This window comes from Pseudoliparis swirei, chromosome 7 (assembly GCF_029220125.1).
Source record: "Pseudoliparis swirei isolate HS2019 ecotype Mariana Trench chromosome 7, NWPU_hadal_v1, whole genome shotgun sequence".
In the NCBI taxonomy this organism is placed as follows: domain Eukaryota; kingdom Metazoa; phylum Chordata; class Actinopteri; order Perciformes; family Liparidae; genus Pseudoliparis; species Pseudoliparis swirei.
In genome coordinates, this window is record NC_079394.1 from 23,478,120 (window position 1) to 23,620,694 (window position 142,575).

Genomic DNA, 142,575 nt, shown 5'->3' on the forward strand with positions numbered 1-142,575 from the left:
TGCCGCCTTCAGTGCTTCACATGATTTGTGTTTTCAGGCCATATAAAACATGACAATTTTTTTTAAAGAGAATAATAAAAAACAAACATCTTGCAGCCTGTGTGCTTACTCAGACCAGACCACAAGAGAAACACTATCCCAGTGTCTCTTAACACCCCCCCCCCCACCCCCACCCCCATATACTTGTCACAGAAGCACATCTACCGCCCTCAGGACCTGGCACCCACCATGCTGGCATGCTACGTCACTAGGTGGAGCTCTCAGTCCTTTACAGAGAGGAGGATTCACTCAGCTGGCGTTATATCACTTTACAGAACTAACAACGAGTCCTGTTAATAAGAGATAGATAAATAGAAATACTCTATTCCCCCCCTAGTATTGTATTTAGATCCCCATTAACTACTGTGAAGGGAACAAATACCGTCTGTTTCTTTGGGTTCACAGTGACAACGGAGGGCTGACAGAGGGAAGTATTTCTGGAGGCCAAACCGGAATTCATCCTCGCACTTCTTGTTGTCCGGATTTTCTCCCATTTGATTTAGGATTTTTGCAGAAAATAATAAGTTCATGATAATATACTTACATTTTGTTCAGCAGAATAATCTTCACAAATGAATACCACTTTGAAGCGTCAATGTAATCATCAGAATTAATAAAAGAAAAGGCTATAGGAACTACCATTGATGCAAGCGTGAGTATACATATACTGTATACTGTATATATATATATATATATATATATACTGTATATAAAAGACAGACTAGTCGGCTTAAAGATGCTCTGTTGTCTCAATTAGCCACTTCAGTATATTCAGTGAACAAAACTATTTCCATATCTTAAGCTTGTGTAAACAAGAACTGGAAGTGCAAAGAATGCTGACTCATTTCTGGGTTTTAGGATTCACTCCTGTACTCTATAGCTCAGTGGAAATGGTGTAGCATTGAGCATCTAACTGACACTAAGACAACTGAGACCAACAATAATGTAGTGACATATATAATATCATACAGCATATCTAGTATGTAGACCGCTCTCCATCAGTGGTTCCAACCGTTTGGCTGTGAATATTTCAGAGGTTACATATTTTGACCAGATCAACCAAAGAGAGACTCTCCCAAACTAATAAAACACTGATGCTATATAATACTGAAGTATGACCATGATTGTAAAGAAGTTATCAGGAAAGCAACTTACATCCCATAATCACAAATAAAAGCCACACAGCAGCTCTTTCCATCAACAACGCAACGTTTAAGATAAAAAGCGATACTTTTTTAACTCTATTCATTGTAAAATAAAACTAGAGAATGTAATTATTATCTGACTTAATAGTCTACAGTCTTGCTCAGTCAGGCTGTACTTGTGCACATTGGTGTTTTAAAACACATTCAATTGTATTATTTTAGCACGCTAACATGTGCTAATTAGCACTACGCACAAACTATAGCTGAGAAGGATGGAAATTAGTTTGACCGATATTTGGTTTTAAACCAACTACATTTTTGGACAAACTTCACAGCAATCGATCAAATAGTTGTCAAGTTATTTCACTCAAAAGCACAAATGTTAATCTCATGAGGGGAAAGTCAATAAATCACAAACATCAGTAGAATTCATCCTCTGCTGAGCATGAATGTAGAACAATCCCCTGCAATCCATCAACTAGTAATTATGGTGTTTCACTCTTGGTGGTGCGGGAGGAAAAGTCAGGGGATCATTAAAGTCGGTGGCGTTCATCCTCTGGGGAGTGAAAGATTAATTCAAAACTCGGGTCCTGTGGCCGCAGGAAAATTTAGGATCCAATGATTTAAAGTTTAACAATATTTAATGTCAAAGATGATAGACAATTATTATTCACGATCGTGGAGTTGGACTGATTCAAAGTCCACAGGCTCTCTCAGCTGGGGTGGCGGGTCAAACGTCACACCAAGTAACGTCTCAGGTTTCAACCGGCATCCATTTGAACTTTCATCTCTAAACAATAAAATATCATTCATTCTCTTGCATCATACAAATCATTAAATGTGTCATCATATACAGTGACAACAATAAAACAGTGTCTTCCTCTTATCCGTTCCAATAAATTCACAATATATTCATCTTAATATCTTCATAATATTCTCTATTTATCATATCTTTCTGTATGTATTAATTTAAAAGACTTTCTTATTTACCTGCGCAAGTATACATAAAACCCACTTCAAATCTACAGGCCCAGGAATATCTTCCGAAAACATGTTGGGACGACTTAATTTGCCATCTATGGGCCCATGCTGCGAATATTCGCAACCTTTACTCACGCGAGTTCACTCGCTTGACCATTTGTAGCTTTTCTCTTCACTTGCGTCGGTGAGGGGGGCGGGGCTTATCTCCGTGGCTTAACTAAGTGGAAACAGTTATATTTCCCGCCATCCACCACGGAAGAAATAACCACTATTTCTGCTTTACACTTGTTGTGGACATCCCACAAACGCCGGAACATCTAATGCCCTGGTGTTTGGGTTCATAACATCACCCCTAAGCGCACACAGCTCGGTGACTTTAACCGACTACGTCTGAATGACTTCCGCTTCCAGCGCCACGAGAGCAGCAGCAGCCAGTTAGATTCAACAATGGTGGAGTATCTCAACACTGATTGGCTTTTGCAAATTGGCGAAAATTCGCGTCTATCGCAACCACTCGCGTCCGTACGTTGACTTTGCATGGGATCTACTCACGCGAACAATTCGTAATGCTTTTGGTGTGAACGCACCTTTAGCATGACTAAAATAGGCTTGACAAACTGTTTCATTTTGCTGAAGTAGAAGTGTGCGTAGGCACTCTAAAATAAAAAAATAAAATAAAATACTTACCATGGCACTCTTTTGTCGAGGTGAAAGGGGAAGAACATGTTACCACACCCAGGAAATTCCAGCATGTCCTTTATTTGAGCTCCAGGTGATTTATCACTGACCAACCATCTTTTGTTTACTCTGTTTCCATGGCTACGTACAAAAGCTCACGGGCCCACCTCAGTGCCAGTGAAACTGTCAGAGCTCACCACACCCTTATCAACTTATTTTGTCACATGGATGAATGCACAATTGTTTATGAATGTTTTTTGATGTGTTTAAATATTTGATGTGGTTAAATATATTCTGCCATGGAGATGTCCGCAACACGCAGAGACAAAGAGTCACGCATGATAACACAGGATGGTTAAAGCGCGCGCACACACACCCACACAAGAGTAAATGTTTACCTGGATGAGCTGCCCACCTTGCCTCGCCTTCTCCTTCGCTCATTGGTGACGCAACGCATCACACACAAGCACAGAGGGAAACTGTATTTTATAGAGGGGACTGAAACTGTATCCTGGAAGGGAAGTCATAGTCATCTTTATATGATATTGTGGGGATGTCTGGAATGGAGATAAAAACAATATGCAACCAATCAGACGTTAGCGCCTGTCTACCGAGGGTGAAGATGAGACTTGCAACCATAATACTGGGTATATAGCTTTATGATTTATCCACGTTCCCCTATAACAGTTTAGCTCAATTTACAGAAATATAGTCCGCCTTATACTTCACATTTGGATAAAAAAGCTGCTGCAGATGTCGACATACTAACTTTCCGAATCCCCAAGCTGATGCCTAAAGGCTCTATGTTTTGGTTCGGCACCTTATGAAAACTTAGTTCTAGGTTCTTTGAGCGGTTCGATCCCCGGCTCCGCTAGTCCATGTTGATGTGCCCTTGGGCAAGACACTTAACCCCGAAGTGCTCCCCTAGCTGTGCCCAAGGCGTGTGAATGCAGGGCTCTCAAGTTTTGAAGACAGGCAAGCGTGACATTTCCATCAGCACGTCCCCCCCCACCCCTCCCCGAGACGGAATTTTTTTTCATTGGTTGCTGGATTAAATCTCATCCAGATACAACAGATACGGGTTGTTTTCTGATTGGCTATTGTGTAGCCCATTTCTTTTTTTTGATTGGCTGATAAGTGGCTCCTCACATCAGAACTCCAGGGGAGCGCTTGATTCCTCCACGGTGAGGGCAGCGCGGCCAGCTCATGTTGGCGCGCTGCGCCACATTAAAACATTAAATAGCCGAGAGTTTTTTTCAGCGTGAGAAATACGATGTGTGGCGGGAGTGAGTGATTTAAGACCGAAATGCGTGAGTCTCACGCTCAATGCGTGACACTTGAGAGCCCTGTGAATGTTAGTTACTGCTGATGGTCATATGGAACCTTTGCCCCTCCATCAGGAAAGGGTGTGAATGGATGAATGATGTCATGTAGTGTTAAAGCGCTTTGAGTGGTCTGAAGACTACTCACAGTACCTGTCAATCCTATGGTGTGGTGGCTAACTAGTGGTAGCTAATGTTAGCTAACTAGTGCGGCAATTATTTATATATCAACAAAACTCACGACTGTCAACACTTCCTCAGCTCAATAACGCGATCTGTCTAGAACACTAATTGTCTCATTTGATTTACGATAGCTAGCGAACGTTAGCCTAACATGATACACCTTGTTTAGCTAAATTAGAATATCAGACACCTGTCTTCCCCTCTACCCCGCCAGAGATATACTCCAATCCTGTGGGAAACACTGCTAGATATCTTAACAGGTTTATGCTAATTATCTTAACTAAACATTAATGTTGCGGCTCATGGGACTCATCTTAATTTACCATAATTTGTTTTCTTGAGGTTGAATAGGGAGTTTTTGAATGCCAATAGTTCAGTAGCTTTGGATAAGCATGAGAGGCACTTTATCCGTTAAAGATAATCTTTCATTTCTCGCAAATATGGCCACGGATGTTGGTCTCATCACCACCAGCGTTTGTTGCGGGAGCAGCAGGTGTTTCCATTTCTGCTTCCGTCATGAAATCAGTCATTTAACGTTACTCATGCAGTCGCTCGCTAGTTAAGTTAGCATCACTGGGAATCAAAAGAACGCGGCTTTGAGAGCATTTTTGCACCTTTTTGCAATAATGTGATTAAACTTGCAAGCTAGGACCACTGATTCAACCTGCTTGCTTTGAGACTGTGTTCCACCACAGTCCCCGAGTTAGTCACATGATTCATTTGTTTCCTAAAGATAGATTTGATTTTGGAGCGAGTAACAAAGGTTTTAGGGGAAATGTATGAGAGTAGTATATCAGTTTTTTAAACAAATAGAAATAGTAAAGTAAAGTAAAAAATATCCCAAAAAACTACTTAAGTACAGTAACAAAGTATTTCTACTTTGTTACGACACCACTGCCTCGGTCACCGCTCTTCTGCTCGCAAAACGTTCCCTAGCTCGCAAGTAGTTTTTATTTTTGACCGTAAGTGGGTGGACCCAGTGTCCCCATTGTATCGTTACATTTAATTGTTTCAATCCTTGTTTATTTCGAATTGACCGGATGTCACTCCCAACATGGACGCTAGGTGGCGGGATAACGGTGGTTTTAAGATTGGAATACGTCTCAGATGTAAATATTATACTTTTGTCTGACAGCCTTTCTTAACTTTTTCAGACTGTAGAGGCTGAGGAACTAGATGTTGTTAATAGCGTTTTTGAAATACAATTATTCAATTAGTCAAAGGAATTTGAACGAGGTTAAGGATCTGGAGCCAAGGTTAGGAACCATTGTTTGTGAATCAACTGTTTGCCAAGTGAGTTCCCAAACTTAAACTGACTGAATAAGTGGATTAATTCAGATCCGTCACTGCAGTAAAGATTATTAATATGACTACCCGGTTCTGATTGGATGGGGCTTCAGCCATGGTTAAAGCCACCAGAGGTGACACCCATGGTGCCAGGAACTCAAGGCTGAGAGGATTGCAGATGTGCACACGACCTTTAGTCACAATGTAAAGGTGCGTTCACACCAAAAGCGAAACTATTTTTCGCGTCGCCCAAAACGCGTGAGTTTACTCGCTCGACCATTCACCGTGTTCAAGCCATGAGCGTCGAGACGCTCCGGGAGGGTCGGGGCTTATCTCTGTGTCTCGTCGGAACACAAGAGCCGATTGGCCCGAGTTGCGAGATGACTGCCTCAAAGTTGAAATATTTCAACTAGGGGCGAAAATTGCGCCACTGGAAACGCGCCGCTGTCAACGCGTCGGCCACATCGCGTCGCTCCAAACGCCCCAGACGCCCCAAACGCGCCGCCCTGGAAAATATCGCGTCTATCGCAGCCACAAGCGTCTGTACGTTGACTTTTCATGGGATTTGGTCGCGCGAAAAAATAGTTTCGCTTTTGGTGTGAACGCACCTTAACACTACAACGGTAACATTTCGATGAAGATTATGATACGAGAACAACCAGCAAAGTGAAAGTTTGGCAGATGTCGTCACTGGGATTTGTGGGGATCTGTTTGGGATTTTCTCCGGCAAATATTGTAAATAAATGTGTGTATATCACAAGTTCGGACGGATGTGAGTTGGTTGAAGATTCAAAGTTCAAAAGTGAGGTTTGGAGGTTCAGGTAAAAGGTTGTTGCTCTCTCTCTGGGTTTCTGAAGGGTCTGATCACAACATTGGGTCCCTCCGTCTTGGGCGTTCTACATTCCGTTCTATGGTTCCATTCCAGAGCTCCACATTCTAAACTCACCTTTGATCATAATTAAAATATTATAGATGTATTACCAGGCCCTCGACCACAAGTCGAGGGCCATCTGTTTGCATTATATTGGAGAGAACACAGAAACCTCTATGGATGATATCTACGCCACACAACTCACACCAAAACAATCTAGATTGCTAAATAATGCCCACAGGTAAAATATTATTTTTTTATTTTGCGCTCCTGAAATCCGTGATTTCAAAGCCTTGGCTAGCTATTTACTGATGTCATGTTTAATGAAGAGAGAGAGGGAGCGATATACAGGCATCTTCTCTGTGTTGTATAAATGCTGTTTAGACAATTTCAAAAGTATGTTGAAAGTACGTTTATAAATGTCACGAGAATTCACAGCTAGAAAATAGCAGCTAAACTATGCTAACAATGCTATCTCTCAGTGTCATGCTATCCTTGTGCCTCATTGTTTTATGTGTTATCTCTTTGTTTGGTCTGTTCCAGTCTTACAACGATCAATCTTGTAGAAAACGAACAACACGGCTCAGCTAAAATGGTTTTAATTTACAGTAAAGTAACATCACAAGTGATTCAAACTATAGTTTCTAGTCTTCATCACTTTCAAAAACACATTTTCGCTGCTTCTGAATTTCCTCATAGTTGTTGATGTCTATCAATATCGCTCACTTTGAAAATGACGTCAGAGGGCAATACGGATCCGTATCAGACCGGCGAGGAGGGCAATACGTGGCTGGCATGACGACCCATTAGCAAATCAGAACACTTGTACTGTTGTTGCCATATAATAATTCATCTTTATTCATAAAGAAAATGTAAGCTAGCTGTCTTATCCTGCCCAGAGGAGACGCAGGTCGAGGACAGCTTCACTAGTGTAATGCTGCTTATGCTTCAACTCTGTCACCAAACATTTTTGTAACTATTTAAATGTTGTGATACCGTGGCGACTGTGTCCGCCACTTACTGTCAAAAAGAAAAACTAGTCGCGCACACTAGAGGTCAAGCGCTACAGTTCACACACTAGAGGTCAAGCGCTAGAGGTCGCCCCTCACGCTCAAAGCAGGTTTTTCTGAAATTGTTCTCACACGGCAAAGATATTGTGTAAAATGTGAGTGTTGAAAAAGCGCTTGCAAAAGTAAGCTGCTGTTTGATTTACACAGATCTCATTCATGCTCGCTGATTTTGACATTGATGTGCCTTCATCATCTTTTTGTTGTGTGCAAGCAGACTAAAGGGACTAGGAGGCACCGTTAGCTGCTAATCACAAAGTAAAGCAATGAATCGTTTTTCCAATCCAGGTGCAGACAAGACTTTAATTGTTCCACGCTGCAGTGTTGTTGTCTGTTTCATCGGCAGTTTTTGAAACTCGACTATTTGTCCACGACTTTAACCTAAAACATATTGTTTTACCTCCAAGAGTAATACAATGGTGACCTGTTGAATTCAGCCTAGATATAACAATGCTTCCTCCATCTCTGTTAAACTAGATTGGAGGCTAGTTATCTTTTTTTTCTTCTTGTTCCTAAACTCCAGGGTAACATAGTTTCACACAGTCTATTCCGGGCGCCTTTTGTCCTGAACTTGGACCGTCTCATTATCATGTTCAAGCCGTTTATTTGTCGTGACCTAGAAATTCCAAAAATAGATTGGACCAGACACGCCCAGTACACCTGTGCAGCAACCTGGCGACAACCCATTTCGAAAGTGCGGCAGACAGTCGAGGGTGACTCTTTGTGTTTGTCTTTGGGAGTAAGAACATTAATCAGAGTCAAACGCAGTGGCAATATATATACTTCTTGTCACACAAACACACACTTAAAGACTTTCCAGCCTCCCATGCTTTTGTATTGCTCTCATGAGTCTCTAAATTCCTCGCTGATGTCAGAGAGAGAGCGAGAGAGAGAGAGCTTCTCCCTCAAAGTTATTCTCGTCCACCGAATATCTGTGTTTGGCTAAAGGGGAGGAGCGTGTGCGTGAGGTATGGGACGCGTCAAACGGATGGGAATGTAAACACAAAAGAGAATGCATGAATAAATAACTCTTCCACGTAACACTGAGACACTTTATTGGTGATCAAATTCCATCCCTTTTCCAAAGCGAGATGAGGAGTGTTTCTCTGACCTATAACAACAGCAGTGCAATAAATTAAAAGAAACGACAACGACGTCGTAGCAATAGTCCAACATACAAACACACACACAGTGTCGTTAGCAATAAATAACACACTAAATAAATTACATTCTAACAAGTTCTGTTTTGTTGTTGTTGTTGTTGTTGTTGTTTACACAGCATCTAATGAAGCAGTCTATTCACTCTACTGCTTTCTCAGGTCCTCAGACTCTTCTGGTCCGCGTCGTCCTTCGAGTCGTGCAGCTGCGGGACAGATGGAGAGAAATATCAAAAGTCATTAAACGTGTCAGTGTAATGACAACGAGCATAATATGAAACGGCAAAACTATTTAGTAAGATATCAAAATAAAGATAATGTTGTGTCCTTTTGTGCTCTTGTTCGTCAGTACAGTTTTTAAAGCCACACTCATAAATGATTCTAATAGAATAAGTTTCCATTTGCAGTAAAGAAAACTAAAAAGAAACCAACTGACATTTTTTTCCGTCTACCTCCCTGGTTCCACTTTGACCTAATTTCCTCGCTGTGATTTGATTATTAACATTCTGGGTGTGTGCAGTTTTGGTTTTACCTCCCAATGAGATTAAACAATCTGTGAACGTTTTTACCACCTGTCCTATTGTCTGACCACTCCTTCCTTGTCAGACTTTGTTGTAGCAATGTTGTCGTTGCTAACGTTACTTAACAATTTTTTCCACATTAAAAAAATAAAGAAGAAATTCCCGGTCATGAAGTTGGTGAGTATTTACATAAGAATGTAACCAACGGGCACAAGTTATATTTTTGAGCCAACATGTTACAAGAGCAATGATTACAGCTATGAAGTTAAAATGCAGTTTCAGCTACCGCTTCGATCTTTAATGTTATGTGTGAGGCAGACCTGCTTTTCTCAGGGTGCACGCTGACTGACGGGCCTGTGAGGAGAATGCTGCACGGCCACATTGTTCGACTAAAGGTCACATTTCTGTGTGTACGTGTGGCGTCTTCACGTGAGCATGAGGTAGGGCCAGTTCCTATGACGTTGTTTCATGTTCCCCTGTCGTCTTCTTTGGCCCGCGTTAAAATATGTCTGTAACGTATTGAGATATCACAATAAAAATATCCAGTATTGATCTGGCAGGCACTAAGTGCCTTCGTCGGGCTGGGATGCATAGGTTTCGGCATGAGACGGGAAATTGGTTGGGTTAGGGTAAGAATATCAGGGCAAGCCAATCAGAGGCAGAGGAGGGCGGGTCATGCCTTTGCCATAGTAGGAGAAAAAGATCCTGACTGTGAGGCTCTGATGACATCATTCTGCATAATAATTAGCCATGTGCTGTGCATGTGAGCTTGTTGTCGGCTATCTTTTGAGCAATGGGCCTTTGCAACAAGGGACGTTTTCTTTCAGGGTTGTTGGAAACAAAAAAGGAGATTGGTCTAATTGGACATTTTTCAGACTATTCGGGGATCCAGAATAATTGGCTGTTGGAACAACGGCATTGCAGCGGAGGAGGTACTGTTCTCAGGCAACATTGGGCCGAGGGAACATGAGGCGAGGGAATATTGGGCCGAGGGAACATGGGGCCGAGGGAACATGAGGCGAGGGAACATGGGGCCGAGGGAACATGGGGCGAGGGAACATGGGGCCGAGGGAACATGAGGCGAGGGAATATTGGGCCAAGGGAACATGAGGCGAGGGAACATTGGGCCGAGGGAACATGGGGACGAGGGAACATGGGGCCGAGGGAACATAGACGCACCGTGAGATCTGACCACAAATACGTGAAGCCATTAAGCCGTTACATCAGGGTCATCGCGTGTCGAGTCGGTGTTTCATTACTGTTATTGTTTTGACGCACAGGTATGTGTGATTCGAGTGTGTGGGTTTTCTTTTCACGCTGGTATGGCGGGACGCACCGTGACATTCCCTCGGGTTAATCCCGGCTCCAGTGGGGATTCCTCTCTGCGATGATGCAACCCGCGGTTTTCAATAACAACAATAGGCTGTCACATTCTGAGCCCACTCTTTCCTGTTTGGCTTAAGGTTCACGTGAGCGGAGAGGCCCGACGCCGCCCTCTGAAGACTCACGCAAGACTTTTGGAGGAAGTAAGTCACCAAGCTCCTACACCACGAGTGTCTGATTGCATGACCTTCTTACAGCATCACAATGTGTGTGAGGAAATGCCATTTAACACAGCATCCGCTCAGGGAATTGGTTTGGGTTTTCATTTGGAGCCTCAGCAATTGATTAAACTCCATTCAGCCTACTGTTGCTTTTGATTATGACAGTTTAACTATAGTAATTGATTCATTAGTATATTGTTATCAATTAATTACATGGAGTCATTTTCCAAACAATAGCTCCTCAATTATGGTTGATAACTTGATGGATCTCCTGAAATGTTGTGCTAGCTAACGTTACCTGGTGGAATCTTACTGAAATCAAAGCTTTAATGTTTTAAGCTGACTAATTACAACAACAAAAAATACAAAAAAAACTCTGGATGTGCACTTTATATCCATATCGTATTAAAAGAGAGGCTAACGCTGCATGTCCCAGGGCTAACAGCTAACGTTCTCTTGATGGCTGTGTAGATAACATGGAGAAATAGCATTGTGCGCCATAGAGCTGTACATAACGGTAACTCTTTAAAAAAATATCTAATTAGCTTCTATACTTGGACAAGCAAGATTGAGGTTGGATTTAACCTTTATTCGAGTCGGTGTTAACTCCGTTAACATAAAATCTCTGACTGAATGTGTTAGTGTATGTGACCAGAATCCTGAGAATACAAATTGTTAGCATATAGAATTTTTCCTTCTTCAATGACGCAGTTTAGTTATCTGTGTGACACGGGCCATATCAGGACTACACCGGCAGCACCCAACGAGTCCAGTCGGGAGAACTCGGGAGTACCGTAAGTTTAAGTTAAGGAGGACAAAAACAGGGCTACGGAGAAAGAAACCAGGTGATTTCTTTTACCTGACGAGAATGACTGAAATGTTCAATATATGTATATGTTAGGCCAGGGGTCATTAGCTGAAATTATACTAATTGTAATGGTTTTCTTTGCTTAGGATACAACTAAAATGCCAAGACTTTTAGAAAAACAGGATGAGGTTGGCTAAATATGCTAAAAAATAACCAGGACATTTGACATGCGCTGGCTTAGGACAGGGAAGCTTCGAAACCACACTGGAAAATCACTATTTAGTGAGCTGTTAATTAAAGTTTTTAAGTTTAGGGGTATTGAGATATTTATGAGCAGCATTGTGTCATAATTTAATTGCTGCACTATTAATTGCTGAGCTGTAAAGAGGTACATTAAAGGACCCATCGTATGCCCATTTTTCCACAAGTTGAGATGGTTCCTTGGGGTCTTAATGAAATGTTTGTAACATATTTTGGTCAAAATACCACAAGAATCATTTCAAACAGCACCCTTTTTACCCTGTCAAAAACACCTCCGCACAGATTTACCTGTTTTGAGTGCCTGTTCCTTTAAATGCTAATGAGCCAGCTCCCCCCTCTCCCCTCCTCCACGAGATGCGCTCGCCTAGCTGCTGCCTGCCCCGCTAGCCATTACCTTTGTAGAAATATGGCTTCTGCAGATGAAGATAGCGTCGTGCAACCATATCGTTTTGAACCAGAGTCAGACCCTGAACAATAAGAGGCTCCCGAACAAGTTCGAGAAGTTAGGGCTCAACAGGACGTTTCTGAATGGTAAGTTAACTTTGTCACTTCTACATTTTTTTTGTTTGTACATTGGCTAAGGTCACCGAACCGTCTTTAAACTGGGTGGGTCGAGGCGGTGGTGGGGGGCAGTCCAAGGCCATGTAGCCAGACTCCCTACATGGGCGTGCTTCAAAATCTACGTAGACGTTGGTGGTGATCCCATTTGACGCACTCAAGCATATCGTTTCTGACAAAGAGGAACCACAACAAGTCGCGTGAGTTGTTTTTTTCCAGCGTTTTTGTGTTGGGAGACATGCCAGATACCCAAATGAACGTATAGAAGCACTAAAAAAGTGGAATTTTCATAATATGTCCCCTTTAAGAGCGAGAAGTCCAACCCTCTGCGAAACCTACCTCGTAACTTGACGCCTTCACACCACAATGTCCCCGATGGGTTTCTGTAGCTTCTCCTGCTCTGCCCCAGTTCCCAGGTAGGATGCGAGAAAGTTTTTATGTGACCTGTAACTACAAAAGACATTCAACGTGAGCATAAAAGCCAATTGTTGTTTGTGTGATTATCAGACGATCGCTTTGAAGTTATTTGGAAGTTAGGAGTCGGTTACATGGCTGTGAACCTGGCTGAACAAATGATATTCAAAATGGTTTTTTTGGCAGGATTTCTGTGGTTTACCGTTAAATTGTTACACGATTATCGATACTCTGGCTGTTTTTAGTGAGCAGTTAAATTGGAGGTAGTTGCGAGAACTAAGTTGTACTTTCTCTCGGCCTCCCTAACTAAACAGTGGACTCTTGTCCCACATTCTGACGATAGACATAATTTGCTTACATATTGATAAGGGACTGTGGTTACAGTACGCAATAAATGGTTGTTGAATGAGTAACACAATCCATCCACCTGATGTAGGGGTGGGAATGAAAAGTCTACAATAAAAAGTAAGAATGAGACATGAAGGCTGTGAGTCCTTCTCGAGAAGGCGGTGAGCAATGCCTGCATAGTGGGCGTGTTTGGGCGTGTTAATGTGTTTTTTGATGTTCGAGTGCCAATAAGTGTTTCTGGGCAGGAAGTGTGGTTTGTGTCATGTGGATGCGGGTTGTGGATGGTTGCACCCCGAGCATTCTTCGCTTTAAGCTTCCATAATCAGAAAAAAGATTTGTACAAATCCGAAAAGAATAAAAGGGCGTTTGTACCGAGCAACAGTGTTATTCAAGTTACACCTATTGTGAATCACTTTTTTTCAATGCAGGAGAGAATTGCAGGCAACACTGATGGCAAGTATTTTAAATGTTATACGTGGAGATCTTGTACAAGCTGGATGGTGCTTTACACAAAGACAAAGGAGGTATAACAATGCAGGTTAGGACAGTTTGCACATTTATTTACATTTAAGGACATTTGGGATGTAATTTGGGGAAACTGTCTCAATCTAAAATGTCTTATCTGTGGCCACCATTATTTAAATTATTTTAAAAATCGTATCATTTTGTTGTCCTTTGATCAAGATGTGTACAAAAAAAGGAGAAATTATCTGAGGAAAAATGAGAATTGTTTGGAAGCTGAAAAGTGGCTAAAACAATGAAATGTCTGCAGCAAAAAAGGGAAAATAAAATGATCAAGTAAAAGATAAACAGAAGAGTGAAATGTGTGAAAAAGTTTAAAAACAAAAACGTGTGCCTGCCCGTGGTGTGTGAACATGGCTGTGTGGCCACCTGTATACTCACTGAGCGCAAGTCATGAGCAGGATGGCGGTGCAGCTGATGACCGACAGGACCACGGCGATGATCACTAACACCGTCTGCACCAACTCAGAGTTGTTGATCTGGTCCGGCTGGGTCCGAATGGTCCCCAGAGACTGGATCCCACAGCGCCCCCCGTCGTAACCCTTCATACATCTGCAGAGGGGAGAGTGAACAGAACCGACCAATCAGACACAGCAACAAGTACAATTCTGATCATTCTGTTTTGGGGAAATAAACACACACACACACACAGGGAACTGGGTGTACTCACATGCACACTGGCTCCTGGAGGCCCTCTATGTACTTGCAGTAGCCGTGGATGCAGTAGCCCAGGTGGGTGGAGGTGCAGGGATCCTCTGTGGTGCTGAGAGTCGACGTGTAGCCGTCGGTGTAGAACACGTGCTCGGGGTTGAGGGGAGTCGTGCTCTTGCCCCTGTGCCTGTTCTTCTTCTTGCCTTTGCCCTTCCTCTTCTTCTTCTCATCTTTGCTGGGATGCAACTCTGTGGCAGGAGAAGCTGAGGGTGAAACTGTAGCTGAGTTTTAGTTTAAACTTAAGAGGACTTTCTAGACTCACAGTCCTGTTAAAAAGAGAACTTTCTTTGAACCCCAAAACCTAGGACGTTGTCATTAGGAGACAACATTTAAAATAATGTAAACCCAAAATTAGTCAAGAGAAAGAAGTCAAGTAAATGGTGATATGATCAACAAAGCCATTCGGAAAACTAGATGTCATTAATAGAACACCTGCTGCATACATCATTGATTTAAGTACTGTATATAACATATACAGAGGGGGGAAATAATCTTTTATATCTTTTTGTACTTTTCAAAATGAATGTCTTGACTTTACTGGCCACCGCATAGAGAGGCAAAGTGCCTCCCCTTCCGGTTGACCACCATGAGAACTTAGTTTGAAAAAGAAATACTTTTTTTTTTCATTCTGTTTAAATTGTGCCATAAATTACACATATGTTTGTAAATTTAAGTAGTTTTAGATTTTTTGAGAGAATGGCAGAGCTTGCCATTCTCCACATGGACAGAGATTTCCCCTCTTTCATTACTTTTACCTTGTTCTGGAAGAACAAAGCAAAATGGTAGTTAACTATGGCAAACTGGGATTTTCTCAAGCAAAATTATCTTTTGTATTGAAAAACATTACAACGTGTAAATTCATGGAACAATTCCCATATAAAAAATGTGCGCAATAGACTATGGTGTGTATCCGATGTGAGGTCCTGGGACAGGGATGTCATATGTGTATAGATTGTGAAGCCTCCTGAGGCAAATTTGAAATGTGTGACATTGGGCTATATAAAATAAACTGAATTGAAAATTTTATTTAATTGGTGCATATTTCTGTCCGAAATAAGTTCCCGTGGGGGGTAACTGGAAGCAGAGAGACGCTGCTTCCATAAACAAAATATCATCGTTCAATTTTGTTTCTTTTTTTCTACATTTTGTTCAGGAAATATCGATTTTCCAGTCACAGCTTTAGTTATTCTATTAACAGTGAAATATGAGCTTCAACTCATATTAACTAGCATTTGAAGTGGAATATAAAAACAGAAGGAAAAAAAAGAAACCACGTAAAGATGAAAAGCTTTGATGGTCGTACCGAGAAGGCTGAAATGGTCGTTGTCTCCTCCCGAAACCTCCTCGTCTACTTCCAGCTCGTCATCGTCGGCCAGCGAAGTCTGGAGGACCTCCCCAGAGGCCGGACCCCCGGTCACTCGGGCTAGTTCACCGGAGAACGTGGCCTCGGATCCCTGAGCGCCTCCAGCACCAGAGACGACTGCAACGCCAACGGGACACGAGAGATGAAGAGAGAGAGCAACGAGTGAGATATGAAAGTGATAAAGCAGCGAGTGAGCAATTGGGGTCAGTTTCCATCACATGAGGCAGTTTTATTTCATTTGGGTTCCTAACATCCACGCTCAGTTTTTGGGAGCACGGAGAAATGAATGCTAAATATCCAGGAGGACGTAAATAAAGACATTTACTGTGAGCGGGACGCTCTCATCTGACTCATCCATTCATCTCATAATATCGAGAGCTTGCAAATTAGACGCTGTACTCCCACTAGAACCAGTACAACCGGTCCAAATCCAGAATTGCGCTGTACCTGAACGCATCGATCACACCAGCCAAGAACAGCGATGAACAAGACTCAAAGGGCCTGTGAAGTATTTGAAATATGTCGACCTTTCTGACAGATGCGCTTCTGACACTCATTTAAAAAAACTCTCCTGTCCTCACATGCAGAGACATTTCTTCCTTCCTTCACCCTGTCTTCCTCCTCCTCCTCCTCCTCCTGTCCTCCACACACCGATTCACATTCAGCATCTTTCCATCTCATTGATTCACGCTCTCTGCACACAGAATACAAGTCCAGACTTACCGAAGCAGCACAAGAGACAGGTGATGGCGAGAGGGTTCATATCCCAGGACGAGTGTTGTGTGTACGGCGGTCCTGCGCTAATCTGTGCGTGCAAAAGTGTGTGTTGGAGAGAGTGTGTGTGTGTGTTTCTACCCTGCTCTTAGAGATTGTACTTTGCTCTCTTTACCTCCTGGGTGCAGCTTTTATAGACCAACGCCTGCCTCTCTCTCAACTCCAAGGGGAAAGAAGGGTGTGTGTGTGTGTGTGTGTGTGTGTGTGTGTATGTGTGTGAGAGAGAGAGAGAGAGCAGTAGAGAGTTTGTGTTTGTTTGTGTGTGTGCCTAATTTATTAATCTGCCCCAGGCAACACATTTTGCACCTCATTTCCTCACATATGACGAGGCTTCTGTCGGGGGAAAGTCCATTCTGATGTTTTCTGTCATTGACATTAAACACACACACACACACACACACACAAAGAAACATTAGTTCCTGCTTCTTTAAAACTATTGCTTCCGTTCTTCTCCCTTTATGGTCACGAATTAAGCCATTGCTATTATCACTCCATTAGTGGCACACTCACACACACACACACTAACACTCTCATTCCCCGTTAAACACTTTTTACATGCCAAAAAAATCATGGCTGTATTTAGTTTTATTTTGGGGAATTTTCATGTGTTATGAAATGTTCAAATGAGCTTCAAAACAAAAAAAAGTACTAGGATACACACAGAAACCAGGATTCCCGGCTGCACTGTACGATGGTCAGTAGAAATAAATTGGCGTGACGATGAAAGATTATAAAAGGGTTTGGGAGTTGAGTAATAGGTCTAGACATGGTTATCATGAACATAGCAAACTCACCTTTATTGCTTTTTCACTTGCAGATAAGTCATGCGTTTTTCAACACTTATTGTACTATTTCTACTATTATGTCAGAGATCCATGTCTGCTCTGCTTTCAGTGTCTGATGACTGCTGCGTGGCGATGATCACGGGGCTATTTCAGTGCACCGTAACCGTGAGGAGACCCAGAGTCTTGGATGGGGATGCTGCACCGATGGGTGGGTTGGGCTATGTTGTTATGTCTGCACACGGCGGCTGCCCATCCTTCGTGCTCGGCTGGAATTCCAACAGAAACCTGCGAGGAATGCCGTCAACCTCTGTGTCTCATTCCTCAGGGGCCTCGACGACGACCAGAAGCTCCCGGACATGTTTTTTTGTTTATAGCGGCTGTGGAATTGGATTGTTTGGATTATGTGTAATGGCATTGGGGATGCCTGATATGAACGTGTGGAAAGTCTGACACGAGCCTGAAGAGAAGCGCCTCATGACAGCCGCTTAGTATAAACACACTGCTCCACAGCTAATGGCCGTGAGGGGGGAAAAGCTTTCTGGCACACAAGTAGAGTCTCTTATTTTTCTGCATATCCACGAAACTTCTACAAGCTCAGTATCTGTCAGCATGAGACCACCGTGTTGCCCCTTAAGTTTGATCTCAGGCCTTTCTTGGATTGGCCTTTCAAGGTTGTTTGCCTTTGTACCACCTGATAGTATAAATGTCTTTCAGGTGACAGCTGTATTCTATTCTGTAGAAGCTTCTGTTGTGTTCCCACTTTTCTTTTGTGTTAATTGCTGATCTAATGTTTGGTTTTGCCTATTGTTGGCTGTTGTAGAAACACGGCGGCCAGCTGCGCAGAGAGGACCCCGCTTCGTCTTAAGTTAACAAAAACAATGATTTTTATTTTCAGGAGATTATACACTAAAGAAAAAATACTGATACGTATTTAATCCATTTCTGTCAGTAGATCCCCATAAATGCTCCACATGGTCCCTTTCAGTACAGTTTGGGCAGACAGGACTCATTAGGATTAATCCTCATTAATTTAGCTAAACATGTGTTTTTTTATGTCATAGATGCTGAGATATTTCCCCAGATGAGTGGAAACTTTGACCTTCTAGTAGCTATAATCGATCAATAAAATCCTTAGAATTCATCCTCTGGGGATCACGACTGTCTAATTCATGGCATTAGCTGTTGAGATATTTCAGTCGTCCGAAGTAGTGGACCAACAGACCGACGATTTAAAAAATTAAATTTGAACAAGATGGTGTTGGTTTAAAAGTCCGGGCATCATTTCGGATCCTTCCTCTGGGGATCACGAATGTCTGTAATTTGACCCACAGACCCGCATTACAGTACTACCCCTAGAAGCGTGTAGCTAACGTGGCTTACAAAATAATAGTGAAAATATAACATGAACCAGCCTCGATCTACGAGAACAAATGGTGCACGTGGAACTTTTTGTTTTCCTAAATGACGCAAAAGGATGCGCGGCTTAACGGGGCTTCCATTAACCGCGTTACTCACTGCATGAGTAACCTACTATTACTTATGCAATAATTAGGTAAGAACAGTTACACAGAACGAGCACGGTGCGGAGATTAGCGCATTTCCTGAATTTCGGATATGTTCATCCGCAGATGCTATACATAGAATCGAAGGTAAGCCGCTGAGTGGGTGTGTCCGTGGGTCTTTGTGTGTGTCAGTGCATGCTTATGTGTTTTTGAATAAGTCTTAAGATTAAGTGAGTTAATGTTTATGTGACCGATGCTGTTCGTTAGCATACAGAACATATAAAGAGTTAAAAATGGCTCATTGGCTCCGGTCGAAGCACTAATGAGGGTGCAGAGAGTGAAACGCCGTTACAGATTAACTCGACACCGGACATTCAGGAGGTCTGACCATGACGGCCTCTACAGAATTACTGCTTTGCGCTATTTAAGTGTAGTGTGACTCGCCCTCAAATTACTTATCATTTTTTAAATGTAGTAAAATAATTTCAAATTAATTGGATTTCACAAATTAGATTATTATTTTTTTAACTACATCTTTTTTGTTTGAAGAATTATAATTATTATTTTATAAATCTTGAGCACTAATTAACAAGTTAAGAATTTGTTAATGCGGTTCTCGATTAAGTTTTTTAAAATTGAAATGACCTGCCACGGTTTGGTTTGGCACCTCTCTCAAGTGAAAGTAGAAGAATGAAAATACATCTTTAAATACTGATACTTGCAATGTAATTGGATCCACCATAGCGTCATCATTTCCCCCTCCATCTTGACATCTTATCACAAGTTTGGGCATTATTAGGATTCCTCTACTGGGAACCATGAATGTCTGGACACCTTTTTTTTCGATGTTGAGATATTTTACTGGATTATTGGAAACTTTGACCATGTGGTAGCTACAAAGGATCACCAAAGTCATGAGACACAGAAAAGTAGTTTGGGAGCTAGAGCCTTCAGTTTTCAAGCTCCTCTTTTTGGCAGACACAGTCACCTCATTTAAGAGTAGACTGAAGACTTTCCTCTTTGACAGAGCTTATAGTTAGGGCTGAATCAGGTTCACCTGGTCCAGCCCCTTGATATGCTGCTATAGGCTGATAGGCTGCTGGGGGACGTTTTAGGATACACTGAGCACCTCTCTCCACTTATGGATGAATTTTCATCTCTCCATTGCACATTAATAACTGCTTCCCCCCCGAAGTCCTTGTGACTTCACGTCTCATAGGGTCCTATGCTTCTATCCATCCTGGAGAGGGATCCTCCTCCGTTTCTCTCCTAAAGATTTCTTCCCTTTTCTCTCTGTGAAAGTTTTTTTTCTATTTTTTGGGAGTTTTTCCTGATCCGATGTGAGGTCCTGGGACAGGGGTGTTGTGTGTGTACAGATTATAAAGCCCTCTGAGGATAATTTGTAATTTGTTTTAATGGGCTATACAAAATAAACTGAATTGAATTGAATGAGAATTCGTCTTCTGGGGATCACGAATGTCTACAAATTCGATCTACAGCCCCACATTACAGTAACATCCCTAGAAGCGTGTAGCGAACGTGGCTCATGAACCAGCCTCGAGCTACAAAAACAAACGTGGAACTTTTTGTTTTTCTAAATGACCAACGAGGATGCTGCTAACGTGGGTTACAAAATAAACGGGCAATTGACGCTCCGCTGGCATGATTTTTAACGCTGCCGAAATGTTCTTTTAACACACGTCATGCCTACCAAACATAGCTTGTTACAATATCATACATTTCTGTGAGACCGGGCTGGATTGGAAGTTCTTAGAGATCTTTTTTTACCATTGTCGGCGACTGTAGAAACACGGTGGTCGGGTCTTGGAAGAAGACGTAGATATATAACGTCTTTGGAAGGTTTTTAGAGCTCCTTCTTTCCACCGCACACATTATAGAAGGAAAAGCACAGGTGGAACTGCTAACATAGACGATGGCTCACACATTCATTCAGTACCAGGTGCCTGGAACTGTAAATCAACCGCAGATATTACTCATTTAATTTATTCCTGTCATGCTGTCTCTTGTGGTCTTTTTGGTTTTCAGGATACATGAAGCTCCACATTGAGTTTTTAGTAGTAGACATTGTAATAGAGGAGCAACACAATACACTCTGTCTCACAGTAACCTACATCTGGAAAGTTCTCTTACGTGATCGATGATTCACTTTTACTGACCTACATGTTGAAGGTGCCAAAACACCTGTGTACATGGTACAATGTAAGAAGACTTTTCTCATTTGTGTCTTAAATCTAAAGCCCAGAGAAGTTCTACAGAGTTGAAAGTCATCATTTAAATGAAGGAGAGTACGAGCTGTGAAAAGTAACGTATTAACTTTAATTTACATTTCATTGTACAGCTAATAGTGCCATTGCAAAAATAGAATTTGGTGTAAAAAAACAAAAAGAGGAGACATATTTTCTTTCAGGAAAACTGTTAATCACAGAGAAGAAAAATGTGAACACTGTAAGAAGAATGTGAAGACTCTCAGATGTGCCCTTCAGACTACAATGAAGTCAATGAAACTCAAAAATACTAGCTGCAGTTAGAGAGCTTCCAAAACAAAGACAAGATTCCAGTGTATACTTGTAATACTTTACGATAAATTATCAAAACAAATAGAGACTTAACTGAGTTTAAAATAATAAAAAAACATAATTGTTACACTCAGCAGCCAGTTTAATGACAACAATGGCTACTTTATTGTCACTATAGCTACAAAAGGAAAATAATAAATCTAAAACCTAAAACAGAGGAGGACTATTTATGATGGTTTAGAAATTACTTTCATGAATTAAGAGGTAAATTGCATGAATGATAAATATAATGTCCGTTAGCTAAGCTATGGCTTATTTCCTTTGCAGGTTAAAGAGTACATGAGCAGGTTGTTTACAGACCTACATTTCTAAAAGCATGCTTCACTGCGACAGCCGCTTATGTTTCTCGAAGACTTTCACATTCTCCTATGAATTGTCCATGACTCGTCGTCATCGTCACCCACAGAAACTCCTGGGCCTTTGTGCGTTTCCCCGTTCATCTTTTCAAACCCGAGGGCAGCAAGGTTGCTGAAACACGAACCAGTGCGGCCGGTGACAACAATTGCACACAGTGTTTCTTTTTTTAGCTTTTAAATAAAATAAATTGTATCCCTTGCCCAGCTTTATGAAGCGATTCAAAGCCGTGTGACATCCACTAGACCGGCCACTGAGTGTAAGTTCATCTGGTAACGTCATGGGAGCGCATGTTACGAAAAAAACATCCTGGTTTGTTTCCCAGCAGCGCAGTGACTGTGTGGCACTCTATGCTGTCTGGACTCCTTTGTAACCTTGCCTCGTCTGCTGGTGTGGGAATTTGTTTTTCTTGTACCTGTCAAAAAGAAGGAGAAAAGAAAGAATTTTTTTTTTTTTGCGTACCAAGTCTATATCTTTGTATTCTTGGGATGAGAAAATGCAGAGATGACCAGGTTCAAATGAATTGCCGTCTGTGGTTGGACTCGTCGGCAGACTTTACGTCACAAGGAGGCTCGATTTGAGTGTGGAGTCACCTTCAAAAGTCTAATGATCGCACTTTGTTTGCATGCCACTGGTAACAAAATGCAATTAGCAAAAAAATAAGTTATCAGCCTTAAAAATCTATTTTTCCCCAGTCCAGTTTGATTCATATAAACAAATGCATTGGATGACAATTAATTATATTACCTTTATAACACCTTGTGACTTCTATTACAACAGGTTAAACCTTTAGGACTCAATCGTAGAAGTACATTAGCCTACTTGGAAATATATTTTGTTTGTAAAATGTTAAATTCCAGTAAACTCCAACTATTTGTTTGAATGTCGTGCAATAAAAAGTAATATATATAAATACTATTATTATGTGGGCGACTGTGGCATAGTGGTGAGCATGGTCGTTCTTCAATCAGAGGATCGGCGGTTCGTCCATGTCGATGTGTCCTTGAGCAAGACACTTAACCCCATAGTGCCCCCCTAGCAAGAAAAGCGCTGTGCCCATTAATCATTATTATTATTAATCTATTTTCTCTTCTTGGCTACTTGCATTAATTAGCAAGGAACGCAACTTGTAGGCTACATACACTTACCCATGTTATCAAAAAGTTACATATTTACCGATCCAACACAATGCTAATCATTAATTTGGTTGTGTTACTCTCCAACTGTCCAATCTAAGATCAATATTAACTTCCTTTTTGCTCTGTTTTTGGTCTCCACCAACCAACTCCTGAGTGAAATATATCTTTAGTTGCTGCACCGTGTTCGTTAGCTTGTTGCTAACTACGTCTGTCCGTACAGTGGGCTTTAAAGAGCTTTTTCACTTCAAAAAATGTCTGCCAATTGAGAGCAAAATGACAGCAGAGAGCCGTGAGAATGAACCAAAACAGATGTGAGCTGAAAGAAGCTCCAGCGATCACTCTGTAAAGCTGAGGAACGCTGCCGATTCAAGCGATAACTCTTTGAGTTCGTCCCATTATGGAGAGTACTTGAGTAAATGGACTTCATTAATTTCCACCGCTGGTAACAAATGAGTTTTGGTGAATAGAAAATGGAATACTGCACAATTTAAATGCTTTATGCAGGTTTCTGATCACTACTGATGTCCAAGGACTTTTTGTAGCAACAGCGGAAGGAAGGAAACTGTGGCAACAAAGCTACAGGAATTACCAATGTTGACAATTAACTGGTAACCCTTCATATAGCTCTCGGGAATAAAAAATCAATCCTGCTGCAAAAACGCATTCCTTCACAAACTTCAGCCGTACCATTTGCAGCAGAAGTACAGCGTTCCGGCCAGACCTATAATCAGCAGAGCCACACAGAAAATGGTGACTATTAGCTGCTCTTCTCCCATTGGCTGAACGACGAGCTCCGGGTTGCTGCACCTGGGGCCGAAGAAGCCCCTCTCACACCTGCAACACGCAGAGACAAAGAGTCACGCATGATAACACGGGATGGTTAAAGCGCGCGCACACACACACACCAACACACACACGATCGTACTTGCAGTGGTGTTCATTGATGTCCACCAGCAGCAGGCACTGGCCGTGGTTCAAGCAGTAGGTGTCAAACGTGCTGTCGCAGTTCTGTGCGGAGTGCTTCACCACACGAGGGCGCTCTCCTCCCTGCCCTGAAAACCGCAGCAGGCCAGCTTTTTTTTAATCACAACTCTGCATGCGAGGCTTGCAGAATCACAAGCATCTTTCGTTATTCATTATTTGTTCATGAAAGCAATTTTTATTTCAGTCGAACTTGATTGCTGCAGAATTTGTCTTATAATACCTTATAGTTAAGTCAATGTGTTGGGAGTTTTGAACTGTTGCTAGGCGGATATCGTTTTACAGATCAAAATCTTCTAAGAAAATAAGTAATGAGTTAAATTAAAATTACATATATCAGAGAAAAGCGGCAAATCCTCACATTGGAGGATATTATGCCTGCAGATCTTCGTTACATTACCTTGTTAAATGTCTCAAAATAGTTACCTAACTTTTCAGTGAATCGTTCAGCTCTACTTTCATAACTCCTCACAAGTTTCAGGTTTTTTTCGATTTACAAGTTTATGATTTTTCAAATCCAAAGTGCAGATTGCAAGTGTTGTATCTATCGTTGTCGAGAGAATAACATCCCATACAGTGTGAGATCACCTCCAGTTGTCCAAATGCAATACAATACTATAGGAAGTACGTGTTTGCACTTATATTTCAAAGTACGATACATTATTATACTTCAGATAAAGTGATGTGCGGTTGAATACCTGCCGATAGAGAGGCGCTGTCCACAGTCTGCAGGCTGGAGGAGGAGACGCTCCTGGTGAGAACGTTCGGCCAGAGCAGCATGACACCTGTTGAACACAACACACTGCTTCATGGTGGTTCTAGTTTAACTAGCACTGTGATGACCCTTGAACTCTCTTTGGGGAGACGGACCGATCACTTAAACACTTTTTCGACATTTTGATAAACACACCTTGTTTTGTTTTTTTTACTTCTGAATTTTGACATCACAAGCGATGTGTTGTTACCACAGGCTGTGAATACGAAGTGAACAAAAACCCTGTGACGTCACATATTGGTTTGTGGGTGTATCGAAGCCTTGAGTTTGGCCTTTTCGCCATCTTGGTCTTTAGGGCCATTGTGGGATTGTTTCTTTGCAGCCAGAAGTGACACGAGAGGGCGGAGCTAAGTACAGCAGAACGCTGAATAAAACAACTCCCAGATCGGACAACGTCGTCGTAGAAGACCTGTCAATCACAAGGTAGCCCCGCCCTTAAGCATACCATGCGTTTTGATCTGTTTGACTCTAAATGGACCGTAATGTACTAAATCAACATCATGCTGTATTGAAGAAGACTTGAAACAAGAGATTTACACGATCAAATCATGATTACAATGTTTACTGAGGGAATAAATCAAGAGAGAAGTAGAGTTGTTTTCTCATAGACTTCTATACAATCTCACTTCTTTTTGAAACCAGAGGAATCGCTCCCCCTGCTGGTCAGCAGAGATAATGCAAGTTTAAAGACTCATCTGCATTGGCTTCAGTTTGTAAACCAGGAAGCTGCCGCCCGCTATTTATTCAAGTTGAGGATAACCTTAAAATTCATAACTTAAATTTTTTTCCCCATGTGACCTAATTCCACTTGTCATTAAGGTGCAACTGTCATTTTGACATGACAATATTATTTAATTAAAGATATTTACTACAACGGACAATTTTAATTGCTGAATGCTGATAGTGTTTTGCTGAGACATCAGCACACTGGCACTACGAGTTATTTGGTGGGAAACGTCAGATTCTCTGCCAAAAACCATGTCAACTACAGGACGTCAAGCAGTGTGGCTCGTGGGGCTTGTATCAGCCTGCACAACTTTATATTCATTTGCAGACGCCCACATTCCTGCAGACTGGAGAGTCAGCCTGCACAACTTTATATTCATTTGCAGACGCCCACATTCCTGCAGACTGGAGAGAGAGAGAGAGAGAGAGAAACCAGGACACATGAACCTGAAGCCAAGATGTGTCTTAAGCTGGTTATACTCGCTAAGCGCGTCAAAATGACGGTTTCAGTCGGTTGTTCTGGCTGCAGATATATTTCCCTCTGTGTCTCTAGCGAGAGGACTCATTCCGGTCGTTGGGTGTCTTTGACGTGGCTGCATTGATTAAAGTACATAGTGCACGTGATCCGGAAGTATTGACAAAGCAACTTCTTTTATGTTAATTATATCGCCGTCTAATCAGTCCAATTATATCATTAGTCACTGACTCACTGTGATCTGCCAACGGGATCCCGATACTCATCCAACCTCCTCTAATAACTGTCATTTGGATTGGAATGACAACTGGCAGGTTCACACAAAGACGAAGAAATGCTGGTTCATAAAATCAAAGTAAAGTAGAGCAGGGCCACAACAGGCTGGCTCTATATGACCCCCCACACACACATATATATATCGATATATATATCGATATATATATACATTTATTTTCTTCTTTTTTATCTTAATTCTGATGTCAAATTATAAAAAATGTCACATACACACAACAACAAAAAAGATTAGAGAAAAGTCCAAAACATAAATACAAATGTACGCAGCAAGAGATTTGTTTATCTTTTTTCCTATCCTATTATCCATCTTGTGACCCCTAAGATGTCATCTTGTGAACCTTTGGAGGGGCCCGACCTTTAGGTTGGGAACCACCAGAGTAAACCACCAAACTGTGAAGGATCTTAAACTAGCTCAACCTCCACCAGCTACGACTGCGTTGGTGCATCATCGTTAAGAATCGAATAATGTCATAATATCAGAAGGAGTACTTTTACCTCTGTACTTAGTGGGATTTAAAAAGCAGACCTTTCACTGGTAATGGTGTCTACTGGTGTGCTCATCAGTTTACACAAGCTAGAGTGTTATATGACTCTTTACAGATAAGTTAATTACAGATTTAATCAGATTGCATGCACGTGCTTCTAAACAATAAATCCTCCTGGTCTAATTGCCAGCATCTCTCCCCGTCCCTCGGGCTCCGAGCATCATCGCAGGTACGTCCTTCGTCAAGTCATTTCTGTTGTTACTCATGTGAAGTGATGAAACCGGCCTTGTATGATAGAAGAGAAAATGTGATCCTTTACTGAGGAAAAACCTCATATAATATACTCATAAAGCAAAATGCACCATAGGTTCAACCGTAAAACAATGTAAATGTTAATTAAATTGATGGGATTTAATTTGCATTTCAATTCAAACCAATGGCGTCATATTGTTACGTTATTTTAATGCTTTACGTCCCTATATAGGATTTGATGGAAGGGATATGAAAGTATTCCTTATTATACACTTTGGAGAAGTGTCACGCACAGCAAGATGGACCCTGATGAACATTAGCAGGTTATTTATCAGCGTAATTATTTATTACCATTTAATATACCTGCTTGATGTCGCTTTAAAACACCTTTTATCAGCTCATGTGTTGTGTGTCTTGTAACTGCTTTCTACAACATTTTGTGTAAAAAGAAAAGTATTTCAAGAGTAGAAGAGAATAGAATAGTGTGATGGAATAGTTTGTTTGTTTTAAACCGCGGTTTTGCAACTTATACTTGAGCAAAGGATCCGAGTACTTCTTCCAGTCACCGTAATACACAGTTGCGTAAAAGTACTCAAGTACTCAGCTCCGTTACTCGAGTAACGCCTCAAACGCAACACCATTGGATCAAGTGGTGCATTCACTGTAGCTCGTTAAGCTGGAGGTCATCGGAGGCGCTGGGTCCAGCGGTGTGACTACGAAGTCGCGTTAAACACGCAGCTGACTGCGGCGCGAAGCAGGACGTTTCCTTTCGCTTAGCTTTCCATCAGTGGCCCTGAAAAGACTTTTGCTTTCACGCGACCTTTCGTTGTTGTAGCGAACCTGAACTAACGAAGAACCGACACAACTCACCGATGAGCGCGAGCAGCGCCGGCGGTTTGTTGTTCCCCATTTCACAGACAACAGGCTCGCGGGGCGCGCGCGGGTCAGCAGAAGTCCTCTGGTTCACCGGCGCTTCCGATTTGTCCAAAAATAACAAATGAATGCTTAGGTGAAAGGAGATCAGGTGACTCCTCTCCTGGCACGCAGTCAAACTGGAGCCAATAGGACTGCCGGCGGGGTGTGGTGCCGCTGCACTTCAAAACACTTCAGACGCCAAAGTAAAAAAGACCCTGAAGGCACCGTATTCACCAAAACAATAAACCCGAAGAGGAGATATTTCATGCAATCCTCCAGTCTCTGACTGTCCTCTTTAACTCAATGGTTACTAAATTGTGATTTTTATGATCACGACTTTATGAGTAGGGAGATGCCACTGTTTTACCAGGTTCACCAGTGCAATGATGACCAGTACGACCAGTCTGATCTGCTGGCCACTGGAGATGAAGTGCCTTGCTCAAGGTTTGTAGGCTACTGCTCTTTCAATTCTATTGCCTCATTTTAAAATGATCTAATCTCCTGAGAAATACGTTGTATATATGCAATGTATACATGTTGTGATTTATTGCTTTTAGAAGGTTACAGTCTATGGATACACCACATTAGCAGTTGTCTTCATAATGTATTTGACCCCTATTGGGTCACAAGGGTATCACTGTTAATCGTATTGTTCATTTATTCATACATTTTATTTTACACAATGGTGCCACAACAAAGAAAATGCTTGAGCCTCCCAATTAGATAAAAACCTTCAGTATAACAAGTTAATAATTATGTGTGTGTGTGTGTTTGCTCAATGCTAACCCACAAAAAAGTCAACGACACATATACATTTTTAGAGATTTATTACAAGATTTTAAAAAACATGTTTAATAAGTTAATTGCTATATTACAATAAATATTAATATTTGTTCTCCCTCATACTTTACAGGAAAATGAAGTCATATCTGTTGAACATAAATAGAAGTTTAGTCTTTCAATCAAATGACATTAAATTATGAATGGTTGTCATTTTTACACACATTAAAAAGTCCCAAAAAGAAAGTCCAGTCTCTGTACAGTGTGATAATTTATGTTTTCCAATGATGATGATGACCAGATGGTGGGGCGGTCACACCGACAACTCGGACAGTGTTAACTTTTTAAACGTCGCTGAATTCATACACCTGCAGGAAGGAAAGAAATCACACCAATTAGAAAGTGAAGTTGTTGATACTATCCTTTTCCTACTCTATTTTTATGCAGGTCTGTACGGAGAAGACCCCCAGGTACTCGCCTCCGGTGGACGAGGCAGTAAACGATGAAGGCCAGGACGATGACGAGCAGGGCCACCCCGAAGGTGATGCCGATGAGTTGCTCTAACTCGGGCAGAGTGTATGAGCGGGCGTTCCAGAACAGGCACCGATGCCCGTTGTAGGAGGGCGTGCAGCTGCGAAGTTACACCGAAAAATATGTGAGCACATTCCAAAGCCGAACGCGAACCAACAAGCGCATGTGGATGTGTCATGTGTGTGTGTGTGGGGGGGGGGGGGGGGGGGGCTTACATGCACGCGGGTTGGTCGCTGTCTTGGGGGTACATGCACTCGCCCCCGTTTTCACAGAAATGTTTGTGTTCACTCCGGCACGATCTGTGTGAGGGCAAAACCGGAGGTACCTCCATACTGCCTGCAGAGAGAGAGAGCAAGAGAGAGACAGAGAGAGAGAAAGAAAGAAAGAGAGAGAGAGACAGAGTTCATAATCAGGTATCAACTTTTGAACACAAACCTATGGGGGCCCATTTGTGGCACTAAGCGACTAACGAACTGAAAATTAATCAATTAAGAAACATGATGGAACAATATTTTTTTATTTAAACTTAATGAATAGGAAAAACAAAACTTTATTGATTTGTTTCATGAAAATTAGAGTATATTTTAAATAAGTGAGTGATATTTAAATAATTTTCTCTGGTCACATATTGCTGTAAAGTGATCTATCATTTGATGGATTAATGAATGGATCCATCTATTAATTGTAACCACTTATACATATAATATATACATATAAATAGTATACATATATTTTATATACAGAGGGAGGTGGGGTATAGTGCGCAATTTACATTTTAAAAATAAATTTCAAGATGAAAATACGTCACTATTTTGAATTGTGGAGCTCTGTAATCGTCGGTGATAAAATATAACTGCCACTTACCGTTGACGAGCCGTGTGGTCGCCGACAGAGCAGGAGTCTCTGCGGTCGGGAGGCTGTTGGTCGGCATAGCAGACTGTCCTGTTGTGGTCAGGAGCAGCAGCGCTGCCATCGCTGAGAGGAGAGCTGCAACACATGGAGGGAAATAAGATTTATTTTTTATAAAAGCTGCGATTCTTTCGAACCCTCACTCCCAAAACCGAAAAAAAACAAAAAGATTGCCTGTGATTTGGGATAACACTTTTCCCTTTTCTAGCTTTATAGAAGGGGCTGGATCACCAAAACACCACATTGTATTGTTTTTTTTCTATAAGCAAGGCCATTTCAGCTCATTTAAACAAATAAATAAATCATTTCAAATGTGACACCGGAGAATAAATTAGAAACGCACCTTTCTCTGCGTGCGCCAGTCTTTGAGTAAACATGCTGTCGTCTGCCGGTGTGAAGTGTCACGTTCTCCAACTCCTTCTGTGATCGCCAACAAGCGTCTGCTGATTTTATACCCGACCACTAAAAGTGTCAGGCAATGAAGCAAAGATTTGTTTCCTTCTTTTTTTCCCTGCATGCAGAGGCAAAGCCTAAACCGGTTTGATGATGATGGTGGTCGAGGTATGTGCCATTGCCCGGAAGCTCTTTTCTTGTGGATTTGTCTTTGGACGTGTTTTTGAACCCACGCAATCTCTTGGCAGACAATAGTTTGACTAAAATGCCTCAGAGGTTGTCACATTGATGATTACAGGTGTTGTGAAAGCCTTAAATTCTTCACGCAGGGGTGATGAAGAAAAAATATTTCATTTGGCAGCCTCTAATAATCTTTTTTATGAAGAGAGGCTGATTAGACGATCCGGCTGTAAAGAAGCATTCTTAACCGTTTGGTTTGTAACTTTCTAGCTACATTTATTGGTCCGTTCTCACCTTCACAGATCAACAGCTGGCCAAACGCCAGAGTCAAACAATGAACTCCTCACAGAAACAGAGTTCGAGTAGAACTCTCCACACTCAAACCAAAGAAGCGGGATTGTCCGGGCGGCTGCCTTTTTTTGTGTGCGCCGTTGCAATTGTAGCGTAGTAGGCAAGTCGCTGGCTCGCCAAGCTCTGAGGTTTCTGCAGTGGCGGCTCAAACCGTACACCAACTAGCGGGCATCTGGCTAGTTACACCATGCTTTAATGCTACACAAACAGCTGGCTAGTTACACCATGCTTTCATGCTACACAAACAGCTGGCTAGTTACACCATGCTTTCATGCTACACAAACAGCTGGCTAGTTACACCATGCTTTCATGCTACACAAACAGCTGGCTAGTTACGCCATGCTTTAATGCTACACAAACAGCTGGCTAGTTACACCATGCTTTAATGCTACACAAACAGCTGGCTAGTTACGCCATGCTTTAATGCTACACAAACAGCTGGCTAGTTACACCATGCTTTAATGCTACACAAACAGCTGGCTAGTTACGCCATGCTTTAATGCTACACAAACAGCTGGCTAGTTACGCCATGCTTTAATGCTACACAAACAGCTGGCTAGTTACACCATGCTTTAATGCTACACAAACAGCTGGCTAGTTACGCCATGCTTTAATGCTACACAAACAGCTGGCTAGCTAGCTATTTACGCCATGCTCTAATGCTACACAAACAGCTGGCTAGCTAGCTATTTTCATCATGCTTTAATGCTACACAAACAGCTGGCTAGCTAGCTATTTACGCCATGCTCTAATGCTACACAAACAGCTGGCTAGTTACGCCATGCTCTAATGCTACACAAACAGCTAGCTATTTTCATCATGCTCTGATGCTACACAAACAGCTAGCTAGCTAGCTATTTACGCCATGCTCTAATGCTACACAAACAGCTGGCTAGTTACGCCATGCTTTAATGCTACACAAACAGCTGGCTAGCTATTTACACCATGCTCTAATGCTACACAAACAGCTGGCTAGCTAGCTATTTACGCCATGCTCTAATGCTACACAATCAGCTAGCTAGCTATTTACGCCATGCTCTAATGCTGCACAAACAGCTAGCTAGCTAGCTATTTACGCCATGCTCTAATGCTACGCTGATTACCTTGTTGTCCCCGGAGCAGCTACCAAGCTGGGTAGTACAGCTAACAAATATCTTGTTTTGTACCAGCAAAGTTCAATAGCCATGCTACTCCTGTTGATATTTTAAGTAAATATTTTTCACTTTTCAAGCGATACATGTGATGAATTACAGCAGGTCGGTTCAATATTCTTGATTTTCATATCTAGTGTTGGTAAGGATTTTTTCAATGAATAACTGTGATGCATAACATTATCCTGGCAGAGAAATCACTTAATATGGAGGACGAGTAAATAGGCAGTTCTCAAACACCTTCCTCTCTCCACCGACAGTGTCGACTGTCACATGAAGGCACAATACTCCCAAAAATAAAAGCATCTGTAAATCAGGGTTAAAAAAAAAAAGATAGCGTGTGGTACTGCCACAGCATTATTTCTCATTTATTATTCTTTTTCCAGGGAATCTGGAATGTTCAACAATGAACCAAAACAACTTTAGTAGAAAAAATATTGATCTAAATTCATAAAAAGTGAACTCCAAAAATAATAACATAAATAAATAATAGCATTCAAAGTATAAACAAAGTACATATCAAGTAAGTTTCCCAGCAGGTATGACGTTTTGAGCTTGTTTTGTTCAAATAAAAATGTGTTTTATAAAATGTGTGCAAAACTAAATTAATTGGTGGGAGTGTGTGTGTGTGTGTGTGTGTGTTTGTATGCCTACACTGTTTGTTTGACAGTGTATCTGTGTGTTTAATGCATCAGCGCGTTTCTGGCCGCGGTCACAGTGTTCTTCATCAGCATGGCGACGGTCATCGGACCCACACCTCCGGGAACAGGTGTGATGAAACCGGCCTTCTGCTTCACACCTGCAACAAGTCAGACAAATGGACATAAGTGGCGTCCTGACGAAAATATCTATTCCAAGAACCAGAGCTTAGATTGACTGGAACAACAATGCATGAAGTAATCATTGAGGTATTTTTTACTGACAACAAAAATGTAAACAAATGATCGGTGAAAAGTGTGTCCGTACTGTTTTCGTGAAGCATTATATCTCAGGAAGACCGTAAGGGAATTTCTTCCACTCAAGGTTGAAATTCTGAAAAATGTAGTGGTCAAAGGTCACTGTGACCTTCACAAAACACGGTTTTGACTAGAGGATAAAATGATAAAGTGGTGACATCTTGGACAGACGTGGACGTAAACTGGATCTTGCCTGATTGACGGAGGCGTACAACCGCGAGATTCTGATGACCGTTTTGGATTACTTACCCTCAAAGTCCACGTCGCCGACGAGCCGCACTTTCCCCGTGTTCGGGACCTGGATGCGGTTTATGCCCACGTCGATGACCGCCGCGCCCTCTTTCACCATGTCTGCTGTGATCAGCCCGGGAACCCCTAGTCATAGGAACACAAGCTAATCATTTGTTCCAGGGAAAATATGATAAAAAGATAGATAAAAAGGAAGAACCCTTAGGGAGAGCATCAGAGGAGGGATAGCAGCCTCGTGGTTGGGTTTATGTGCCTGGAGACCCCAACTAACCCCTCATTGCTCCCTCTCTCTGAGCAACTACCCCAAAATACACATTAATTTCATATGCACCTAGTCAGCTAAAAATAATTTGAAATAATGAAGATATTAAAAACAGATTTTGAGGTCGTGCCCCCCTCTGTTGGAGTTACGCTTCAGTCCATGTTCCGAAAGCTACAATTAATTAGTTTATCAAACAGCGACTACGACTCTCCGGCTTCTTGTCACAGGTTCCCTCCTCCCAGACTTAAAAGCCAGCAGAGCAAAAATGAAGGAGAGAATAATTAAACCGTTGTGTTTATATATATATTTTTAAACCCTTTGAAGCTGGCTGCCAGAGAGCTGTCAATGTGAAGAGCCCAGAATGCAATTACAGCTCCTCAACTGAGACATTAAATCAGAGTCAAATAACAATTAAGCCCCAGAATTACGAAGGACAACAAAAAAAAACAAAGAATTGGTTTTCAACATTAAACCCCTCTCTCCTCCCCTCCCCCTTCCCCCTGACGCATTGCTGATCCCCACATGACGGGGATCCGTTTGACAGTTGGCGTTCACGTAATCACACGCCGTGCGGTCACTTCCTTATTTCAAGACAGTTGGAGCCCTTCCCAAAGACCTGCTGTTAGTCATCAGGAAACGTCCTATTCCCACACAAAGGAAGGAGGACGCGTCACGCCCGGAAGGCTTTCACGGTGACGTAGAGGCTTTCGACAGATACTCCTGCCTTGTAATCCAGTTTGGGAGGAGCAAACATAGGGAAGCTTTTCAGGGTGGATTATTGCCATTTTTGCCAATATTTAACTTCATATTTAACTTGTCCTTGTGGTTGCGTTACCAGGCTGCTGGATTTTCTCCTTGGCACTTCCAATGCAACACTGGTTTAAGGAGTGTGCGCCTGAGGCTAGTAATACCTTAAAAAAGAAGAGGAAGCCAAATAAATAAAACAAAATCACATTTCTGGAAGGAACATTTTAAATTGAATTTGTGATGCAAAATGTGAACGAGGAGGGCGTGGCTAAATTCAGCAAACATGCTCGCACACGATTAGCTAATCCACTTATTTGAAAGTGAAAACAAAGAGGAAGGGTACAATTATGGCTCAGACAAATGTCACCTTTGACCTCATGTCTTTATTGTTGTTCTTACATCGACCCCATGGCTTCAAACTGCCACATTGAAAAACACAGATAGCTTATAACGCACATTTTGATGCAAAGGGAATTGAGTCATTGAGACGTGTACGGCAGATCGACTGACTATGAAATAGAAACGTTAGCTGCAGCGCAACTTCAGAACCGCGTCACTTGTCACTTTTGGTAATCAGTCTGTAAACTGGGAATCATCAGGCTGGCACGTGTCTGAATGGTGCAACTACCTGCAGCTGCAATGATGATATCAGCCAGGCTGGTCAGCTCCTTCAGCTGCTCCTTCGGCGTGCATCTGTGGGCGATGGTCACCGTGGCGTCGCCTGAAAGACACATTTACATGACACATCTGGTGCTTGAAAAAAAAAATGTAGCTTTAGTTCATCCATATTTTCTAAACCTCATCAGCGGCCACGCACTCGCACACATAATAACAATAATAAAGCATTAAATTTATATTGCACTTTTCAAGGTTACTCAAAGACACTTTACATCACATAATTAAGACATCCTAGAAGCTATACAATAAGAATGTAGAGCACACAATTACACAATGAAAGCAGATCTGAACAGGTGGGTTTTGATTTGTGATTTGAACATGGATAGGTCGGTGCGGTCTCGGGTGAGTTTGGGGAGAGAGTTCCAGAGGGAGGGGGCAGAAGTAGAGAAGGTGCTGTCACCCCATGTCCGCTGCTCCGTCCCATGTGTGATGGACAGGAGGTTGGCATCAGAGGAGCGGAGCCGACGGGATGGAGGGTGGTGGTGGAGCAGGTCGGTGAGGTAGGAGGGGGCTGATTATGAAGGGCTTTGTGAGTAACACCAATTGTTATTTGTTATACTCCGCTTAGTAGGAAACAATAACTGATCAAAGCGTGCCACAGTATAATCAAAAGAAAAAGGGGACTTCACAAAAGCTTAGAGAAATAGAAGCCAACTGCTTCTTTTCAGGGTGTGTAATGTCGGTACATCATTCACCTCCATTGTATTGAGTTTCAGTAAGGAGGGCAAAAGCCTCAGACAAGAGAACGAGTGTGTACAGATGCATCCATCACACCTGTAGAAGCCATCCGGTGCGGTCAGTGATTACGCAATGAGGCAACGTGATGACAGTGATCTCGATCTCTATCTAAAAATGTGTGCGGCCGACCAGCATAACTGTGACCTGAAATGTGGGGCGGGGATGAGAGGCTCACGCATAGGGGGCTTGGGGGGTGGGGGTGCTAGGGGCTTTGAGGAAGATTAGAGACGCAAGGAAAGGCAAGTTGCAGCATATCGAACCTCCGGGGAAACGGGGGACGCATTCTTTACGAGACACAGGTGTGTGTGCGTGTGTGCGTGGGAGATTAGGAAGAGCACTGACCCCGAACTGAAAGTGAAGTCATAAAATAAAAAAACAAGGCGTCCCATGTCAGGCCCCATCATGCATGACATCCAGTATGACCATAACAGAGCCCAGGCTAAATCCCAGTCAGGGACTCGTACTGCGTCCATGTTGGTGCTCCATCCTGTTCTCTGTGCCCCTCTGCTGTTGAGAACGCAACGCAGGGGCAGTGCCCCGCCCCGAGGAGGGAAATACATACAGAACAGTAAGATAGTAGATTATTAGAGCAACGTTTATACACAGACTCTAAATGGACCATAACTTACGAAATGAACATCATGCAGTATTGAAGAAGACTTAAAACTACATATTGAGACGATTTAACTTTAATAGTTTATTTGAGGAGTTTCAGTCAGGATTTAGAAAACACCACAGCACCGAGACAGCACTGGTGACGATTACAAATGACCTCTTAATGGCAGCAGATAAAGGACTCCTCTCTGTCCTGGTCTTGTTAGACCTTAGTGCTGCATTCGATACCATTGACCATGACATCCTATTACAGGGACTGGAGCAGTCGATTGGCATTTCAGGCACGGCACTAATTTGGTTTAAATCCTATTTATCAGATCGATCTCAGTTTGTATTTGTAAACGATGACGCCTCGATAACCACCAACGTTAGTCACGGAGTTCCACAAGGTTCTGTGCTTGGACCAATTTTATTTACCTTATACATGCTTCCTTTGGGCAATATTATCAGGAAACACTCCATAAACGTTCATTGTTATGCAGATGATACTCAACTATATCTATCGATAAAACCAGAGGAGAGCAACCAACTCAGTAAAATTCAAGCATGTCTTAAAGCAGGGCTCCAGACTAACTTTTTTTACTAGGAGCACAGTGGCCCCTAACTTAAAATTTTAAGGGCGCAAGCAGAAAATTTAGGGGCGCACACTATAAATCGACTTGCAAAGTTTTCCCATCATTTTTACTGTATTACTGATAAATAATTTGACAATATACAATCTTATGCCTGTTTGCCTTCATGAACTGCAAAACATTCACAACAGAGAACTCTTCAGAAGTTACTGTATTGAGTTTAAACATATTTTAAGAGAAAACATACCTTGAGCATGTGCATTTTGCACTTCGATGTGGCCAATCAAAACATGTATTGGTTTCTAGAGATGCACCGATCAGGTTTTTGGTGCCGATCACCGATCACTGAAATCAGTATCTGCTGATCACCGATAATACCGATCACCGAAATCAGTATCTTCCGATCCGATAATACCGATCACGGTGTTGATTGAAGCATTCTATTTATTGTGTAGCATTATTGCCTAGGACTATGAGGAAATACATATATGAAGCAACTCAAACATTAAATAAATTACCGATTTCTTAAAACATTTAGGACTTTTACTTTGAAAAATATCCTAATTGATACATTAAAATTGTTTGATTGCTATTGTAGGGGATTTCAGATATGTATGGAACACATCAGCATTATTCATTTCCTGGAACTCTTAGGGAAATCTATATACAGGACTTTTCTTAACATACAATAGACTGACTAATTTTTATAAACTCTTCCTTGGTCCAGTAAAAATGTTTTAATGTTAGCATAATTTAAGCTAAATCTCAGAAACGATCTATAAAGATACAAAATCAGTTCATTGTTTACTTTTATATGTAATAGTGTATGATTTGTCGACATCTTATTTTGAAAAACGGATTTTGTTTCACGTGGTTCTTTCCACTAACTTTGCAAAACCGGATGTTGTCACTTAAATCCTTCCGCTAACTTTATCAAAACCCTCGCGCGCTCCCGATGGAATGTGTTTAGCGTGAGCATCTCTAGGGGCAGACATGTGAGAGTCGGCTGAGTCGACCCAGAGATTCAACTCGGGGGTCGGGGACGCCGCTCGGTGGTGAGGATCCCCTCTGACCTCTGACCTCTCACTCTGCGGCCCTCGCCGGGCGCATCGTCTCCGCTGCGGTGCGCCTCTTTTCACACATTAGCCCCCCCCCCGCGCTCACACACAGGCCAGCCTTCTTCTTCGGTTTTCGTCTCCTTTCTTCTTCTTCTGGAGTTAATGTCGGTTAGCAAACCAGTCATTCAGGCATTACCGCTAACTATAGTGGGCTGAAGTGTAGAACAAGTTTGTCAGCAACAAAAATATTTAATAACAAAACAAAAAAAATCTGCTAATTTACTGGTCGCGCATGCGCGAGTTGATGAAAAATGTACTCGCACTGTGTCTAATTTTAGGCGCAAAATGCGACCATTTGGTCGCAGTCTGGAGCCCTGTCTTAAAGACATAAAAACATGGATGACCTGCAACTTCTTGATGTGAAACTGACAAAACTGAAGTAATTTTACTCGGCCCTGAGCACCTCAGAGATCAATTATCTGGTGATGTGGTTTCTGTAGATGGCATTGCCCTGGCATCCAACACCACTGAAAAGAATCTCTGTTATCTTTGATCGGGACTTGTCCTTTAACTCCCACGTAAAGCAAATCTCAAGGACTGCATTCTTTCATCTACGTAATATTTCAATCAGGGTCACCTTTATTCAAAAAGATGCAGAAAAACTGGTTCACGCATTCTAGACTGGATTACTGCAACTCCTTATTATCAGGCTGCTCTAATAAATCTCTTAGGTCCCTCCAGTTGATCCAGAATGCTGCAGCTCGTATTCTCACTAAAACTAAGAAAAGAGATCACATCACTCCTGCATTAGCTGCTCTGCACTGGCTCCCTGTAACATCAAGAATCCCTTTTATAATTCTTCTTCTCACCTACACAGCCTTGATTGGTGATGCACCATCATATCTTAAAGGGGACATATTATGAAAATTCCACTTTTTTAGTGCTTCTATACGTTAATTTGGGTATCTGGCATGTCTCCCAACACAAAAACGCTGGAAAAATAACTCACGCGGCTTGTTGTGGTTCCTCTATGTCAGAAACGATATGATTGAGTGCGTCAAATGGGATCACCACCAACGTCTACGTAGATTTTGAAGCACGCCCATGTAGGGAGTCTGGCTACATGGCCTGGGACCGCCCCCCGCCACAACTTTGCAGGTGAAGTTTATTTGAAAGTTGTGTTCATATTACAGACATGAGTCATAAGTCATCAAATACAACAATTTAATAAGTAAACAAGGTTTAAACGCTAATTAATGGAGGTAAAAACATTACCCCCGCCCCTGCTTGGTCACTTACTGTTGTCAGATAACACTTTAGTTTACAGATGGAACTTTACTCATGTAGCATTTATATCTTTATGGCGTTCCCGTTACTTGCATTTACACAAACAGTAACTTACATAAACACACTGTATTTGCTACATACTCATACATGCACAAACTATTTACGTACTCGAATCTCTAGCACCACTATGCTCTCAAAACCGCTAACAAGACTGTGAGACCTTAGCCAATGTACAAACAAACAAAAATGTAGAAGTGACATTCAGAAACGTCCTGAACCCTAACTTCTCGAACTTGTTCGGGAGCCTCTTCTTGTTCAGGGTCTGACTCTGGTTCAAAACGATATGGTTGCACGACGCTATCTTCATCTGCAGAAGCCATATTTCTACAAAGGTAATGGCTAGCTGGGCAGGCAGCAGCTAGGCGAGCGCATCTCGTGGAGGAGGGGAGAGGGGAGAGGGGGAGGGGGGAGCTGGCTCATTAGCATTTAAAGGAACAGGCACTCAAAACAGGTAAATCTGTGGGGAGGTGTTTTTGACAGGGTAAAAAGGGTGCTGTTTGAAATGATTCTTGTGGTATTTTGACCAAAATATGTTACAAATATTTCATTAAGACCCCAAGGAACCATATCAACTTGTGGAAAAATGGGCATAATGTGGGTCCTTTAAGGAGCTTGTATTGCCCCATTAGAGAGCTGCGCTCACTAAATGCGGGTCTACTTGTGGTTCATAGAGTCCTAAAAAGTAGGATGGGAGCCAGAGCCTTCAGTTATCAAGCTCCTCTTTGATGGAACCAGCTTCCACCTTCAGTCCAGGAGCCCTGAGGCCAATTTGTAATTTGTGATATCTGAAGGTACCGCCTGGTTTGAGATGATGTCTAGATCCAACACCTTCACTCGCAAGGCGGCCCAAAACTATGAGGCAAAGTAATTCAGCGCATTAAAAGAGTTAGTTCTTTTTTATTACAACGTCTTTATTTAATGACTAGAACGTGTCAGCTTTGTCAACATGAACAAAGGAATGGCGTCTTGACAGATTTGGCTTTGCGAGTTGGAAACAATCCTACGCAGCCACCGCCTCGAATCTAAAATACACATAATACTGATCACTACAAATGCCAGGTTTGAACCGAATGTAGACTACAATTTAGACTGAAGATGAATACAATTAGATCTTTCTAAATGGTTTTACATGTAGACTTTTGTATACATTATCCAGAAAGAGCATTATTATGATTGGAGATCATAGGGCACACCACATGAATCCCGTGTTGGGAGCTCGAAGTGATGGATGGCGTGGACTGCAGCTGTAGGTTGTACTGACTATAATGTCTAATGAAGGTCACCTCAAGGTGGCCCACTCTTCATGTATTCTCCAGGTTTGTGCGTATTGGTTGGATTCTTACAAAATGTAAGTTAGGCTAAGACTGAGGGCCGAAACTTTACTCAGCATTTTTCAATTACGACAACTACCCGACAATCGTCTCCGACAGCTGAAAACGACACCTATAACACCCAATATTGCATATTTTGGACTTATTGTGTTGATCTGACCCGTTGCACTGCGCCACGTTGACGAGTCAAACATCTCGTTGCTGCATCCAAACAGCACGCCGCTCCAAATCCTCTCCCCTTCCTACGCCCTTATAAGGACAATTGATCTCGCCCTGTTCACACTCTTCCTTCCTGGTCCGTTTAGTTTTTTTCCCCCCTCTTGGAACTCGTCCGACAGGAAGTGCATCAGCGTTTATGGGTTCATTAAAGAAAGGCGAGGAGTTATTAAAGCCTTCGGTCACGTACAAAGTCTTTTAGGGAATGCCGAGCTGGTGCAATAACCATTTACATACAAAGAGCAGTACTCAAATTATAATTACATTCTGACTCAGCTGCACATCAACATTCGGACACACGCACGCAGACACACACACACACACACACACACACACACACTTACCTCCGGGGCGTTCGTGCTTGCGATCGGAGTGCAGCAGCATTGCGATGGGCATTCCGACATTTTTGGAGCGACCTGCGACCAGCACATTCTTCCCCACCGTTTCAATGCCTGTACAGACAGATTTTTCGGGGGAAAGGGGGGGGGGGGGGAATTCATAATAAATCATGCACTTATGACATAAAAAGGAGATCTATCAAAAAAATGTATTTGCCAAACCCAAAAGGCTGAGCTTTAACAACATACGGGCGAGAGAGATCAAACAGGCATGTGCTGCAGCCTGGCACCGTCATGTTTCACCGGTTACAATTAATACATCTATACGACAGTGATGGGTGGACCGGTATATGCACATATTAGACACATATTTCAGTTTGTATTCGATATTCCGACAAACACGCAGTCGACAAAAGCTGGAATGATGGAACCTCAGTGTGGATTTGCAGTTCAGTTCCGTATGTTCGGCCAACTTTATTCGCCCACTCTGATAATAAAAAAAAAAAGTCCTTCTTCAAGAGCTTTCCCATCTTCATGAGCACCTTAAGGTGACTCGGATATCTGAATTTTAAACTGATGGTCTTCTATGCTCGGACGATATTCTGCCAGTGGACGGGTACTTCATGACAAACATAAAGAACTGCAGTGTAATAAATGGATGAAAGACTAATTTTATCCATCAGCACCTATCTCAACTTGACAGTCAACACCTATTCCCTTTATTCGCCGCCCCCCCCCCCCCACCAAAAAGTAGTGTGTTCATGTTGAGAGAGAGAGAGAGGGAGACAGACAGGCAGAGAGAGACAGACAGAGAGCTCCCCCTCTCATCCTCAACACATACTTATAAACGGGAAAGCAGAGAGCATCCCAACATTTTCAACACTGGTGTGGGAAGTGCAAAAGAAAAGTGCTCAGGGCTATCAGGGCCTCTCGCTCTTTCGTAAAGTAGAGAGTATTTATATTTCAAGCACTTTGCTTTCCACCTTTACTTTGGAACAAATTATTGTTAGGCGCCATCTAGTGGGCCGGACACAAAAAGGCAGGAGCCTTTGCCTCCAGAGTAGACTAAAGGTGCGTTCACACCAAAAGCAAAACTATTTTTCGCGTCGCCCAAAACGCGTGAGTTTACTCGCTCGACCATTCACCGTGTTCAAGCCATGAGCGTCGAGACGCTCCGCGAGGGGCGGGGCTTGTCTCCGTGTCTCGTCGGAACACAAGAGCCGATTGGCCCGAGTTGCGAGATTACCGCCTCAAAGTTGAAATATTTCAACTAGGGGAGAAAATTGCGTCGCCCCAAACGCGCCGCCCGGGAAAATATCGCGTCTATCGCAGCCACAAGCGTCTGTACGTTGACTTTTCATGGGATTTGGTCGCGCGAAAAAATAGTTTTGCTTTTGGTGTGAACGCACCTTTACAAATGTTATTCAATTCAATTCAGTTTATTTGTATAGCCCAATTTCACAAATTACAAATTTGTCTCGGAGTGCTTTACAATCTGTACACATAGACATCCCTGCCCCAAAACCTCACATCGGACCAGGAAAAACTCCCAAATAACCCTTCAGGGGAAAAAGGAAGAAACCTGGAGGAGAGCAACAGAGGAGGATCCCTCTCCTAGGATGGACAGATGCAATAGATGTAATGTGTACAGAAGGACAGATTTAGAGTTAAAATACATTCAATGAATATGACAGAGTGTATGAATAGTTCATAGTAGGCATATTCCACGATGGAGACCTCCACGATCCATCAGGCAGATGGCGGTGGGGAGGAGGAGTGGGCGGAGTCTCAACAGGACAGTGGCGTAGTCATGAGCAGGAATTCCACGACCCAGACGATCCATCAGGCAGATAGGATCTATGCCGTCTCATAGGGTCCGATGACCCCATGAGACGTAAAGTCAAAAGGACTTCCGGGGAGAAAGCAGAGTTATGAAGGTCTAAATCAATTTATCTTTGAGTGCACTAACGTTTGATAAATACATTATGATAAATAGCCTCAACAGGCTGACGACACAACTAGCGCTTGAGTAATTCACTGTTAAGATGTCAAAATTAATTTAAAAAAGTCATTAAATGAATGAATAATAGCATGAAGTAATGATGTCGACAGAAGTACCCAGTTGCACTAAATTCATCATTAATATTGAACTTCATTCAACTGAATAGATCTGAAAATCCCCCCACAGTACCATTTGTTTGCAGCAACGTTTTAATTATATAAAAAGAAGTGCAGAGCAAAATCTGTGTGATGGAGCCGAGGAGGTTCCCGTGGCGGTCTACCTGCTCTCTTGATGATCTCCCAGACGGCCGCGGGTGTGGCGGGCACCATGGATCTCTGGTCCAGACACAGCTTACCGATGTTCACAATGTGGAACCCGTCCACGTCCTTCTCCGGAGCGATGGCGTTGCACACCGCTCGCTCGTTGATGTGCTCTGAAGAGGAGATATTGGGGTTACAACGACATCACATGTGACACAACGGTAACATTAATGGTCAACCGGTAGATCCAATACATGCGACTTAAGTAAATGTGTGTTCTGCCACTGTCAGCTGAGATGACCAACATAAATATTCTGTTTGACTTTTTGAATCCAAGTTTGATGTATTCAGGCTCACATAGCTAGCCAACTGGCTAAAAACCCAATGATTGGTGCGTTGATATTAAAACGGGTAATGTACACGATGCTTTGTTTGAAATACTATGTTTGTTTGTTTTAATTTATGTGGATCCTTGAGCATATTTTGGGTTTAAAAAAAATAGCTTGGTAGATTACCAACAAATATTTATAGATTTCTAAAATGTAATATAACGGCAGCCCAATAGATGGCGCTCTGATGCCAACCAATGGCCTTGTGGTTGAAAACACCCACAGTCAGTATGTCAGAAAAAGATTTAGTACATCCCGATGCATAGCATGTCAAAAGCACCACAATGTTCCACTACCGAGTCAAATAATGCAGCTTGCAAGCTAGCTTTTCTGACCCACAATCCTTTGCGCACCAAATATGAGCAAGAGGGTCAAAGTTCAAGGTATGTCCCAATTGAATGCATAACGCATGCGACAGTCCTTACTTAGGAAGGGCATCTCGCAGAGTGGGTCAGTGGTTAGCAGTTCCGTCTTTCAATCAGGGGGTTGGCGGTTCAATCCCACCCTAGTCGTTGTGTCGTTGAGCAAAACACTTGACCCTGAATTGCTCCCTGTAGCTGTGTCTACGGTGTATGAATGTCACATGTTTGTAAGTTGCTTTGGATAAGTGTGAGATTTGGAATGAAGCTAGTCCTTTTTTTCCCCTCCGAAGAGTCAAGACATTGTGACTCACAGGAGGAAACGCACAGGTGTGATTATGGAACTAATGATGGCTGAATTCCATTTCGCGGATTCAACTTCAGGCACACATGCCCCTCTCACTGGAGCCCTCATTAATGGTATGAGTAACACCATTTATTTTCCTGCCAGCAACCATTCAAAGGCAATAATGAGACTGTATTTTCCATTCAGAAAGAGCACTGCAGAGTTCATTGCAAAGCGCACAGACCGGCTTGTTTGGTCAACATCGAGGGAAACCCCGGTGTTTACCGGGAAGTGGCAGCTGCACCAACAGGCCGCTGACCCTCCAGTCGCGGTTCATCTTGTCAATCAGCTCCAGTAACTCCTCCTGGGACACCGATCTCGGTCGCACCACCGTGTCACTGGAAATACCTGGAGAGCATGCGCACGTATCACAAACACTCCATGTTAAAAAAATATAGTCGTTTGCATGTTGGTTTGGTTTGTGAAAAATGCGTTTATCCATGTGTGCCCAAATGTTCACGCATGCACTGATATGCGAGCTGCAAGGCTACGTTTGTTGGTGTACATGAGGCTCATTATGGCATACGGGTGTTCAGGGATGCACGCGGCACTTGTGTCTGACCCAGGATGCTGGCGGCCCGGGTCTTGTTCTTGACGTAGGTGCGACTGGCCGGGTCGTCCCCCACCAGGACCACTCCCAGGTGGGGTCTCATGTTGCCCTGAGCTACCAGCTCTTCCACGTCACGCTGGATTTCTCGGTGGAGCTGCCGAGCCAACTCCGTCCCCGAAATCACCACGGCGGCGTGCCTGGAGGGGTCCATTGCAGAGACATGAAGGAGGTCACAGGTTGCAGACAGAAAATGAACAGAGCACTAACTATATGAATCAGTCAAGTGACAGAAATTAAATCTGCAACATTTAAAACATGTATTAACTAGAATGGGCGCTCGGTAGAGCGCATACCTTTGCATATCACAAGATTGGGCATTGAATTATGAACATGTTGGCATTAGTTGCATGCCAATTGGATAAATATTGACCGTGCTATGGTAAAAAGAAGATTTTTACCTTTTCATGACCTTGACCTTGACCTTTGACCCAATTGATCCCAAAATCTAATCAAATGGTCCCCGGATAATAACCAATCATCCCACCAAATGTCATGCGATTCAAGAAGATGTTGACCTTTTCATGACCTTGACCTTTGACCCGATCGATCCCAAAATCTAATCAAATGGTCCCCGGATAATAACCAATCATCCCACCAAATTGCATGGGATTCGGTTTAATACTTTTTGTATTATGCGAGTAACACGTATACAAATAAATAAATAAATAAATAAATACATGGCGATCAAAACATAACCTTCCGCATTTTCAATGCGAAGGTAATAATTAAGTATTACGGGTATTTTATTATTGGTATTAAGTAAATGGCAGCAATGCTATTTGATACATTTTTAAGGAAAAGTAGAGGGAAAGAGAATAAGTATGGAGGAAAGGAAGGAGCAGATGAAGGAGAAGGAAGAAAAGGAGAAATAGAGGGAAAGAGGAGAAGAAGATGGAGATGGAAGGAGATGCAAAAGGAAGAAGGAAAGAAGGAGAAGAAGAAAGAGAAAGGAGGGAGAAGTAATAGCAGCAGCAGTTACTGAGACCATTAACAAGTGTTGGGCCTTGGAGCTGTAACGTAAAACGACTCAGTAACGTAAAGTTAGTGATGAGTTCACGTCACTGTTGTTGTCTTCCGCATGGAATAAACGGTCATCATTCACATTAAGGGCTTAACGTAAGCTAACCGTCCTCCAGCAGCAGCCAACATGGTACGAAGGAGTCTCCTCAAACGGTAAGCGAACTACAACCGGAGAAACTGCGGCGAATTATGCAACACCGACACGTGTGTTGACCGCAGCACCGATGGTTTAATGAGACAAGTAACTTCACCCCTGCTTCACCTGAAGGTAACGCTACTCCCGTTAAACCTGCCCTCTTCCCCGTGAACGGCGAAGTACGCTGTCAATCACCATCCCGGAGCTCACGTGACGGTACACACGCCTTCGCCGGTGCTGAAGCGTAGCTCATCCCTCCGCAAATTAACCGGGGAAAGGGGGGTGGGGGGGGGGGCTTCCGTTTACCTCGTCGCCGACTGGTGAAGATGTCTCCTTTGACACTCGCATTTCCTGCGCGTCCTCAGCTCGGCCCGGCAGCAGTGATGGGGGAACGTTAACGGGCTACAGATCCTGAAGGAGGAGCGTAGCGGTGAAACAGAGGCCGCCATGTTTGCGTGCGCGCGTGTGCAGCTCGTGCGTTCGCGCGCGCTATAAAGAGAGCGCGAGAGAGAGAGCGGTAGAGAGAAAGAAAGAGAGAGAGAGAGATAGAGAAGGAAGGAGGGAGGAAGGAAGGGTGCAGGGGAGTGTGTACACTGCACAACTGATGAACGATAAGCCGTACTCGACATACTGAACATCCTGTCGCTCACGTGGGAGAGGAACGGTGCTCCGAGCTGATTATTATGCAAATCACTTACACGAGAATAGATTCATGTCAGGGGAGCAGAGTACACTGCTGCAAACAAATAGTACATTTAACAAGTGTTGGAGGGGGGGAGACTGAGGCCTCAACGTTTTAAGTGAGAAGCAATAATAATATAATGCAGTGAGGTTGACGCTGTGTCCATCTCTACAGGTGATAAATGTACCATTGTGTGGAGGAAATGCAAGGAAGAAGCCACCTTGGACAAGGAGCATCCAAACACAAAGTTACACAAGTTAGAGTTTTGCCATGTCAGCACACAAAAAGAAGGTTAAATGAGTAGTTTGACATTAATTTATTCGTCCAACTTAAACATACAGTTTGCTATGCTAGAACCAATTGGCTTGCATTGGAGATGTTGGTTTCCATTCTTTTATGGTGATAATTACAATATGTTTAGGTGACACTTTGACTGAATTCTTTCTCACTTTTAGTTTCTATTTTCGCAGCCGTAGATTTAATAGCAAACACAAGCTTGGCCATATTAAATATTACAGTAAATGAAGCTCTAACCAAACAGGAAAAGCAGTCAGTGTCACGGCTACATCCTGTTGTGCCACAAGATGGCGGCACATTTATTCTCTGGATTGTGTAAGGTTCCTTTGAAATAACATTTTCATCAGGGGGAAAGGTGCATCGTGTGAATATAATGCACAAATCACATGCAAGTGAAATATCAACTGTGGGAATAGAGGGGTTAAGAAAAGTGGCCACTATTATGGCCCAAATCTTGCTGATCTATCGGACAGATGAAGAACATAGGGGCAGGGTAAACAACATGGGAAGACATGTCACCGTCACAAGCATGTCTCCTGTCGAGTACATCACATGCAGCTAAGAGAGGGGTGGTCGTTGGGTGCACAAACACATGACTTTGACTGGAATGCATATCCATAAATTGCTGTTTACTTTTTCTGATATCTATTTTTTTAAACCTATCTTTTCCCTATCCTGAAAGTAAACACTAAAAACCATGAAGTTTATGTTGTTGGCATATTCAATCTCTTCAACTTTGTGTCATTGGTTAATGCTACCCGGGTGTAAAGAATGTGGGCCGAAGACGGGAGGTTTTGCAGCTTAGGTGCAAAAGAAAAATCCACCTTTTGAGTAAGGACCCTTCAGCTTACAGCGCTGCGGGTTATGTAATTAGATTCCAGCATAGCCAGGAACATTTCTGAAAAAATAAAATAATTAAAAGAAGCAGTAAAGTGAACATAAATGCATCACACACACACAACTGCTACAATCTAAAGTACAGATTCCTGTATGAATCTTGGAACAAAAAAACAAAAAAACCACCTGTAAAAACGTGTCACCATCGCTCTCAATGATGACGTGAAAGCAAGTTGTTGATTGGATCAACATGAAAAGTTCAGAGTAAAGCTTTTGTTTGAGTGGTGGGAGTGCACTCGGAACATGTGGAAAACACCGCGCCCAACCAGGCTTGCTCGAACAGGAGACCAATAATGAATGTACTCATTATCCCGGTGGGACAAAAGCTAAGCTACAGTTTACCTAATTAATGGCTTTTACATATTGTTTGCCAATACATAGGCTCATTGCGTAACAAAAAAATAAAGTACATTAGACTATTTTCAATTTGTCTCATTTAATTGTTTATTACAATAGCACAGAGTGCATATTAAATAGGCCACTGGCCAACCGACTCAAGAAAGACTCAAGAAACAAAAAGGGCCAATTTCCTGTAAACTGGACGGAACTGTGATATTTGTTGTGTGACTGTGACCTTCAGGGTTCGGTTGACGAGTGCTGCTGATGGGAGGAGAAAAAAAGTGACATCTACAAGCGTTTGAGCGAGAAGCAAATGAATTGCATTAAAAAATAGTAATCGTTGAATCTTAAAGAATTGCGAAGGTGACTTTGGTGAGAAGTTTACAGATGAGGAACCTGAGAATCATCCGCTAAACCAATTAAAATATTGTATATATATATATATAGGAGTATATTATTAGTATTATATATATATATATATATATATATATAATAATATATATCATATGACAAATCCTTTCGAGAAGTAGTCCCACCATCTTGTATAATAATTTGATCCAAGCCCCAGCAATCTTTATTTTTCGGTTTTGGCTTTGTTCAAGTTACTAACTGCGCTTTTGAAACCATGTTTTCTGTCTATAGATCATAGACCCAGAAAGAAGCTGGAGAGCCTTTGGTGAGGCGCTTCAGCAAGATGTGTCATTCTGGACTGATGTCTTGTCCTCCTCCTTTACACAGCTGCTGGGTGGAATGTGACTACATGTACACAAGTACACTGAAGGACAATGTTGAGCTACTTGTACAATGCTTTACCTGATTATCTCTGTGTTATGCAACAGCTATAGATACTTTGACATTTAGATTTTTAATACAAATTATAAATAAACTCAGAAATTGAGATATATGATTAGGTTAAACCACACAGCGTGATCTAAAGTCATTTAAATTAGTGTCACGTAGCACCCACTCTCCAGTTCAACACTTCCTCATCAGATGATTTCTTACAAAATTCCCCTCGTCCAACAAATCCTGTTAATTTTCGCTTCTCTGTAAGGTTTAGGAAAAGATCTTGAAGTACTTAGAAAGGTTTAGAAAACAAAACTACTGAGTTAGGTTTACACAACAAAACTACTGAGTTAGGTTTAGAAAACAAAACTACTGAGTTAGGTTTAGAAAACAAAACTACTAAGTTAGGTTTAGACAACAAAACTACTGAGTTAGGTTTACACAACACAACCACTTAGTTAGGTTTAGACAACCAAACTACTTAGTTAGGTTTAGAAAACAAAACTACTGAGTTAGGTTTAGACAACAAAACTACTTAGTTAGGCTTTTTGAAAAGATAACGCAGCACTTGGTTAAGTTCAGACAATAAAACTACTGAGTTAGGTTTAGACAACGTAATTGCTCTATGTTTTAGGAAGAGATTGTAAAGGTTTAGAGGGGAAAACTACTTAGTTAGGTTCCGGAAAAGATTGTGAAGTACTAAGTTAGACAACCAAACTCCCAGTTAGGTTGAGGAAATGATTGTGAGGTTTAGACAACAAGTTAGGTTGAGACAACAAACAGGGCTTGATGAATAGAAAACTATATCTTAACGTCTGAAACTGATAACTACAATACTGTACAATCATTGTAGAGTCCCTTTCTTTTGTCAATGTCAAGATTATCATGCCTCTCAGACATTTTTCCGAGTTAGTTTGGTTCCCTCTTGTGAGTGCTGGCTGGTCCATCAGGGAGATTGGAGTGGGTGAGATGTAGGACCTTAATAATGGTCAAAAACCCAACAGTAACATTTGAATATATAAACTACTGCATGATCAGTGGCTGACAGGTTAAATGCCTCTTGGTGTTGTCTTACGGTTGGGGCCATGTTGAGGTTGAGAAAGTTACATGGCTGTGACGTCCGACGTGGAATAATAATGAGGCAGACCCAGCTAGGCGTGGGTGGAAGTCTGGATAGAGAGTGAGAGTCAGTTGTTCCACCCAAACGCCGGCTGAAGACGGCAGAGCTCTGTCTCAACACGCATTTTATACAAGTCAAAATGGAAATTGTTTCTCATATCCCACCAGTAATCATGACATGAGGGATTTATCCTTTTAAACTTGAAGCTGTTTCCTTCAAGGTGAAAGTTAGAGACTTTCAAGGTCACCCGTGTGTTGGTTAATTATTCTATATACTTTATACTTCCAGACACTAAAGGTGATTAGGGTAAGTTTATATCTTGTTTTTTGGAGTATTTTGGTTGACGCCAGTTTCAAAATGCTTGTATTATTCTGTTCCATATTAGAGTCCAAAGTTTTTTTACTGAGGGAATGTTGGATATCCATCCATAAATCAGAAAATATTGTCAACGGCCATAAAAAAAGGAACAGAATGTTGTATAAAACCATCTATGAATGATATATCAACAACCCCCTCGGTGAAAATCTTCAGAATACAGAGAGGAATGAAAACTGGAACTTTATTATAGGTGCTGCCGAAGTGGAGATTTCTGGCACAGTTTTTAAAGATATATATTGTAAATTGAAATACAAATAAATAGGGTAAAAAAACATCCACAGTTGATCACTCAAATTAAAAAATATTTATTGTATTACAATTTGTTTCTGAAACATTCTATTTCAATAGTCAAATGAGGCTTTAGCTAATGGAAAATTGGGGAATTTAAGATAAATCTACAGACACAAATAGACAAATCAATAAAATAAACAACTAAATGTGTATTTTAGATTTCCTACTTTAAAATACACTGCAGTCTGGTTTAATTAACCTCCAAACGACGACCCTCTCCATTCCATCTTTCCCTCTCCCCCCCTCTCTCTCCGTCTCTCTCTTCCTCTCTCTCTCTCTCTCTCTCTCTGTCTCTCTCTTCCTCTCCCCCCCTTTCCTCCCACTGTTGTTGACTGGTTGGGCAGGTTATATAACACATGTATGCCTTACACACGTGGCCACAGCAGTAATAGCTGGCCATATTCTTGACGGATTAAAAACATTATCATCGACCCAGTGATCATAATGTTCACATGCAAACAGAGTTTTAGCACCGAGGCGTTAAGAATAATGTTGAAGTCAAGAGAGATGGGTTTTTGACAAACCAAAAATGGATACATTTATTTAAAAAATACTAATAATAAATGAAAGCAGACTTCAGAGAGGGAACAGACATCCTGTGTATAATCTTAACTGAAAGATATATCCGAAGGCATATAGTTACTGTAATGCTGTGTATTATTATTTTTATGGATGGGGGCAAAACAATACATTTAGTGGCCTTTCTACTTTAAGGCTTTTTAAAGGATCTTTATTTAAACAATTAAAAATAAATAAATAAGTTATGCGAGAGCAGGCCTATGTCCTTATAATTATTCCTGCTGTATAAGAAAACGATTGTAAAATATTGTGAACAATTTCAGATATTTTTAATAATAAAGTCTGATTTTTAGCTAAATGCTTATGTAATTGTTCATTGAGGGACATCCCTGAACACGTTAATGGTATTAACCTCCCCTTGTGTCACCATGTCCTCAACAGATTGACCACTACCCCTCCCCTCTCCCCCCCCCCCTTCCCTGTCTCACTCAACCCCCCCCCCCCCCCCCTTCATCCCTTTAGCTGTCATCCCGAGCAGCGCTGAGACGGCGGCTCAATCCCTAAACGCCCGGATGAGAGCAGAAGGCGACGTTCAGGGCAACATGGTCGCGTGAGTCGTGGTCAACCGGTCCATTCCATCCGGGTGGTTGTGGGCAAACGACGACGACAGCCACTGCTGGAATCTGTGACATTTTCGACGCGACCCACGGAGAGCGTTTCTGGGAAAATACACAGGCAGCGATAGAGACGTGGAGGCGGAGAGGAACGGCACATTTCCCCCCTCTTTCTGCGGTGTCCTATTTCGTTGGTAAGTACAATTTGTCTGGCAAAAAAACCACAAAAAACGCTGCCCCTGTGTCTCCCCCCACCCCCTCCCCTCGACGGGGTTTCTACCTTGTTTCGCCACTTTGCTCGCGCATTTCTTTGTGGTGAGCGTGTTTGCGTGCTGCGTTTTGGGGAGGAGGACCGGGGCCTGGTGAGTGTGAACTACCGCGTTAAAAGAGAAAATGCCCAGTGTGTGTGTGTGTGTTTGTTAAAAGCGGCTGCTGCGGCTCGTGGCCACGCAGTTTTTCAACGTGTACCTATATATACATATACGGCCGTGTACATGTATATATATATATTGGCGTGAGGCTTTTCGAGTCACTGCTATCAAATGTCGTACACCGCCTTAAGTGGCTCGCATTGTGGTCTTTGAGTGCTCGAGACATTGTTGCCACTGGTCAAGCCCCGACCGACTGAATGGAGCTGCTACACGTGTGCGTCTGTGTGTGTGACTCCACATCCGATTTAGTATCGCGGCAGCACCAGCGTCGACACACTGGTCTGTCGACTTGTCTGAACCAGAATGGGGACATTTAAAAGGGAAGGGGGAGAGAGAGCGCGCGCATGGCCCAGAGCACGACCATCAAAATCACTTCACTTGTTAATCACGAGAGTTCATTACACTCTTCGGCTCCCTCCGTGCGCTGAGCAGATCTGACAAGGCGGGCCGAACGCATCGGAGCATGCGCAGTACGCGCCGCCCTCTACCGCCCCCGTTGCCCAACACGAATTAGAAGTTTTGGGACCAGCCTATCTCCCGCAGCGCTCCGTGGCTTTTCTTTTTTAAATGTTTCTTTTGTCACGTTGTACTCTCGCGCTATTAAACCGCGGATGGTCTCATTGTTTTCACGGGGGGAGGGGGCGAACCAGATGTGTTCACCTGCAGATTTCGTGCCTGCGATATAGGTCGCCAGACAATCGTTATAACGTGTTCTATTGCTTCTCCCCTCCCCTCCGGGCAAGCCTCTTCCATTGTCAACCATGATAGATAAATATTGTCCAACAACAGAAGTCGCCATCACTGGAAAAGGTCAACATAGAGGGGTGGAAAGAACAGCAGGAACACCCTACAAAATAAGTATTAGGAGTACATGTACCACACTAAACAAAATAGTTTTGTGTTGAAAGTGTGGTGTGCATGTGTTGTCAGCTAATTTAATGCAGTCTAAATGCTACGCGTTTTTTTAATAACATATGTTATTATTAGATTCTTCTTATGCATTAACTAATGTGTCATTATTATGCATTATGTGTCAGCAGCAGCTAATTTACTGCTATGCACTACTTTACTGTCAGGTAATTCCATCTATAATGAAATATTAAATATATATAAAAAAGAATAAAATAAATACTATTTTAATTTGTAAAGTAACTAGCCATGCTGTCCAATACATGGAGTGCAGTGAAAAGTACAAATGCAACCTCTAAAATGCAGTGGAGTAACGGTATGAAGTAGCATGACACGGAAATACATGTAAAGTACAAGTACCGTACATCAAGTTTGTACTTGGTGCAATACTGAAGTAAGTGTCCCTCCTGTAGCGTAGGTGCTGCAGTATTTTTTGCGACAGAGAGCATTTATTGTGTGCCCGTTGGTATGGGTTGCATTAGATTGTCACGTCTCCTGTTATTCTGTCCTTTCACTCTTATTCCAAGTAGAACATGTCACATAAAAAAAAAATCTTTTATATTTCACCCCCCTTCCCCAACTCTAAACATGTCTTATCCTATGGCCTACATAGGCAGTGGAAGCACATAGCGCTCGAGTTAATGATTAATCTGCTTATAGCGATAAGAAAGAGTGAGAAGAATGCCAGATTAATTTTTCTCCCTAGTTGCTTTCTCAGGAAAGCTTTGCTTTGAACATTTTTAATTCCTGTATAAACAGCAAGCACTCATAAAGTTGCGAAATCCCACATACACTGATTGTTGTATCTCCTTCAGCCATAAAGTTTACAAGACAGATATGAAATTGTATTGGGATAAGATAGGCCGATTTATGACTTCCCCTCCTTTTTTATGTCTTTTTTTTGTATATAAGCAAACAGTCCGGGGGCTTTCTTTTGTTGACCGCCTCATGAGAAAAGGACCACAACGCCAGCCTCTCCCTCTCCTTTGTTCAGAAGCATTCCCAGCTATCTGTGAAATAAGCCATTATGAAAACGGCATTGGAATGTTTTTGCGGCGCCTCGCGCCTGTGTTTACGCCTCAGATGCAGCGTTCCTAGAAACTACCTGAAAAGGTAATTTATTGCACCCACACAGTCTTAATCTGCTGTTTTGTATGTTCGCTCTCCAAGAACAACATTTGGTTAAACTTTTGGGAAAGAGGCAGGGGGGGGGGGGAGGAAGACACTTTCAAATACGCAATAATTTGATTTTTCTATCACTACCTCATGAAATTCAGTTCACAGAAAGAGACGGAATAAATTTTAATTTTGACTGTACTTTGACCCGTCCTTTTTGCGCGTGTAATCCTTCCGGAAGGAAAAAAAAGAAGAAAAACAAACACTGGAGCCCGAGTGATTCACACTAAACTGTCAGTCCGCGTCGACAGGGTGCAGCCGCAGCTCAGACCGCACCCTCAACAGACTGTCTTTTTTTTTTGTGGTGCTAACCCACGAATCCCAAGTGCTTCGCAACAGACGCACCAAGCCGCCGCACATTTCAAACAGCAGTCAGGTCGACAGCTACCGCTCGTGACTGGAAGTCACGGGAGGTCTGTGTGTGTGTGTGTGTGTGTGTGTGTGCACATTATGTAATGTTGTCATGTTCAACAACGATGCCAAGAGAGCAAGTGAGTCGGACCAGTTTTTCGGCACGGAATGTGTGCTTTCTCGGTACATACCGGGGGGTTCACTTTCTGTGAACTTCTTGCCGTGCATGTTAAAAAATCACCTCTGGCCACTCGCTAAGAGGCAGTGGACGCCACATTTCTGCAAGGTGCTCCTTTTTTCTTTTATCTTTCCCGAAAATACTTTATATGCTTTGGTATCATTTGTGAACGTTGTTTCGAAGCCCAATGTAAATTTGTTGTTATGATGAAACTACCGGCAACAATACACACTTTTGATTAAATGCCGTGATGTAATACTTGTCGTTTCTGGAATTTCAAGTCTGGGGATCCGCTGCCGCTCTTTGTTTCATGTCCGCCACTTAGCCCAAGTCTGAAATGTCTCAAAGGTATGAGATGGCTTAGGAGGACGTTTTGTACGGACTGGCGTGTTCCCCAGACGATGAATCTTGACGACTTTGGTGATCCCCTTTTCCCTGCAGCATACTTGTGCTTGCTCTCGGGTTGACCTCTGACGTCGGTTGCCGTGATTTGCATCACCTGTCCCAGTTGGTTTAAAGGCCAGTCCGGGTGGTGTGGGGGGGCTGTTGTTGCTGTATCGTATCCTGAAGATAACCGGAACATTGATCTTTAATTAGTTTCCCTATTCTTTCTTTAGCCCTCTTGCGACACCGTGAGGTTTGAGTGAGAGCATTTTCATAACTGTTGGACGAGTGGCCTTGAAACTTGATAGGCATCCACATTTTTAAAATTCATTCGAAATCTACGTTCATGAATGTCATCGGCAAAACCGGTGACATTCCCCATCATCCTCGATTGTAGGATTGAGGTTATTATTAAACAGAAAATGTTGGCAAGCTCAAATGCTACAGCAGGATGCGTTAGCATTTAGCTCAAAGTACCAGTACAGTTTTTACAAAGTCTGTAAAACAATTGTTAACAATTATTAATCAATATAGAATTGTCACATTACATATATATATATATATATATATATATACACACATACATACAGGGTTCATCTGTTCATGGAAAACCTGGGAAAGTCATGGAATTTAAAAATAGTTTTTTCCAGGCCTGGAAAAAGAAATTTGGTTTAAAGTCATGGAAAGGTCATCGAAATCCATCGGTCAACATGTGTATGAACCCTGTATATATATATTTGTTCTTCATAAATATATACATTTTGATCTTTCCATGTCTCATGTCGAGCCGTGGGAAAAGAGACAACGTACGGTAAATGCACCAAAGTCACTTCTGGTTTCCATGACGGTAGGGGCCCGGCGTGCGGGTCGGCCCCTTCTGCCAGTCGGCGCGTCCGCGTCTCTGCGGGTGACAGAGGCAGTTGGCAGCGGCGCTGGTCGTGTCCACCGACGAAGAACAGTCCGTCTCTCTGATCGCGGCCCACCTCGTTGCCCTCAGCGGTACAATCGCACTGTTATGTCTGAGCCCTCTTATGCCATGACAACATCACATGATAGCGCAGGGAGAGTGGGAAGCTTCATCCTGTGTGTGTGTGTGTGTGTGTGCGTTTGTCTCTGCTTGTAAACAGCATTGCTCAATCCATGTTATTTCTCAAAAAGAAAAGTAGTTAAGCATGTTGCCGTTCAAGGTGAGCTGATAACGCATCCTTTTTTATTATCAAGAAAGGTCAAACCGAGAACGCTGAAGGAAGCGGGAAGGGTTGTTGTTGTTGTTGTTGTTGTATGAGGAGGAAGAGCGCACATTAAGCAAGTTGCTGAAAACAAAGTTCAGAAAACAGCAGTTCTTCTCTTGATGATTTAATTCCAGCATTGCTTCAGGGTCAGGGCACCATTAAAATCCAAACCATCTCCGCTCTTAATTGGACTACTTTTACAACCACTGCTCCAGTTTTAAGCCCCAGCTTTTAACCAGATCTAAGTTGCCTCGACGCAAAAACAACCCTCTGCATTTAAATGCTTAGATATTTGTGGTCTGCACACATGTATATGCACGCCGCCGGCTTCAGGGAAGTCCTGTCTAGTGGGCGAGAGCACGAGATGCGATTTTAAAATTGCCGAACCTGCATTCTACGCCGTCCCCAAAGTGAGCCTTTTTTACACGCCTCGTAACAATGCTACCGATTCTTCCGCCGGCGTTCGGTCCTCTCGGAACAACTCGTCTCCTTTGTCTTCTTGACAGACATCAGCGTTTATGGTTAGAGTTGACTCAGCTTGTTGAATCATGCCGGTGGCCAGAGGCTTCCCGGAAGTTCTGAGATTCTCCCCATAAAATGAGAACTTGCATGTCAACAATTAGCCGTTTACTGTACCACCCCCAGGTAGCGTGTGACCGCTTATCGTCTCCTGCATGCTTTTCTTCTTCTTTTTCTCCCTTCTGACCCGTTGGGTGGTTTTGGCTGCGTTTGTCCTCTCCACTCGGTGCCATGAGAGACGTTTTTTCCCCTCCTTTTTTCTGTAGCGTTTCTGGTGGCCTTCTGTGCGCGGCAGGGTCCGTATCAAAGCGCCGTCGCACAGAGCGTCTCTTGTTTTGGGTGCTGGCCCGGTGTTAACTATGCTAATGACAGGCTTTGCTGGCTGAACTGTGAGGCATTGTGCTTTTTATTTATGGGCGGTAGAATGGACATTGCTTCCCCGTTCTTCTCGCTCAAGTACATTTGCTCAGGAGCTTGACTTTAATTACTCACGATAACACAACATTTGACTTTTGGAAGTCTTTTTGAGGACAAAGCACCGTGAGAGAAGCATGGGGTAACACGTTATTTATGGAGTTCGGAAAGGTCCGTCTCATCGGCAACACATTTAGTTGTTTTTGTGTCTTGCGGATACAACATCTATGCTACTGTTGCCTCTGATTATCCAAAAGAGCTAGTTTTAAAATTGAGATATGATTGGCAAAACTGTGTGGGTGAGCTGCACAATATTTAGTAATTTAACACATTTCAGTGTGGATTACTTCTCTCCTCGTTTGTCACTCAATTCTGAGTTGGAAGTCTGGTGAAAGTAAGGCAAGTTTTTACCGCTGTTCCCGTCCACAGAAATCCACAAGGTGTTGTCAACTGATTGGCGAGCTGATATCATTGACTTTAATTCTTGCGATCAGACCGGTTCGTACATTTCTCCCGAAAGTCATGAAACATTAAAAAAAATTATTGATGTAATAAATCGTCCGAAACCACTAATGATTCTCGTCTCCTAAATGTTCTCAGACTCATTATTCTGCTGCGCAAGAAGCTGATTTATTTGTTTGGAGGGGCAGCGGTTACACTCTCATGGAGTCTGGTGGAGACAATTCAGTGGTAAACGACACAGTTTCTCAATTAATCCTTCAGACATAACCTCGTGATCAAGCCACATGTTTCTCATGATTTCCAGCTTGTGTAAATGGTGCTGTTTGAACAGGTGTGAGCTCACGTGTCTGAACCCTTGACCTTCCCAGACCGGACCCTGTCCATCGCACTGTGCTGTGTTGACGCCGTTGCCGACATTTTTTTGGGCCGTTTTAAATGTGCGGATGGGCCAGGGCTCCAAGTAAGGATGAGCAGCCGGCTGACTGGTTACTGCACACACACGCATACACACATACACACAAACACACATACACACACTCATGTGACGCTGCTATTTCTGGCCAAAATCCCCCCTCCTCCCCCACAGGCCTTTAGCAACAAGAGCGAGCAGTGGATACGTGACACCTCAAAAAGCTGCAAGGTTAGGGTGGTGGTGGGGGAGTGGAGGTGGTGGGGGTGGGGGGGGGGTTCCCAAGCTAGGCGGAGCGGCGGCACGTACGAATGCAAATTCTTCTGTCGGAGATCAAATGGAAAGGAAGGCTCGGCGCACTGCTGTCCCGCACGATGTCACGATGTCAAGAGACCGAGTTTTTCTGAGAGCTGGTGTAGGTGCTTACTTAACAGGTTATTTAGAAATCCAATTTTCTAAATAGTTCAGTGTCAACGCAACACTAAAATGGGTTACGATGGTTACTGTGATTTGGGGTGCACCGTGTGCCTCGCCGCGTGTAAGGGACTGGTAGACGTGCAAGACGACGCTTCACCTCCAAGATTGCTTTGTAGAACAACAATGAATACATAGAAATCAATTCACTGATTTAAAAATGATAAATCATAACATTGTCCCAGACACCATATCCAGCTTTTTGAGTCGGCAACGGCTTGATACGGTGATGCGCCATTTGACCGTCTAGCTTGGTTTCGTAATCCCGGCTGCAGCAGTGAGCCGATCACACGCCACAGTGAAGCAAATCGTCTTTTTCTTTCTTTTCTCCGTCGAGAACACTGAAAGGATCGATTGCTGATATGATTGACCGGAGAAGTTACTATACGTGTTGGTTCTTAGTAGGGATGCACCGATCTGATCGGCGCCGATCCATATCGGCCGATATTCGCATTATCGGTTTTGATCGGCGTTCTCAAAACGGCCGATCAAAACGGCCGATCAGATGACGTAACATCTGCGAGAACTATCAGAGACGTTTCAATCGCCGCGCATCGCAATGGAGACGATGCGCCCGGCGAGGGCCGCAGAGTGAGAGGTCCACGAGGGGATCCTCACCACCGAGCGGCGTCCCCGTCCCCCGAGTTGAATCTCTGGGTCGACTCAGCCGACTCTCACATGTCTGAGCCCCTACAGACTGATGTTCACGGTAAACACATTCGATCTGAAGCGCGCGAGGGTTTTGATAAAGTTAGCGGAAGGATTTAAGTGACAACATCCGGTTTTGTAAAGTTAGCGGAAGGAACCACGTGAAACAACATCCGTTTATCAAAATAAGATGTCGACAAATCATACACGAACATATAAAAGTAAACAATGAACTGATTTTGTATCTTTATAGATCGTTTCTGAGATTTAGCTTAAATTATGCTCAAATTTAAATATTTTTACTGTACCAAGGAAGAGTTTATAAAAATAAGTCAGACTTTTGTATGTTAAAAAAAGTCCTGTAAATAGATTTCCCCAAGAGTTCCAGGAAATGAATGATGCAGATGTGTTCCATACATATCTGAAATCCCGTACAATAGCAATCAAACAATTTTAATGTATCAATTAGGACATTTTTCAAAGTAAAAGTCCTAAATGTTTAAAGAAATCTGTAATTTCTTTAATGTTTGAGGTGCTTTATATATGTATTTCCTCATAGTCCTAGGCAATAATGCTACACAATAAATAGAATGCTTCAATCAACACTGTGATCGGTGATCGGTATTATCGGATCGGCAGATACTGATTTCAGTGATCGGTGATCGGCACCAAAAACCTGATCGGTGCATCTCTAGTTCTTAGTTATTTACCTTTTTTAAAAGGTGATCGAGTCCCGATACCCAGCCCTGATCTAGACGTACATGTAAAAGCTAAATGAACCGCAGGATATTACAGCAAAGTATGTCTTTGATGTCCCCCGAGACATTTAATTATACAGAGAAAATACTGTTGTGATCACATGCGATGACTGCGCTGAATCATGTCATTACGCTTAACGAGCTGAGGCTGCCTCACAGTATTAAGGGGCCGTTTTCTTTTTTTCTCTCTTTTTAAAGGGGGTTTAATCAGGGCATTCAAAACTGAGGGGATGAGATGATTAGTGGTCTAATAAAGGTGTCGTTGCCCTCTTTGTTTTTAATAATGGTAAATTGCATAATTGGTCCTCACTAGATGTATGACAAAACAGAGAAATGAGCAATGTCGAGTGTTTTATAGGCCAGTAGACTCTGGGAGATGTAGATTGAGTATCCCCCCTCCCAGCGAACAAGTTCCCAGCGCTGCACAGGTGACGACATCTTCATAATGTTTCACACATTCCAGCCCTGCCAAGGCTTCAGAGTGAGCTGTGAAGTGAAAGTTTAACAAGGCTATAACACAGCGGGGGCATCAACCAATCACGTTGTTTGGAAAGGACAACAAAATGGAGGAGGCAATGGAGTCGGGACCAGGACGGCCAGCTTTATTATAACAACCGTAACAAACAGAGCGCAGACCTGATCCTCACTGTTTTTTACTTTTCACAATAAAAGCGCAACAAAGCAGCGTACAGTGTCTTAGGCCATGCACAGTTCAGCTCAGACGGACTGCCAGACTCTGGGTCAGTAGGATTCTGGTAGTTGGTCCTTTGCCCGCGGCAATCCATACCAACCTTTGTTTTCTTGAATACAGTTCTGATGCAAAATATTTTTAGGGGTGTATCTTTCAGGTTGGTTTATTTTTGTCCATAAAAGTAGCAGGTAGCTAGGCTGTTGTTGAAGCCTCAGAACTGAGACCTAATTACTTTTGTGGATTCTTGGGAGCTGCATATGGGAAGCTAACAATGCGGTCCTCAGTTATAGACACAGTCAAATTTAAATGGTTTGTCACGAAGTGAACGACTATGCAATTTATCAACCAATGTAGAGCCACTTTTGAATGTCAGGATTAGATGTCAATAGTATTGAGTAATGTCAAGTATGCTACTAATGTACTATTTTCGTATACAGGACTGTCTCAGAAAATTAGAATATTGTGATAAAGTTCTTTATTTTCTGTAATGCAATTAAAAAAACAAAAATGTCATGCATTCTGGATTCATTACAAATCAACTGAAATATTGCAAGCCTTTTATTCTTTTAATATTGCTGATTATGGCTTACAGCTTAAGAAAACTCAAATATCCTATTTCTAAATATTAGAATATCATGAAAAAGTATACTAGTAGGGTATTAAACAAATCACTTGAATCGTCTAATTAACTCGAAACACATTTTCAAATGTTTGATTTTGTTTTGCTGTTATAAATCTTTTTTTTTACTTGGTCTGAGGAAATATTCAAATTTTATGAGATAGGATTTTAGAGTTTTCTTAAGCTGTAAGCCATAATCAGCAATATTAAAAGAATAAAAGGCTTGCAATATTTCAGTTGATTTGTAATGAATCCAGAATGCATGACATTTTTGTTTTTTTAATTGCATTACAGAAAATAAAGAACTTTATCACAATATTCTAATTTTCTGAGACAGTCCTGTATATGCAAAAAAAAATCAAATCTTCGATGGATTTGATGTGTATCCAGGTCTATTCATGTAGAAACAAAGGAAGTTTGCTGCACTCATACATCTCGTTCATGGAGAACACAAACACAGGCCTGTAGTTTGTTTAATACATGGGAACCAATGGCAATTTTAAATGATATGCATACATATATTTTTATATTGCACTTTGATAATTCCATAAAATCATCATTGATGTCTGCGAAAGAGGCCAAACCCTCCCGATTAGTTGTGCCGCAGTTGTGCTGCAGCTTCATCGCGCTCCTCGTCCTCATCAGCAAAGTGAGAGTGGAGGCGATGCATCTAGCCAGAGACGTTATTTGATTTCTTCAATTCCATAAAGGAGCAATGGACAAACCGGATTATTCTAAAGTAATTTCGTGGGTGCTGTGCATTGTTCTTTCGTGGAGGCAGCTGTTTATCTCAGTTTTTCACCCACGATAAACTACAGCTTGCACAGCAGTTACTACAGCACTGAGAACTTTTAAATGGCATTTACAGCAAAGTCCATGTGTTGTGAAAGTCCAGTGGCACACAAGGGAAAATAACTAGAAAACACGGAAACAATTTTGATCCCGACGGGATTAGAGGTGAGCCTCCGTCACCGGAACACCAGCAGACCGCTTGTCACAACGAGTCGTGTCAGCGCGCTGCGACGGCGCCCGCACACAAAGAAAAGTAGCCCGTGTCACGCAGCCTCCGACAGTCGCCATGCTCAAATCTCGAGACGCCGCAGCCGTGCTAAATCGTTTAGATTAATTGATTGTGTTCGTTGGGTTTGAGGTATTGGTGGACCAAAACCTGCAGTGTTGCCATCTGGTTGGAGCTCGCTTCACAAATGCAGAACCAAAACCGGACCTTAGTGTGACATTGGTCACACTGTGTGTGTGTTTTTGAGATGAACTCATCCATGCGTCCGAATAGTTGCGGCCGCAGCCGTGCATATCCTGGTGGTATTTTCCCTCTGGATGACAAGTCCCGATCGTTTTTTTGTTGTTGTGCGGACGTCACTCGGGTCTCCATCGATCCTTTACGAAGAGAAACTTGAATTCTTGGATCGACTGGATCCGGCTGTTCTCCACGATGGAGAATGCATAATACATTGCCGCGTTTGTGTTGGTGTGGCTGACCTTCATTGCCTCTGCTTTAGGATCCATGATTTCACAAATGTTGTGAGGACATTTCTTTCATTTCCAGCTCATGCACGTAGTAACACAGGAACCACAACAACACGTGTCACTCGTTACCCGAGCCGTTCATCCGACCCGATCGGTACTGCAACTCAAAGATGAGAAGGAAGAGATGAGAGTACTGTACACAAGAAGTGGACGTAGCCAATGTGACGTCCCCGATTGGTTTCCTAGACTGCCGTTCCGAAGCCTTGAGTTTGCAGATTTCGCCGTCGCCATCTTGGATTACGGCCGTCGTTTTCCACAACAGATGAACAGAAGTGACAGAATGCGGACGAGTGATGCAGAGACGCCGTATCCGTCTCTGGTAGTGGCAGCAACCTGTCAATCACAGTCAGCCCGCCCTAAAGCGTACCCTGCTTTATGGTCTGTACAGACTCAACGCCCGCTCTAGTTTACTCGACGTATTGTTTCCATATGACCAGCTTTCATCAGCTCCCTCCCTACTGCATGATAGTATGTAAAGATATCATTCAAAAAAAAATTATACAGAGCTTCAGCACAGTTATTAAAACTGCCTTTTACTTTCGTGAAAATTCCCCCCCAAAGATAAGATAAAAAAGTAGGAAATCTGACCACGACATCGGATGCCAACTCTTTCTGACAGCTGACACCTTGTGGTGCGAATCACGACACCAACTGCTCTACCAAATGCCAGTCACTTAAAAATAAGCGTTTCCCTTGAGAGACCCCTTGATGCGATTACGGGTGCCACGTGAACCGCCGGTCCGGGTGGGCGCTGTCGGCCCGCGGCTAATGCTAGCGGCACATTTTTCAGCATTACTCTTAGCTTTCTTAGAATAACAACGGCGAGGTAATCCGCTGACTCGCCTAATCCGACCGGCCTCGTGTCTCCTCCGCGGCGTGTCGGCTGATGTTTAACGTATAGCTAATGCACTGTGTGTACACGTGTGCGCAGATGAGTGTCAGAGGCCTGGCATTCCTGTAAAGTGGCGGCAGAGCAAAGGACCCCGTGTCCGCCCGCCGCCCCGCCCGCACGACGTGCGCACAGCAGCAGGTCTAATCAAAGCACTCCATAATGCTATTAGCTGGGTCATGTGCTGGAAGCCTGTATTAGGAGCAGGAGGGCATAGGTCACTAGATCCAGTTTAGGAGGGGGGGGGTCTCTCTCTTTCTCTCTCTCTTTTTGCTTCTGTTCTCATCTTTTACCTCACATGTGGGCACAACGACATTCAAGGTCGCAGACTTCCTATCACGACTTGACGGGGCGCCACGGAACGTAGGACTCAATTGCGGAAATGAGGAAGTCAGAATTCAGGAAAAAGTAACATCTTTTACTGGGCAACATTTAGAGACGAACCGACACAGACAAGAGGTCGACACAGACTAAATACAAAGGGGAATGAGGCACAGGTGGAAACAATGAGGGCGGGGTCTGCAATCACAGGAGGGCGGCACACAAGGAGGGAGGAGTCTGAAACGAGAGACTGGGTGAGTGACAGACAACACAACAGAAACAGAACAGTGAACACAGAACTACCCAGAGGGTCTGGGTGTAACACTTCCGTCCTGCTGGAGTTACTCAGAGTTAATAGAAACAGGCGCATCATAATACTCTATCTAGGAAAAATAGCAGTTGGTTCATCAGTTCTTTTTCTTTCTTTCTGTCCTTACATAATGAAGGTAATTATTTCCTCTCTCCCTGAAATATGTCCACACATCGTCGGCATTCAGGTGCTTTTAAAACTCTAATCGTGCGTCCCGTTCCGTAACCTTTGTTCTCGCCCTGTGTAGAGCTTTCCTCTAATGCTCTCACAGGGCTAAACACAACCCGCAATTGGTCAATCTCGTGAAACTTCCTACAACTGCAATATGAGCATGTGACGTATGTATCGATTGATTAGACCAGGCACGCGGAGGCAACTTTTAAATGACAGGAGGCCAAACATCAAACCTTCGGGTGGTGCAGGGGATGAAGGTTTGACATTTGGCCTGGCCCTGGCTCTTTATTACTATAATTATTATTCAAAGTCTAATTTGATGATTTAGATGCACCCTGGCTGACTTGCATTACATTGTAAAGCCATTTATTTTAAACGCGAGTGAGAAAATGGACGACAAGCCAAAAGAAACGCTCCTGAATTCCCAAACGGATCACGCGACTCGAAGGCAAGCGGCCAAGTGGAGAACACTTTCATGAAGAGATCGCTGGTCGGTCGCCAGAACAGAGAGAACCAGGAGCATTCGTCCCCATTCGACGGAGGCCTAAAACATCATGACTCATGTTCATGCTTTCTAACAGTCCTTTTTTTCGTCTATTCATGCACGTCGGGCCGTTGAGTGAGTGATCAGCAGCTGGCCGCTCGGTCCATTCGCGCACCTCACAGTTGCGTATTGATCAGACAAGAAGACACGCTTATCAACTCCAGTGTTGCCCCTACCATTATAACAGGGTGAAATATCTCTGCACTCTCACTAGCACCCCCCCCCCCCCCCCCCCCCCGTTAACAACTCTTCTCGGCTCGCGCGCGCCAGAGCTCCGATGCCGGCGCGCGCCTCGCTCAGCCGTGATGGGCGCACACAGGTGAGCACACCTCAGTGTTAAATTAAGCTTAGGGCACCAACATGGCTAGCAGCACTAGTCCCGCCCCCCTGAAGCTGTAAACTTAGGGAAAACACTGAACTCGATTACTATTGATCCAAACAGAACGAGGGTTCGGCTGTAGCCGACTTGAAACATACTATTGAGAACATATTCGCTGACGTGCACGTGATGAACACAGGTTTTTGTTTTTTTCCATCGCAGACTTTTTTTTGCCTTAGGCGCTCGGGATTTGTCATAGGCGTTCGGGAAAACGGCATAGGCGCGCGCCCAAATTTTCTCTATGCAGGAAAAACCCTGCACACACACACACACTCTCTCTCGCAAATACCGGCAGCCACTTTACCCCAGTAGCACATTTTAATTCCACGCAGCCTGCCAAACGGCAGATTACCAGTCTCTGTTGAGAAAGAGGGAGGTTAGGTGGAGGTTAGGTGGAGCTCCGAGCCTGATCAACAATTCTCCGCTTCCGCATCAAGGGATGAGGAGAGATCGGGAGAGGGGGCGGGGGGGGGGGGGGGGGGGACAGAGAGAGAGGGTCAGGGGTAAGATGACTCCTACACTCGGGAACATGGAGGCAGAAGGCAGGACGAGAAGAAAAGCCGGACTGCAGCCTTTTGTCGGTGTGTCCCAAGTCCGATCACTTCTGGAAAGCAGAGCGGGGGCCCCCCACCGTTGGTAATAAAGCAGTCGGCTCTTTGCCCACCATTCTTGAGGCGCATTGGGACCGGTCAATTAGGGGAACCCCCGCCGACGGCACGATGTATTTTCAGAGGTGACTAACAGTTTCTGCCGATCGAAACGCTTTATTTTGGGCACTGTATCCTTTGTCTTGCTGCTATTTCAAGCCAGAGGTTTTTTGTTATGCACTCTGGTCATGCGCGTGTCCTTAGCTGGACCCTTTCCAGAGAATTATGTCAAATTTCCCACCTATTTAATTAACTTGACTGGAATCCTTGTAGAAATAATATGAATGTCAGGCAGTCATGTTTTTTTCTACTTTTTATGACATTCTTTGCCAAACTAACGGTGTAAGGACGACATCACAGCGCGTCCGTTTCACTTACTCGAGAGTGAAGACCTTTGCAAGTCACTTTGACATTTTGGGGGTGAGGGGCGAGGGAGAGAGATAAACCTGTGCACAGTCTTGGGCTGAAACCAGAGAGAGCTGACCTTAAAGGAGTGTTCAAACATACGGCTTACTCAATACTGGAAGCCAGGGGGGGCTCTGATTGTTTGCTGTTGTGATACGGATCACTCTAGTGTTGCTAAAGGCTCAGATGTACATTTCTCTGACTTCTGTCATACCCTGAAGTTGGACTCAGAGGTGACCCCCCGCAGGCTGTTCCCCAGGCTAATCCAAACATCCAAACCAGGGAAGGGCTGTTTGATTTTGTGGATGGAAATCAAATATGACATTATTTTTTTAATTTTTCCGAAATGCCTATCACCAAATATTTACACAAATATTTACACAACTGAGATTTGTGGTAATCATCAGTAATGTGGATATAATGACTGAGTGGGTAAAGGTAAAACAGTTTGGTAAGTTCAGAAAATGACATTGTAACGCCGCCTGTAACACCAGTGATCTAAGGCCATCTTGACTAAATTTAATATCGAGCTCTACACGCATCGATCTGACTTTTTTTCAGTCCCGATGGTGATACCGACAGTCGATATCAACAAATGTGATACTTTAATTAGTAGTTGTATTGTTTTAATTAGTAAGCCTTACGTCTTATTGTGTGAAAGAGACTGGCATCATTCTGTTTTGTGAAAGGCAAAATGAGACTTTTTTTCAATTCGAACAAAATGTACCCAAAAAAATTAATATAAATTTGATTCATAAAAGTCTTCAAAATTTAAAGAAATTACAAATTTCTGTCTAAACCTTTTAAATAAAGATATATGTATGTATGTTAATCCCGCCCTAGTCGATGTGTCCTTAAGCAAGACACTTGGCCCTCAATAGCTCCCTGTAGCTGCGTCTAAGGTGTATGAATGTAACATGATTGTAAGTCGCTTTGGATAAAAGCGTCAGCTAAATGACATGTATATGTGCAGTATGTGTATGTATGTATATATATATATACATACATACATACATACACATATATTTATGACAAACATTTAATTGAATGCATCTCCATACTCCATGAATACATAAAGCACGATGTTTATAGGCGGTTCAATTTTGAAGACCGTAGGACGGCAATCGCGACTATAAAAAAGTGTCGTGGGAACTAAAGATCTATCCGTGGCGTCACATTAGAGCTCGACCGATCGCCCGTGTGCTCATATGGCCGTCAGAAGCAATCTGAAGGATTACCACGGTTACTTGCTTCGTGACAACCTGACTGACTGCTGCAATGCAGACCTTCAACAGCGGCGGGGAGAAAGCTGTGTGCGTGTGTGTGTGTGTGTGTGTTCTTTTGAAGACTGGTGTGGAGAGCGACGTGTTCTTCACATGGTTGTTGTCATTCTTCGGTGACCGCCCCCTCGACTCATCGCAAATACCGTGCAGAGCGTGTGTGTGTGTGTGTTTTGGTTCCGAGGAGACAGTGCCTCCCCGCTGTGAGGCGGAGAGTCTGAGGCAGCAGGTGCAGCTGACGCAGATACGCTTTCTAGCAGGCAGGGGCCAACTGGGGGCCGGGCAGAGAGGGGAGAAGAGTGAGAGGAGGAATGCCAGATCAGACCTCTCAGATGCCACTGGACAAATGAAGTATTTCTAAGACCTTTCACGGTATGTGAGATCGAAGGGGGAACCGGACCTGAGGTGCCAGAGTGTCAAGGTACGTTAGTGTTTTTTTGTTTGTGCTTGTATAGACGACAAACGAACGAGTCAACTTTCCTCATTTGTGTGGTACATTTTTCTCAAAGTTGAAAAACTATAAATCTAAATCCGAGTTAAGTAGCTGCCAGAAAAGTTTGACCTTGTGTGTGTGTGTGCGTGTGTGTGTGTGTGTGTGTGTGTGTGTGTGTGTGTCAGAATCTCTCGCCATGCCTCCCGAAGCGCATGTCGACGATCCGTTGAAGAGTTGCTCGCTCTGCTTCTCCGAGCCCACGGCGGATCCGTTTCCGCTCTCTTCATCGTGTCTCCATGGACGAAACCGAGTGGCAGGAAGACGCGATCGCTCGGCACGTCTTTCTAAAGCGGGAGAGGCATCTGTTGCGGAGGGAAAGAGGCAGAGAAACGTGACGAACTAATCGCAGCCAAGTGAAAGTGTGTGTGTGTGTGTGTGTGTGTGTGTGTGTGACAGGGGCCTCTGTGTCACCAAGAAAGGAAGAAGCATTGGCTGGGCTCATCTCATCACGTGTAGCAGCATCATTTTCGATTGTGTAACTGGGGCTCCCCTTCTGGTTATTATGAATTATATTATACGGCGCCCAGAGGGACCAATGGGGGAACGTCTCCGGCGCTCTGACTGCCCTTCATCCAGCGGCCTTCCTTGATTTTTTTAACTTCTTTTTTCTTGCTTTTTCTTTTACCTCCAGGCCGCTCAACACATCTGCACGTAGCTTGGCTGGCATGCTGCGCGATTCAGGATACTTTCCTTTTAAGAGACAGTCTAGACTCAGCTGGCTGTGCTGTTTTCCTCCCTCTCTCTCTCTCTCTCTCTCTCTCTCTCGCTCTCTCTCTCTCTCGCGTTCTCTTTTGCAACAGTGCCACAACCTGCTGATTTTCTCACTAAGCCTCTCTTCCTTTCTCTCCTCCCGTCATCAGCTGTTCTCTTCTACTCAGAATTCCATTCCCCCCACCGCCGTTGCATGCTTCCCGCCTGTTTTTTTTTCTCCCCCGGTCCATTTCATATCTCTCTCTCTCTCTCTTTCTCAGCCCCATCAATTCTCTGTGATTTCTCGTCTCTGACATTCACTCGTCTCCCTCCACATTGTCTGTCACCCTATTTACTGACGTGAGGATACATGAAGGTGAGTGGAGTTTATTTCAGGCTCTTTTCTTTCTCGTTGTTTTTCCTGGGACATAATCATATCTCTCTGTTGTTGTTGTTGTTTTAACTTTCTGGTAGATGCGAGCGCCCTGTGTCCTTGGGAGGAACGCACTGCAGTTGCGTACGCTGCCGGTGTAACAATTAGCCCACACCAGTGTATCGATGTCGCCGTGAGTCATCTTCTGACAAGGCATTCATGTTCTAGCTCTGAGTCCAGCTGATGAGAGCAGGAGGAGGATGGGGGAGAGAGAGAGGAGAGAGTGTGCGTGCAGGTTGTGTAGCTGCGTGTCAATGCAGACTTGCAGCTCGTGACAGTGTTTTTGCGCCGGCTGTGGTGCAGCAGTATCTCCAGGACAGATTCATGAGAAGAGAAGCGCTCGCAGCGAGCGGTTCCCCCTCCCGGCAGTCGTGGTGCTGCGACGTGTCGGCCGTTGTTTTTCAGAGGTCGATGTTGTGACCCCGGTGACGATGCTCTGCTCGGGTAGCGATGCAGCTGCTTGGTTAAAATTCTCTTCAGATAATTGGCCCCAAAAAAGAATTGTTGATCTCGGATGTGTCCTCTAGACATCGAGGGCTCTGTCTGGTTTTTACACATAATGGAGCTTTTCCACCTTAGCAGGAATCACCAACAAATGGATTTTCAGTTTGCCTCGTGCGCACGCGCACACACACACACACACACACACGTGTGGACAGCAAGAGCTGGGGACAATGAACCGGCTTCTGTGCTGCAGCCGATCCCCCAGACTGTAAAGTTTGTATTCCACAAAAGGTGACAAAAATTGGCAAAATCTGACAAGTGGTGAAGAATATTGTGAGATTCATAACAACATCATTATCGTTTATCACTTAGAACCCTCTCACACATGTCACTCACTCGGCCGAGTCAATCCCGCACAACTTTGCCGCACAAATGTATTGCTCAATTTGTCAAGTAAAATATGGTGTTGTAAAATTGGACGTAGTTAAGTGTGAACAACAGCCGTCGGCCTCGGACAGCTCCCACGTCCCGCGGTGGTCTTGCGTTCAGCACCTTGGACAGCGGCAGTGGCTCATTGTGCAGAACCTTCTGAAAAGTGAAGATAAAGATAAAGTCTACGTGCCAGGCTCTCTGACTCAGTATCCGTGTTTATTTTAATTTTATTTGCAACATGTGCATGTCGAAACGATAACTCCACTTCTACTTCTACTCTTTGTCCCCCCCACGCCTTCGAGTCGCTCGCCCCCACCCATCATCTCCAACATCTCTCGTGAATTAGTTTACTGAGTGCATTCTCACCCCGTTGAAAAGAGAACCTTCACGGACACACACACACACACGCACATGCGTGTCACCAAAACAGAATACATTGTTCTCTGAATGAAAAGATAAAAATCGATTGTAGGCTATTGATTTTCGACTCGAGGACAAACATGTGTGCTCCGCACATCAGCAGCAACGGAGACGCTGTCGACGCGTGTCACGTCCGACGAGAGCGTTCCGCTGGTGCTCTTCTTCATTCGGAGTCGGTTCGGTAACATGAGCGTTACGTTTACTTCATTCCCTGCGGTTGCTTTGGTGTCCTGCCATCCCATAAAGTTAAAGGAATAGTTTGACATGTTGGGCAATCCTTCCCTTTGTTTCCCAATGTTAGACGAGAAGATGGATGCCACTCATCATGCCTATATTACGGGCGCCGCTTCGCTTATCTTAGCTTTGGACGAAGCTAAGATAAGCGACCGATGGCTGTAGTTTCACATTTCAGACACACATGAGTGTGGTATCAATCTGCTCGTTCAGCTCTTGGCAAGGAAGCAAATTAGTGTGATTACCTCAACTTTGAACATATTGCTTTTTTAAATAGCAGGAGTACTCCTGCCATTGTTCTTGAGCAAGGCACTGTGGACGCCCACTGCGTCTACAGCAGTCAGAATGCGGTAAACACTGAGGAAATGTACCGACAGGCATCGAGTTAAAGCTACTGCCAGGAACTTTTGTTTTGTGTTTTGTTCTGTGTGTCTCCGCCCACTCCTCCTCTCTACCTCCATCTGCCTGATGGATCGTGGCGGTCTCCATCGTGGAATATGCCTCCTATGAACTATTCATACACTCTGTCATATTCATTGAATGTATTTTAACTCTAAATCTGTCCTTCTGTACACATTACATCTATTGCACCTGTCCATCCTGGAGAGGGATCCTCCTCTGTTGCTCTCCTGAAGGTTTCTTCCCTTTTTTCCCCCTGAAGGGTTATTTGGGAGTTTTTCCTGATCCGATGTGAGGTTTTGGGGCAGGGATGTCTGTGTACAGATTATAAAGCACTCCGAGACAAATTTGTAATTTGTGAAATTGGGCTATCCAAATAAAACTGAATTGAATTGAAATTGATTCTGGCGGTCCATGTGGACAAAATTGGGAGTGTTTTTTAACGCCATCATCCCTTTAGAGATCCTCTCATGGCGCTGACAGCCCACAGCTGCTCTGGTTCTCGTTCTCCGGTGCCTCCTTATCTCCACAGGGTACTGGTAATGTCCTCTACAAAGTGAGAACTATCCATCTAATAATGTTAAAGGTTATTGGGGTGAAGGTTGACATGTATGGTGTTATAAATATTCAGGGTATGTCTCAAACCTTTCTATTCTAGTTTCTATTAAACACTGGCGTTGGTATTAATTATCATGCACTTGATAGTTTTACTCTTGTTGTAATTTACTTATATTTTAGTTGATTTATTTTACGACATTTATCTTACTGTTAGTGCCATTCTATGTTTGCTCTGGTGTCAGTATTACTCTGTATACACTTTATATATCTATCACTCTATTGTTTGTATAGGTTTGGATTTTTAATTTATTGTTTTTTCTTATTCTTCTGGTGTCATATTTACTCAATCTCTGGCAAAAGAATGTCCTTCTATCGTATGATATTTTATGGAATGGTATATTATGGTATCTTAGCATCAGTGGCGGCTGGTGATTTTTTTTGCGGGGGGGCGCAGTTGGGCGACGCGGTTTAAATAGCACTCAACAATGAGAAGAAAAGAGGTTTTGAGTAGAATATTGTAAATAAACAAAGCTTTATTTAAAGAACACAGCGTGCTCAACACTGTCCAATAACAACTATCAACACACTGTAACTTTGGGCATGAGAGGTTCAGAGCAGCTTTAAGGAACATTGTTTTTTTCAGAGTTTGCAAATAAAATAAAGAGTTTCACCCTCACATGAAAGAGGTTCAGAGCAGAATAGAGTCAGAAAGAGATCACATGTTACATGGGGGACAGAGGAGACCCACTACTGTAAAGACAAGTAGCCTCCTCTCTTTAAAGTTGGCAAACGTCTCCATAACTCTCTGGTTAAAGTCAATCATATCTGTAACCAGCCTGTTTCATTATTCTTGAGGGAATGTGTCTGTTTTTCAGAACTCCTTCGTTGTGTTTTCGATGCCAGTTCGGTCTCCTTCTGCTGCTCTGCTCTGCAAACAGGGTTAGCTTCATGCTGTTAGCGAGTTAGCTTCATGCTGTTAGCTAGATAACTGCGGCAAGATTCGTGCTTTACACTTGTCTGCAGCTCTTTAGATCCCTCACCCCGTTGTAGTCCAGAGAGTTTCAGTCCCAGGACTTTGGAACAACAGACAGGGGAAACTAAACAGCGCATTACTCACTGAGCCTCCAGCTGACCAGCTCCGGTTAGCAACCTGCTCACATAGCTCCGTGGAGCTCTCTGGCTGAGGGAACGATACGTCTCTGATCTGCCGAATAGTCCAGTCACGTGAAATAATAAAACGATGTCATTGGCCAATGAGCGCACATTTTTGTGGCCCAAGATTCACGTTTCATCCGCCAATGAGAAGCCGTCCTTGCCGAAACGACAGTGAAATGTTTGCTCGCTGCCGCACACACACGTTTGGCCGGTGCCCCGAAAATGGGGCGGGGCTTCTCTCCGTGATAATGAGTGGCGATATATTATATTTTTTCACATTAACTTAAGTGGTTGTTGACAGGCTGACGGTCTCCCACACACATTTAGCGCGTCAACACGGTATATTTACTATTTAAATGATTACTGCCCTGGGAACTGTTGAGTTAATGTGAGGGAAATGATTTCAGATTTTAAACCAATCATTTTCACTGTCTCTTTAGTGACACGTTATTATCATATTTGTGTGTGTGTGTGTTGTGGTTCAACACAGGGTAAAGTATAGCGGTGCGTGACCTCAACCGTTCCAGATGGAGCGCTCGGTTGGGAGGAGGGGGCCGCGACTCGCTGAGGGCTGTTTAGAAAGGAGCTGCCTGTCCCCACGCGATGGGGAGCACACAGTCGGTTCATGCCCAGAGAATGTGCTGCAAGCTGTTTACATTTAATGCTCCCCCATTCACAATTGGCTTCACCAAAAATGGAAATGGGATGCCATTAACCCGTGAGAACGACTTTGATGATGCGGCCGAGACAAAAGTGGAGAGAGAGAGCGAGACAGAGGAACCCAGAGCGAGTCATTTGTGGTGTTGTGGAGGTTTCTCAGGGTCCACCAGAGGCTTCAGTGTTGGTGGGCTCATCATCTCTTCAAGCCCATTGTCATCATTTGCATGTAACTACGCCTCGTGGAACTTTACTGCGACGTGGGAAGCCGTTGCTCGATCCGCCTTTCCATCAGATCAACCGGTGAATCGAATCCGCGAGAGTTGCTGCCCCCCTAAAACGATTGTCCATCGCAAGCTCCTACAGGCAAAGACAACATATGCCGATGGCGGGATGTTGTTGGACTAAAAGATGTTTGGCTTACAGAGATATAGAACCCAAAAAAACCAGCAAATTGTTGCATTGTAGAAGAGATTTTGGGAGGTTTTCGTTAAAAAGAGAGTTTCCACAAGCAACGCTCTATATTGACGTATTCTCAGATCGTCATCCACTGATCCTTTTCACAGCAGAATCATGCTTATTGTCGGACTATAGATAGTTAATAGCTGTTATTTAGGGCATTTTACATCTAAAATAATGAGGTTCTTGTTTAGGTGACAATTGAAATATGTCACATTAGTTAAAGCAATATTTCCATACAAATGTCTTCATGGAGGGGATTTAAGACTCAGTCTACAGTCGACCACACAGCTCCCACCTCTGATGCTCTCACTGCATTGCAGTCTCAAATTAAATCCATGCACTTTATATTTATGTATTATGCTTTATATTGTCCTGGAGCAAAGCTTTCGCTTTTTGTTTTGATTTGCATTCCCGAAGCTTGTTCCACAACGCTTCTAGCCGAGGCTCGAAGAGGCAGTCTGCGATGTCCTCGGCCCCTCCTGCCCCCTCTGCTCCTCCTGCCCCCCCCCCCCCCCCCCACACACACACACACACACTCCATCCACTGCCAGTTCTGCGTTATCATCTTTCATCCTGAATCCCTTTTCATTTTCTCTCCTCCTCCTCCTCCTCTCTCACTTCGGCTCCTCCCCTCCTTCTGTTTTTGTTTTTCTGAAAGGAGGTGTGGTCAGATGTGGATAAAAAGCCACCACGGCTCATCACACTGATCTGTCTCTCAACCCCTTGTGTCTCCGCAGGTGAAGGGTCGCGCGGACAGGCCGTCTCACACTTCGCTATGGAATGCTCCCCGCACCCACCATCACTAGTCTCCACTCTCTGGACTGAGCTCCAAACGCTGAGTTAGCGGCTGGGCTTCTCCCCTCGAACTCTTTACAAACAGGGGACGAAGAGTGGACTTGGCTTAAGTCCTCCGCTAAAAGCGGACAAAGCTCTTTTTTAAATTTATTTGAGCTATTTTAGTTCTCTCCGCTTGGATAAAAAAAGAAAATCTATAAATATATCAAGATGGATATGGAAGGGTATCTGTGGCTGGTCATCCTTGGCTTCATCATCGCCTTCGTGCTGGCCTTCTCGGTGGGCGCCAACGACGTGGCCAACTCCTTCGGCACGGCGGTGGGCTCCGGCGTGGTCACGCTGAAGCAGGCGTGCATCCTGGCGTCCATCTTCGAGACGCTGGGCTCCATTCTGCTGGGGGCCAAGGTCGGGGAGACCATCCGGAAGGGCATCATCGACGTCAGCCTGTACAACGAGACGGTGCCCGTGCTCATGGCGGGGGAGGTCAGCGCCATGTTCGGTAAGTCGGACAGAATTTCCGTTCCATGGTGATCTCTTCTAACCGCTCGTTATGTCCCATCAACCATTTTTGCTTGACTATTGCAAATAATCGGTTATACAACGATTTTCTATAAATACATATGTATAATATGCACCACAATATGCACACAGGGTGTTTCCCCTCGTCTCGCTGAAATTTTCCGGTGCGGCGTGCCGACCAGCCGCCGCCGGTGAACACTGGTGGGAAAGTTGTTTTTTATCACAAACAGTGCACCGGCGTATTAATCACACATAATTAAGAAGTTTTAACTTCTGCATTTGATTAGATAAACGCACAAGGAAATGCTTCCAGCGCACCCAGCAGCTTCTCGGAAAACGACACAATACGATTTATGTCCGCGTCCTATTTTAAGGCGTTGAAAGAAAAATCCATCCCAGCCTGACGATGAGACTCTGAATTCCTGTGGAGACATTTTTGTCATTGTTTCGTCAGAATAACCAACGGGATAAAATGGTGTAAAGAGGCATACTCGTAGTCTGGATGATCGTTCCATTATTCCTCACGTGGTTCTCGTCACTATGAGATTCATTTCTGCTGCAGGCTTTCACTGTGCCTGCTAATATTCCTCCATCATGTATGATCCCAGCCATGAGGAGAGCACTGCAATTAGTGCGCCTCCTTGAGCCCTCTCCGAGTTAAGGGCTTTTTACGATAGTGTTTACAGTAAACGTGGGCGGAGCCAGACCCAAAGCAACCATTAAGCATTTCAAATAGCATAGATGTCACATGCAGTCATAATCCATTTGTTTCTTCTTCTTCCTTTTAAGTCTTCAATCCAGTGACGCAAATGGCGAACAGGAGAAATCTCACCACTTTTCACCTTTGAAAATGTTTCCAGAACGTCATCAATGATGATTTAGATGTAAAAGTGTGTTTTTTATGAGATGCCTCTGCTTGGATCACAGGGTCGGCCGTCTGGCAGCTGATCGCCTCCTTCCTCAAGCTGCCCATCTCCGGGACTCACTGCATCGTCGGCGCCACCATCGGCTTCTCCATGGTGGCCATTGGCACCAGGGGCGTGCAGTGGATGCAGCTCGTCAAGATCGGTAATGAGACCAGTGCATCTGTGTCCCCATCCGACTACGTCTATGGTGCACGCATACAGCCAACAACTTCTATTTAGTTTTTTACCTGACAGAAGAAAAGAATCGACAAAATGTCGCCACGTTGGATTTCTCCAGTGCTTTTTTTCTTTTTGTTAAGCTCAGCAAACGCTAACGGTAATCGGCAGTTTGATTTCAGTGATGACTCCCTCGAGCCCTTTTACACAAGGAGCGATCCATATTAGAAGAGGCAGAGACCTCTTCTAATAGACCAGCATGCAATGCAGTTGCTGGACGTACTTTTTTGGTAAAATAAACCTGGCCAGGGGGAGAAAACCAGGTAGAAACCACAGCTTAATAAAAAAACAGTTGTTCCACAACAGTTTTGGGAAATTACTTTGGTTAAAAAAATAAATATGGAAACTAATATTGATCAATACTGTATCGATGTGGTCCGCTGTTCTCTTCTCTCCAGTGTCCTCGTGGTTCATCTCCCCTTTGCTCTCTGGACTCATGTCTGGACTCCTCTTCCTGCTCATCAGACACTTCATCCTCAACAAGGTGCGTATGTTATGCTCCAATGACACGTCGAGCCTTCTGAAGGCTCCTAGGGCGTAAGTAAGAACACCGCGTGGGATACATGGAGCCCAAAGATTACGTGGAGGGTTAGAGTGAGTAAATACAATTCAGATGTGTCCACACAAACCTGTCCTGAGAACTTTAGCACAGATACAAACAAATGTAAAAGTCCATTTGATTGGGCAGCAGTTTCAGATCTGTTGTGACGTAACAGTCTGTTGCAGACCAGAAAGAGAAAAGTGTTGAGTGATCACGACCGCAGGATCCCCTGTGAATGAGTCATGTTTAGGACAGAGTCATGGTGTACTACTGTTGACATTTATTACTTTTCAAGATTTTCTTGACTGACCGGTGGGTTGGTCATATCGTTTATGCGACTCCTCATATTGCTAAACCGCGCCTTATGCAAGAGGGATCCATTTGACCTGCTTTGACCTTTTCCACAGCTGAACTTGTGACCTCAATAGGAAGTTGAGCTTTTATCAGATACGTACTATAAGTTTGTCATCACAACAAAAACACACAAAGATAAAACTGAAAAAAGGAGATAAAGCGCAACACTGAAGGTCAATTAGATCAGGGCAGGCTGGTCATCACATGGGAAATGACATAGACAGATAAGTAGTACAGCAGAGGTAGGACTGTATATACGTATGTATGTATATATACAGGACTGTCTCAGAAAATTAGAATATTGTGATGAAGTTCTTTATTTTCTGTAATGCAATTAAAAAAACAAAAATGTCATGCATTCTGGATTCATTACAAATCAACTGAAATATTGCAAGCCTTTTATTCTTTTAATATTGCTGATTATGGCTTACAGCTTAAGAAAACTCAAATATCCTATCTCTAAATATTAGAATATCATGAAAAAGTATACTAGTAGGGTATTAAACAAATAACTTGAATTGTCTAATTAACTCGAAACACCTGCAAGGGTTTCCTGAGCCTTGACAAACACTCAGCTGTTATAAATCTTTTTTTTTACTTGGTCTGAGGAAATATTAAAATTTTATGAGATAGGATTTTAGAGTTTTCTTAAGCTGTAAGCCATAATCAGCAATATTAAAAGAATAAAAGGCTTGCAATATTTCAGTTGATTTGTAATGAATCCAGAATGCATGACATTTTTGTTTTTTTAATTGCATTACAGAAAATAAAGAACTTTATCACAATATTCTAATTTTCTGAGACAGTCCTGTATATTAGGGCTGTGAAACGATTAAAATTTGTAATCAGGTTAATCACAGGTTTCTGTGGATTAATCATGATTAATCCCATATATACATTCAGGGTTTTTCCTGGGTCAAAATGGGTCTTCGGTGCTCCCAAAAAATTTCAACTCCAGTGTTTCCCCTCCTATTATAACGGGGAAATCTCCACCCGTCACCCTGTAATTTTCATCTACCCCCCCCCCCCCCCCCCGTCAACAATTCTCGGCTCGCGCGACAGAGCGATGCGCGCGCCGGCATCGAAGCTCTGCGGCGACCGCGATCAACATATGGAACACCCCTGCATTAAAAAATTAAAGAGCCGAGAGTTTTTTTCAGCGTGAGAAATACGATGTGTGGCGGGAGTGCGGGAGTTAAGACCGAAATGCGTGAGTCTCACGCTCAATGCGTGACACTTGAGAGCCCTGCATTGCTCACCAGTGCGCGCGCCGGCATCAGAGCTCGGAGATCGGAGTCGTGTTAACGCAACACGTAGAGACAGAATGACATGCTGCTGGTTCGAGACGACCAACAACAGACGGATTGGAAGCTCATTCTGCGCATGCGTTAAATGCGTAAAAAAACAAAAACTAGTTAAACCTGTAATTTAATTAACTGAGTTAACGCGTTATTTTTCACAGCACTAATATATATATATATATATGTTTTTATCTGACCATCAGTCTAAAACCCCAAAAGATTCACTTTAATATGTATTTTTATATTTTTTATATTCTTATATATATATATATATATATTTATATAAACTAAAATATTTAGAGAATATTGAACATTTTTATTTAAAAAAATGTATACAATAAAATATTAACAATTATCAAAACATTAAGCTGATGAATGTAACCTAATAATCATATCCGCTCTTTTAATGTACTGTTGTATGTGCCAATACGCCGTGTGCATTAAATAAATAAAAACATGAGTTTGTTTTTTTAAATACAAATTTGCTCGATTGTTATCTAGAAAAACAATGGTGACCGCCTCACATCGCCAATAAGTTCAAATTGAAAGTTCATCAGCTGACTGTGTGTGTGTTTGTGTGTGTTCGCCCTCGCAGGAAGATTCCGTCCCCAACGGCCTGCGAGCGCTGCCCGTCTTCTACGCCACCACCATCGGCATCAACACGTTCTCCATCATGTACACCGGAGCGCCGCGTAAGTGTTCTGCCGTCTCCGCTCAGTCTGACGCCGAAGCACCATCGAAATATCACCTCCGTCTTAACGGGGCGTCGCGCATTCGCTCAAGATTCCTTCTGAAGGGGGGACGAAAGTGGATTATAAATTGTGTGTGTGTGTGTGTGCGTGCGTGCTCATTCATTGCAGTGCTCGGGTTGCAGATGCTCCCGGTGTGGGCCATCTTCCTCATCACTTTAGCTGGGTCGCTGATCTGTGCAGCTCTGGTCTGGTTCTTGGTCTGTCCCTGGATGAGGAGGAAAATAGCAAGTAGGTATCTGTGTGTGTGTGTGTGTGTTTGTGTCCAGTCTTTCTCACGCCATCTGAAAGCCCAGCACCCTGACAAACGGCCCCATCCTCCCTCCGACACCAAACAAGGGGTGCCAGCGGATGTGTTTGCTCACCGGCCTCTGCCAGAGCCACTAAAGGCCCCAAAAGAAACCCCCTGAACTCTGTGTGGTGCTCTTCTTCTTTTTCCCCTTTTCAGACACTTGGATGTTTTCTCAGCGCCCATCTACTCACTCGGCCAGATGCTCAGAGGCTAAGATCGCGGATCGCTGCAGAGAGAGCGGGGGTTAGGAATCGTTTCTTTTTAACGGAGAGCATTGTCCCGCAGCGACACTTTAAAACCCGTGGCACGTTAAATAAATGAGTGGAGTGGTGGACGACATGCAAGTCCGGAAAAATAAGAACGTTTTGTTTATCGCAACCAATCCAAACACAAAGCTACAAACTCTTAAACTGCAATCCTGAAATGCCTGCAATATAATATCAGTGATGAGGATAACATGAAGCTAATTTCTACTAGTTTTAGAGAGCTAAAACCACCACCTCCACCTCCGAATGCCTTTCGGGCTTGAAGCTGATGTTACGGGTCCTGATCTGGATATTGCTGCACACGTAGAAGCAAAACAGGTGGTGGCCAAGTTTGTGTGTTTGTACTGAGCGTTTTGAGAGAGAGAAGGGGGGGGGTTGTGTAATGTTACGGTAAGTTTTTTCTAAATGGTTAATATTGACGCATGGGAAAAAATTTGTTTACCCCAATTGAAAATAATCCAGATAAATGTTTCTTTTTCCACCAGCATTGACTTTTTTCTCCCTCCCATATTTCACTGTCACACTCTAAATGTCTCTCATAAATATTAGCATAGACACGCCCGCTGAGTGAAGAGTTGTGTTCTGACCCGAGCTCTCCGCCACTCTGCGTCCTCCAGGTCGCCTAAAGAAGGAGCAGGCCCTCTCCAGGATCTCCGACGAGAGCCTGGACAAGATCCCCGAAGAGGAAGAGGAGAGCCCCGTCTTCAAGGAGCTGCCGGGGGCCAAGGGCACGGACGAGGCCGTGCTGTCGCTCACGGGCGGCGCCGAACGGAGCGCACGCGAGTTCAGCAGAGAACTCGCCAACATGTCCAATGGAGGCAACATCCTGCCCAATGGCAGGGCGTACGGTAAGACAGTCACATTATTATCACTATTATATAAGTATTATTATAAACGCCTTTGATTCCAGATGTGGAAGGAAATAACTGTCTCTGTTCTTTAAGCGGGGACAACTCTGTTGCTCCATTAATGTGGCATTTAGGAGAGCAGGAAGAAACCCAAACCTACATCTTGTGACGCGATTTAAAACATTTGTATTTATTTTTTTACAAAATCTTAATGGCCATATGGCCCTCCTCAAGACAGTGTGTTTTTAGTTTCTTTTTAAATTTTTTTTTTTACAATAAATCTATGTGTGTTGTGACTTTAGAGACATATAAACTGCAAAAGTCGAGATTCCAGTCGAGATATGCATTAACCCTTGTGTTGCCTTCGGGTCATTTTGACCCGATTCAATATTTAACCCTCCTGTCGCCTTCGGGTCAATTTGACCCGATTCAATGTTTAATGTCGGGAGTCAACAAACAAACATAAAGTACCTCACACTTAAACTTGGAAAACAATATTAATTCTAATAATTTTCTGGAGATTTTAATAGCTGGGGTCATATTGACCTCAAGGGTAAAATATGTTAGTAAATATAAAGGTAACAGGAGGGTTAAACATTGAATCGGGTCATATTGACCCGAAGGCGACAGGAGGGTGAAACATTGAATCGGGTCAAATTGACCCGAAGGCAACACAAGGGTTAAAAAAGATGGACGGTAACGGGAAATAAATAACTTGCCCGATTGCCAAACTACGCTGTAGGAGTCTCCAAGGTTTCCAAAGTTCACATAAAATTCCCTTTGACATTTGAAATGAAAACTCCGTAATCAATATAAAACATACTACATTATAACATAAGTATAATTGTACACACAGTGCATTAATCCCCAATTACATTCAAATTTTTTCAGGACAAAATAGTATACTCCACTAATTTAATAAGCCTTTACAGAAACGGCTTCTTGTTTGCTTCCTCTGCCTCGGACACCTTTTCAGTTTCTGTATTTTGAAGCGAGTAAACCGTAAAGTGTTATTCTGTTCACCAACGCCTCCTCTCCCCCAGGCCGGACCAACTCGATGACCAACGGCTGCCTCAAGTCGCCCATCTCCAACGGCAGCTTCAGCTTCGACAGCGGCCACGTGCGCAGCGACGGCCAGGTGTACCACACCGTGCACAAGGACTCGGGCCTGTACAAGGACCTGCTGCACAAGATCCACCTGGGCCGCATGGACGACGGCGACCGCTCGGGCTCCAACTCGGGCCAGCCGGACAACAACTACCGCCTGCTGCGGCGCAACAACAGCTACACCTGCTACACGGCGGCCATCTGCGGCATGCCCGTGCAGCCGCTCGTCCGCTCGGAGTCCCGCGACGACAGCGAGAAGCTGGTGGGGGAGGGGGGCGGCCGGAGCAACAGCGTGTCCTACACCAAGAAGCGGGTGCGCTACGACAGCTACTCGTCGTACTGCAACGCCGTGGCGGAGGCTGAGATCGAGGCCGACGAGGGCGGGATGGAGATGAAGCTGGCCACGGAGCTGGAGGGGCTGGACGAGGACGGAGCGCCGGCTCCCGTGCCCCTGGACGACTTGGCCGAGGAGGATAACGAGGAGAAGGACAAGCCCGAGGTCTTCCTGCTGTTTCACTTCCTGCAGATCCTCACCGCCTGCTTCGGCTCCTTCGCCCACGGAGGCAACGATGTCAGGTGCTGCCTCCTGCTGCCACCTGATCGTATACATATACATCTATATATATTTATAGATGTGTATATATACACCATGAGCTTTTCAAACTATAAGAACACATCCAAGTAAAGATGTTGTGCCCACAAATACAGGAAAACCGGCTTTTTTCAGTCTCGCATGAATATTAGAGGAGCTGCCTGAAGTCACGCTCGATTTCCTCACCTCCGCAGTAACGCCATCGGGCCCCTGGTGGCGCTGTGGATGATCTACGACCAGGGCGGCGTGATGCAGGACGGCGACACCCCGCTCTGGCTGCTGCTTTACGGCGGCGTCGGCATCTGCGCCGGCCTGTGGGTGTGGGGCCGCCGCGTCATCCAGACCATGGGCAAGGACCTGACTCCTATCACGCCCTCAAGGTGAGAACGGCTCTGCGTGGGAGGGGGGTTGGGTGTGCGGGGTTGGAGCGTCTGTGTGTGATGGAGGACTGTGAGAGGGAGAAAGAAGGAACTGGATAAGAGCGAGAGAATAACTTCCAAAAAGGCTCGACATCCGGTGGAACGACGTCCTTGGTAAGTATTTCACACACACACACACACACACACAAAATGTATTTTTAATAAGGCTGTTAAATGTTATTGAAGAACTGACTTCCATAAATCCACACTACGCTGAGGCAGCCTCGTGACATTAAGAGCACCTTTACGGCTTGAGTAAACTTGTCGACTAATCGATGGCGTCTGTCTGGAGCACTTCCCAAACAGCTGCCGCTGGAGGCCACACGGCCCTTCTGCTGCACAAGGAACCTGCAAGTACACGGTTCTACTATGTATATATATACATATTTGTATATATAGTCTATATACTAGTTTTCTATGCCTGCTGCATCTGAAAAGGCCTGTTTGTGAAGATGGAAGAACCTTTTTTGTGTATCTGTTTCTGTGATTACAGGCAGTAAATGCATAGTCTCTGTTTTTAAAAGAGACAAATGCAATCTGTGATGATGATGATGAATATATTATGAGTACTAAACAACACAACTATAATGTTCTACACTTTCTCCCACCAACACAATTGATCGAACTAATTCTCTATCGTTTTGTGTAGAAATCCAGAGAGAACGAAGTCGTGACGATACTCGCTCTGTTTGCCTTTCGCCCTTCTCCCTCGTTGCGTAACCATCCTGAATACATAAGAGCACAACACGTATATATCCAGAGGGCACAACCTCAGCAACGGACATCAACCCGATCGATTTCCCTCCATCTCTCTCTTTCTACCTCGAGGTTGTTTGTGTGTTGGGAGTCGGCCGAAGACGGCGAGGCTCGACGCCTGCAGGGCGCCGTGCGCTGAATGTGCTGTACGTGTGTGTCGAGCTCTGAATTGTTCCAAGTTTTGCGGGTGCTTGCGGGAACATCACACAGGGTAACAGGAAGTGGTTTGGCAGTCTGGGTGAGAAGTAGAGTAGGGAGGGGGAGGCAGGGGTGACGCCACAGTGGGAACACTGGCCTCTCTTCTCCCGCCGCGGGGGAGGGACGCCAGTCTGACTCCGCCTCTTGCTCTTTCCTTTCTCTGTCCTCCTCTCTTTTCTTTCTTTTCTTCCTACCCTCTCCCCTAACCTTGCGGTTAACCCCCTTCTTCTTTTCTTCTTCCACTTCTTCTTGAGCTACTCCTCTTCCTCCTCCTCCTCTTCCCCCTCGCTTCCTTCTTTTCTTCCTTCCCTCCTTTTATCGTTTTCTTGCTGCATCTTTATGTCTTGGGTTTTTTTTTATCGTCGTGCCACCTCTAAATCCTCCCTAAAGTCTGGCGGTTGTTCCCACTCTCATTACTTCTCCCTCTGTCTCCATGTTCTCCTTTCACCTTGGCCCCTCTCTCGCTCTGCGCCTCTTTTTCTTTTTCTCCTAACCGCTTCTTTCCATCACCGGCTCGGTGGTTTGCCAGGACTCGAAGACCATTTCGCTCTGGTTCTGCATTTCCAAAGGCCCCTCTTGTCCACCACAGTGTCCGTTTCCATGCATCAGTCTGACAATGAGGCTCGTTTCGGGGGCGAGGACAGGAACGTGTGTGTGTGTGTCTGTAGTCGGTGGCCGGAGCAGCGGCGGTGTATCTCTTTTTTGTATTTAGTTTGTGACTTGAAATGTGGATTTTCATCGCTCTGCTCGCCACAGGGTCGGACTGCTGCAGATCTAAGTGGCCTCGCAAAATCTCTTTGTGATGCGCTCAGAGCGTGTGGCACACTTATATAATTGACCCGCTTATACAAGTGTGTGTAGGTGAGTGGCCATGGCGTAGTTGGTAGTAGGCATATTCCACGATCCAGACCTCGATGGTAGACATCATAATGAAGGATGTCTCTTTGTCCCCCCCTCCCATCTCTACCCCTCCCCTCCCTTTCACAGTGGATTCACGATTGAACTGGCCTCTGCACTCACAGTGGTGTTTGCTTCCAATATCGGAATCCCTGTCAGTACCACGCACTGCAAGGTATGAGCGAGCGGCCCCCTCCAGATGGCCTCTCACCACTTTAACCCTTTCAACAGGCACGTTTCCAGGGGGCGGGGGGGGCTTCCACTGCCTCCCGGGGCACCGGGTCTCCTTAAGCTGGATCCCCAAAATAAAAATCAGCAGAGAGAGAAAAAGTTCTGATTCATTTAATAAGACAAACAATTGGAGCTGTTCCCCAGCCCGCCGCGGCAGTGTGCAGCCCCCCCCCCCTCTCCTGTTTCTTTCCAGGAAACCTCGGATCTAAACTCGGAAGATGTGGCGGACAACCACCATCAACATGGTGTCTCATCCTTGGTGTCTCATGCTTCATTTCCACCAACTCTCTTCCATGTTTTTATTGCCCTCTCAGCGTGGTTTGGCGTGTCGGTCCTCACCTCCTGTGCTTGGCTACAGGACCCCCCCTCAACCCCTCCACCCCCACAACCCCAAACCCCACCTGCCGCACTTGTTTTTTACTCTTTTATTTACCCCTCTCCTCTGCACCTCTCTCTGTGTCTCTCCACTCACAGCGGATTTTGCATTGAAGTAATGAGCGCGTTAACAGTGCTCGTTGCGTCAAATGCGGGCGTCCCAATAAGCTCCACCCACTGCAAGGTATTGGTGTCATTGGTGGTGAAGCCCCTTCACCGCTTCACCCGTAGCTTACAATCGCCACCGACAATCACTCAACTCCTGAAGTTGCTGTTTTGACTTCTCCTGCAGTTTCCCCCCCAGCAGCAAAAAGTGATTGATCAAATTCGAGTTTATCAAATAATCGCGCAGTAAGTCGAGTATAGCAGAGCTGATGAACTTTAATGTATCGTCCTCTACTTCACATTCTCTTTTTTTAGGTAGATTAGAAGGATCCCGTTTCTCTGCCGTTTAATGCTCGTTTTTGTTTTTTTTAACGTATTTTCCAGCCTCTTTATTGGCTGTGATCAGTTGCCAGGTAAGCAGTGGAGACTCGAGGGAGCATCCAGCCGAGATATCATGCAGCGCGTAAAATAAAATGCTGGTCAGATCCGGTTGGATGAGCCAGTACCTCTTGTTTCCAGTCTTTATGGCCAAGCTCAGATAGCTCTCTTTATATTCAACAGACAGACATAAGATAAGGACAGGGAGTGTTGGGGGTGGTTTCGCTCTTTCAAAAGGCCTGCTAAGGGGAAACTGCACAAGACTCAAAACTGGTATTAAATTACTGATGATCAATTTGTCTAAACGTCAACATCAACATCCATTTCTTATCTCCACCCCTCACCCTCCTCATCCCTTCCCTAAACCCCTGGATAATCACCTGCCATGCCAAGCATCCAACCTACTGACGGACAAAAGTCAAAGTTCTTGTGATGGGGATTTGATCGTGTGCTTGAGTCGGCGGAGATGCAGATGAAACTGAACGGATGCCCCTCCGCCGGTGGGAGCACGTGCAGTGACGCGTCGTCTCGTACGCTTGACAGGTGCCTGAAATGCACAGAGAGTTTAGGTCTATGTGCATTTAGGCTTTTCAGAATAAAGCTAAGTTTAGGTTGTTGTACATTTGGGCTTTTCAGAATAAAGCTAAGTTTAGGTTGCTGTACATTTGGGCTTTTCAGAATAAAGCTAAGTTTAGGTTGCTGTACATTTGGGCTTTTCAGAATAAAGCTAAGTTTAGGTTGCTGTACATTTGGGCTTTTCAGAATAAAGCTAAGTTTAGGTTTCTGTACATTTGGGCTTTTCAGAATAAAGCTAAGTTTAGGTTTCTGTACATTTGGGCTTCTCAGAATAAATCTAAATAACCCACACAAAAGGGTAAAAGTTGAGTAACTTTCTGAGAAGTAGACGGTCGGCCTGCAACCTTTCCTTCCCTGAAGATATTTCGGCGCGGTCTAGTCGAGACGACCCCTGGACCACAAACGCCACTGGACTTTGTTGACCTTCCAAATGTAGTCTCCGGCGGGACAGAAGGCGTCTCGTGTTCCTCCGGCCGTATAAGAGCAGGCGCTCGGTTCAACTCCAGCGCCGCAGTCACTGCACGTGCCCCCCCGACGCACTGAAGCGTGTCCATAAACATGAAATCACACTGTTCTGATTCGATGTGTGGAATAAAGGTGAGAGAAGAGTTCACGTGTGGACGTCTGACATGAGCAGAGATGATATAAATTTGCGGAATAAAATAAAAAAATTTAAAAAACATGTAAACACCAGATCTGCAGATTTCAGACGTCACCGCGTGACAAACTCGGGTCGCGGTAACTTTTATGATCGGCTTGCTCTGACTAACAGACATTTTGGACCCGAGCTGGTTGCGAAGAGCTGAAGGCCGAACTCAGGCCTTTTCTGTTCGGAGGCTAATGTTGTGAATGTTGTGCGCTGCCGCCATTTTTTTTCTAGATGTCACCATTTGTTGATCCACTTCAGCACTTGAAATATTCAGCTAAAGTTAAACTACCTCAAAATGGTACTCTCCCTCTGAGCTGTGGTGCATTTGATCAGTCCAGATTGTTTTGGTGTGAGTTGGGGTTTTTTTGGCACTCGAGTGGCTCCAAAACTAGGCGACTCCCACCAAAACTATCTGGACTGATAAAAAGCATGACAGGTAAGAGGAAACATATGTAGTTTAGATGTTGGGGCGGAACTGTCCCCTTTTCTATCTTAAATACCCTCAATGGCAAAGCCAGAGGCCACAAACACAACGGAGAGCTAGATGGACGAACAGCAGCTCAACATCCTGGATGCAGACGCCTGCAAACACAACACGAGCCTGAGCGGCCTGCAGCTCTTCACAAGTGTCTTTGACGCTGTCTCCTCTGTTCCGTGCTGCTGCTGATTGTTCTCTCTCCTCCCCCCCCCCCCGGGGCACCTCTAGGTGGGCTCGGTCGTGGCCGTGGGTTGGATCCGCTCCAAGAAGGCGGTGGACTGGCACCTCTTCAGGAACATCTTCCTGGCGTGGTTCGTCACGGTGCCCTTGGCCGGCCTATTCAGCGCCGCCGTCATGGCCGTGTTCGTCTACGGCATCCTGCCCTTCGTCTGAGGGACGCACGTCTGGGAGGGAGGATGGAGGAGGAGGGTGGAGATGGAGGAGATGGAGGAGAGAGAGAGAGACACTCGGGTAAAAAAAAATTATCCAAGCTTGGGTGTCGGAGGTACAGAAAATGGAGGGGGGAGACGAAGTGAGGGAATGGGTGAGGGAGGAGAGAGAGAGAGAGCGAGAGATCTATTTGCCTCACTTGGGTTAGCTGATCGGTTCCTATTTATTCTCTTCATAAGAAAGTGAGCCGCCAACATGTTTCACCCACCATTCAATCGGCTGCGACAACAATGTGGGAGGTTTCCAGTCACTCTTTTCTGTCTCGTCATAAACAAAAAAAACAACAACAAAAACCTAAAACAAGATCCCGTGTTAAAAAAACAGACTGCGCGCGGACACTGCCGTAAAAATCGTTCTACCAGCAACCGTATCGTAGCCGGTCAAGTGCTCATTATTACTGTTCCAAAATGCCAGGAAAAAAACCCCTGTACATATTGTATCGGATTGAGTGTGATTTGTTGTATTGCGGCTTGCTTTAAAGTATAAAAAAAAGAAGAAGAGGAAGAAAAGATGTGCGTGTGGTAAACCAAACCATCCATCGTCTCACTAGCCAGGGCCAAACGGAGAGGACGCCTCAGAGAGAGCGGCGGTGAGACTGTCACTCTGCCATTTCTTTGTTTGTTTTGTTCACACAATACCACAGAAACCTGATTTGCTAAAGAAGTTGATTTTTCTTTGTTTGTTTTTTTCTTTGTCAAGAGCTCCTGTATGTTTTTAGAAATGGATCTCATATTTTTTAATGATGTAATATACTGTAATTTGTACTGTAAATACTGTCCGTATAGAGTTTTGGGAGAGGTTTCACGGTTTGTTTTTAAGGAGGGAGGGGCGGGCTCGTCATCATGTCACATTATACAGTGTCTTTCATCCCAGAGTACACACACACACACAGGCTGTCGTTTTTGCAGAAACGATTTGAAGAAGAAGCATTTAAAAAAAAATACATTAAAAAAAAAAGGGATTTAACTGTAAATCAATGAATCCACATTCACAGAGAAACATGGGGACGTTTCATTCCTTCTGATTCTTGTCGCATCAGTAAATTCAACAGGATTAGCAGCTCCCTCTTGGAATAATGTTGAGCCACGTTAAAGATATTCAAAAGATATGCCGAATGAGTTTTAAGCGCCGCAGAAACTAAGAAACACCCAACCAGGTGGTGCAAAAGGTTCACATATCTTCATCCATGTGCCTTTTAGTTTGAAACGAGCCTCTGCGCCACGTCAGACGTCATTACCAAACGTGGTATCAAGTGTGTGTGTGTGTGTGTAGGTATATACAAATCAGCCAGTTAATGCAGAGGTGGACAGAAAGGGGATTCGAACCCCCGGCCCACACGTGTAGCTCCTCAGAATGGGCCGGTTGTTGTTTTTGGAATTGTAGAAGCGTTTTAGTCTGATCTCCTGCATTTAAATACAAGTACTGAAGGTAGGGGGGGGGGGGAGGATATGACAGAAATATCACAAGACTTTTTGTCTTCGGATCATTATTTTTGAATGAAGCGGGTATCAGGAGCGTTGGTACCGATCATCACCAGCTTTTTAACAAGGTCACCTCACCTGTAGAAGAACAAAGTCTAAAGCGTTTTTTAATTTTATTTTTATTTGAACAAACCATACCAGGTGTTGCAAGGTCTCTTTTTTTCTTTTTCTTGTGGTGTTTTTTCCTAATTTCATGTTGAACAAATCTATGCTTAAGTAGCCACTTGCCTTGTAACATTGTTTTACTTTGTGCAGATACGGTCAAATAATGAAGTACTGTGGTGTTTACATGGTAACCATATTGTAGAGTATCTGGAATGAATAAAAAACGTTGCCTAATGATGCCAATGAAAGACGGAACTATTAACCATGAAATATTTTTTTTGCAAGTAAAAAAGAAACCTGAAGTGTCTAGAGAGAGAGAGAGCGAGTGAGTGAGAGGACTCGGTTGTTGTTGTTGTTGAGTAGAAGTAGTTCTAATCATGACCCCTGTCACTGTACACTGCTACTACATGTTCAGTAATGAAGAGAATGACTGGAGAAATCTCATCAAGACGATATATTTTTCTACCATATCTGAGTTTTAACCGAGCGAGCACACGCCGTGGGGGGCGGGGGGGGGGGCTTCCTCCGGTGCCCGCTAGTTTGACGTGCCAGATGCCAATTGATCCGATTTTTGAAAATTACCAATTCAATATTTTCGTTTCTTCATTATTAGATGGAAAAACACTTTGTAATTTTGTTTCCCTGTACCACTTATTGATCATGAGCTGCGAAGGCAAAGTCTCGCGAGACTCTTAAATATTCAACGTGATAACCGGACTATGAGGACCATTTGTTTCCATGTAAAGGTATGCAGTGAAGTGTTGAATGCTGACAAAACAATATTTATTCACGTCTAAAAATGAAAAGCTGCACGGCTTCGTCACAACATCGCAGCTTTAACTTTGACCCTCTTGCTCGTGGATCCGCTGCGCAAAGGATTGTGGGTCAGAGTCCATGCAGAGTAGTATGTAGTAGTTTGGTTGCGTAAACGATGAGATAAGACCAGTCACGTTTCTCACGGCGGGTTTGACTGGACAGAGGCCCTTCTTTTAACTCTTTGTGCGCGTGCGTCCATGCATTCTCAGTCCTGATAGGCCAAACCGGATGCGGGGGGGGGGGGCGGTGAAAATGAAAATGGTCGACGTTAAACACGTCTTAATTGTAACAGCTCAAACTATCACATGTCAAATGTCAATGGAAGCAACCAATGCGTGTCTTTTGTAGCCTTAAATACTGATAATAGAATTAAAAGTGACCGTAGGTGTTATTTCTTAAAAGTTAAAACACTGAAAAGTCAGCTAATAAGCTTTGACTAACAACCCCACGACTTGATTCAAATGCCTCTGATTGGTGCACACAAAAACACGTGACATCACGTTTTCCCCAACAAAGCCACGCCCATTTCAAACCCGTCTGGAGGCCCATCTGATGAGGAATAATCCAAAACTTATTTCTGAAAAAGATGCATTTTGATGGTGAACACAATCGTTCAACGTAAGAAGCTGATTAAAAGAAAACTTTCTTTTGGGCCTTTAAATGACCTCGTAGCAGGGAAACGGAAGTTGACATTTCTTTCTCCCTGAATTGTGCAAATCCCCCGGTGGCGTAACAGCGCCCCCTGCTGCCCGGGTGGGAACCAGCAGCCTGGAAGTCTCTTGTGTCCTGGTCCGTTTGCCATGTGCTCCTTGGCGGCCTGCAGACTTTACAAGCTCCGTGTTGTCCTTTTACTGTTTACTACTATCTTAACTGTCCAGTCCTTCAAAAAGTTTGAAAAAATTAAGAAATAAACAAAAGAATGAATAAATAAAAATCTAAATAAACTGTAGCCTGCTTCTACAAGATCTTAAAGCTCTTCTGATTTGCATATATCGTACTGTAATGTTTTATTTAAGATTTTAGTGAGTAAAAAAGAAAAGATGTCTGCATTTTAAACTAAATTATGGGAATTAAAATTACAAAGAATACTTGAATTCCATTGTGTTGTGTCTTATTTTAAACAGACGATGCTTACTGCACGCATGGGAAGTTATTCTTACTATTCTTTTCATTGCTTTATTATATCTTATGCAGCAAGATGATATAACCTAGCTTTCTATAAACATATATATTTGATGTCTTATCAAATAAGGGCTTTTTAAAATTTCTATTTTAAAGGCGATACTCCAGATGTATTAAAGGTTTTCCAGGCACATCCAACTGGGAGGAGACCCCGGGGAAGATTGGAGGGATTATATCTCTCAGCTGGCCTGGGAACGCTTCGGGAACCCCCAGAATGAGCTGGAAAATTTTGCGGGTGATAATTTTATATCACTTAAATATGTTAGCGAGTCCAACAACGAGAACATTGGCTATTGTTTTGGTATTTTTAATGCTTCATTTAATCATCACAAATGAAATGTCATGCGGGACAAGAGTTATTTTCAGCCTCTGAGAGAAACCCTATATCAATGCAATTCACGTGTTTACCTCGGGGAGGAAAAACTATTTCTCAAATGGATCGATATTTTTCTCTCATGAAACACAGTGGAATGTCACAGATTTAATGGTGTTAAATTAAACTTTCGAGCTAGATATTATTTTAATTAAATTAAGTGGTGACCTCCGTCAGCCAGTCAATAGGAGAGTCCACACCTCCTGAACCCAGCCACCACCACTCAGATCCTTCACCCTCTAGTAGGGGAGGGGTCTCTTAGGACCCTTGAAAACTCCATCCCAGAAACCAGGAAGAAGAGGCTCACTGCCCACAGATCTCCTGTAACACGTGCGATACATCAGGCCTGTACGACCCCTCCCTCCCTCTGTCTGGCAGCAGCAGAGGGAAATATTAAAATCAGTCAATGTGGGTGCCTATAACCCACACATTAACATATATATACATATACATATGGCCCTTCTCCCCCGATGGCTCAGTCTGGCTGGGCGACCAACTCTAGGAAGAGTCCTGGTGGTTCCAAACTTCTTCCATTTCCGGATGATGGAGGCCACTGAGCTCATTGGGACTTTCAATGCTGCAGAAATCTTTCTGTACCCTTCGCCACACTCAAAAAAATAATTATCCAAAAAACCTTGACTAAGTATTTCAATTACATGTAAATTTTCCATGTAATTTCATTACATAAGTTCAATGTAAAGCATCTAATTAAACATTATGCTTTTCTATCCCATTGAGTCAGTCTGAATAAATTGAATAATCCTTATGAGATTTGATTAAATTAAATTGATGCAAATTCATACATAAACCTTATGTATTATTACATATAAAGTTAAGGGGACATTTTACATACCCCTAATTTGTTTAATCAAGTATTATATATTTGAAACAAATCACTAATGCATACAAGGACAATTCAGAAGGCTTTATTGACGAATACCAAAAAAAAGTGTTAAACAGGTATACAAACAGTCACAATATGACACCAACAACTTAAAAATTAGAGTTGTGATTATGATCATTATGATGAATAGTAATACAAAATGGATTAATTATTAATAAAACTGATACCAGTATTGGTAAACCTGGGTAATGGAACAATTAGAACACAATATTTTAGTCATGAAGTGTTAAACAGGTATACAATATATCCAGTCTAGCCATGCATTATGACATCAACAACTTAAAAATTAGAGTTGTGATTATGATGAATAATAAAATACAAAATGGATGAATCATTAATAAAATGGATACCAGTATTGATAAACCTGGGTAATGCAACAATTAGAACACATAACAGCTTTTCCAGTGAACCTGACAACAGTACCACAAACTAGTAAGTCACTAGCTTCTTTACAGTCTTACCAGGTCAATATATCAATGTCCAACATGCCAACATGTGGCTAGCTCAACTCTCCAGTGCTGACCATGTGAGCTCATTGAAGCATCTTGATTTTAAGTGTTTGGACCTTTGGGGACAACTTCTTTCCATCCAAGTTCATCAACACTTTCTGGATGAACTCAAAAGTGAATTTGAGTTCTCGGGGATAGCTCAGGTTGAGAGTGTAAATTAGGCCAAAGAGCATGGCACGTCCAAAGCAACGCCTCTCAGATTGCATAGCAGCTCCACACCTTCGATCACCACTCCAACGTCCTTTGGCTCGTCCTCTTTATCAGCACCTTCTTTGATAATCCTGTAAAGGCCCATGGTGGTCTGCGCGATCTCTCGCTCAGCTTCCTCACTGTTGACGTTCTGATGGTGAAAAACAAAGTGACCATTTTGAAAGAAAACATTGCAAGTTTAACACTGAAAGCTCACTGTAAAACTCACCAAGTACTCCTTGATGAGTGTTGCTGTCCTCATTGAGGGAGACACACAGAGGACACACTCCCTCTTGAGGTCAATGTCCTCACTCTGCAAAAGAAGGCACAATACAATTTTGAGTATCCACTTTAAGATATTTTTCAGGACATTGCTCATAACCCTTTCCAAGGGATTACTATGACACTTGAAAGAAGGCATTTGTCCTTATGACATGTTCTGGCAAATTAAAAAGTATCCTACACTTGCCTTTGTCAGCGTCACAGCGCTAAATCCAACTTGTATTTCATTAGTAATAAGCTATGAAAAAATGATTAAAATAATATTCTGTTTGTTTATAACCAGACTAACAAAGTCACTAGTGTCAGACTGGACTGTGCGCAACGTACTCCTGAGCCAAGGTCGATGTTGCTTCGAATACCGTTTTCCCGTCGATACGAGTGAAATGTGAGTTTTCCCCCTCGTAAGACTATTAAAAAAAATGCAATTATGGATATCTAAAAATAAAAAGCCCATAACACATGAATGGCAAAAGCGAGGTAATTCTTCCTAGGAAGAATGTCAGTGGATATCTGAAATGTTCTTTTTGACCAGAAAATAATTAACTTACGGACATCTGCAATATATATCCAGTTTAGCTATTAAATGTTAAAACAGAGAGAAGTCAGCAGTAAAGTTATAGCAGTGAACATAACAGTGTAGTGTGTAGTTTATTTGCCAGTAAATAAATGCTACTACTCCTCAAGACCCAAGCCTTGAGAAAGAGAAGACATATTGCCCACTTGTCTGATGTGTATGACCTATTAGAAGTCAAAAGTCCTTGAGACTTTACACTTATCCCGGGGCAAAACATGTTTCCAACTAGGATCTTACAATCTAGAATATTTCCACTCTTAGGTCAAGGTTTCTTAAACCCCACTCCAGAGCAATTGTACAGACTGCATAAATACAATTCTAGGTTTTCAAGGATGCGGGAACTCTGTTAAAATGGATTTTATCACAAGATTTGACTTTGCTTAACAACGTAACCAGTCAATGCACTTGCCTTAGCTGTTGGAGCCATGAGGAGTCGGATCTTCCTTCCAGCAGCTCCTTCTCTGTTGCTGACGACCTTAGTTATGTTGGCTGTGTATTTGACATCCTCCACCTAAAAGAGCAAAAAAAGAAAACACTGTCAAGATAAAGCCAACATTTATGCAGAAAACTATGGCTTATTAAGATGTAACTTATCAATATCATCATATGTTACATTACTCACCTAAAATGAGATGTTGCCACAGGATGAAAGATGCTTTGTGGATTTGGCTTGAATGGTGTGCCTGAAAGTAATGGAAAATATTCCAAGGTAAGTTTTCAACCAGGATGAGAATAAGCCAACTGCAGAGGTGTGTGTGTGAGAGAGAGAGAGTGAGAGAGCTCTCAATTGCATTGTTCTTCCTTTTTTTATATCGTATTGCATATTATTCTATATATGTATTTGTTTTGTTATAAAATCATATTCCTTGCATGTGAACACCCTAACATTAATTGTCAATGAACAGGATTCTGATCTTAAGTTAACATTGTATTTATATATTTAAGCCACCGCAGTTTGAACGTAGTTCAGCTAGTTGCCCGCAGTGTAAAGAGGAAGCGAGTGACGCATTTTAGCGCGTGCCGAGCGCGAGCAGCCGGTGCCAGCAGTTAAGACATAGCTTTCGGTAGCCTGTGTTGGCAAATGACGCAGCCTAACCGGCTGTAGCCTGACCATGAGCAGCATGGCGCTCCACCTCTGGGCTTCAGGAAGCCGAGGCCTATACGGACGCGGGTCTCGACGTGTACTACAACCAGTGTCTTTACCTTTCACGCGGTCAAGCGAGTCAGCATGTAAAACTGCGTTGCTAGCTAGTGCTAAGCCAGATGCAAGTCCTAGTGAACACGTGGGACTAGCCAGATAGTGGAAGTTAAGCTAACTGTTGACACACGCAGCCCGAGCTGCAGCAGCTTGGCAAGCAGAATATTCTCCACCGCTTTGGAAGCTAGCTTAACTGTTAAAAAGCAGAAGGTTCTCCACCGAAGTCAGACCTATTTCCCAATCAGTGAAACTATGCTAATGTTGAAGCTGCTAGCTCGTGCTAAATTACATAGCAAGCCTTTTTCCTAACCTAAATTCACCAACCTTCGTAAAAATAATACTTATAAAATAACATGACACTTAAGATGGAAAAGGATTGGACTTACCTAATAACTTTTTCACGCTTGGTCGGTCAGAATGACAAGTCCACTCTCAAGAGGTCACGTGGTGAAGTGTTTCCTGCACCACATATGCTCCTGTGATCCAATCAAGTAAAGTTTACTTGATTTGTTTATGTTCAGGTTTTACGAAGCATATTTACATTGTGTTTAAGTGGTTTTAATGAATACACTTTAGATTTTATATATTTCAGTTACGTTTTACTTAAAAATATTGTTTAATGTTTATGAGGGCCAAGAACCAGTTTTTTGAGTGCAGATCTGTGCCTCGATACAATTCTGTCTCGGAGGTCTATAGATAATTCCTTGAACTTCATGGCTTGGTTTATGCTCTGATATGCACTGTCAACTGTGATACCTTATATAGACAGGTGTGTGCCTTTCTCAATCATGTCCAATCAACTGGATTTAGCACAGGTGGACTCCAATCAAACATCTCAAGGATGATCAGTGGAAACAGGATGCACCTGAGCTACATTTTGAGTGTCATGGCAAAGGCTGTGAATACTTATGTACATGTTATGTTTTCGTTCTTTATTTTTAACAGATTTGCAAACATGTGCAAAAAACAGTTTTCACTTTGTCATTATGGGTTGTTGTGTGTAGAATGTTGAGGAAAATAATGAATTTAATCCATTTTGGAATAAGGCTGTAACATAACAAAATGTGGAAAAAGTGAAGCGCTGTGAATACTTTCCGGATGCACTGTATATACACATATACATATATATACATTTATTTATGTTTTATTGCATGTGTTTAATGTTTTAGGAAGTGCCTGCTGCTGCTGTTCCTGGCAAGAGGAGGCAGCCTGCAGTGGAGGTGCTGCCGGACAGGAACAGATGGGCACCATGAAGTCCAAGAGTTGCAACATGGACTGTTTGCCTCCTCCTGGGGTCTGAAGGATTTCAGATTCAAGGTCTTTATGGCTGCCGGCAGCCAGATCTAGCTCCAGTATTGCAAATAAAGATTTGACTATTTCAATTTGGCGAGGACACTAGTCTGATGTTTTATTTTTTGAACAGACATACACTTTGATAATGCTGTCTGGGGCATCCACTCTATTCATTGGGTTTATTACAATACAGATTTTTAAATGCTGATAACTGTATTGTTGATATGTGTCCCTAAAGGAGATGAACAGTGTGCTTGAATACAGGTGGCCTGCTGCACACGGATAAAGACGCTGCACACAAGTCCCCAAAAGACTGAATCACTTTATAAATTCTTTACTTTTTCAGCCGTGAAATGTAAACCAATTGTTTGTTTTTCTTTATGCTTTTGAAACATTAATTTAATGAATCACACAAATGTTATGCCTTGTGGCAAACAGCACTTTTCATCTCAATGGTCAGTTTTTGAACGCCACTATGTATTGAATAAATACAAATACTGTGAACAAACGCTTTTTGACTCTTCAAGACTATTCTGTTACACACACACATCATGTAGAATCACACAGTAGTATTGTAGAGGGGAGCACGCCAAAGTCCTCTGCAATTATTCAGTCTCACAAAATACCGCATAGTGTAGCGACTAGGAGGCACAGGGTAGACGAACACTGCAGGAGTGGATCAGCTGCAGCTTTTCAATGAGATGATATTGGTTGAGTCTGTGGTGAACATATGCAACATAGGAAAAGACAACTGACTCATTGTTTCAGGGTTAATTTAATCATACAAATGCTTAATTATAGATGCAGGAGAAGAAGAAAAACTAAGCTTTATTTTGACAGTTTCTTGTCAGATGAATGTGCCATTTTAGGACTATATCAAAGTTCATCTCATCCACTCACCATGCCACCCATCTCAAATCCATACACAGTCACAAAGTAAAACCACAGAATTAATCCAGCAATATTCAGATTTCTCACCACGTGTTTGATGATAACGACTCGGAGAACGTTTGATAAAGGATAATATCCTAAATTAATATCAAATAAATCAGAAACTGTATGAAAAATAATGAAAAAATAACAAAGAAAATAAAAAATAATATATATATATATATACATATGCATACATATATATACACATACACACATACAGACATACTCTCACATACATCTTCCATATGAATACATTTTTAATCACATTTATAACTCAAGAATTGTTTTATAAATAATTCTCTTGAAAACCAAAAAGGAGTTCACCATTCTTACATCCATTTCAACATTAGTCCAAAATTGGACTCCTCCAACAGAAATACATCTTCTTTTAATCCCTTTTTTAGCCTTTTGTACAGTAAACTTACAAACATCTCTCAAATCCACATCAACTCTAGTAAGACCGAGTGATGGACTTCCGCCGTGGTAAACGCACTCCTCCGGTACCAGTGAGCATCCAGGGACTGGACATTGAGATTGTAAAATCGTATAAGTACCTGGGTGTTCACCTGAACAACAAACTGGACTGGGCTGACCACGCACATGCACTATATAAAAAGGGACAGAGCAGACTCTTTCTGCTGAGGAGACTGAGGTCCTTTGGAGTGCAGGGAGCACTCCTGAAGACCTTCTTGGACTCTGTGGTGGCATCAGCCATCTTTTATGGAGTGGTCTTCTGGAGCAGCAGCAGCATGGCAGCAGCTGACAGGAAGAGGCTGAACGAGCTGCTAAAGAAGGCCAGCAGCGTGCTGGGTGTCCTCTGGATACTGTGGAGGTGGTGGGGGACGGGAGGATGATGGCAAAGCTCTCGTCTCTGATGAACCACACCTCCCACCCCATGCATGACACTCTGGCAGCTCTGCACAGATCCTTCAGCCACCAGCTGATTCGTCCCCGGTGTCTGAGGGAGAGGCAGCACAAGTCCTTCCTTCCTGCTGCTGTCAGGCTGCACAACACACTGCAGTAGATCGCTGGAGATCCTGGCAAACTCGGCACTTTACTTTACTCAGCACTTTACTTTATTTTCCCCCTGTATATTTAGTATTATTATTAGTATTTAGCTTTTAGTATTTTGTTTTGTGTTTTATATTTATTTTTCATTGATGCTCTGATGTGCACCGCTGCTGTGATTTGTGAAATTTCCCCACTGTGAAATATCCCCACTTAAGGAATATCATATCATATATGTATCTGCAATTAATTATACAATTTATATATATATATATTTGTATTTTTAAAATTTATTATATATGCATACAAACATATCTATATATATTATATATATAAATATGAAGATGACGAAAGATAAAATAAATCAATACAAAATAAATAAATTAATGAATTTAAAAAATATATATATATACACATATACATTTGGAGACAAAGAACTTAAACATTTCACTTCTGGCATCTTTTTTTATTTATATTTTTAAAGCCGAAGACTCGAAAATTCCGCCACTCGAAATGCGTGCAGACAGCTTGACACAGACCGGAGCAGCGCGTGCGCTCTGATAGCGCGCTCTTAATGAAGTATCGATACTAAAAATATGCTAAATCACATCGTTCTTAACGTACGGGTACTTTGTTAGTATCGCTACACCGGCCAATTGACCGCCCACCCCAAAACAAAAACTCTTCGGATCTACACGATTCACGTAAGTCACCTATTTTGGTTTCAAAACGGCGAATTTCGCCGAAAGGTGAGGGATTTTCATGCCTGATATACAAAAAGGAAGCCGTCGCCGTTCTTCATTTCCTCCCAAACATTCAGACCCGGAGGCCTCTGGACTCACAGCAGGGAGACGCCACCCGCTCTCCGTCAGCTGATCGGCTGTGAACGTGAACAGAGTGTACGAGACGGATTGAGATAGAACGTGACCTGTAAGATAGGTGTTTATTTTAATTTTTTTACCATATGCTGTACATTCTCACCAAAAAGTTAAGCAACTGAGAAAAAAAGAAAAAAGTACAAAACACACAAACCAGAGAGCAGGATTGGGTTAGTTAATTTCCATTCAAAACATTTTTATTGTCCTCCAGACAAAGGTTTACCCTGTGGTTTGACATACATTGCATTTCTTCAGGTAGCAGTGGAGGCAGACAAAGATCTGGTTGGTTTTTGACATAAGAATGGAAAGAGCAACACAGGAGTCTCTCCTTCAAGTCACATGATGAGTGATCTTTGCATTCATGAGCGATGGAGCAGATTAAGTTCAGGTCGAGGGAAGCGTGAGACGGTCGCGGTCTGGTCTTCCTTTTAAAAGAGCAAGAGAACAAAAAAACGACAACCGTGTGAAGACCAGGTTGCGTTTCTTTCACGTTAGAAAAAAAGAAAAGAGAAAGGCGTGAAAGCGGTCGCCCCGCGTCTCCGCTGTGTTGCTCGCCGCCTTCATGTAGAGCACAACGGACACCGGGTATGCATCTCCACACCAAAGTGCCCACAGTCGATATAAAGCAAGGTCACATGACCCCAAAACAGGTGATGTCACACAAGGGAGGGGGGGTGGAGACTGGACATGAATGTAACCAAACGCACCCATCGGACTGTGTGTGTGTGTGTGTGTGGTGCCAGTGTTGTGGCACTCAGCACCGCTCCTGTACAGTTAGAGAGAGACCTCCCCTCGTGGTGACTGTGCAGTTAAAAATGGGCACGTGGTGATTTTAAGCTCATGCTCAAGTTGTGGTAAACCATCCAAGCACTTCTTTAATTAACTATAAATACACAGCACCCCCCCCCCCCCCCCGTCTGCCTCCTCTCCTGGGCGAGTGTGTGCTCATCATCTGCTAGAGGAAACGCGGGTTACGTGGAATTGATTATCAACTTTCATATAGATTTTTCTATAATATATTTATATAGTTAGTTTTTTCTTCCTTTCCCACGCTTGCCTTCACATTCTCTCGTCTCACTACTTTTATTCAATGTACGCAACGTAATAGACACGGGCCGAGTGGGGCGCGACATCGGAAATGACAACCACTGAGAAAAATAATTATAATAATAATAATAAAAACAAAGCCAAAAAGAACTGCAGTCTTTTGTCATCCATTGGCAGTTGGACCGACTCAGCAGTCGGCCGCGATCAACGGTGGTCTGAGGGGAGGGGGGGGGGCCGTGTCATCAAAGGGGCGGAGCCGGGGGCTCTTTCTTCGCCGGCGTCGCCTTCGCCACCGCTTTCGCCGTCCTGGTTGCCGGGGTCATCTCCTTGAGGTTGAGGTTCTCCAGTGCCACGTCCAGGGTCATGACCTCAACGCAGCCCATGGACTCGAAGTGGGCGAAGTTCCGCAACGGGCCGCGACAGTCGTCCTCGTCTTCCGAGGACGAGGCGTCCTCCTCGGGCAGCAGCGTGGACAGCAGCAGCTCCGTCACAAACAGGCTCCGGTCGGCCCACTGGGCCTCGCACGCCTGCCGCTCCGCCTCCGACAGCCGCGGTTCGCTGAGCCTGAAGGAGGCGGGGCAAGAGCGCACGGTGGTGAGCGGAGCGCAGAACATGCAAACACTCCGAGGCGATGAGGGCGGACGCTCACCTGCTGAGGAGGAACTGGGAGCTGTGTGCCGCCTGCTGCGGGTTGGACTCGGGCGGGCCCGGGTTGGGACTCGAGTTGGTGTTGTGGTTGGCGCTGGAGTTGGCGCCAGCCGAGTTGGTGTTGAGGATGGCGTTGGCTCGGCCTCCGCCCCGGGAGGCGTTGCGGGCCGTCTCCAGCTGCTGCCTCGCCGCCTGCGCCTGCTGGCGCTCCAGCTGGAGCTGCATCTGAAGCTGCTGGAGCTGCGAGGCCGAGGGGCCCGAGCTGAGCTGGCCGCCCGCAGAGCGCCGCACCCCCGACAACTGGGACAGAAGCTCTGGGGGGGGGGGGGGGGCACAAACAAACACTTCACTGTCACTTCAGTCCCGAGCTGCTCAGCTGCAACACGGACACCGTTAGGATGAAGACGACCAGACTAGCATCCGTTTTACAATTTGCTTTGTCAATTTAATGTGAAATTGGTCACATTGTTTATCCCTAAAAACGAATATGTATGAGCGTGTGTGTGTGTGTGTGTGTGTGTGTGTGTGTGTGTGACTGACCTGCTATGGGGTCCATGGCCTCTCTGCTGTAGTTGGAGCTCTGGGAGGAGCTCTGGCTGGTGGAGAGCCCCCCTGTGGTGCTGCTGGTGAAGTGCATGTTGGACCTGCGGGCTCTCGGACCCCCGAGCCCACGCCCAGGGTGAAACATCCTCCTCACGTGCCGCACCCCACTGGACTCATCGTGGCGCTAGTCGTCAAGGAACCCACCGAGAGCGTACACCGATTATACTAAATCGTGATTTCCCAGAGTTTATTATCCAACCTGCTTATTTGGTCAGACCGAGTCTAAAACCAAAAGATGCACATTGTAAAAAAAAATCTCACATTTAAGGAGCTGGAATGAGCTAATGTTCGGCATGTTTGCATGCAAAATCATTTAAAGTGATAAATCAAGTGTAGTCCCGCGCACCCCTCTGGGCACAACGCCGTTCCTCTGAAGCTCAGTCAGCTGGTTCAGTCGAGCACTTTTGCATCTTTGGTTTTGTCAACAGAGCGTATTCAAAGCGCTCAGAGTCCTCCCAGAGTGCAACGCTGCATTTCAGCTGGTTCCCCAAAGCACAGATGCTGCCATGGCATGCAATTTGAGAAATGACAAATCTTTAAAAAGTCCTCCTTTCTCCTGCAGCCGCTTGTACGGCGAGAGCCAACTCAGACGTTTTCAAATCTCTCAAAAGGAACGAAGTGGGATGTGAACGCATTTCTGAAATACAACCCAGGGCTCGTCAAGAGTAAAGTGTCAGATTACAATTTGCGGCCCCGACTGACAGCTCACCGCCTATGGATCCAGAGTGGATTAGGACAGCACACGACCTCTCATGGCCGTCTTCTCTTGTCAAAGAGGAGCAAACAAGATGAGCGCTTGGACTTTCCTCCTCTTTGCATCGAACCCAGTGGCAGACAGCGTTGAAATCGTTTCATCTCGGGTACCTTGACCCATGAAGGGGATGGATAAAACAAAGCTATCGGCAAATGTGAGTTCCAGTGAACAGATGTTGTGCTCCATCTCTGAATTGACAAAGCAACCCGGGTGACACACACACACACACACTTTGGCGGAGACTTATTGCAAAAGGATATCAGGTCTCTGGGTGCTCTGTGTTCAAGTGTGAGATGAGCAGCAAAGTCATCCGTCACATGGTTAGGGTCTCCGCCTGGCAGCGCTGCACAGATGGGGCAGATCTGGAGGGGGGGGGGGCACAGATTAATAGTCACACTTTACCCCCAGTCAACAATCAGCAGTCCTGCTGAACAAACACTGGGATTGGCACATCTCAGTGGTCACGAGGACCCGAACTCTGAGAAGATACGACATCAGGCGAGACGCCAGCTCCGCGTCACAAATCCCAACAGCTGTGAAGTCGAGACGAGGATCGACTCGGAAACGTTTTGACGTTTCGATGGATTCGATAAGCCGGGGCTTCTGTTGCACCAGGGACGCTCCATTGACATTTTTATTGTTCTTATAATTAGTCATAATAATAATAAAGGCAGACAACATTTTCTTTTCAAATTCTAATCTTTTTATGATTAAATCGAACGAAATATTGTGTTTCCATTCATATTTGTTGGCTTTTAGTTTTTTTTTTACATTTTCACTGTCCCCAAACAGCAGCTTCCTCCCCCTGCTGCGGCGCACCCGGACATTCAAAGGACTCATTGGAAGATTTGAATGTTTCCAAAAAGGCAAGTCGGTGGTTTGTGTCGTCGGAGAGGAAAGATTCAAATTCAATTCAATCACTGCACAAACAGCCCGTAATGTTGGATTTATTATTCTGGTTTTCCATGTTTTGTCTTTGCAGCACGATGCTGGTGCGTGGCCCGCTGGGTGGGGATCTCTGTTCTAATGAGGGTTATGAGATCAACCTAAACCAATGACAGCTGGTCATTTTACAATATTTCAGCAGAAATGTGTTTTTAGGTTCTTTGGGTGCACCAGTGTGTACCTGCGACATGGTTTTGTTATTTAAGGTCAATAAACAGCCTCCTCACGTATAGCTGCAGCCATGTTAATATACTGTCTACTGACTAACTGGAATGCAGAGGGAGGGGAGGAAGTGGACTGTGTGTGTGAATCAGATTATAGGAACTACTTTTATAAGCGGAGTGATATAAAATAAAAAGTTTAATTCTTGCCACTGCTCTGTCTTTATATCGTCGTTTAAATTGTAAATTAATAAACCTTGACTAACCCAAATCTATTTTCTTTTTTTTTAAAGGACTGAAATTGTGGTAATGTTAAGCGGACATCACATGGGCTCCGGTTCCCTCAGTAGTTCAAACTCTTTTGCACACTGCACATCTGTAAACAGAGCCGCACCTTCTCCCTCACTTCACTGCAGCTCCGTTTTACTGGCGGAGTCAGAAGTCGACATCACAACTGGACCGCCACACCGAAGCAAGGCGACGATTAAGATGGAAACGTTCCCACATTTTTTATTTTTCAAGTCCTCTAAACGTGAGGAACCATCTCAGAAACGGCAGGGTTTCTCAATTCAGTAAATCAAATCTGAGGTGTGTGAATGTCTGCGCAAACATCCGTAGAAGGCTGCGTGTGTTTGCGTGTGTGTGTGTACCAACTTACCACTTCCGTGGAGGTCTCCGTGTGCTCTGCAGCCACGTGCTCCTGCAGGGAGAGCTCCGTGTAGCCCATCCTGCCGCAGTAGGGACATGTGAAGGCCTGGGGCTGCTCCACGGAGAACGCCTCTCCGCCGTAGTACAGGTCTAGGGGAACCAACGGCAACATTCAGTGTCAACGATTTGGCGGCCATTGCACCGTTTCTCCCACACAGGACCACAGATGGAGGACGTTCCACAGTGACGGAAATGTCATTTGGGAGTTTTGGGGTTATTTGGGAGTTTTTCCTGATCCAATGTGAGGTTTGGGGACAGGGATGTCTATGTGTACAGATTGTAAAGCACTCCGAGACAAATTTGTAATTTGTGGAATTGGGCTATACAAATAAACTGAATTGAATTGAAATGTTAACGATTGAGAAGCACGCACAATGAACAAGTGGTTTGAATACAGACGCGGAGAAACACCTTCTAGTGAACCTAGTGATGCCATTTCAGCCTCGACACAACTGTTCATGATAAAACACTTCTAAGCCCACTCAGGTTCAATCAAGCAGGGGGCAGTTTGAACAGGCCGTCGCCACAACACTCACAGATTATAATCACCCGATAAAGTTGTTATGAGCAGCTGCCCATTTACACATCCAACAGACAGGCATTCGTTTGAAGGAGCTTTGTGTCCACTTCACGGATGAAAGTCAATTTTCACTTTCCCGACAGCTCGGTTTTTAAACTCCACCAATTTCTGAGGGACGCATCCGTTTCTTTTGTTGAGGCACGCTGGGTTCTGTTCACCAGCTATTCGCCAACTATGTTCGGCTGCAGTTTGCCGTTGGGCAGGTCGGCAACTGGGGGAAAAAAAGTGGGGTTGGAAATCTGCTGGAAATGTCGTTGGTGACGACGGGGAGACTGAACCACAAGTGTAACATTTAAAGGCTGAGAAGACGAGACCTGCGGGGTTTGGTAATAATTCGATGTGGTTTCATCAACTCGAGTGAGCCCTCCCTTTCACAATACACGGAGACGATCTGAAAACACAGATTAGTGCAACTTTAAAAAAAAGCAGTTTGTTGCACACTTTTCCTCGTTTACAATTCAATTCAGTTTATTTTGTATATACTTATTTATATACTTTTCAGCAAGAGTTTAGGAGTAGCGTCCAACACAAGCGTCCTTTGAATAAGAGTGTTTTCAGTCGCAGTTTTCTCTCTCATTCCCCAACAGATTGTATAGCAGAATAGATACTACGTCTAGAGCAATATCAAATTCACCAATTATAAATAACTAACAAAAAAGGTTACCTCAATTCCCATTGTGGCCACAAAAAACAGTGTTATTCATGAGGAGATAAATTAGATCAGCAGCCTAATAACTCCCTCCCAAAAAAACTCCTCAAGCTGTTTGGGTCGCATCAATCATCGCAATGCCGTTTGGGAACCGCCCACCCGTCTGAGAACAAAAGCTGGTAAACCGCAAAAGATAACTTACACCAACAGGTTGACTAGCCACTGAAGGGTGGTTTCCAAAAACTGCCAGCATCAAAAGTGTTTTACTTATGACACGCCAAGAAAATCTCTTCTTGATTATTTGTGTATCACTGTGCACACTTTTTAATCCCTGGTATAAAAACCCCAGATGGTTTGCAATCGTATCTTTTCATCCACCAACACGACATTCTTGTAACTTGTCCATCGACCATTATACCCCCCCCCACACTTTGTAGATGCACGTAAAGTGGCACTTATTTTTGATAGCACATTGTCGATAACATCCGACTCAGAAGCACTCTGATTCTCAAAGTGGTTCATCATCTCAATGTCGGTTCATAGACACGGTGTGTCCAGTCTGGGCATCTATCTTGGAACTGGAAAGATGCAGCACAAAGTGAATCGGCTGGGGTCAACATCCGTATTTTCTTGCCTGATTGCCGGTGCATCATCAACATCCGCCCGTTGCATGAATCACAGCCGCACATAACACAGACTGACAGACAGCTCATTGGCTAAAATTCACACTTTCCATATTCTCACGGCCTGCATAGGTCCCCCGATCAGCCTGATGTGAACACCAACTCCACTCACCAAAGTCAACCCGGGTTAATATACACTGCATGGGATGCTCTGTGGTGTGTCTGGTTGTGGTCGCGCCGCTCTCGTAGCACGATGCGCACAGGTCGTAGTCGTAGCAGATTAAACATTTGTATCGTCGTCCTCTGAAGTTGCCTTTCAAACAAGCGTCGCAGCTCACGCCTGGTGGGTGGGGGGGGGGGGGGGGGATAAAACACAATGGAAGAAAAAGAGAGGTTACATGTTGTATGCTCAAGGCCAATTTGTTTATGTTGATCAACAGAGCAGATAGTGTTTTTTTATTCTGATTTGAAGGATAGTTGTTTTGTCAAACACATGTCACTCATATAATCCATTAACTATGGATGCTCTGTTATTATTTGGCATTTCATCAGATGGTTTAACTGGGATGTCCAAGGCAGATCAAGCTAATCTGGAAATGATGTATTTTTTTGGAATATAATCAATGAATGTTTGGCAGTGAAAACAAGCATCACATTTTTAGTCAATTCAAAAATATCTTCAAAACATATCTATTAAAGTCTGATACAGGTTACCTTTACAGAATAGTAACTACGCACTTGCAAAAAGGGCATTATGACTGGTGAACATGAACACCTGCTAAATATAACACAATCCAATAAGATAATCCCACAATAAATACTGCATCCGTACCAATGATGTTAAGATATTAATTGAGGGCCGTGAGAGAACTTGTACTGTGGCGTTGTGCGAGTGTCCTGGCTTGGATAATATTCTAATCCCAGTGTGACGGCTGTGGTTTTATTGTCATGGTGGTGAAGGGACACGGCGTAGGTGTGTTGTACTTCCCTGTGCTCGTTGCTGGTAACACAATAAAGAAGCCTCCTCATAAAACTACTCACACCAGCCATCTCATTCATAAAGTTAATCTTATCGATACAATACTTGCAGCACTTTGCACAAGAGGCTGCACCGTGTGTGTGTGTGTGTGTGTGTGTGTGTGTAAACTGACCCCTCTACGCCCCCCGGGGGGTCTCGACTGACTGACAGTCCCTCACGTCTCCATTCACAGCTGCGTGCTGTTGCAGCTCAGCCCACCCTGGTCCCGCTGTGCGGCGGTACCGCCCACGGACCCACGTCGCCTACGACGACGACTACCGCGTTTCACCTCAGGCATTAATATGTCGGTGAAGTTGACAACACGGGCACCGAGAGGGGAAAGGCCGCTTGGGCCCCGACTAACCTTCGCTGCTGTCTGCACGTTAACTATTTAACGAATAAAGCCGCTCCCGTTGGCCCACACACACAAGACAACGGCGGCAGACTTCACCGAACTAGCTCAACTCCTTCTCTTTTTCTTTTTGTAACCGGACCGTGAGCTCGGTCCCCTCGAGTCGCCCGCTAACGTTGAGGTTACTACTTTGACACCGACAGTGAACTTCAAGCCCAACAAGGTTGAGTCGCAGGTTGAGTGTCGGTTTGCTAAATGTTAGCTTGCGAAAAGTGGAATCTAAAAAAAAAGGCCAATGTCCACTCTGAAGGAGACTTGAACCAACTAACGTTGACGAGGACACTGAGCAGCACCACCGGCCGGCCGCTCTCATGTGTCGCTGACCCGCGGCACTCGCCCTCGCTCCCCGGCTCCTTAACGTTTACCCACAGAACCGTCACCAGCTAGCTTGCAGGCTACCTAGCACACCTAGCTAGCCTAACTAGCTTCTTCCGCTTACATGTCAGCGTTGTTTTGGTCACCTTTACGCCGACATGTGTAACGTCACGTTAACTGAAGAATACATGTCAACCGCAAGGTCCATTTCGACACACTATTTTTTTGTTGTGTGTGTGTCCGCCATTATGCGCCCCCACGAAATTACACCTCAACCTTGCTGCTACCTGCAGTGAGCGTTAGCTTGGATGGGCTTCAAAACAAGACGTTGTGGACTAGCTAACGCTAGCTGACGGTTCTCTGGCAACGGTTTCTTTTTTTAGCTCAAATCCCGACTTGCTCGCACCGCCGCGCGCTCTTACCTTCATGACGGGACATCCTACGGACACGAGCGCAGCCTCTTGCTCGGGCTCGCAATGCAGAATAATATCAGAGAAGAGAAGCCGGGGTTGGTCGGCTGTTCCTGGCCTCTTCCCTCATGAAGGATCCGGTCTGGCTCGCTGCCCCCCCCTCCGCCACCTCCTGCTGTGTCACTGTCCGGTGCGCTGCTCCCACGTCCACACGGTGGCGCTGTTGTCTCAGCGTTGGCGCTGTGGTCGGCTCGGCTGGCTGAGAGGTTGTTAACAATTGTATTCATTAAAGGTTCCTTGTGCATCCTTCTGCACAGGGAGTTAGATGAGAACCTCTGTCAATTGATGGCGGTCCATTTCTGTAGAAGAGGCCTTATTAGCCCATTTGTTTTCAAATCAGGGTGAGGCTATAATGAAAATATATTGATTTGAGGTTATCTTTTATAAACATAGTTCATAAGACAAATATAGCCTATACCTGAATGACATGTCTCACTCCGAGTATGGGCTGTATAAATAGTAGTTGTACCTTTCATGTGTTGAATTGACATCACCTAAAAAAACAAATATTTGAGCAGAAACTCCTCGATCTTACAGGCTTTGGAATAATAATCCATCAAAAATGAATTCTAGATACAGATAATTGGTTGTTTGCTTTTCTTGCGCAAAGAGAAAACATGATGGATGGTACACACAAGCTCTGACTTCATAGCACACACGTGTGAGGCCTTACATGTGAGGCCTTACATGTGAGGGTTTGAGAACGGGGTCACAGTAGATATGCTCTCTCTCCCTCTCTGCTCTCCCCACACAGCAGGTGACCTGTTTCTGTCATCCACAGCGTCTCATTGTCGGCTCCTGACGCTCGTGGGCCGAAATTCTGGACAGGTCAGCATCTTGCAGAATCAAACATGGCCCTGTGGCTGCAGGCGGCTTGGCTGGTGCTCGTGTGGATGGAAAGAATAACAACAACCCCACACGAGAAGCAACATTAACGCTGGAGTAAATATTACTGCCAGTGTCGGACAACCGTTTCAGTCCGACAGACTAAGTCATTTTGAGTTCTGCTCTTTTCTTCTTCTTTTTTTAAGAACTCTCGTTCGGTATATACCTTTTATCACTCTGTCAGGACAATGATTAAAAGGATCCAGTTGCTAAACTAAATATAGCTACTGTAGGTGTATTATGAGTGACAGGTGTTATTTAAATTATAAGTGTATGGGTATTTAAGAGTCCCACGTGTGTTTGTGTGTGTGTATATATGTGTGTGCTTGCGCACTCGAGGACCGGATATTGTGCAATGTCATTATCTCTTCACAGATTTGTTGACCCCCCCCCCTCCCCCTCTCCTCCTGCTCCTCCAGGAAAGAGAAGCGGGTGCTGATGTATAAGTACTAGGGCTGTCAGCGTTAACGCGTTAATCGATTAATTTGGCCGCGTTAACGCACTAAAATATTTTAACGCAATTAACGCAACTTTGTTTACTTCCGGTGTTCGTTGAAGTTTTTACACTCCTCTGAGTGTCAAACCGCGGCAGTGCGGTTTAACACTGTTTCCATTTTAAAAACAATTATTTCTCCGCGAAAATAAGGAGCAGAAATCAGTTTAAAAAGAAGAAAAAACAACTTTTAATCGCGATTAATGAATTTCAAATGTGCGATTAATTAGTTAATTTTTTTTAATGATTGACAGCCCTAATAAGTACACAACACAGTGACGTTATAATGGCGGGGAGCTCTTAAGTGAGTGCGCCCATTCTTCGCCTTGCAATTGAAGCCGGTCGGTGAAGCTAAGCTGATGGCTGATGGTTTGGCAGCGCGTCAACCCCCCCCCCCCCCCCCAATAATAATAATAAGAGTAATAATAATAGTATTATTATTATTATTATTATTATTATATTAATACATACATAGAGTAAGAACTCATTGACTGCTCTGAAACATAAGTAACTGGATCCGTTTTTGTTCTCTCTATTTTTTCTTCTTCTACTTTTTTTTTTACGGCGGCTCGCGTCACGCCCCATAAGGGTTTCCAGAGCACTCGCAGCGTGAGAAGCCTTCTACAACTTCATTCAGCTTCGCCACGCCCCTTCATGTAAACAAACGGGGGCTTGACCAATGAGATGCGCGATAGATCAGCCGATGATCAGCTGACTGAAAAGGGGGAAACTATTTAAAACTCTAATGAGACACAGCAAGTTTATACTATTATCTTGCGGCTCTTCCACGGACGCGCACCACCATCGCCGGAACTAAACTCACCTTCCCTCGCTCCCAGCGGCAAAAACAGAGCGGCCGTTGCTATTCCCGGGACTCGTTTAATTCCTCCACACTCGCCTGTGGCTGAGAAATGAGTCACGAAGCCTTTTTGCTGTGGATTTTCCTCCAGTGTGCCGTCGCGCTCTCCTCGCCCGCTGCCGGGGAAAGCGCCGTTCTCAAAGGTGAGACCCGGCTCCGCGCCCATTGTTCATTCATTTCTATCAATTTCTTTTTTCTTTGCTAGCCTCGAACACAATGTGTCAAATTCTAACTACAAGGTGTGGGGCAAGTAGGGCTGAGCGTGCGCTTGTGGGAACAATATGAGATCAATTCAGGTTGTTTTGTATTTTATAAATGTGCCTCAAAGGGCTTCACAATCTGTACACATGAACGTAGTCTAACCCTCAATACTACTTTAAAAAAAAACATTTAAACAAACCATCCCCGTTCGAGGAACCTACATTAGAATATATATAAATTTTTTTAGGCTAATGTTGGAAATGACTAAAGAGAACAAGTGTAGCGGCAGAAAAACCGGGATGGATTTAAGACGTACGACGTGTCCTTTTTTTGGGAGTCTTGACGCAAAATGCGGCGGACGCGCACGAAGACACACTTGCACACGCGCCACGTCTCTCCGGGGAGACGTTCCGCTGAATCCGCGTTTTACCGCGGACCGGCGGTCCAACCCCAGCGCAAGTCTTTTTTTCTTTTTTTTTTAGCTTAATGTGTGTGGCCCATTACCAAAAAGTGTGTCAAGGTAATTTAAATTAATTAACCCTAACCAGTGGCGGCTGGTGACATTTTGGGGGGGGGGGGGGGGCGCAGTTGGGCGGCGCGGTTTAAATAGCACTCCACAATGAGAAGAAAAGAGGTTTTGAGTAGAATATTGTAACAAAGCTTTATTTCAAGAACACAGTGCTCAACACTGTCCACAACAACGAAACAAACGAAACATTGGATTCAGAAAGAGATGCATCACATTGTACATTGGCCCCACTACTTGTAAAGAAATTTAGCCCGCCTCTCTTTCAAGTTGACAAACAAAATATGCCCGTGCCAAACCATATACACTACTTTTAAAGTCCAACAGCATTGCTATCATTGCCAAATGTATTGTAATATCTACAAAGTAACAACATATGTTTAGTTTGCCAGCATTAAAAGCAGTTTTCCCTCAAGTTATTTCACCTAGGTCCTAAAATGGCCTTGTGTAATTAGATGCAGTATATTATCATAAATAAAATGTGTGTACGTGCTGATCTGGAGTCAGTTTGGTAGGATTTGGGTATGAATAAATTATTTCATTTAAAATATGGATTTTTATTTAAAGATATTCATGTAATTTGCATGCAAAATAGGTCTACCGAACCAAGGACAAAAATTCAACCCAGCAACACTTCAAAGTGGCCGATTCCGCAGGAAAACCGCGGACCTGGCAACACTGCTCTACGGGCTGAGGAACATACGGGTCTCTGATCTGCCGAATAATCCAATCGCGTGCACATTTGTGCGCACCAAGAGTCCCGGTTTCATCCGCCAATGTGAAGCCGGTCATTGCCAAAACGACTGAAATGTTGTATCGCTGCCGTACACACACGTTAGACAGCGCCTCGAAAAGGGAGGGCTTCTCCGTGATAATGGCGATATATTATATTTTTTCACATTAACTTAAGTGGTTGTTGACAGGGGCTTACGGTCTCCCACACACATTTAGCGCGTCAACACGGTATATTTACTATTTAAATGATTTGGCATATAATGTTTTTTGACAGGATTTTTTTTTCCATTTTTTTTTCATGTCCACATTTTAAGAGGGGCGGCGCACTAGCGCCCCCTATGGACGAGCCGCCACTGACCCTAACTGGGTTTACATTCACACCGCCAATCAAACCCAACGAGGCTCAACATTTGGGCTTTATTGCCAACATTTCCCCCAATTATAACGTGATAGACTCCTCATCCTCCCGCATGGCTCCCAACGGCGTCTTGTCGCAGTCCAACGCATTCAGCCGTTTTAGCCTCCGGCCTGAGTGTTGAAGTCGGATGTAATTACAAGAGCTGGCTGCGACGGGCATCGACCGCTCCGGGTGCCCTTGCGATACAACAACGCATGTTGGGCGCATGCTTGCTGCCAAAGCGAGTGGATTGGATATCTCGACCCACATGACTAGCTGAATGATTGCTGTTAATTGAACCCCCCCCCATTTATGACATCCCTGTCCAAGGACCTCACATCGACTCAGGAAAAACTCCCAAAAAATAGACTAACCTTTTTATGGGGAAGAAACCTTCAGGAGATTAACAGAGGAGGATATTTTGTTCCTTTTACTATATTACATGCGTTATAAAGGCCGTAGGGAAGTATATTAAATGTGAGTGCATCCTCGATGAAACCTTAACATGTAATATGTTTTCCCCCGTAGGTGCTGACGGTGTAACGGATGAACCGCCAACAGACGGCGTGGACCTGCAGGGCGGCGTCAAGTACAACATGAGGACGAGTTTAGATCCGGACCACGAGGGCTGCTACCTGCAGGCCGGCAATAAGGAGTGTCTGGAGGAGTGTGGCTTCAACGCCACAGCCAAGACTATCTTCGTTATCCACGGCTGGACGGTACGTACGAGCGGAACCACAGCGCCGTCCAACCACAGCGCTTGAGTTGTTCGGAGGTCGTCCGAGAGCTGACTTGACTCCCGTTGTCCTCTCTTCTTCCTCCCCTCTCAGATGAGTGGGATGTTCGAGAGCTGGATGCACAAGCTGGTGTCTGCGTTGATGCAGCGCGAGACCGAGGCCAACGTGGTGGTGGTCGACTGGATAGTGTTGGCTCAGCAGCTGTACCCCGACGCCGTCAACCACACGCAAGCCGTCGGCCTCGACATCGCCGGCATGCTCAACTGGCTCCAGGTGTGTACGGATGTGGCAGTGTTTTAGTGGCGGATGCGATCAGAGCACACGCACCGTGTGTTATCTCGCATGGCAGAAGAGCAGCCAAACGCCTGCACATCCATAAACTCTTCCCCACCACACCAAAATATTTGACTTTCTATTCTGTTGCATAATTTAACCACAATTAAGGCACGATTCAGGCACCCTGCCACTTGGTAGTAAATGGACAAAGAGTAATTCACGGAGACAGATGGTGGAGGTGCTGATGCATGAAAAGCGACCGCCGGTAGTCTCTGTGTCCGGGTTCACTTGAGCTTGGCGCGACTGCTCCTCACTGGCGGAAATCCAGTAGTTGTTCAGTGTGGGCAGCTGCTGATGAGGGTTGCAACTATTTATTAATTATGTGTCTCCCCCTCCCCCCTCTCCAACAGGACGAGCAGCAGGTGCCTCTGGAGAAGGTGCACCTGATCGGCTACAGTTTAGGTGCCCACGTCGCGGGCTACGCTGGGACGTTCGTGCGCGGCACCATCGGCAGAATCACCGGTACGTTTTCTTTGTCGTGCAGCAAAACCCTCTTTATTTTTAACTTTTTTTTTTTTTTTTTAGAACTACGACTCCTCATTGTCCCACTTTTTTTTCCCCGCTCTCTCTCCCTGACAGGCCTGGACCCAGCCGGACCGATGTTTGAGGGTGTGGAGGAGCGGAAGCGCCTCTCCCCCGACGACGCCGACTTCGTGGACGTTCTGCACACGTACACTCGAGAGGCTCTGGGCGTGAGCATCGGGATCCAGCAGCCAATCGGGGACATTGACATCTACCCCAATGGCGGTGACGTGCAGCCCGGATGTGCACTGGGAGATGTGTTGGCAGTGGCTGGAAGTAAGTTTGTGGCCCCCAGCTGTCCACAACGAGCGCTTTCAGTTCGACTCTGCGTCTTTTAACCGCGTGCCCCTTTAACCTGCCTCGCCCCTCCCTCCCCTCTCCAGATTTCATGGCGGTGGTGAAGTGCGAGCACGAGCGTGCCGTGCACCTCTTCGTCGACTCCCTGATGAGCAAGGACCACATGAGCTTCGCCTACCAGTGCACGGGGCCCGACCGCTTCAAGAAGGGCATCTGCCTCAGCTGCCGCAAGAACCGCTGCAATAACATCGGCTACAACACCCGGAAGATGCGCAAGCGGCGCAACTCTAAGATGTATCTGAAGACGCGTGCCGTCACGCCCTTCGGAGGTGAGCCTTATCTCTCGCCACAAGCGCGCTTACTTCCTCGCGTAAAACGAGTCGCAGTTTATTGTCCTTCAGCCTCGCCACATTGACGCCGTAAACTACGACTACACACGATCCCCATCAAACATGAACTCTTTCGTCTCCTTTAAGGCTACCACTACCAGATGAAGATGCACGTGTTCAACAGGAAACAGGCAGACAACGCAGATCCCACCTTCTACGTCAAGTTGTACGGAGCCCATAACGATACGGAAAACATGTTTGTCGATGTGTAAGTTCATATTCCTTTCTTCAAAAAGCAGTCTTTCTTTTTTTTTTTTTTACCTTAGTGTGACTCCTTAAACCACTAGTGCCCCGGCTAGTCTACAGTCTCTTAAATGTACAGCTACACTGGCTGAGATATTTAGAAGCATGTGGGCCGCCTGTGATATACATTTGGAGCTTAGTTTGGACTGACCTTTTCACAGTGCCAGTAATGTGATGTACAGCGAGCTGTCACTGGAGGATTCACTTTGACTAACGACACTTCTACGTAAACACATGATTGCTGTCTGCGGTCAACCCTCAATTTAAATATTTTGCTTGAATTTCTTTTTCTGGGCACCTAATTGAACACCTTCTCCACTTCTTTTTTAAAAATGTTTGTGTGCAGCCATGACGAGACAGTCGGTCTGAACCTGACCAACACCTTCTTGGTCTTCACCGAGAAGGAAATTGGTGACCTGCTGAAGATCCGTCTGAGCTGGGAAGGAAACTCTGAATCCTGGAACTCTGTGTGGAAGAGCATCAAGAAGAATTTCTGGACCTGGAATGCAAAGCCTCCCAAACCCATCCTGGCAGTCCGGCGGATTCGTGTGAAAGCTGGAGAGACGCAGAAGAAGTAAGTAGGGTAGGGGGGGGTAGTTGGGGAGCTGCCGTCTAGACCCCGCCACCTTCAGGCTACTTTTTTGTTGTTTTTCCTTGACAAATGCTTACGGAGATTATATTTTTTACATTGTCGCAGGTTTACGTTCTGTGCTCAAGATCCTGAATCTATTGAAATTTCCCCCGGGGACTCCATAACGTTCGTGAAATGTCGTGATGGCTGGGAGGTGAAGCCAAAAAAACGGTACAAAACCCGAAGCAGTTTTTTTTCTTTTTCTCTCTTTACCTCTTTAAATTCTATCGGATACTGTAACTTAAGCTGGACTATGACGTGTTCAAGTAGTCTGACTAAATGAAACCTGTTTGCCCTACAGGCTGGCCATGTAACAACTCGGCACTTCCATCAACCGATGCACCACCACCATGGGGGACCCAACATGGATCAGAGAGAGGCTCCGCCTACTCTTTTATATGAGCACTTTTTGTTTTCTTAGGAGGAAGATTGAGCAGCACACGGTAAAAGGGGCTCAACTGGACTCCTAATATGTACCTGGAAGGTTTTTTCCCCGATGGTTTCTGGAGACGACGAGGACTCGTTCAGCCGGGCGGGGCCGGGGGGGAAATTAAATGACGTGCAGGCTGTAAGTGCGGGGGCTGTCGTGAAATGTGTTAAGACGGCCCGAAGGAGTAGCAGAACGTTCCTTGTGTGGACTAGTGGCGTAGAATAAAGATTGGTGCCAGCAGTTTTAGTCGCTGTACTGTACATTTTAAAATATGTTTTATTTATGAGAAATGCAAGACCAACGTTATTTATCTGAGCACATCCCATTTGTTGAATGCATTTCTCCAAGATGCAGTGTTTTTGCGTGTACTGTATGGCGTGTTTGTCCGTGTGCCTTTCTGCTGAGAGATTACTGATGCGCTGCACAACTGACTGACACCGGATCTCATTGCACACGGCTACTCTGAGGTTTTGTGGAAAGTGTTACTGTTTTGAGGCTTATTTCTAGGGTGTGTTTCTGTACATAATGTAAATAACTTTTTTGGAAAAACAATAAATTCACCCGTTTGTAGAAAACTCTCCTTTTGCTTGTCATTTCAATTCTCGTGTTCTTTTGTTTGTCCTTAGTAAGGACGGACTTGTGTGTTCACTGTCCTTTTTGTTCTTCACTAATCCAATGGCTTACTTGCTAACCATACACTGTCGTGTCTTAATTTCTCAATGTACCACCTTCATCTGCGCACAAGCAGCATTTGCATTTAAAAAAAATGTATTCACAACTGTCAAACAAGCTAATAGTTGTTCCAATACTTTTTTTTGATAACTCATCCATTACATAAGACTTGAAATGTGCTCAACCCTTGCGTGATGATTTGACCTACGGAACATGTTCCAGGCTTATAGAATACCATCTCTGAATGGTTATTTATCAAATAGGTTTACCCTGGAAAGGGTACAAGACAGGGCTGTGCATGGTCACCTATATTATTTGCACTTCTCCTTGAACCACTAGCCCAATATTTAAGACAAAACAGAGCAATAAGAGGCATTCTACTGGCAGAAAGAGAGCATAAGCTAGCTTGCTATGCAGATGATGTACTAGTTTATCTTAGCCAGCCAACACACTCTTTGCCCCAGCTGATGCTGGCACTTGAGAAATATGGGCAATTATCAGGATATAAGGTTAATGTGGGTAAAACCCAAGTACTATCGTATAACTATAATCCAACATCAGAAATGGAAAGCAAATACCCATGGCCATGGCAAGCAAAATCCCTTAACCCTTGTGTTGCCTTCGGGTCAATTTGACCCGATTCAATGTTTCACCCTCCTGTTACCTTTATATTTACTAACATATTTTACCCTTGAGGTCAATATGACCCCAGCTATTAAAATCTCAAGAAAATTATTAGAATTAATATTGTTTTCCAAGTTTAAGTGTGAGGTACTTTATGTTTGTTTGTTGACTCCCGAAAGAACACCGACATTAAACATTGAATCGGGTCAAATTGACCCGAAGGCGACAGGAGGGTTAAATATTGAATCGGGTCAAAATGACCCGAAGGCAACACAAGGGTTAAGTACCTAGGCATAAATATTCCAAAAGATTTGTCAAAACTATCAGAATATAACTACTCACCTATAAACAAAAAAATCAAAGAAGATATCACAAGATGGAACCTCGTACCATTCTTTAGTTTCAGCTCAAGAATACAATCTATTAAAATGAACATATTACCCAGATTGTTCTATCTATTTCAAACCCTACCAATAGAAGTTTCTCAGGGCCAGCTTAATGAATGGGACAAAATGTTGTCGAGATATGTGTGGCAAGGCAAGAGACCAAGGGTTCGCCTTAAAACACTGCAGTTAGTAAAGGAGAAGGGAGGATGGGGTTTGCCATCCCTCAAGGAATACTACTATGCCGCCCAGACAAGAGCTATAATATGCTGGTGCAATCCTTCATATGATGCACAGTGGAAAGACATTGAAGAAAAATATTTCCCATTCCAATACAAGCAATCATAGCTGACTCTAAAATGCAACACTACATAAACAGTTCTGATAATCCATGGGTCAAATTGACCCTTAAAGTGTGGAAGAATGTCATTAGAGAATACAAACTTGAAGGAGATCTACTGTGCCTTAAATGGTGTGGATATGACTCAGACTTCACACCAAATAAAATGGACACCAGATTCAAAAAATGGAGAGCTAATGGAATAACAGCTTTAATGCAATATTATGAAGGGAAACAAACTGTTTAGTTTTGAAATGATTAAAGAAAATTATCTTTTAGAGAAACAGGACTTCTTTAGATACCTACAGTTGCGGCATTTTGTCAATGAAAATGTTAAAAAGGTAACAGAGGTAAACTCCAGTCTCATAGAACTGTTTAAAAGAGCATACAAGTAAAATTGCAATAAAGGGGCAATATCAGCCATATATAAATGCTTTCTAGAGCTTAATAAGCCCCATTGCCCCACCTGTGGGGCAGATTTGATGTTTTGTTCTAAACTGTCTATAATATTATAATAAACATGAGCAAATATATTGATGTTGTACATCAAATTAAAGAAGACAACTGGGGCTACAAGTATCAGTGAGCCATTTAAACACAACTCAAACACCAACTGAAATAAAAATACAAATATCATGATCATAATTTTGTCAGGTGTCGGCCCACTCAGAACGTTTCCTTAGCTAGCGACATGTAGCTTTGTGCAATCATAAAAGAAGAGATGTTCGAAAGCAAGAGGACTTCACACAGATTCTAAATATCTTTACAGAATCCTTCTGCACCAAAGTATCACGGAGATATAAGCCAAAGAACACAGAAATAATAATCGCTTCATAGCTTTACATTCAGCAAATTCAACATACTTTTGTTCTTGAGAAGAAGAAAAAACGTTTCTCTCCCCTGCATTCCAGCTGGCATGGCTTTAGTGTGTGTGTATGTCCCTTTAAAAACCAGGCGGACTTTTGGGGAAGCCTCATAGTCAGCTGTCAGGAAGTTCAATTTCAGCAAATCGGATTTCACATTTCAAATATGGCGACGCCTTTCTGTCTCCTATTGGCTCACAGTGCTGTCAATCTTGTCTTTCTTGGTACCAATCGATTCTATTGGCTCTAAGTATTCCAATGACGTGTCGTTCTTTAAAATCCGCCCTTCCCTGGCGGAGATATCTGCATGCGCAACAGCTGCGCTGTGACAGATCCAAAAACCGGCTTTATGCACAGCACGCACGCGCACAGCACCACCTTGTTTGATCGTTTTTTTATCTTTGATTTACTGTTTTAAAGCCACATAATGATGTATTTGCATGTATTGATCACCACAAGTAAAAGTGAAAGTGAAAGAAATGATTTGGTACATGAGAAAAGTCAAATGGCACAGATGGTGCTTCAATGTGCCCAAATGCAAATTTTAGAGACCTCGCCTAAATTCTCTTTACTAAAAAGTCTCCAACTATTGTTCTGCTTTATTTTTTCTGAGTCAAACTTTGCAGAGAGTCTGTTCACAAGTTGTATTATTATCTGGGTGATTTTAGGCCTTTGCTGTGCATCCATCCAGGATATATTCATCCTGAAAGTGCTTTTTTTTCTAATCGAACCTGAAACTTCTATGAAAATAGAAGATTCATCTTTATTTACTCTTAACCAGTAACATATATGCTAATATTTACACATCTGAACAAAAGCTCACATGTGTTCCCTTTATTATAACACCAACATTATTCAAATTACATTACATGTCATTTAGCAGACGCTTTTATCCAAAGCGACTTACAATAAGTGCATTTCAACCTAGAGTACAAACTAAGAACAACAAGAATACAGGAAGTAACATTTCCTCAACATAGTCGAACTACAAAAGTACCATAAGTAAGTGCTATCTAAGTGCCATTGAAGTGCTAATCTGTGTTTTAATCCAGATATAGTCGGAAAAGGTGTGTTTTCAGTCTCCGACGGAAGATGTAGAGACTTTCTGCTGTCCTGATGTCAGTGGGGAGCTCGTTCCACCACTGAGGAGCCAGGACAGCAAACAGTCTGGATTTCGAGTGATTAGCTCGAGGTGCAGTAGTCACAAGTCGATTGGCTGTTGCCGAGCGGAGCGAACGTGCCGGGGTGTACGGTGTGACCATATCCCGGATGTAGACGGGGCCCGATCCGTCTAGAGCACGGTACGCCAAATAGCTTGTGTGGTTGCAGAGCTACACCCTTTTTAGTTTGGGTATGTCATTTCGAGCAGAAACCTAAAAAAACGGGTGGGGGTTAACAGGTTAAAACTCATTCAACAGCATACATTAAAGTAAAATGGGAAAAGGAATCTGGGATAGATATTTCTGAGGAAGAATGGACATTAATATGGGGGTATCAATGGAAATGTACCAGTTCAATGAGCTGGCGAGAGTTTAACTGAAAAAACTGTATAAGATACTTCATTACCCCATCTCAGACATCTCATTATAGCGATAACATTCCTGTTTGCTGGAGAAAGTGTGGACACCAAAGCGCAAACCATTACCACATCTTCTGGGACTGTCCCATCATTAAAAACTTTTGGAAGGCGGTACACAATGATTTACAGGACATCTTTCACGAGGACATCCCATTGGACTTTAAGATTCTGTACCTTGGAAATATACCTCAAAGCTGGCCGAAAGGGGACAGACTCTTGATAAATGCAATGCTGGTGGCCAGTAAAAAGTCTATTACCAGAAAATGGTTATTACCAGAGTGTCCCACAATTACATCATGGAGAGACATTGTGACAGAGATCTACAGAATGGAGCAGATCACAGCTCATGTTAACCAAAGAACGGAAACATTTCTTAAGCACTGGCAAAAGTGGTGCAACTATGTCACAAATAAATGGCCTGACTGTATTTCTTTACTCTATAGAAAATGATTTCTCCCTGCTTTATTTTATAGTTTTGTTACTTTGGTATTGTTTTTGTTTCTTTATTTGCATATGTGTTTATTTTTTTTGTTTTTTACTTCTCTTTATACAAAGAATCTGAAAAATGTCAATATGTTTATGTGAGATTCTGAACACTAATAAAATATAAAAAATATTTAAAAAAAGAATACCATCTCTGAAATTACTTGGCGAACAAATCAGGACTTTTTATTCTTTTTTACAAGTGTCAACTTGTATTTTTCTACTATTGCCTAGTTGGGTCGTTAACAAAAGTAAATGGTCTCTCTCTCTGTAAACCAGGGGGTTTCTTGATGGAACCAAACCCAAGTTGCAACTCTTCTTTGCATGCCAAGAAATTGTCTTGTTTTGAAAAATATCTTTGCTACCTAACTTTGCCTAGTTTTCACATCATTCCATCGTAATCCCTCCTTTCGGTATGAAGTAAAACCTTGTTACCCTGGTTGGACTGAGTCGTGTTGAATCTGGAATGCCACCAAACATCACTAAGTTTGTCTGTTGGTGCGGTGTTTAACTTGAATTTGAGCTTCATACCTGAGCAACTGAATCACAAACTCAAATATTTTGGGTCACACCATCCTCTGCCCCATCATGTATGACTGAAATACCTCTACGATGAGTAAAGAGGTGTGTCTGAAGATTTATTCGCTAAACAATCAGGTCTTGAGTTATAGTATTGGCTGCTGCAGGCTAAAATGACACCTCCCTTCAGCTTTTTCTCTCACAACTTTTCTCAGTATGTTATCTGGTTGTAAATATCTTCCACACTCATTTTCTCCGACACAAAGACCGACGGTAACCTCACACACCTTTCTCTTGCTGGAGCTCACGTGGCCCCGCACTAACAAACACACCACCCAGTGTTGGTTTGGTGACTCCCTTCAGTTTCATAGCGCATCTTAACCCTCCTGATGCCATCGGCCACCCACTTATAACAAACCACGAGCTCTTTCGGTCACGTCTTGTTGGCAAGGAAAGCTTATTTTAGTTCTGACTGGAACCTCTTAATGGCAACCCACCAGAATGCCAAGCTAGTTAGCACTGTGCTAATAGCAGAGCACTTGCAAGTACAACCTTCGGATTGTCTCTGTATAGCAACCCTTTTTGGTTCCTAGTGGAACCGTTGATAAAAGGTTTCACAAGGAAACCTTTCAGAAGGTACTACCTAGAACCCAACATATACGCCGTTTATCAATTCCAAGTAGCCTACACTGAGTACAGACTTGTGTTCTTTTGGAGTTTGGACTTGGGAATTCAGACTCCAAAGGACGGGAGGACGGTCTTTCTGATATTGGAACAGCAGCTGAATTGATGACGTCACCACATCAGCTGTTCTTGCTTATGAGTTTACTCCAATTATTCATTGTTAATTATGTTTTACAGTCAAACAAAATATGACAACCCTGCCCTTTTCATTATGCTTTAAATATAATTATTTTATTTTGATTTGTGTGTGTGGATATATATATATGTATATATATCTAAATATATATCCATACACACAATTTAAAATATAATAATCATACACATATAATTGTAAATATATTGTGTAAAACATAAAAACATATCTATAGTGTTTATATATATACAGGACTGTCTCAGAAAATTAGAATATTGTGATAAAGTTCTTTATTTTCTGTAATGCAATTAAAAACAAAATGTCATGCATTCTGGATTCATTACAAATCAACTGAAATATTGCAAGCCTTTTATTCTTTTAATATTGCTGATTATGGCTTACAGCTTAAGAAAACTCAAATATCCTATTTCTAAATATTAGAATATCATGAAAAAGTATACTAGTAGGGTATTAAACAAATCACTTGAATCGTCTAATTAACTCGAAACACCTGGAAACACATTTTCAAATGTTTGATTTTGTTTTGCTGTTATAAATCTTTTTTTTACTTGGTCTGAGGAAATATTCAAATTTTATGAGATAGGATTTTAGAGTTTTCTTAAGCTGTAAGCCATAATCAGCAATATTAAAAGAATAAAAGGCTTGCAATATTTCAGTTGATTTGTAATGAATCCAGAATGCATGACATTTTTGTTTTTTTAATTGCATTACAGAAAATAAAGAACTTTATCACAATATTCTAATTTTCTGAGACAGTCCTGTATATTCTTTATAAATATATAGTTTATATATAAATATTCAATTCAGTTTATTTTGTATAGCCCATTATCACACATTACAAATTATCCTCAGAGGGCTTTACAATCTGTACACATAGACATCCCTGTCCCAAGACCTCACATCGGATCAGGAAAAACTCCCAAGAAATAGAAAAAAACCTTTCACAGGGAAAAAAGTGAAGAAACCTTCAGGAGAGCAACAGAGGAGGATCCCTCTCCAGGATGGACAGATGCAATAGATGTCATGTACAGAAGGAATCATTACAGAGTTACAACACATTCAGTGAGTATGACAGAGTGTATGAATAGTTGGTAGTCAGCATGGACCACGATCCAGACCTCCATGATCCATCAGGCAGATGGAGGTAGAGAGGAGGAGTGGGCGGGGCATCAGTATCGCCATGGCATCAGACCCAGCCAGGTCCAATGGACCCTATAAGACGTGAAGTCACAAGAACTCCGGGGAGGAAGCAGAGTTAAAAATGTGCAATGGAGAGATGACAATTCATCCATAAGGAGAGAGAGAAGAGGAGAGAGGTGCTCGGTGTATCCTAAAACATCTCCCAGTGGCCTTTAAGCCTATAGCAGCAAATATGTGTATATATATATATATATAATAAATATTGTATATATATATTTACATACATATATATTTGTGTATATATATATATATAAGACACCACTATAGTTCAACATTATGACAGGTGTTTCTTCATCGATCCATATTCCATATTTGGGAACATTCTGGGATTCAATTCGCAGCTATCAATAAAGTTCAGTGAACCTGCTTCTTGTTTGGTGGCTCTGCAAAGGACAACCCACATTCAAAACATAGGAATGCAATCCGCTCTTGCTACAGACAGGTATTTTAATTCAACAATTATATGACCTCTTAATGGCAGCAGATAAAGGACTCCTCTCTGTACTGGTCTTGTTAGACCTTAGTGCTGCATTCGACACCATTGACCATGACATCCTGTTACAGAGACTGGAGCAGTCGATTGGCATTTCAGGCACGGCACTAATTTGGTTTAAATCCTATTTATCAGATCGATCTCAATTTGTATTTGTAAACGATGACGCCTCGATAACCACCAACGTTAATCACGGAGTTCCACAAGGTTCTGTGCTTGGACCAATTTTATTTACCTTATACATGCTTCCTTTGGGCAATATTATCAGGAAACACTCCATAAACTTTCATTGTTATGCAGATGATACTCAACTATATTTATCGATAAAACCAGAGGAGAGCAACCAACTCGGTAAAATTCAAGCATGTCTTAAAGACATAAAAACATGGATGACCTGCAACTTCTTGATGTTAAACTCAGACAAAACCGAAGTAATTTTAATCGGCCCTGAGCACCTCAGAGATCAGTTATCTGGTGATGTGGTTTCTGTAGACGGCATTGCCCTAGCATCCAACACCACTGTAAAGAATCTTGGCGTTATCTTTGATCGGGACTTGTCCTTTAACTCCCACGTAAAGCAAATCTCAAGGACTGCATTCTTTCATCTACGTAATATTTCAAAAATCAGGCACATCTTGTCTCAAAAAGATGCAGAAAAATTGGTTCACGCGTTCGTTACTTCGAGACTGGATTACTGCAACTCCTTATTATCAGGCTGCTCTAATAAGTCTCTTAGGTCCCTCCAGTTGATCCAGAATGCTGCAGCTCGTGTTCTCACTAAAACTAAGAAAAGAGATCACATCACTCCTGCACTAGCTGCTCTGCACTGGCTCCCAGTAAAATCAAGAATCACTTTTAAAATTATTCTCTTAACGTACAAAGCCTTGATTGGTGATGCACCATCATATCTTAAATATGATTCTGATTCTGATATCTTAAGCAGCTTGTAGTACCATATTGCCCCACTAGAGAGCTACGCTCACTAAATGCGGGACTCCTTGTAGTTCCTAGAGTCTTAAAAAGTAGAATGGGAGCCAGAGCCTTTAGTTATCAAGCTCCTCTTTTATGGAACCAGCTTCCAATTTCAGCCCGGGAGGCAGACACAGTCACCTCGTTTAAGAGTCGACTTAAGACTTTCCTCTTTGACAGAGCTTATAGTTAGGGCTGAATCAGGTTTGCCCTGGTCCAGCCCCTTGATATGCTGCTATAGGCTTATAGCTGCCGGGGACGTTTAGGATGCACTGAGTACCTATCTCCTCTTTTTTCTCTCCTTAAGGATGAATTTTCATCTCTCAATCACACGTTACTAACTCTGCTTTCTCCCCGGAGTCCTTTTGACTTCACGTCTCATGGGGTCATCGGACCCTATGAGACGGCATAGATCCTATCTGCCTGATGGATCATCGAGGTCTGGGTCGTGGAATTCCTGCTCCTGTCTACGCCACTGTCCTGTTGAGACTCCGCCCACTGTTGAGACTCCGCCCACTCCTCCTCCCCACCGCCATCTGCCTGATGGATCGTGGAGGTCTCCATCGTGGAATATGCCTACTATGAACTATTCATACACTCTGTCATATTCATTTAATGTATTTAAACTCTAAATCTGTCCTTCTGTACACATTACATCTATTGCATCTGTCCATCCTGGAGAGGGATCCTCCTCTGTTGCTCTCCTGAAGGTTTCTTCCCTTTTTTCCCCCCTGAAGGGTTATTTGGGAGTTTTTCCTGGTCCGATGTGAGGTTTTGGGGCAGGGATGTCTATGTGTACAGATTGTAAAGCACTCCGAGACAAATTTGTAATTTGTGAAATTGGGCTATACAAATAAACTGAATTGAATATGCAAGTTATTGAAATTTCTGATGCTGGTAGAGGTTTATGTAGTACAGTTACAATACATGAATTTATTGAGACAATTTAAAATATTATTATGCCGATCACTCCTGCAGAACACACTTGTTCTGTCTATCTAAAATATATCTCAAATATATGTTTCTTAAAAGTCTCCAGCTCGATGTTGGCTATAACTGTTCTGACTGTTAATGATAGAGTTAATGTACAATATAGGCTTATATGCTAAATTACCAGACTATGACTTATTTGGAAAGTACCATTGTTGCTTTCTGATTCTGTTAAATGTCCCAAAATTGTCAGGTTCTTGTGACGGGGTGAGGCTCAGGCGCAGAGAGACAGGCTGGACGCAATATGAATAACAAAAAAGGCACTCTTTAATGAGGCAAACAGTTTACAAAAAAAACAACAAGGTCAAAAAGGGGCAGGCAGAGAATCCAGGTTCAGGGCAGGCAGGGTCAAACAGGAAGAATCAGGAATACGGACAGGACGACGGGAAAAGGACACAAAACTATAGACGACAATCCGACAGCAGACAAGGGAAAGACTGACACAATATATAGGGGGGGGGAAACAGGTGTACGACATCAGACACTAACGAGACAAGAGTGGCTGAGGGCAGGTGCAGGGAATTAAACAATCAAGACAGAGAAGACACAGAGGAGAAATAGGAGACACAGGAGAAACAGAACAGGGTGTTACAAAAATCAGGTGAACTACACCTGACAGACAAGTGGCTCAACATGATTGAAAGAGATTTCAAATAAACTTGTTTAATTCATTTACGCATGTGAAGAAAAAAAAAGAGCTTGGACAAGGGTGCAAGTCTAAATATTTCGGTTCCAAGGTCTCCCACGCGGCGTCTTCATCTTCGCATCCAGGTCGTTTGGCGCAGCTCCATGTTGCTGGTTGCCCCAGGTGCCACGTGCCTCGCAGATTAAAGGGCGGTGATGCACACATTTTGGGATGTTGGCTCGAGCTCCCCACTTGCAGCCGCTGCTGTCCTGGGGATCAACAGCAACGGGGAGGAGGGGGACATGGTCCCTGCGGTCCACGCACGCACAGCAGAAGTCGGAGAGACCAAACGCTCAAAGGATGCTTCTCAAGCGTTTGGTGACGTCACAGCAGTCACCAGGGGAATAAAACTCCCGACTGTTGACCTGTGCAGTACTCATGTGATGCCAGCTGAGTGATTATGGCATGCCAGTCAGAGTCTGGCAAGTGTTATGGTCACATGGACCTCTCAGTGTTTCTGAGTAAGACAGCCTTAGAATCTTCCAGGAATTTGAGAGGCGAGGAGGACCGCCGTGATGCTGGTCTTTGTTTTCAGGGAATATGTTCTCACACTGGATTATTTGAACAAATAACCCCTTGGCTATTTGATCTGAGAATCAAGGTTTTCGCTGAAGACGTGCTGTGATAGTTAAAGGTTGGCGTTGTGGATGGAGGGTTACACCGATTAAGTCAGCCATATAAAACATTCTTTGTTTTTACCCAGACAAAAGCATAAAGTTTCTTTCCCCTTTCAGCATTAAAGAAGCGGAACTAGAATGAGTCTGTGATTATTTCGTCTTCAGGGCAGATTGGCAGACGGATATGACAGCTTTACTTCTACTTGTGACGGATTAGGAGATACAAAACTTAATTACTTCTTACATTTAGTGAAGAGTGAGACCCTACAGCTTAAGACAGAAGGTTGGCAGGGTTTTTTCGAATTCTCAACAACCACCTCTTCCGCTTTCTGTGCACACAAACGACTGCAACACAATATTTAAACATACTTATTTCACTCTCCGTAACCATCGAGGGGCGGTTTTGGATGTCTCAGGGACGGCTTCTGTCTTTAGAAGAAATGTAGGTTCACGCAACAAAATTAGTTGGATTTTTTTTTAAAGATCGTGGTTGACTAAAACGAGTCACGTGACTAGCTACTGACGAGACAAAATAGCGACAATTCTTTTTCATTTTGCAAGGGACGCGAACAGCAAGCAGACTCCAGGGTGACAGTCCTGTGTTAAACAGGTATAATGTTATACCGTGTTCGCCCTCTAGTTTACCGTTTTAGCAAGTAAACATTTCAGCAGGATTCATTCTCAGGGACCATGGAGGTCTGTACCAAATTGTATCTAACAGTTGCTTTGATATTTTAAATTTGGATCAAGGTGTAGACCTACCCTTCAAAGCAGCTGGCAATGAATCATGAAACTATCATCTGCATTTTAAATGTGAAATTAGCTTCAAGATGTTGACAAGCTGCAACACGCTCTATGATCGCATCTACCTGTTCCACATAAATTCCAAATATCTAATTTATGTTGTGCCCTTTCCACAATGGGAGCTATCGTGACGTCAATGGGAGCTATCGTGACGTCAAAAGGAAAGGACAGAACAGTGTTTGCATGCGAGAGAACCACGCTGCTTCTCATGGTGCATTTAGCATTCCTACGAACCAACCCTAAAATAGCTTGCCAAAATGAATATCCAATCAGACATCAGATGCTTTGAAGTCTTTGTTGTATATGTTTTGACGGTACACGCAATGTTTGTTTACGGCGGGCTTAATTTACACTCGTCACCTGGTTCCTGTGTATTTGAGGCTGCGCAATTTTCCACAAGTTCCCTCAGCTCCCATTGGTGCACAGAACGTCACGCCACTGTTTGGGTGTCACATGTGTTTCCTTTGTGTTAACCAGGACTGTCCACAGTCTGTAGGACCGGTGCTGTGATGGTGTGACTGGCGGGAGCCTCAGGGTCTCAGCTGTTGTTTGAGTTGTCAACTCATCTTTAACAACTTCCAGAGGAAAGTTCCTGAGATCATGTTCATACCTTACCCTGGAAGAGGTCATTAGAAACAAACAACTCATAACAATCCCGATTATTAGGTTCTTAATAATATAATTGTGCCTGCGGGTGAAGTCCTGTCATATGCATATATATATATATATATATATATATATATCTTAGTGATATTCTGTACACAGAAAAAAACTGAAAAAGATATTACAGGCTTTTCCTGTTTGTTCATAAGCAGATAGAAGCAATACAGAGCCCAAAATAATTGTCATTAAAAACATTAGTTGATAATAAGAATTAAAGCTAAGGCTGGTAATCTTGATAAAAAAGCTTGACTCTTAAAACGATCCAAATGAGAGAAAAAAACATCCCAGTCTTGTCAACTCTTTTCCAATTAACCCTTGTGTTGCCTTAGGGTCATTTTGACCCGAATCAATATTACACCCTCCCCCCGCCTTTGGGTCATTTTGACCCGATTCAATGTTTCACCCTCCTGTTACCTTCATATTTACTAACATATTTTACCCTTTGGGTTAAATTTGCCGCCAGCAATTAAAACCTCCAGAAAATTATTAGAATTAATATTGTTTTCCAAGTTTAAGTGTGAGGCACTTTATGTTTGTTTGTTGACTACCGAAAGAACACCGACATTAAACATTGAATGGGGTCAAATTAATCCTAAGGCAGGGGGAGGGTGTAATATTGATTCGGGTCAAAATGACCCTAAGGCAACACAAGGGTTAAAGTAGCAAGCAGCTCCAAAGGTTGCTAAATCTAACAAGCTAGTCGGCAACGCTGACAAAGGGTCGTTTCAGGCCTCCCTCCAAAGCCACATTGCCAAAAATGTAATTATGAACGTAAACAACAAAATAGGCTATTTTTAGCACTGATAGCTGTAAAGCTGGCAGCATATTGAGGACAGAGGTCAACAGACATGATTGGACGGCCTTTTTTTATACAGTCCTGCAATACCCAAGGATAACAGATTTGTTTTCCTATAATTATTGTTAGAGCATTTAATGTATTGGTTCCTGTCGTAATTCTATGAGAATTTTAACAAATGTGACAATTACTTTAACTTTAACTCTGATTCTCAATTTAAGAAGTCTTGATAGATCTGTTATTTACAATAACAATTGAGTGGCATGAGGAGATCTCTGACTCCACTTTACATGTTTCCCTTCTTTGGTACTCATTTTGACCATTTTTGTACAATGGACAATTGTAAACAAGAACAATTGGAATTCCTGGTTATTGCTACACAGATCATTTATGGCCCGTGATTTTTGCAGTTGTCCAACTTTGATAAAAAACAGAATTTCCTGGGCGTAAAATAAATGTATTCTATTATGACAAATGGGCCAGGGTTAGAACGCCGGGTCGTTACCCAGACATACTGCGCCTACACTGCTGGATCCCTGCCTGGCTGAGCATCCCACTTCCTGCTGTCCTCTCTTCACCCCCGGACAGGCAGCTACTGTATCAAGCCATATGCAACCATAAATATCACTGCCAACAGCAGCACAACTGGAGAGACTAGTGAGCCAATAGTGGACGAGCTGACCATCTAGAACACCCAGTTGACCCAGTCAGCTGTGAGCATCAGTTCTCAGCAAATTCTCCGGTGGGAATTTCACAATTAAAAAGAGAATTTATTGTCTGTGTCTGAATGTCACATATTTTCCACGACTTTTTGCTTAGAAATGTCAAATGTCAATGAAAAACTCGAACTTAGACAATGTTGCAGAAGAATATAGTACACTGAGGAGAGAATACTGATGTGTTACGGAAACAGAAAATTAATCAGCAATTCCCATTATGTATTCAAAACAGGTTTCTCTTCAACTCATGTGATTTTGTCTTGTGTGAATAATTCACTTTTTATAGGAATCGTTCTACATTTTGGGACTTATTGACTTCATTCCCCTAATGGTGCGTTCACACCGGACGCGTCGAAAAATTCTCGACGCGTCTGACGCAGCAGTCTCGACGCGCGTCGAAAAAAGTGTGTTCACACCAGACGCGTCGGACGCGTCGGGGGCGGAGTAATAAATGGGTCGAGGAACGACAGGACCGCAGAGTACTTCCACTTTTTAGTGGACCGAGCTGCACTCCCACTGCGCTTCTCGCTGCTCTCTCTCTCTTCTCTCTTTGATACGTGTCTCTGAGACTTTTCCACCTACAGCGGCAGATCTCCTCTGCCATGAAACACATATGCCGGCGGTTGGTTCATAGTAAAGTACAACAAATAGCTAGAATAAAAGCAAATACATACATTCAAAACGTACCAGGTAGTCCCACGGCTTCTCCAACCTTCTTCCACGCTTCATCTTTATAGCTACGGTTTCGGTAAGTAAAAAGAGTCGTGTCATAAAGTTCGGGGTGCCCACAAACGGCGACAATAATCTTTTCCTCCATTTTTTAAACCGGCAGGACGATGACGAGCGGAGCTGCTCAACGCTGATTGGCTGACGCAACTATGACTCACGCGTTTTTGCTGCCAGAGTTGGGAAATTTCAACTCGCGCGTCGACGAGCTGCGTCTGTTCGCTCTGTTCGCCCTGCGACAAACCCTCTGTTCGTGCTGCTTCAAACGCGTCTGACGCGCTGCTCGCTGGAAAATACGCAGCTACGCAGCTTCTACGCAGCTGTGCATTGACTTTGCATGTAATCTCGACGCGCGTCGAAATTTCGACGCGTCCGGTGTGAACACACCATAAGTTAGATGAGATCCGTACATCAGAAATAAGCCTACTAGTACCACTAAAGCTCATTAATTAACATGTTTGATCTTGTTTGTGCACAGACAGGGTTACAAAATAAGAATCTGTAGTTTTAGGACGAGTAAAATCAGTTTATCTATTTGCCCATCACTTCTGTGTTACGTCTCGAGGATTAGAAGTGATTATCACCTGTTCTTTGCAAAGACTTAAAGCGCAAACACTTCCTTAAAAACCACAAGCTGTCTTTATTATATTTCTCTTTGTGTATATATTAAACAAATGAGACACAAAGTGTTAATTACTCACCTCTGGAGAAGTTTGTCAGGGTATTAATGTACTTTGAAATGCTAGCTGTTCGCCTCTGTCTTTATGCTAAGCTAAGCTAATCATATTGCAGCTCTAGCTTAGTGTACAGACATATAATTAAGTATTTCCAAAAAACAGGAACAATTCCTTTAAGTCACTCGGCGGTCAGACTTCCTCTCAAGGGCAAAGATCAAACACAAGCAAATGTGATAGACTTCCCTCTCCCATTCAGGTTACTCAATAGCTCAGAAAACAAAACTGACCAAAAGTTCTTGTGAGCTGTACATTTTACATAACTGACAACTCGTATAATAATAATATAATAATATATTAAATAATATTATATATAATATTTTTTTACAACCTGAAGTACATTTATCGTGCTTCATGGCCACTGCTATCTTTTTAAATATCAGGTAATGGGCAACAAACATCACTACAATTTTGTGAATTAATCAATGGTACCAACTATTATTAGTGCGGTACCATCACACAGACACTAACACCCTTTTCACGCAACAAATGGCTGGATGTGCCGTGACTAGAAAGTAGGCAGGATTTAAACTTCTTTCTCAAACGCTTTCATTGGCTTCACTATCGTCAGCACCACCGCCAGGAGGATCATGCACTCAGTCAAGAGCGTGCTTGCGCGTGTGCGTCTGAGCGAGACAGAGAGTGTCCTTGGCTGATCCACCATTCTGTCATAGCAACAAGCCGCGTAATATTTTGGATGCCCAGTTATGGCTGAATGCTTAAGGACCTCTCGTGGTCGCGGTGTGTTCGGCTAACGGAGCTACCGGTACACACACTGCTGCGTACTTCTTGGCCATTGCTCTGTGGCTCACTTTTCCTGTTTGGACATCGTGTTTAACCACGAACAACTAACGCTACTACCAGCACACACATTATTGCTGCGTACCTTTTCGGCTGCTGCTCTCCCACCTATACCTTTTGTTGTTTTGGATGCAGTTTTTTGGCTCACAGCTAAGCTAACTAAACTAAACTTCACTAAGGAAAACCACGCCAGCAGTGATACATGTTTACAGTTAGTTTATTGTGAAATAAATGAATGAAGGGTTGATTATGTCTGGAACGAGAAGGGTCGTGAAGAGCGGGTTGGAGGGGTGCTATTGGAGACTGCTGACGTCTGGTGGTTAGAGGGAATGGCGGGGGTTGAGACTCGTGGGTGGGGGTTGTCTCTTCTGAAGCTCTGGCGGTGCAGAGTCCCCCGTTGTTCCCGTAGTCCTGTAGTAGAGAAATGGGAAGACAAAAACGGGGTTGGGAGGGAGGGATGTCGCCGCTGAGACGAAGAGGGCGTGAATAGGTGTGACGTGTTTAAGTACCGTCGGCTCGAATGATTGGCTGAATGAGGCGTGGTCTCACCTCCCGAACTATGTTCTGTAAAACCTCCTTTCACTAAGGAAAACCACGCCAGCAGTGATACATGTTTACAGTTAGTTTATTGTGAAATAAATGAATGAAGGGTTGATTATGTCTGGAACGAGAAGGGTCGTGAAGAGCGGGTTGGAGGGGTGCTATTGGAGACGGCTGACGTCTGGTGGTTAGAGGGAACGGGGGGTGAGACTCGTGGGTGCCCGGTTGTCTCTTCTGAAGCTCTGGCGGTGCAGAGTCCCCAAAAGATGGCTTAATGGAAAGCGTGCATGCCCGTTACGAGTGTTAGATAGGAGCGGGTATCGGAGAGGACAGTGAGGGAGGACCGTGGCCAAGCATCTGAGTTGAGGCAGACAAAGTTGTTGCTCTTGCAGAGTTTAGGGTTATGGATGATGTGTCGGCGTGACGGAGATGTCGGGCGTGGTCGAAGCGGTAAACTGGAGGATGCGGGAGGCCGGAAGCCAGGGAGACGATCGAATCTAATACTTGGCTGTGCAGCGAAAGCGCTAGCCTGAGCTGCGAGTGTGGCTGTGTAGGGAACTGAGATGGGAGGAAGACTGTTTCGTGTGCAGTTGGTTCGTCTTTATGGAGCCCGCTGCTGCGTGGCTATGTGTTTGTGGGTTGAGGCTGATGCAGAGCCCCAAAAGAGTGGATATCTCTTTCTACGACGCGACGAGATTACTATGCGTTAGATGCGTATGACGAAAACATTCCTGTTATTGGGACAGTCAGAGACTGATGACGATAAGACTACTGATAGCGCAGGGTCGGATGGTAGAATAATGGTAGTGGGGTGAGGAAGGTAGAGGCCTTTGTAGTAGCGATTCGACGACTTGTGAAGGTAGTGGTGGATGGCAGGATCACGGTACGGGTGTGAGCAGGATCCTTGAAGACCTGTGTGGCGAACAGGCGACGGGTTCAGGCAAGGTTAGTAGGGTGCAATTATGAAAGCGATAAGGCTGAAGTGTAGGTAGCGGGTGTATTTGCGATCCATGAAACCTGTGGAGCGAGAAAGTACGAAGACAGAATCGAGCGAGGTTAGTAGTTGGTGTGCGGGTTGAGGAAGGAAGACGTTATCCTCGCCGTTCAACTGGGATAGGAAGGGAGGGGGTGCGAGGAAGGAGGAAGTTACTCGTGATTTGAGTACGACCGGGAGAGGATGACCGTGGGGTCAGGGTTCGGGTGCAACCGCAGTCCGAGGAAACCTGTGAAACGAACGAAGCAACGAGGACAGGATCAGGAGACGTTAGTAGTGTACATTAGTTTATGCAGGTGGGATATGGGGTGCGGGTGGTGTGATGGAAGGATAGAGGGTAGAGGGTGAAGGGTTGAAAAGGATGTGGGGATTAGGGTAGAGGTAGTCGGGATTAGGGTAGGGGATGTAGGGATTAGGGTCGGGGATGTAGGGATTAGGGTAGGGGTAAAGGGATGAGAGGATGTGAGGATTAGGGTCGAGGGGGAAGGGATGTAGAGATTCGGGTAGGGGTGAATGGATGGGGTGGTGGTCGAGGCATGATGGTAGAAGAGCCGCGATGGCTGTCTGGTCGGGAGTCGGAGGCTGGTGCGTATGAGTTGGTCTTCCTGCACGAGGAACCGAAAGTGAGTCAGTGGTCAGGTTTTGACCCCTTGGACGGAAGGCTCGGATGTTACATCGACGCTATTTTTGAATAGATTGCAACGGTGCTGGACCGTTCGTGTATGCCTCGGAATGGCTCCGGCGTGCCGACAGATGGAACATTGGAGCGAGAGAGGAGGCCCGAGCGGTGGGCGGCCATGTCTGACCGGCTGCAGGAGCAGCGACAACGCCAAGCGCCTTGCGGTCTCCGACGAGAAACAACTCTATTTCGGGCGCTCCTCTGGCGTATCCGCCGATGGCTGTGCTGACTCGGCCCCCCGTACCTCCAGAGAGTGAGGGGTGCGAGGAAGGAGGAAGTTACTCGCGATTTTGAGTACGACTGGGAGAGGATGACCACTGGGATCAGGGTTCTGATGTAACCGTGGTACAAGAAAACGAGGAAGCAACGAGGACAGAAAGAGGGTCGAGGGGGAAGGGATGTAGGGATTAGGGTCGGGGTGAAGGGATGAAGGGCAGAGGGATCGAGACATTAAGAGACGGGGTCGAAGGATGGAGGAGATGTAGGGTAAGGGGTGGTGGTCGAGGCATGAAGGTAGAGGAGCCGCGATGGCTGTCCGGTTGGGAGTCGGAGGCTGGTGCGTATGAGTTGGTCTTCCTGCACGAGGAACCGAAAGTGAGTCACTGGTCAAGTTTTGAAGCTGTGTCTGAATAGATTGCGACGGTGCTGGACCGTTCGTGTATGCCTCGGAATGGCTCCGGCGTGCTGAAAGTTGGAACATTTGGAGCGAGAGGGGCCCGAGCAGTGGGCGGTCATGTCTGACCGGCTGCAGGAGCAGCAACAACGCAAGGCGCGTTGCGGTCTCCGACGACACGACTCTATTTCGGGAGCTCCTCTGGTGTCTCCACCGATGGCTGTGCTGACCTCGGCCCCCGTACCTCCAGAGAGTGAGGGGGGAATGCAGCGGGGGGGGGGGGGGGAATCGAGGTGGCCGAAGCCTCCCCGGACCTATCCGCCATGGTCCTTGCGATCAGCGCGAACTTCACTACGACGACCTCCTCCTCTGGTGGCGGCGGCAGCTGCAGCGTCTCAAGCCTGGTTCGGGAGCGGACGGGAGCAGCGGCGTCGGCGGGGCGTTCAGGGAGCTGTTCGAGGCCTGTCGTAACGGAGACATATCCAGAGTAAAGAGTCTCGTCAATTCGGTGAACGTAAACGCGAAAGACATGGCTGGAAGTAAGATATACTTTTTTCCTGAGGAGGAAGGTCCGCTGGCAAGTTGCTGCTGCGCTTCCTCTGCTGTTGGACTTGTTTTTATGTTCTGTTTTAATTTTGTTTCTGCTTTTGTCTTTTATTCTGTATTATTGTATTGTAAGGTGACCTTGGGTGACTTAAAAGGTGCCTCCAAATGAAATGTGATATTATTATTATTAATGGTTGCGAGGGCTGCGTCAGCATTGGTGGTGACGGGATCAGTGTGGATGTTTTGGCGGTGAAGTTTGGCCAAGAAATTGCGAGGTGAAATGTCTCTGGTACAGAGGCAGCTTGAAATGGGGTGGGATACGACCTGGTGAAGATGGCTGGGATACGACCTGGTGAAGATGGCTGGGATACGACCTGGTGAAGATGGCTGGGATACGACCTGGTGAAGATGGCTGGGATACGACCTGGTGAGAATGGCTGGGTTTCTCCGCCCTGATGCGTCGTGACGTCATCGCAGCTGCGACTGACGCGGCGGAGGGATACCCGGAAGTGCTCCGCTGGAGATCGAGAGTTGGCTTTGCCGGTCCGTAAACGTATTGGAAAAGTTTTGTTTTTTCCTTAGACTGATGATTTTGGGTTCGATGGTTGCGGTCTTCGGTTGGGGGACTGTGCGCTCGCGTAGAGGGATTTGTAGACGCCGATGGAATGGTGAGATGAGGTGGTGGGGGGCGTGGCGGGCGCCGAAGTCGGGAGCTCCGGCGGGATGAATTGTGGCGCGGGGATCGTGGATGGCCGAAGCAGCCGATGATGCTGGCGACGAAGCGTGGTAAGTGAAGGAGGAAACTACGAGGCTTCAGAACGCAGCTGCTCGTCCGTGTCGGGTTAAGGAGGACCGTTTGTTTCAGGCCAGTAGTTTAGGATTGTGCTAGTCCGATGCGCGACGTGTCTCTACCTGTGGAAGGAAGGGTTGCATGCAGGGTATTATGGTTATCATTACGTACATGTTGTGGATGAGGGAGGGGAGGGGAAGGCGGAAGGAAGCATGTGCAGGGGTTAATAGTGAAGTAGTGACGTCCTTGGCGTTGCTGTCGTTGCGACGCCGGGAACCCGGAAGTGCCGTGGTGTTCCGCCGGCGGTCCGTCAGGCGTTGATATAGTCTGGTTTTCCTGTCAGGTTTGTTACATGGAATGTTGCGCTGGGCGAGTGCGTCTTTCGGCTTTACGTACTGTCCACCCGGGGGTGGGAAGTAAAGCGCTCGGCGGAGCGTCGGCGTGGAGGTCGATCACGGCCCGCGTTCGAGCGGCTGGATCTCGACCGGTTGGAAGAGCGCCGTATGTCGGCGCTGAGACGAAGCCTCTTCTAGCGAAAGAGAAAAGGAAAGGGGTCGAGGGGAAGGGATGTGGGGGTGAGGGCTGTAGGGATGGGGTCGAGGGGAACGGGATGACGGTCGAGGGGTAAGAAGTAAGGGAGGTAGAGGGGTTAGACGGCAGAAGGTCGGCGGGGTGAGACGGCGGGTTGCCGGTGTCCCGCCGGTGTCCCAGTCGCTGGTGGGAATGTCGGCGCTGAGACGAAGCCTCTTCTAGCGAAAGAGAGAAAGGAAAAGGGGTCGAGGGGAAGGGATGTGGGGATGTAGGGATGGGGTCGAGGGGGACGGGATGACGGTAGAGGGGTTAGATGGGTGAGAGAGAGGGAGAAGGTCGGCGGGTTACCAGTGTCCTGGTAGCTGGTTGGAATGTCGCCGCTGAGACGAAGAGGGCGTGAATAGGTGTGACGTGTTTAAGTACCGTCGGCTCGAATGATTGGCTGAATGAGGGGCGTGGTCTCCCCTCCCGAACTATGTTCTGTAAAACCTCCTTACTGGTACAAACACTGCTGAGTACATCACTGCAACTCTGCTGTTGACAAGCGGGAAGACAGCTTGGTGAGTTTAATCTGTTTCTTGCCAAAGTTGTAAGAAGTGGATAATTCTAAGGAAGAAGTATGTTTCTCAACATCCGTTAGTGTCTCGACGAGAAGGGGGGTTAGCCAATTGTGGGTTGTTGTACACACACAGTTTGATTGCACAATACAGCATTGGTCGTTGAAGATCCTCCTGGCGGAGGTCTGCACTCTACTGTATGCACCTTTCTAGTTCCTTAATACATCTACTTTTGTTACTACCAAGTGCAAGAGCAAGAGTAGCTTTTAGGAGTGTGTGAAAGTGTGCGCTGTTATCCCCAATTCATCATTCCTCAAATTGAGACTAAAAAGACCCACAAAAGGCGCGGAGCTCTCAGATACAGATCAAGAAAGTAGTGGGTAGCCAAGAGGAAGCTACTAATCCCGTAAAAGTAGCCCAATACTAAAAATGTACCTTAAAAACCAAGCCGCAGCCCTCAAACATCTTTCACGGGGACCCGCTAAAATGTTCTCACATTCTAAAAATGTTCCACTCAAATGTCTTTAATTGGTCCTCATAAAAGTACAAAAGCACATCAGCACACATGCATTGTCATGGCTCCGGCTAAATCTTGCTCGGCATTACACTTCCCGATGCGCTCCCACAGTATCACAGAGGACATCACTGTCTTGGATTATAAGTCACATTCACAGAAACACATTCACTATTTTCTAACACACACACACACACACACACACACACAGACTATAATGCAGGTCATAACAGTTCTTCTGTGGCTGTTTTATAGTGTCAGAAGTATATGCTGAGACTTTCTCATGAGAACTAGTCAGGGGAGAAGTGAGGAATCCATCGAAAAGTCTGTCTAGCTGAAAGAAAGTGGGGAGAAAAAAAACCTCTAATCTTCTGTGAATAGGATTTATGTAATTCTCACATGTTACAGAAGGATACGTTTGAGTCTGCGTGGGTGAATTTGTGTAGCACGCATGTTGATTTCACTACTGATTGAAACCAGATTTATCGTCACACAAACACTTTGGGCACGAGAAAGCAGGTCACCGAATACTTGGGATGCTGTTGTGTCTTTGGAAAAATTACAAAGCACTTACATGGCATTGCTTTTGATTGTTGTTGTTCGGGGGGGGCCTTCTATCTGTTGATTTTTCACATACAAAACTACTGATACTCTCGACACGAGCTATAGTTAATTTAAGGCCAGTCACTTATTTAAATAGCTGTTTTGTACTGGAGCAGTCTCTTGCGCTCATGATTACGGCATATATTTAGCCTGCATAATACAATAAGCAGGTTTATGATGAAAGCAGGAACCACAAACACTTACTATTATTTGGGGTCGATGTTAATCTGCATTTGGGTCTTGGCAGGTTTTGTAAACACGAACACGTTGACGTTTGAGTAAAGACATGCACAGGTACATCAGTCTTTTACGAGATCTAGGTCGGAGACACGCTGGGCTGCTACCGAACCAAAACCATACGGCGCATATGAAAGGTATTTGACTTTGAAGTCACATGGTTTGATTCAAGAAGATTGTAAGTCACTTGTACAGTAGATCAAACTCCCTGCAGCAGCAGACAGATCCCACCTCAAAGGGAACTTCACTTTCTATCAAGGCTAGACGGATGGGAAATGAGGATTTACTGTTAATCTTTTAATACCAACACAGTGTTCTCCAAAGACACATGTATTTTTTTTCTCGGGGGTGAGGCATTTGTGAATACATCCACTCCTCACAGGCCTAAATCCTTAAATAATCACTGGGCTTCCCCTTGCAAAGTTTACTGGAAATAACAACGAATAATAATTCATGCTAATTATAGAATAGGTAAAAGGTCAAGAAAAGTAGTTGATTATGTTTATTAGGCAACAATAGTGCTCGGTTCACATTGGACACTTGTGATACGTCCAAAGCAAAAACCTATGTCCCACAAAATGTTAATCCCTCGAAACATAACTCCCAAGCCAATGTTGTTGTATTTTAGGAGTCGGGACTGAAAGCCCCAGAATGAAACGTAACCCAAGCTTCTACTGCAGTGTCCAACAACTGCATCAGATTGGGTTTTTTTATAAGCACGAAACAAAGAGCAGACAATGAAGAGAGAAGTAGATGTGTGTCTGTATATTTTGGACTGGTCTTTCCTGTCGTCTTGATTAGAAACAGGAGAACTTGAGGGTTATTGTCGAGTTGGGCTCGTGCCGCACATTGTAGTACTCAATTCAATTCAGTTTATTTGTATAGCCCAATTTCACAAATTACAAATTTGTCTCGGAGTGCTTTACAATCTGTACACATAGACATCCCTGCCCCAAAACCTCGCATCGGATTAGGAAAAACTCCCAAATAACCCTTCAAGGGAAAAAAAAGGGAAGAAACCTTCAGGAGAACAGAGGAGGATGGACAGATGCAATAGATGTAATGTGTACAGAAGGACAGATTTAGAGTTAAAATACATTCAATGAATGTGACAGAGTGTATGAATAGTTCATAGTAGGCATATTCCACGATGGAGACCTCCACGATCCATCAGGCAGATGGCGGTAGAGAGGAGGAGTGGGCGGAGTCTCAACAGTGGGCGGAGTCTCAAACAGGACAGTGGCGTAGTCGGTAGCAGGAATTTCACGACCCAGACCTCGATGATCCATCAGGCAGATAGGATCTATGCCGTCTCAAAGGGTCCGATGACCCCATGAGACGTGAAGTCACAAGGACTCCGGGGAGAAAGCAGAGTTAGTAACGTGTGATTGAGAGATGAAAATTCATCCCTAAGGAGAGAAAAAAGAGGAGGTAGGTGCTCAGTGCATCCTAAAACGTCCCCCGGCAGCTATAAGCCTATAGCAGCATATCAAGGGGCTGGACCAGGTGAACCTGATTCAGCCCTAACTATAAGCTCTGTCAAAGAGGAAAGTCTTAAATCTAATCTTAAATGAGGTGACTGTGTCTGCCTCCCGGACTGAAGGTGGAAGCTGGTTCCATAAAAGAGGAGCTTGATAACTAAAGACTCTGGCTCCCATTCTGCTTTCTAAGACTCTAGGAACTACAAGTAGTCCTGCATTTAGTGAGCGCAGCTCTCTAGTGGGGCAATATGGTACTACAAGCTCCTTAAGATATGATGGTGCATCACCAATCAAGGCTTTGTAGGTTAAGAGAAGAATTTTAAAAGTGATTCTTGATTTTACTGGGAGCCAGTGCAGAGCAGCTAGTGCAGGAGTGATGTGATCTCTTTTCTTAGTTTTAGTGAGAACACGAGCTGCAGCATTCTGGATCAACTGGAGGGACCTAAGAGACTTATTAGAGCAGCCTGATAATAAGGAGTTGCAGTAATCCAGTCTCGAAGTAACGAACGCGTGAACCAATTTTTCTGCATCTTTTTGAGACAAGATGTGCTGAATTTTTGAAATATTACGTTGATGAGAGCTCCGCCAAAACTATCTCGCGTTTTGTTTGTTTTGTTACTGTTAGTTGTTTGTTACGTTAATGTTGCAGTGTCGTTAATTCAATATGACCAGCAGACACTTATGGAGATCAGATCTGCACTCGGAGAGGACTACTACAAGAACTTTAATTCAACTTTACGGAGTGCGAGTTCGGACTGCAGCGGGCTCTTTGTTGTTCCGCCGTCGGATATACCCACAAGACGGAGGAAGAAGAAACGAGGCCGACGT

General features: G+C 43.9%; 7 protein-coding genes and 1 long non-coding RNA gene across 16 annotated transcripts; 2 read left to right on the forward strand and 6 right to left on the reverse strand.

The window, feature by feature from the left end:
• Nucleotides 1-8,611: 8,611 nt before the first annotated feature.
• On the reverse strand, nucleotides 8,612-16,622 carry areg (amphiregulin). Of its 3 annotated transcripts, none has more exons than XM_056420128.1 (6): nucleotides 16,504-16,622; nucleotides 15,721-15,897; nucleotides 14,377-14,605; nucleotides 14,088-14,258; nucleotides 12,762-12,872; nucleotides 8,612-8,936 (listed from the first exon to the last, which is right to left on the reverse strand). In XM_056420128.1, the coding sequence occupies exons 1-5, from the start codon at nucleotides 16,541-16,543 to the stop codon at nucleotides 12,779-12,781; spliced, it is 711 nt and encodes a 236-aa protein (XP_056276103.1). In that variant the 5' UTR covers nucleotides 16,544-16,622; the 3' UTR covers nucleotides 8,612-8,936; nucleotides 12,762-12,778. The 3 variants fall into 3 exon arrangements, with proteins under 3 accessions (XP_056276103.1, XP_056276101.1, XP_056276100.1); XM_056420126.1 differs by having other exon boundaries at nucleotides 14,377-14,620; XM_056420125.1 differs by having other exon boundaries at nucleotides 14,377-14,632.
• A 4,535-nt stretch (nucleotides 16,623-21,157) lies between these two features.
• Nucleotides 21,158-27,901, reverse strand: LOC130196905 (proepiregulin-like). 2 transcript variants are annotated; one of them, XM_056419315.1, is made up of 5 exons: nucleotides 27,790-27,901; nucleotides 24,611-24,697; nucleotides 23,857-23,983; nucleotides 23,619-23,765; nucleotides 21,158-22,207 (listed from the first exon to the last, which is right to left on the reverse strand). In XM_056419315.1, exons 1-5 carry the CDS (start codon nucleotides 27,827-27,829, stop codon nucleotides 22,141-22,143), a joined length of 468 nt encoding a protein of 155 aa, XP_056275290.1. In that variant the 5' UTR covers nucleotides 27,830-27,901; the 3' UTR covers nucleotides 21,158-22,140. The 2 variants fall into 2 exon arrangements, with proteins under 2 accessions (XP_056275290.1, XP_056275289.1); XM_056419314.1 differs by having other exon boundaries at nucleotides 23,857-24,004.
• A 743-nt stretch (nucleotides 27,902-28,644) lies between these two features.
• On the reverse strand, nucleotides 28,645-32,373 carry epgn (epithelial mitogen homolog (mouse)). The gene is made up of 5 exons (XM_056419883.1): nucleotides 30,398-32,373; nucleotides 30,010-30,132; nucleotides 29,361-29,481; nucleotides 29,093-29,245; nucleotides 28,645-28,982 (listed from the first exon to the last, which is right to left on the reverse strand). Exons 1-5 carry the CDS (start codon nucleotides 30,429-30,431, stop codon nucleotides 28,928-28,930), a joined length of 486 nt encoding a protein of 161 aa, XP_056275858.1. The 5' UTR covers nucleotides 30,432-32,373; the 3' UTR covers nucleotides 28,645-28,927.
• A 100-nt stretch (nucleotides 32,374-32,473) lies between these two features.
• Nucleotides 32,474-46,937, reverse strand: mthfd2l (methylenetetrahydrofolate dehydrogenase (NADP+ dependent) 2 like). 3 transcript variants are annotated; one of them, XM_056419868.1, is made up of 8 exons: nucleotides 46,665-46,937; nucleotides 45,155-45,339; nucleotides 44,818-44,940; nucleotides 43,519-43,671; nucleotides 41,243-41,350; nucleotides 34,972-35,064; nucleotides 33,335-33,460; nucleotides 32,474-32,928 (listed from the first exon to the last, which is right to left on the reverse strand). In XM_056419868.1, exons 1-8 carry the CDS (start codon nucleotides 46,805-46,807, stop codon nucleotides 32,813-32,815), a joined length of 1,047 nt encoding a protein of 348 aa, XP_056275843.1. In that variant the 5' UTR covers nucleotides 46,808-46,937; the 3' UTR covers nucleotides 32,474-32,812. The 3 variants fall into 3 exon arrangements, with proteins under 3 accessions (XP_056275843.1, XP_056275845.1, XP_056275844.1); XM_056419870.1 differs by lacking the exon at nucleotides 32,474-32,928 and adding an exon at nucleotides 34,411-34,507 and having other exon boundaries at nucleotides 33,381-33,460; XM_056419869.1 differs by lacking the exons at nucleotides 32,474-32,928; nucleotides 33,335-33,460 and adding an exon at nucleotides 34,104-34,507.
• Nucleotides 46,360-92,321, forward strand: slc20a2 (solute carrier family 20 member 2). Of its 4 annotated transcripts, XM_056419858.1 has the most exons (13): nucleotides 46,360-46,375; nucleotides 52,190-52,475; nucleotides 69,895-69,989; nucleotides 75,545-76,101; nucleotides 77,049-77,189; nucleotides 77,662-77,747; nucleotides 80,055-80,151; nucleotides 80,320-80,439; nucleotides 81,384-81,614; nucleotides 82,658-83,297; nucleotides 83,508-83,693; nucleotides 85,674-85,758; nucleotides 88,604-92,321. In XM_056419858.1, exons 4-13 carry the CDS (start codon nucleotides 75,813-75,815, stop codon nucleotides 88,766-88,768), a joined length of 2,040 nt encoding a protein of 679 aa, XP_056275833.1. In that variant the 5' UTR covers nucleotides 46,360-46,375; nucleotides 52,190-52,475; nucleotides 69,895-69,989; nucleotides 75,545-75,812; the 3' UTR covers nucleotides 88,769-92,321. The 4 variants fall into 4 exon arrangements, with proteins under 4 accessions (XP_056275833.1, XP_056275832.1, XP_056275834.1 ...); XM_056419857.1 differs by lacking the exon at nucleotides 69,895-69,989; XM_056419859.1 differs by lacking the exons at nucleotides 46,360-46,375; nucleotides 52,190-52,475; nucleotides 69,895-69,989 and adding an exon at nucleotides 52,563-52,643.
• Nucleotides 92,322-93,692: 1,371 nt separating this feature from the next.
• LOC130197286 (uncharacterized) lies at nucleotides 93,693-94,740 on the reverse strand. The gene is made up of 2 exons (XR_008832418.1): nucleotides 94,614-94,740; nucleotides 93,693-94,535 (listed from the first exon to the last, which is right to left on the reverse strand). It is a non-coding gene; the product is annotated as an uncharacterized LOC130197286 (long non-coding RNA).
• A 5,843-nt stretch (nucleotides 94,741-100,583) lies between these two features.
• LOC130197285 (E3 ubiquitin-protein ligase KCMF1-like) lies at nucleotides 100,584-109,549 on the reverse strand. Its single transcript, XM_056419884.1, has 7 exons — nucleotides 109,436-109,549; nucleotides 107,441-107,608; nucleotides 105,367-105,506; nucleotides 103,863-103,964; nucleotides 102,786-102,966; nucleotides 102,247-102,559; nucleotides 100,584-102,161 (listed from the first exon to the last, which is right to left on the reverse strand). Exons 1-7 carry the CDS (start codon nucleotides 109,449-109,451, stop codon nucleotides 101,840-101,842), a joined length of 1,242 nt encoding a protein of 413 aa, XP_056275859.1. The 5' UTR covers nucleotides 109,452-109,549; the 3' UTR covers nucleotides 100,584-101,839.
• A 2,074-nt stretch (nucleotides 109,550-111,623) lies between these two features.
• Nucleotides 111,624-117,742, forward strand: lipg (lipase, endothelial). Its single transcript, XM_056419862.1, has 10 exons — nucleotides 111,624-111,863; nucleotides 114,108-114,298; nucleotides 114,410-114,589; nucleotides 115,003-115,114; nucleotides 115,232-115,450; nucleotides 115,558-115,800; nucleotides 115,948-116,068; nucleotides 116,450-116,677; nucleotides 116,801-116,905; nucleotides 117,036-117,742. Exons 1-10 carry the CDS (start codon nucleotides 111,773-111,775, stop codon nucleotides 117,046-117,048), a joined length of 1,503 nt encoding a protein of 500 aa, XP_056275837.1. The 5' UTR covers nucleotides 111,624-111,772; the 3' UTR covers nucleotides 117,049-117,742.
• Nucleotides 117,743-142,575: the final 24,833 nt, after the last annotated feature.

Excerpts from the sequence above, each read along its gene's own strand:
- areg (XM_056420125.1), bottom strand. The coding sequence starts at position 16,543 with ATGAACCCTCTCGCCATCACCTGTCTCTTGTGCTGCTTCG. Across the intron at positions 14,259-14,376 it reads CTCCAGGAGCCAGTGTGCAT|ATGTATGAAGGGTTACGACG; the intron begins GTGAGTACACCC and ends TCCCCTCTGCAG. Across the intron at positions 12,873-14,087 it reads CTGCTCATGACTTGCGCTCA|TTACAGGTCACATAAAAACT; the intron begins GTGAGTATACAG and ends TGTCTTTTGTAG.
- LOC130196905 (XM_056419314.1), bottom strand. The coding sequence starts at position 27,829 with ATGGGGAACAACAAACCGCCGGCGCTGCTCGCGCTCATCG. Across the intron at positions 24,698-27,789 it reads GGCGCTGCTCGCGCTCATCG|GTGTCATGCTGCTCTGGCCG; the intron begins GTGAGTTGTGTC and ends TGTGTTCAACAG. Across the intron at positions 22,208-23,618 it reads CTGTACTTCTGCTGCAAATG|GTACAAGAAAAACAAATTCC; the intron begins GTACGGCTGAAG and ends TCTTTTTGACAG.
- epgn (XM_056419883.1), bottom strand. The coding sequence starts at position 30,431 with ATGTTTACTCAAAGACTGGCGCACGCAGAGAAAG. Across the intron at positions 29,246-29,360 it reads AGCGACCAACCCGCGTGCAT|CTGCACGCCCTCCTACAACG; the intron begins GTAAGCCCCCCC and ends GTAACTTCGCAG. Across the intron at positions 28,983-29,092 it reads TACTGCCTCGTCCACCGGAG|GTGTATGAATTCAGCGACGT; the intron begins GCGAGTACCTGG and ends TCCTTCCTGCAG.
- mthfd2l (XM_056419868.1), bottom strand. The coding sequence starts at position 46,807 with ATGGCGGCCTCTGTTTCACCGCTACGCTCCTCCTTCAGGATCTGTAGC. Across the intron at positions 44,941-45,154 it reads CCGGGCCGCCAGCATCCTGG|GTATTTCCAGTGACACGGTG; the intron begins GTCAGACACAAG and ends CATGCTCTCCAG. Across the intron at positions 33,461-34,971 it reads TATCATCATTGCAGCTGCAG|GGGTTCCCGGGCTGATCACA; the intron begins GTAGTTGCACCA and ends TCCTATGACTAG.
- slc20a2 (XM_056419858.1), top strand. The coding sequence starts at position 75,813 with ATGGATATGGAAGGGTATCTGTGGCTGGTCATCCTTGGCTTCATCATC. Across the intron at positions 80,440-81,383 it reads GATGAGGAGGAAAATAGCAA|GTCGCCTAAAGAAGGAGCAG; the intron begins GTAGGTATCTGT and ends TGCGTCCTCCAG. Across the intron at positions 83,694-85,673 it reads ACTCCTATCACGCCCTCAAG|TGGATTCACGATTGAACTGG; the intron begins GTGAGAACGGCT and ends TCCCTTTCACAG.
- LOC130197285 (XM_056419884.1), bottom strand. Across the intron at positions 105,507-107,440 it reads ATTAACCCGGGTTGACTTTG|ACCTGTACTACGGCGGAGAG; the intron begins GTGAGTGGAGTT and ends TGGTTCCCCTAG. Across the intron at positions 102,162-102,246 it reads TCCCAGTTCCTCCTCAGCAG|GCTCAGCGAACCGCGGCTGT; the intron begins GTGAGCGTCCGC and ends CGCCTCCTTCAG.
- lipg (XM_056419862.1), top strand. The coding sequence starts at position 111,773 with ATGAGTCACGAAGCCTTTTTGCTGTGGATTTTCCTCCAGTGTGCCGTC. Across the intron at positions 115,115-115,231 it reads CACCATCGGCAGAATCACCG|GCCTGGACCCAGCCGGACCG; the intron begins GTACGTTTTCTT and ends TCTCCCTGACAG. Across the intron at positions 115,451-115,557 it reads TGTGTTGGCAGTGGCTGGAA|ATTTCATGGCGGTGGTGAAG; the intron begins GTAAGTTTGTGG and ends TCCCCTCTCCAG.